This window comes from Bos mutus, chromosome 6, assembly GCF_027580195.1.
Source record: "Bos mutus isolate GX-2022 chromosome 6, NWIPB_WYAK_1.1, whole genome shotgun sequence".
NCBI classification, from domain to species: Eukaryota; Metazoa; Chordata; class Mammalia; order Artiodactyla; family Bovidae; genus Bos; species Bos mutus.
The window spans coordinates 58741031-58843662 of NC_091622.1; the positions used below are offsets into that span (position 1 = coordinate 58741031).

The following is a 102632-nucleotide window of genomic DNA, read 5'->3' on the forward strand; positions in this document are numbered from 1 at the left end:
TGAAGAATTGATGCTTTTGAACTGTGGTGTTGGAGAAGACTCTTGAGAGTCCCTTGAACTGCAAGAAGATCCAACCAGTCCATCCTAAAGGAGATCAGTGTTCATTGGAAGGACTGATGCTGAAGCTGAAACTCCAATACTTTGGCCACCTCATGTGGACAGTTGACTCACTGGAAAAGACCCTAATGCTGGGAAGGATTGGGGGCAGGAGGAGAAGGGGACAGCAGAGGATGAGGTGGCTGGATGGCATCACCAACTCGATGGACGTGGGTTTGGGTAGACTCCGGAAGATAGTGATGAACAGGGAGGCCTGGTGTGCTGTGATTCATGGGGTTGGAAAGAGTCGGACACAACTGAGTGAATGAATTGAACTGAACTGAACATCATGAGAAAGACTGGACTGGAAGAAACACAAGCTGCAATCAAGATTGCTGGGAGAAATATCAATAACCTCAGATATGCAGATGACACCACCCTTATGGCAGAAAGGGAAGAGGAACTCAAAGCCTCTTGATGAAAGTGAAAGTGGAGAGTGAAAAAGTTGGCTTAAAGCTCAACATTCAGAAAACGAAGATCATGGCAGCCGGTCCCATCACTTCATGGGAAATAGATGGGGAAACAGTGGAAACAGTGTCAGACTTTATTTTTCTGGGTTCCAAGATCACTGCAGATGGTGATTGCAGCCATGAAATTAAAAGACGCTTACTCCTTGGAAGGAAAGTTATGTCCAACCTAGATAGCATATTCAAAAGCAGAGACACTACTTTGCCAACAAAGGTCTGTCTAGTCAAGGCTATGGCTTTTCCTGTGGTCATGTATGGATGTGAATGTTGGACTGTGAAGAAGGCTGAGCACCGAAGAATTGATGCTTTTGAACTGTGGTGTTGGAGAAGACTCTTGAGAGTCCCTTGGACTGCAAGGAGATCCAACCAGTCCATTCTGAAGGAGATCAACCCTGGGATTTCTTTGGAAGGACTGATGCTAAAGCTGAAACTCCAGTAGTTTGGCCACCTCATGCAAAGAGTTGACTCATTGGAAAAGACTCTGATGCTGGGAGGGATTGGGGGCAGGAGGAGAAGGGGACGACAGAGGATGAGATGGCTGGATGGCATCACTGACTCGATGGACATGAGTCTGGGTGAACTCCGGGTGTTGGTGATGGACAGGGAGGCCTGGTGTGCTGCGATTCATGGGGTTGCAAAGAGTCGGACTTGACTCAGCGACTGAACTGAACAGAACTGAAGCAGGTTTTATTCTTCCAGTCCCTCTCCATTCCAGTCTAGCCTAATGAGAGGCACCAGTATCAATGTTTCTAAAACATATTAGTGTATCATTACCTTAAAAACATTCAATAATTTCCCACTGTCTCAGATATTACAAATTCATACTCTTGCATTGCTTCAGATAGGATTCTATAAACCTAAGAGAAACAGGTCATCTGGCCCAGACTATAGCTCTTTCTGGATTACTTATTGGAATCTTTGGTATGTTTTCTTTTTAATTTTTTTGCCTCGCTGTGCAGGATCTTAGTTCCCCAACCAGGGATTGAACCTGTGCCCCCTGTATTGGAAGACCAGCGTCTTAACCATTGGAGTGCCAGGGAAGTCCTCTTTTCTTCCATTTGTAATAACTGCTTTGTTGAGATGTAGTTCACATATGATAAAATTCACATTTTTACCTGGACAGATGGAATTGGTGAGGCTATTTTTAAAATAACATCTTTATTGGAATATAACTTGCATACCATACAATTCACCCATTTACAGAGTTGCATAATGATCTTCATAATCAGTTTCAAAATACTCTCATCAGCCCCAAAACAAATTCTATGCCCATTAGCAGTCACTTTCCATTCCTCCCTCCTCCCTTCCTCCCCTTCCATCCAGACCTAGGGAACCAGTAATTTACTGTTTGCATGAATTTCCTTATAGTTCATAAAAATGGAGTAACACAATATTCGACCCTTTGTGACTGGTTTCTTCCACTTAGCATAATGTTTTTAAGGTTCATCCATGTGGCAGTCACCACTTTCTTTTAACTGCTGAATAATATTTCATTATTCAATATGATCACATATGGTTTACCCACTCATCAGCTGATGGACATTTGCATAACTTCCTTTTTTTTTTTGCTGATATAGATAATGTGCTTAGTCGCTCAGTTCTGTCTGATTCTTTGTGACCCCACGGACTGAAGCCCGCCAGGCTCCTCTGTCCATGGAATTTTCCAGGCAAAAATACTGGACTGGGTTTCCATTTCCTACTCGAGGGGATCTTCTCCGCCCCAGGGATTGATCCAACCTGCGTCTCTTGCATCTCCTGCATTGGCAGGTGGGTTCTTCACCACTGTGCCACTTGGGAAGCCCAATATGAATAACATTGCTGTGAATATTTGTGCACATACTGGTATTTTAATGCTTAAAATCCATTTCTAAAACCACAAGCTCTGAACTCTCAAGACATGTAATTTCTGTGCTATTTATTTTAAAATTAGCATGTGCTATCCTATATTTGTAGTAATTTTTTAATGAGATATTCCATCTCCCCCAATAAATAGGTAGTTTCATAACCAGAGTCCATATCTTTTTTCTCCATGTATCCCTTGCATCTAATTTGATCTCTTGCATCATAGTTACTTGAACATTCATAAATGTTGATAATTATAGTGGCATTTATTCAAATTTAAAACTCTGCCTGGAAAGAAAGATAAGAATAACCTTCTGTGGTTAAAAGCTTGAGATGATTCCTCAAATATACTGTCAAGTGATTCTGACAAGGCTAAGACCCTTCAAGAGAGAAAAGATAGTCTCTTCAACAGATAATGCTGGGAAAACTAGATATCCACATGCAAAAGAATGTAGTAGGACTCTTATACCAAATGCAAAATTAACTAAAAGTGGATCAAAGACAGCTAAACAACTAAAACTATAAACAGCTAAAACTGTAAAAGCCTTGGAATAAAATATAGAGGGAAATCTTATGACAACGGGTTTGACAATGATTTTTTAGATACGACACCAAAAGCATGGGTGACAAAATAATTGGACTTCATCAAAATGTAATACTTTTTTTGCATCAAAGGACACTATCAAGTTAGAGAAAAGTTAATGCACAAAATAGGAGAAAATATTTGCAAAGCATCTATCTGAATAAGGGATTAATATTGAGAATATATATATATATATTTAAATCTCCAACAACTCAACAACAAAACAAACAACTTGATTCAAAAATGAGTAAAGGACATGAATAGACACTTATTTCTCTAAATAAGATATACAAATGCCAATAAGCACGTGAAAAGATGCTTGACATCATTAATCACTAGGGAAACGCATATCAAAACCACAATGAGATATCACCTCACACTCATTATGATAGCTACTGTTTAAAATATAAAAACAAAGTAATAAAGTATTGACAAAGATGTAGAGAAGCTGGAAGAAATGTAAGATGGTGCAACCACTGTGGATAATGGTATGATGGTTCCTCAAAAAATTAAACAGAATTACCAAATGATCCACCAAATTCACTTCTGGGTATATATTCAAAAGAACTGAAGCAGAGTCTCAAAGAGAATTTCTAGACCTATGTTCATAGCAGCATTATTCACAGTAGCTAAAAGACAAAAAAAAAATCCATTTGTCCTTTGATGATGAACAAATAAACTAAATGTGGCATATATGTACAACGGAATCTTAAATTACTGTTTTGAAAAGGAAGAAAAGTCTGGTAACATGCTACAGTGTGGATGGACTTTGAAAACATTGTTAAGTGAAATGAGACAGACACAAAAGGACAAATAGTGTCTGATGCTACTTACACAAGGTAACTAGAATAGTCAAATTCATAGATACAAAAATTATAATACGGTTACTGGAGGCTGAAAAGAGGGAGGAATGGAGAGTTATTTTTTAATGGATGTGAGTTTCAACTCGGGATGATGAAAAAGTTTCAGAGATGGATGGTGGTGATAGTTACACAACAACAACGTGAATGTATTTAATGCCACTGAAAAGTACACTTAAAAATGAGTAATAGTAAATTTTATGTTTTTTTTAATCAAAATTTCAAAACAAAAAAAAAGCTGTAATGAAGTGTTGCAAAGAAATCTAATTAGAGACTTTATAGAAACCCTTGGTACTTAGTTTTATATAATGGCAGAAATCTAAAAATCTAATTATCCAGTGTCAAGAATAAGGCATTGTGGAGACTCCTGTGGTGGTCCAGTGGCTAAGATTCGGTGCTCCTGGCTCAGGCTGGATCCTTGGTCAGGGAACCAGATCCTACATGTTGCCACTAGGAGTTCACATGCCTCAATGAAGATGGAAGATCCAACATGCTGCAACTAGAGTAGCCAAATAAATACATATTAAAATATCGAACAAGCCTTTAAAAAAAAAATTTCCATTCATCAGTGAATGTGTTTAGTCTACATACTAATCTAGACATATCTGAAACTCTAATTGGTGTAGTCAGTTCAGTTTATGGTCACTCAGTCATGTCTGACTCTGTGACCCCATGGACTGTGGCACACCATGCTTCCCTGCCCATCACCAACTTTCGGAGCTTGCTCAAACTCATGTCCATAGAGTCAGTGATGCCATCTAACCATTTCATCTTGTGTTGTTCCCTTCTCCTACAGCCTTCAATCTTTCCTAGCATCAGGGTTTTTCCAATGAGTCAGTTCTTCGCATCAGGTGGCCAAAGTATTGGAGTTTCAGCATCAGTCCTTCCAATGAATATTCAGGACTGATTTCCTTTAGGATGGACTGGTTTGATCTCCCTGCAGTCCAAGGGACTCTCCAAGAGTCTTCAACACCACAGTTAAAAAGCATCAATTCTTCTGTGCTCAGTTTTCTTTATGGTCCAACTCTTACATCCATACATGACTACAGAAAAAACCATAGCTTTAACTAGGTGGGCCTTTTGTCAGCAAAGTGATGTCTCTGTTTTTTAATATACTGTCTAGGTTGGTCGTAGCTTTTCTTCCAAGGAGCAAGCATCTTTTAATTTCATGGCTGCAGTCACCATCTGCAGTGATTTTGGAGCCCAAGAAAATAAAGTCTCTCACTGTTTCCATTGTTTCCCCATCTATTTGCAGTGAAGTGATCTTCGTTTTTTGAATGTTGAGTTTTAAGCTAGCTTCTTCACTCTCCTCTGTCACTTTCACCAGGAGGCTCTTTAGTTCCTCTTCACTTTCTGCCATTAGAGTGGTATCATCTGCGTATCTTGATTCCAGCTTGTAACTCATCCAGCCTGGCATTTCTCACAATGTGCTCAGATATAGGTTATATAAACAGGGTGACAGCAGACAGCCCTGCCATACTCCTATCTTGATCTTGAACCAATCAGTTGTTCCATACAGGGTTCTAACTGTAGCTTCTTGACCCACATACAGGTTTCTCAGAAGACAGGTAAGATGGTCTGGTATTCCTATCTAAGAGCTTTCACAGTTTGTCATGATCTACACAAAGGCTTTAGCGTAGTTGATAAAGACAGAGATAGATGTTTTTCTGAAACTCCCTTGTTTTCTCTATAATCCAGTGAATGTGGCAATTTGATCTCTAGTTCCTCTTCCTTTTGTAAACCCAGTTTGTATATCTGGAAGTTTTGGGTTCGCATAGTGCTGAAGCCTAGCATGCAAGATTTTAAGCATGACCTTACTAGCATGGGAGATGAGTGTAATTTTCTGATGGTTAGCACATTGTTTTAGTACTACCCTTCTTGGGGACTGGGATGAGGATTGACCTTTTCCAGTCCTGTGGCCACTACTAGCCCTTCCAGATTTGCTGACATACTGACTGAAAAACCCCTTCATGGATCACTGCCTTGTTGTGGTGAAGGGCTTGCGTAATTCAATGAAGCTATGAGCCATGCCGTGAGGGCCACCCAATACTGATGGGTCACAGCAGAGCTCTGACAAAACATGATCCACTGGAGGAGGGAAAGCAAACCACCTCAGTATACTTGCCGTAAGATCCTCATGAATTGTATACAAGGCCAAAAAGATATGACACCCAAAGATGAGTCCCCCATCTTTGCAAGTGTCCAATACACTACTGGGGAAGAGCAGAGGAGAACTGCTAATAGCCCCAGAATGAATGAAGCGGCTGGGCCAAAGTGGATAAGAATTCATACTACTGGCTAATACGTCAAAATCATTTTAAAGAGAGTAAAATGTAGTTTTTACTGAGCACAGTGCTTTTGCTGAGATGTTTATATAATAAACATGTCTTCTGCTACTTTAAATTATGATTTTCCTTATGTTTCTTTAGTGTGTCTAAGTCGTGGGGCTTGCTAACTTCAGGACCTAAGTGGGAATTCTTTTGAATTGTTAACCCTGGAAAGGAGTCATTTCTTAGGTTAGTACAGCTGAATGCTCAGCTATAGGGAGGGGAAAGCGGGTGTGAATCTCCACTCCAGGGAGCACCAATTAAGGGAAAGATACTGATATACTGTTCATAAGGCAATGCCTCAGCTGACCCTTCAGAGTTTCACCTTAGTGGGGAGAACTGTAACTTTGAGTTCCTCAAAATAATTCTGATTTAGAGACTGTAGTGCAGGAGAGATTGATTGGTAATTTTTCTAAATAGCAACCACATTCAGGAGAGTAGGGAATTATGGTTGTACCTTAGTCTATCAGACAGGGTCCTGGCAGGAAGTCAGTGGTAATGAGAAGAATCTGTTGAAGAGACTGTTTACAAATGTTAAAGGAAGCTGCTGCTGCTGCTGCTGCTGCTGCTAAATCACTTCAGTCATGTCCGACTCTGTGCAACCCCACAGACGGCAGCCCACCAGGCTCCACCGTCCTTGGGATTCTCCAGGCAAGAACCCACTGGAGTGGTTTGCCATTTCCTTCTCCAATGCATGAAGGTGAAAAGTGAAAGTGAAGTTGCCCAGTCCTGTCTGACTCTTAGCAACCCCATGGACTGCAGCCCATCAGGCAAAGGAAGCTAGCAAAGGCTAACAACAGCAGGGAGCTCTTGGTGCCTCTGGGCTCGAAAGGATAGGAGCCCGTAATTCCTGGAATCTTGAAAGAACAATAGCAGTAGCTGTAGCTGCAGCTGAAGGAAAGAACTATTGAAATTGTGGCCTTTGGGAGGGAAAGGTAGCATTGTTAACCCTTGGCCTCATCTCCTGCCAGAGCATTCCACTGGCTGTGTTCAACTGGAATCCAGAAAGTAAGAAAGCTTTGTACATGTAGTGAACTCCTTGGCAGTCCATACTTCCAGAATCCAGGGGCACAGAGTAGAGAATACTGGAGAGTGGATTTAGAGGAGCAAACAAAGAATATCTGGCCAATTTAATGAGGCTTATATGATTTGTCAAAATCTGTATTCTAAATGAATGATAGGTAATTGACAATCAAGGGACTAGGTAGGTAGAAGTTAGTTGTGGATTTTAGTTAGCAGGAAGTCCCATGTTGACTAGTTCATGGTCTTTGAGACAACTAAAAGAAGAGGAATTTGAAGAGTGGCCTCTGGAGGACTGGGATCTTTCACTGCAGCCCCAGTGATTCTAGGGTCTAAAAGACAGGACTCTGGTTTAGAGGAGAGAAAGGAATTCACGAACTCAGCAAAAATAATTGGGATGATCAGCAGAGGGCAGTCTACCGGAAAGGTGGCTGATACCTTGACTATGACTTATGAAGGTCCTATAGCCATGTCCCAGCTGTAGCTGCATATTCCCTGGACGGAGTGGAATTATGAGGTCCTTTCCTAAAAAGCTCCTACCTAAACAGCCTGTGTGTCTGACAGGAAGAAAAGGTAATTTAAGGCAAGGAAACATTATTCTGTGCTATTGAAACAGCTTTCCCCACCATGCTATAGATATTCTGAAAGCCACAATGGTGGGGGTTCTGATCTAGTCTCTATATTGAAATAATACAGTGTGCATTACAATCAATACTGTGGTGCCCACTGGCCTGGAGTTAAGTTCAGCAGTTCAACTGTGGATCTGAATGCTGGTTTCCACTCTTGCTGCTAGAGTTCCTCATCCCATCTGGGGTGGGTAGGGGAGAGGAGCTAACAAGATGGGAAGGGTAGGACTCAGTGAAAGAGGGAAAAAATGCAAACTGACCTTGGAATTATGACTGGGTGTTTCAAAAGGAGAGTTAAGTGAGAGGCTTGGATAGAATAGGCAGTGGTGAGGGACAAAGGAAAAAAGTCTCAAAAAACTGATAAAACACAAGGTCAGGAAAGGGCTGTAGGAAAAAAAAAAAATTCCTCTACATATAGAACAGGATATTTGAGTCTGTAGAGCAGTCATAGTAACTAGCAGGAGCTACAAAAAGGAAGACTTACTTGTTTCCAAGGTAGGGGAGTATTATCAATGGCCAGCAAAGCACGATTATGCCTTGCCACATTTCTTTTTATGTGAATCAACATATCAAAACACATTGTTCTGTTAGAGACAACAGAGAGTTAGCAGATGAACTTTCCCCCATCCATCTAAAACCAATTTCACACACTTCAAATAAATAATGTTTATATACTTTATATATTCTGAAAGTGGAGAACTTTTTAGATCTAAATCTCATGCTTAAGCAGTACATTTAAACAGTCACAGGCACCAGGTACCAAGTGGTGGTGTGTGCTCAGTCGTGTCCAACTCTTTGTGACCCCATGGACTGTAGCCCACCAGGCTTCTCTGACCACAGAATTTTGCAGGCAAGAACACTGAAGTGGCTTGCCATTTCCTACTCCAGGGGATCTTCCTGACCCAGGGATCAAACCAGCATCTCTTGAGTCTCCTACATTGGCAGGTGTATTCTTTACCAACTGTGACACCTGGGAAGTAGTACAGTATGCGCAAACGTACTCCATTATACTCTTAAAGAATATATTGAGGATTCCAAAAAGCATTTGTTTACATGCATTAAAGAGCATTATGTTAGAAATTAAAACTAAGAAATTACTGAAGTATTTACTAATAAATAATAAAATCCATTATATGCTTATATAAATAGTATAACTTCAGTGAAAAATAACTATTTTCTAAAACAAAATCTCTTTAATGCTGGCTTAATGGAACACAGCTGCATTTTAATATATGCCTTTGCATTCAATATGTTGCACATGTTGCTCTGATTGAAGTACATAAAGAAAATCTAGCCTTATGCAGATTGGAAAGGGAAGGAATATTTTAATAACCTTTTCAGATAACTGCGGATATTATTAACACTACACTAAATCTAGACAAGTGGTAATTTCTCAAAGGTTAGCTGAAATGTTATGAATGAACTTTTTGTACTGTTACATTAAAATTCATCAGTCTGTCTTGATCCTTTTTGTCTTGATCCTTGAATGAATGTTTTCCCCATGATGATTTTGTAACACTATGCATTGGTATTTGGATCAGTTATTACCTCACTAATTTATGCAGATCTTCCTAATGTTGACATACTCCATTGTATAATTTCTAGTAATCACATTTGTCAATATCACCCAATTTAATCAGAAAGGTCTTTAAGCATATTGGGAAGCTATCAAGTCACAGTGGGAGACATGTTTTGTAAAACTTTAATTTTCAGTTGAAAGCTTGAATTTATCATGTTTAACAAATTCTGTCAGTTATTTTCCTTGATGTGATAGCTTACATTGTTCATTTTTGATAAATCACCTGCCAAATAGCCAACTCTTAAGAAAAGTTGTTTGTCTCAATCATTAAGTGAAAATGGTGTTCTATGAAAAAAATGATTAAGTTCAGCTTGCAGCTCGACCATTTTGTACAAGTGCTTTACCATGAGCTTTGGTATACAGAAGTCCTTTATGTATCCTTTGCCTGTGTGTGTGTGAGAGAGTTGCTCAGTCATATCCGACTCCTTGCCACCCCATGGACTGTAGCCCGCCAGGCTCCTCTGTCCATGGAATTCTCCAGGCAAGAATACTGGAGTGGGTCACCCATTCCCTTCTCCAGGGGATCTTCCCAATCCAAGGATCAAACCCAGGTCTCTTGCATTGCAGGCAGATTTTTCACTGTCTTAGCCACCAGGGAAACTCCTTTTCCATGTATCATACAAAACATTAAGACTTTATTTGAAAGTTGAGGTTTAATATGATTAATAATCCCGACTGCTTCAGTGAAGACATTCTAATGTGAAACAGACAGTTTTAAATAGTGAGTGGATGACTTTAGTAACATTATTACTAGCACAGTAATTTTTTTGCTCACTACTGCGTTTACAGCACCATTACACCATTTTTTAAAAAAGACTTCCCTGTAGCTCAAACGGTGAAGAGTCTGCCTGCAATGCAGCAGACCAGGGCTCGATTCCTGAGTTGGGAAGATCCTCTGGGGGTTGCAAAGAGTCGGATGTGACTAACATACACACTGCTTTTACATCATCAGTGCATGTGTAAACACAGTAAAAAGGAAAACAATGTCTTAGTTTTATTTTGATAATAGTTTAGGCATTGCAGACATCTCAGGGATCCCTCTTCCCACGTGACTGCAGACTATACTCTGAGATGAGTATTTCCTTATCCTTGCTAGAATGTAAATCCTACGACTGGAAGGTTTTTTTGATCTTGTTCACTGGTATGCCTCCAGGGATTAGATCATGCTTGGCACACAGTAGGCATTCAATAATTATTTAATTAATTATTTAATGAAGTAATCAGCACTAACTTATAACAGCGAAGAGATTATAACATTCATTCTGGAAATTCATTTTTAAAAATTTAGTTTTCAATAGGTAAAATATACAATAGGATACATGATGAAAAGTCTCCCACTTTGCCTTTCCCAAGGAACTTAAATTGCTATCTCAGAGATTACCACTGCTGTCAGTTTCTGATGTATTTTTCCAGTGATACTTTATGGATTCACAAGCATATACACAAACATATTCCTTTCTTCCCTCACACAAATGGTGGTATATTATACACAATCTGGACAGAATCGTAATTTTTTTAAAACAGCAATTATTTATTTATTTGGCTGCACTGGGTCTTAGTTGCAGCATGCAAGATGTTCAGTTGTGGCATATGAACTTAGTTGAGGCACGTGTGATCTAGTTCCCCAACAGGGATCCCCTGTATTGGGAGCATGCAGCCTTAGCCACTGGACCACCAGGAAAGTCCCAATAATGATTTCTTAAGTAAACTTTTCCTTTCGGAATAATTTTGGATTTACAGAACTGTTTCAGAGAATCTTGTATACCCTATACTAACTTCTATTAATGTTAGCATCTTACATAATCATAGTATCATGTCAAAACTAAGAAATTAACAGTGTTACACTATTAACTAAATTACAAAATTTTTTCAGATTTCACTAATTATGTCCTTTTGGTTCCAGGGTCCAATCCAGGATACAACATCACTTTCAGCATAGTGTTCTTTTTCTCCCTAAAATGTATTTTGAGGATTGCCTCATGTCAGTTAATTGGCAGTTGCCTCATATTCTGTAAATACGAAGGACTGTAAATAGGAAGGACTGTAAAAATGGAGTGAAAGTGGAATTTCAGGGCCAGTGATTATGTGCATTTAAAAATTACCAAACTTCTCTTCCCCAAATAAATTAGCATACCCTTCTAATTAGTTCCCCTGTGATTTGAGTGTTTTAAATTTCTTTGAAGCGACAAGATTAATATTGGGGACTGAATTAAAGTGATATAGATAAAGTATTCAAAAAGTTTTTTCACACATTGAAATAATTATTTGTAACGTACTGGCACAAATACACATAGCATTGCAACACATACATTATACCATATTTTATTGTGCCATTACCCACATGTATAGTTGGTTCGCCTTAGGACCACTAGGGGGCTCTGCTGGAAGGGCTTTTATAGTTCTTCCGTTTAGGGGAATGTTTCCAGATGATGCTTTAGAATTCTAAACTCTTAAAACTCGGAAGAGATCATCTCATCCAGCTTCCTTGTCTTGCAGAAAAGGAAACCAAGGTTGAAAGAGAGCGAGCTGGTATGGAAGAGGGCTGGAATTTAAAATCCCCTCTTGGTTCCTGCGGCAGTTCAAGAAATTTTTTTTTTGCCATGTGCCTCCACTGAATGACTCATACCCAGGGGCTTATTTTTTTTTACTGCCACAATTTTGGTAATTTTTGCTAAGATGGTGTATTTGTGATATTTTCCTAACAAGATGCTTTACTGATTAGTTAGGTGAAAGAAATGCATGAAATATAAACTTCTAAATAAATAGTATTACAAAATGTTTTCTACTCAAAGCATCCCTTAGTATCAAAACCATATTACTGGCAGCCTTAACAACCACTTTTAAATTGCCTTTAAATTCACTTCCCACTTAAAACATTTACTCTTTACTCATTTATTCATTCAATATTCATTGAGAGCCTACTAGCACCAGCCACTGTTGTAGACTCCAGGCTTACAGAAGTAAAGCTGCCCTTCCTTCCCAAGAAGCATAGGTTTCTTCAGTTTTCCCTATATATTCAGATATCTTAGTTCAGTGGTTTTCATACTGTGGTCTCTGAACCAGCAGCTCGAGCAGCAGCACCTGGGAACTTGCTACAAATGCAAATTAGGCCCACCTTGCACTCTTTGTTTTTTCTTAAGCTCTCCAGGGATCCTGATGTACATTCAAGTTTTAAAGCTATGGTTTTAGTTCCACGGCTTGTTATTAATTATCTAAGTAGGCCAAAGATCAACATCTGGCTTCTAAACCCATCTCAGGCATCTCCACTGAGACCTGGTCTCAATTACAACTGAGATACAACAATGACCATACTTAATGATTTGTTGTACCTGGAAAGATCCTGGGATGACTGAAGTAGTAGAACTGTAACGGCTGCAGGACAAGAACGAACCGCAGTGGCTTTTCAGAACCAATAGAAAATGGGCCAGACCGAGTTCCGGGACAGTGTTTTCCGACACTAGACACAGCCGGATACATTAAGCCCGCGGTCTGGCTGAGTCAGGGCGGCGCTCCAAGCCTAGAGGGGCCGCGTGAACCCATCAGGTTGGACTCGAACCTTCGGTTAGAGGCGAAGGTCTGGAAGCCTCCACCATACCACCTACATTCGTACAGGGGCGGAGGCGCCGGAGACGACCCGTGAGGCCCGGGCAGCCCTGGCCCGCGCGGAAGCCGCACCCTCCTGGCTTCAGACGCCGACGGGGCGGAGCCACGCGGCCGCAGCTCAGGCAGAGACGCGCCGCACAGCGCGGCGCAGGTTCGCGGCTAAGGCGTATGGGGCTACAACGGGAGCGGCTGCGCCGCCCGGCCGGGTCAGCGTCGTGCGCATGCGCGGACCCGGCGCCATTTTGGTGGCCGGGCGCGGAGGTGATTCCACATTGAAGATAGTGCGGCGGTCGGGGTGGCAGTGGCAGCGTTCGTGTGCTCGGGTGTGAATCGCCGGGGGAGGAGGCGGTGGAGGAAGAGGTGGCGGCGGTGGCGGTGGTCGTAGCGGTGGCGGAGGAGGCGGGTACGAATAAGCTGCGGGCGGAGACATGGCCAACATCGCGGTGCAGCGAATCAAGCGGGAGTTCAAGGAGGTGCTGAAGAGCGAGGAGGTCAGAAATGAACTCCCGGACGTCCCCCACATCAGCCCAGGGCGGGAGGGCCCTTCCGGTGGCAATCCCAATATCCCTGGTAACCCCCGGTTGGCCTTCTTTGCGGCCGCCCTTCTGCCTGTGGGGAAGCAGCAGTCTCCCCCTCCTTCCGCCGCCTTTCCCTCCCCTCCCCGGGCCCTGGGATGGACGGTCTCGCGGGCGGGGGTTCTGGGGAGGAATAAGGTTTAGGGGGCAGATGGAGGAAGGGCGCTTAAAGGCGGGTGTGAGCTCTAGAGAGCGCCCCACGGCAGTGGCAACAGCTGGAAGTGTGACTGTAGGGTGGGGAGGTAGCAGGCCAAGCCTGAGAAAACCCGGGAAGTGGGTTGGGGGAAGGGGAAAGGTGGTAACTGGATCCGGAGAGCCGCGCCGCTCAAAGGCCCACACTTTTCAGGGTATTCTGGGTTATAGCCGGTCTGGCGGCCACCCTCCTTTCCTTACGGAAGGAGTGATTGATGAAAGAAGGAGGTTCGGAGTTAACTCCCTCTCGGTTGGGTGTTGGGAGAAATGAGAAGACATAATAGGGTACTAGCTTATTTGAGTGGGCGATAAGGGAATTTTCACCTGAGATAGAAAATTAATTCCTTATTAGACTACTATCTCATTTCCACTTACTCCGACATTCTAGGCCTCTTTTTCGATTGACATCTGAAGCTTTTTGACTAGGTACAGGCACGTTCGGTATATTAGAGACGTTTAAATATTTTTAGCTAGGATTAGGAAAAAATAGTGGAGTGTGTGAGTAGCTTATTTCAAAAAACCTGTTTACAAGTTACAGACGAGAGAGTCTGTCCTAAGACAATGCCTCTGTGACACTACTGTGTTGTGCCATGAAACTTCATTATGATGTCCCCATAGTTAGTTCGTTCTTTTGAAAAACTGTCCTACTTAAAAACATGAGATTTCAGATTAATATATTGTTACGTTTCTTTATTAAGTAGGTTTATTCCAACATATATCTGAAATGATTAAAATTTTTTTTTTTTTGTCTCAAGCTACTCTTGAGTCCTGTAGAAATTTTAGATACGCTGATATTGGCCACATTTGTTAATGTATTTTAAATGTTTGGGTAATTTGACTCAAAATTATGAAAGTATAGTACAGTTTTTCACACCCAAAATCAACAGGAATGCTAGGTTGTTTTTCTCCTTGGACTCAACAAAGATTAAAAATACTGAATGGTTATTTTCAAGATGTCAAATATCATTATCGAATATATTATTGCTATTTGTGTTTTTCTCTTACGTTGGTACTTTAATGATCTCAATGATTCGTGAAATTCAGCATTCTAAACATGTGATGAGTTATTGACAAGTCTGATAGCAAGCACTTGAACTTTATTTGTGCCACTGAATCTGAAGTGACTGTGTGTCTTTACAGTTAGACGTGGAAAAGATTCTTTAAAATTATTTAAAAATGCCAAATCCTAGCAGGTTTATTGAATATAATAGTATATAAGTAATGATCGGTTTTACAGAGCATGTGTATGAACTCTGACCTCTGTATTTGTTCAAGTGCCAAAACTCTGAATGGAAGGATGACTTTGTGTTTTTGTGGTACAGTGCAGAAAAAGAATCATAAATACCTGCACTGTGATATATAGTGAGACAGTGATTCTAAATTTTTCTTTAGTAAGAAAATATTTTCCAGGATACTTGACGTATATCTTCCTAATGAAAGTTTGCAGCTAATATTATTGCCAGTAGCCTAGAACATTCCTTCTGTAATACGTTTGTACAAGCCTGAAACTTAATATAAGACTTTAATGCTTTATTTTCTATTACTTAAAAGTGGTCACTGCTCTCATAATTCGTATAGTCTCTGCATTATGTGAGGTGACTTTTCACCATGATATTCTTAGTACTTGAAGTTTAAAAGAAATCTTGTATTGCCCTAGTAATGCATATTGTTAAAATAATACAGCTTTTTATATATAAGCAATGATGAAACCTTGTTTCAAGTAAGTGACGTGGTGTTTCAGAGGAAGAAAACAAAATCCAAACAGGAAAATTATTTTTTTATCTGGAATGAAACTTCTTCCAGAAAGAACATTTAGGAAAGGATCAGATAATTTAATATTGGAATATATAACCAATAAATAGCTTTATTTTCACCAATATATTTTATTTCATTGATACTTAAGTCCAATTCTATAGGTGGATTATGTTGATTATTTTCAGTACATTGAAATACAGTCCACATGTTTCCTTTTTATGTATGTAAATGCAGTATTTGAGTGGCTGGTATGTAATAAGTATTTCCTCATGTTTTCTATGTAAATTTTCATTTTACCAAAGTTTATTTCACATTTTTGTGTTTACTAAGAATCTTGATTGATTTTAAGGATTTTCCCTCCCCCTTTTTAAGTGTCTTTGTAAAGATAGCTTACATCTGGCCTAAGAAGTTGTAAATGGCCACTGTTGGAGTGTGTTGTTAATTAAAATACAGCCTCAAGATAAATGTGAAAAGTAGAGGGTAGAATCAGAACAGTGAGAGGAGGCCACCATTAGTGTCAGAAGTAGGGGAGTATGTGTATTTGTATAGGTGAAAGGATTAATGAGAACTTGGTAACATTGTTTCTCTGTAGGAGAATTGGGTGTCTGGGGCCACAGGCATCAAAAGAGTCCTTTTGAATTTTGAGTCTGCTAATATGTTATTTACTAAAAATAAATAAACCATGTAGGCCTTTTTTCCATGAGACTGTGTTTGGAAATCTGTCACTTGTCTGAGATATTAATTTACTTAAATCTGTGTAAGTTTAAGTAATATTTCAAAGTTGCAAGGAATAGAAAATTGATTTAAGGTACACTTAATAATAGGTTTTTTTTTTTTTATTGACTTACGTAAGTGAATTGTAGCTTATGAGGACAGAGTAAAGCTATAATCTGTACTCATAGGTTATATTATTTATTATAAATTGTTACTGGTATTAACAACCACCATTTGTAAAGGAACTAGCAGCTCTATTTGTTTATATATATTACTGCTAATTCTCAAGAACAGGTTGTTGAATTAGATTTTTTATTTCTTAGATGAGAAAATTGAGATTCAGAGAAGTTAAATTATTTGTCTGCAAACATACACCTTTGGGATTTAGATCTAAGTTTGCTTGTGTTTATATTATACCATGCTGTCCTGACTTGTCAAGTGTAGGCATACTTTTAATTATTTAAAAATAATTGAACCTGGTTTGTATTACTGATTAAAAGATTTAAATGAAGCCTAATTTAATTGTTTAAACATTAAGCATTACCTGTAATTAAAGGTTTGCTTGCATTTCAGTATGCAAAATATTTTTAAATTTGAAGTTCACTGAAGTAAAATGCCCGTAAATCAGTCCACATACCCTTGTTTGTTCTCGTCCTGTATGGTACCTGTAGTTTTTTTTCATATTGTAACTGCACTTTGCTAACATTTTCTAGGATTCTCATAGGGAATATTTAAATATGTGGCATTAACAAATTGGTTTCATGAAAACTACTCTTGTATAAATTTCCCTTGAGTATTTAAATGGATTTTTGTACCTGTTGTCATTTTAAATTTTATATATTTGACTATTCTGTATAGAACTAGTTACAGATCTTTAAAGGGAAGTCTTTTAATTTCTGTTGACCATGGTGTCTCAACCTTGGCACTGTTGACATGTGGGGCAGGTAATGGCTTTGTTGTGGGTGGTTCTCCTGTGCATTGTAGGATGTTCAGCACCATCGCTGACTAAGAGCACTAGATGCCAATAGCACAGGCAGTCTTCCTCCCACCTCCCTACCATTTCCCTGCCATTGTGTCAACTAAAAATGTCTCCGTACTTTGTCAGACGTTGAGAACCACTGCTGTAGACAGAACTCTTTAGAAGAACATTTAAGACTGTTAACTATATAGAGTTTGTAGTATAATTTATCTAAAAGATGAATGGACAGTAACTGTACCAAAAAATTGATTATAGCATGACTACTACTAGCTTTGAGTGTTCTGTTTTGTTTTTAAGACTTTGCCCCTGGTTTATCAATTATTATCTTTTTCTTTTTAAGTTTTTCCTTTCTAGTTTAAAGACAAAGGTGAAATTTCCTGCTATAAACTAATGTAACTAGAATTTGAACAATTTTTTACGAGTAGAAAAGCGATTTGTTTTTACAGCTATGTAAGTTTTTAGTTCAGTGTAGCTTAGCCTTATGAGTGTGTTATTGACTCTGGGTGTGTTATTGACTGAGTTAAAAAAATTAAAAGCCTTTCCAAGTAGTGCTCTTGGGGTGCATTTCTTTTTTTAATTTTTTAAAGGCTTTGATCTATCCATCAGTCATCTGGGATTCCTTTGCAGATCATCCCTTTGTAAAGAATGTGTTTTCTTATTTCTTAGTAAATATGTTATCAGCATTTATTGAGGATATTTGCAAACAGCCCTGAAAGACTTACCTGGTTGGAGACAGATAAAAATGATAGATGGAGAGAAGCAGAGCTGTGGGAATTCTGAGGGTGTGTGTATGTAGGAAGAGAGGTTGTTGAGCTCGGTTCCAAAGGAAAGTGAAGACTGAATTTCAGGAGACAGTCTTAAAAGAATTACAAGAATACTGTATAATTTATAAGTAAATGATCTCTTCTGTAGACTCCTGAATTGGAATTAGGGAGCAGGAGTTGTGGACAAAATTAAGCTAGAAACATTTATATATTAATAACAGAAAGGTTGCACAGCTCTAATATACACAAACATAGTTGTGGAGTTAGAACACATAAGTTATCTTTGGGGGAAAACCACCTTTTTCAGATCAAAATAATAAAAGGTAATATACAAAGCACATATGATAAAAGTGTGACCAACACCCAAAACAAACAGAATGTTAACATTACCAGCATCATCAGAATCCCCACACCCACCCCTTTCCAGTCAATTTCCTGATTTTTAAAAACACAGGTTAGCTTTGGATATGTTTGAGTAAAAGGATAGACATAAGAGCATATACTATATGATTTAATTTTAAATATTTTTCAAAAGCTGTCTTTCAAAGTCTTTGTTTAGAAAATGCATTAACAGTGTCTAGAGAATGTGTTAAAATGCATTGAATGTTTTAGTTGAAAGAGACGTTAGATCTAGGTGAAAAACCTCATCTATAAGTTCAGAAACTGAAGCTTAGAGAGATTGATTGTTGCTCAGTGACACAAAGATCTGGTTAATGGTGAACTTCACCTGGGTTGTGTGTTTTTTTTTTTAAGATTTTTGTTTTTTTGGTTGTGAGTCTTCATTACTCAATGTGGGCTTTCTCTAGTTGTAGTGAGCGGGGGCTACTCTTCCTTGTGGGGCCCAGGCTTCTCATTGCAGTGGCTTGTCTTGTTGAGGAGCACAGATTCTGGGCACACAGGCTTCAGTAGTTGCGGCACATGGGCACATTGCCCCGTAGCATGTGGGATCTTCCCCGACTAGGGATCGAACCTGTGTACCCTACATCAGCAGGCAGATACTTAACCACTGTGCCACCAGGGAAGCCCCCTCGTCCAGGTTTTTTGCACACCAGTTTACTCCAGCTGTTATATACGGTTGCTTTATGAGATGATATTTTTCATAAACAATACTATAAAAGTTGAATGCTAATAAAATGATGTATCATTACAACAATGTATGACATGTCATTCAATGTTGAGAATTGCATTAATCTTTAAATATGTTCTGCTTTTCTATCTTGGTGTGAGAAAAGTTTGCCAGGAGGCAGAGATACTTATTTCCCAAGCATAATGTAGTACGTTTAGCTTAGTGATTAAGAGTGTGGGCATTGGAATTTCAGTCCTGGCTTTTCAGCTTAATACCTACAGCACTGACTATTTCAGTTTTCTTCTCTGAAAATAGGAGATCAAGAGAGTCTTTTCAGTGCTTAGAGCAGTGCTAGGAATATTCAGTAAGTGGATACTTGTAAAGATGTCTGAATTAATTATATTCTGCTTTCATATTCTGCTTATTGTTGTCCTTGGATCATAAAAGTTTCCTTCAATGGTTCAGTGATAGCTCTATGTGAATGTGACTCCAGAAAAGGCTTAAGATGATGACTTAAGTATTGATACTTCTGATAATGTTTCTTTGTGTGTAAATAACCTATGGGGACTGGTGGCCAAGGGGAATACAAAAGTATAATTGGACTTAGTTCTGAAAATGGTTAGTCTTTCTTAAGGAGACAGTGGGATTATTTTGGATTTCTTCACATGACTCTGGTCTCCTTTAACTGGACCATGGAATCCAGATTCTAATCCTCTGGTGTGTAATTTTGAATTCCTTTGTAAAATCCCTATTTTAAAATTGGGTCTTGGAAGCTAGAAAGTGGTAGTCACATACATCTGACATCAATGGTAAGTTCTGCTACATAATCTGAAAAGGTGAGGCAAGTTCATTTCATTCAAAACCCTCGCCATTTCCCTCCATTTAGTTCTTTTCTTTTACTGCAAATTTAAAATAATAACTACCTATAGTTGAATGCCTACTATCTGGTATTTTATATCTATGACAGCCTTATGAGATGGGTTGCTTCTATTACAGATTAGAAAGTTGTAGCTCTGAAGAAATTAACTTTCCACAGTGTCAAGTAACTTGGTGGTGGTTCAGTTGCTAAGAGGTGTCCAACTCTTTCTGACCCCGTGGACTGCAGCGCTCCAGGTTTTTTGTCCGAGCAGGGATTTAAAACCAGGTCTCTGACTCCATTTAACTTATTATGATGGAAAGAATAATCATATGCTGCTTGCTTCCAATCCATTATTTCTAAAGATGCTTTTAAAAATTACATTTTATTTTAGACTTAGAAGTTTAGAAATAATATATGAACTTTTATATCCATGGTCCAGATTTAATAGATCTTAATCCTCATACTGGCTTTAGCCTCTCCTCAACCCCCCAAGAAATAAAACCTCCAGAGGAAGCTCACTTTCCAACCTTTTCTCTATTCTGTACTCTCCTTCTTGGAAGTAACCATTATGCTGAAGTTGAGTATATCCCTCCCATACATATTTTTTTACTGCTGATAAACATAGTATTTTTTGAGTGTAAGGTCACTTTTTAGTGTTTTAAAAATTTTTAGAAGAACTTCACAGATGGTTATAATATTCTGCATCTCCTGCAACTTTTCTTTTCAGTGTTGTTTTTTAAGGTTTATCTGTGACAACGCATATATTGCTCAAGTTCTTCAATTTTAAACTGCAGTTGACCAACATGAGTTTGAACTTCATGAATCTACTTATATGTGGATTTTTTTCAGTAGTAAATACTGCAGTCCACAATGATTCAGTGTTGGTTGAATGTGTAGATGCGGAGAAACTGTATATGGAGGGCCATCTATAAGTTATACTTCGATTTTTGTCTGAGCAGAGGTTTGGCATCCCTAACCCCCTTGTTTAAAGGTCAACTGTATAGATTACTTCTCCTGTTGATGGCATATAGTTATAAAAAAGACACATTGAACATTATTATAAATGTTTTCTTGGGTATTTTTTAGGAGGTAGATTTGCAGGATCTGAGTGTATTTGCATCTTCTGCATGATTGGATATGCATTATTGTTCTCCCAATGATTGTATCAATTTACACTCGCTGTAGAAATCTGTAAGAATTCTAGTGACGTGACATCTGCAAAATTTAGATTTTTGTCAGTCTGATGGATATGAAATGGTAGCTTATTTTAATTTTTCTTTGTCAATAGAGATATTAAGCATATTTTTGTGTCTATTGGCTGTGGGCTTTCTTTTGTAAATTTAGTGTTTCCATTATTTACCCATTTTTAAGAATTTTTGTGGTTTGTATTTTTCTTACTGATTTGTAAGAATTCTTTATAATTTTGTCTAATTCTATTATGTGGCTTAATTTTTTAAATGCTTTGAAAAGCATTTTTTACTTTTTTAAATGCTCTTTTTAAAAATTGTGTTAACTCATATAAAACTTTACACCTTGTGTATTTTTAAGCAGACAATTTCAGTGGTGTTAAGTACATTCACATTGTTGTACAATCAATACCACCATCCATCTCCAAGACTCCGCATTTTGTAAAATTGAAACTGTACCCATTAAACACTTAACTCCTTACTTCTCCCATGCCCAGCTCCTGTAGTCAGCACTCTGCTTTTTGTCTCTGTGAGTTTGATTACTGTATTATACGTTGTTTGTTTTACTGGCTTATTTCACTTAACGTTATCACATCTTTGATCTTACTGAGTTTACCTTTAAAGTAGTCAAATTTGTCTGCCTTTTCCTGTGTGGTGTGCTTTTTTTTTGTATTGGATTGGCTAAAAAGTTCTTTCGAGTTTTCCCATAGCATCTTTTGGAAAAACTTGAAGGAACATTTTGGCCAACCCAATATTTTGTTTAAGGAATATTTTCCTACTCTGGTTATCAGAAAGATACTCTCATGTATTTGGTTCTTAAAAGTGAATTCATTCTTTTTTGTTTTTGGTTGTGCTGGGTCTTCCTTCATGGGCACGGGCTCTCTCTCGTTGTGATGAGCAGGGGCTGCGCTTCCTTATGGTGCTTGGGGTTCTCACTGTGGTGGTGTCTTGTCGCGGAGCACAAGTTCTAGGGCGTGTAGGTTTTAGTAGTTGCTGCGTGCAGGTTCTTTGGTTGTGGCTTGTGGGCTCTAGAGCCTGTGCGTTGTGCACAGGCTTTAGTTGCCTGCAGCATGTGGAGTCTTTCGGACCAGGGATTGAACCCGAGTCTCTGCATTGGCAGGTGGATTCTTATGCTCTGTACCATTAGCGAAGTCCTAGTTCATTCTTTAACTTCTGTACTCAGGCTTCTTCAGTTTCTTGTCATACTGAAATTACTTTTTCAGGCATTACTAACATCTTCTAAATTGTTAAATGCATATGCCTTTCTTCAGCATTTCCATTTCTGTCTTAGAGCTTTCCGCTTTCAGTTGCTCTGATGCTAAATTTTGGTTTTTCTTTAACTTCTGTTATTACCCTTTATAAGTCTGATTTCATCTCTTATCCTCCGTAATCTCCTGAATCTTTGTTTCCTCTTTTGTGTTCTTTTTGTCAGTTGTCTTAGATCAGGCTTTCTTAGATAAACTCTTTATATTAAGATAGTTTGCTAATTTACATTTAGTTCTCTGCCTTTAGTCTGTCCCAACTTTTAATTCAACCCCCCTGGTGCCGTGCTACTGGGTTATTTATTTATTTTTAAAAAATATATTTTAGTCCCTCCCTTGAGGCACGTGGAATCTTAGTTCCCTGACCACAGATCAAACCTGTGCCCCTTTGCATTGGAAACATGGAGGATAAACCTCTGGACCACTGGGGAGGTCCCTGGATTTAATTTTTAAAACATGATCTTGTCATTTTCTTTTAGATTGTCTACCCCTTATTGTGTGAAGTCACAACCTTTTCATTTCTAGCCTACCTTTCCTGACCTGCTTCCTGTCAAGTCTCAACTCAGCTACATGCCTAAACATACCTCAGACCCTCACTCTCCCTCCAGCCTTTAGCTAACAAAATTAATTGCTTGCTGTTGAGTTGTTTTGTCTGCATGGAATAAGCCGTTATCTTCTTACTTTCGAAAAACTCATTCTAAAATGCCATTCCTAATAAGCTTTTCTTGAACGCAGATTACCTCTTTTTTGTAGTTATCACTTTGTCAGGATCTTTTTATTTTTTTTTCTTTAAAATGTCAAGCTTTATTAAAGTATAATTTACATATAAAGTACAATTGGGTTAGGTTTTTTTGACAAATGCAGTGGAGACATCACCACAGTGTAGATAAAACATTTTTTTCACTCCAAAAACTTCAGGCCCCTCTGCTGTCAGTCTCCTTCCCCAACACACCCGGAAGGTAATTTATCTACCGGGTACAGTGAGTTCTGCTGCTGCTGCTAAGTCGCTTCAGTCGTGTCCAACTCTGTGTGACCCCATAGACGGCAGCCCACCAGGCTCCCCCGTCCCTGGGATTCTCAAGGCAAGAACACTGGAGTGGGTTGCCATTTCCTTCTCCATGTCAGGATCTTTTTAGAGCAGTTACTGTATTGTTAATGATTATATGTATGTCTTTCTGCTCCTGCTAGATCATTGAGCTCTTTGAGGGTTTTATATTTTTCTCTTCAGCATCCAGCATGGTGCCTGAATTGTAGTAAGCTTAGTAACATTTAAAGTATGCCCCAAATCTTCAAAAGGTGTCTAATCTTTTAGAGCTGTTGCTTAAAGTGCTCTTTACCTAGGTTTAGAACGGATTTGTTTACTCTGTTCATTATTTTTAGCCTTTGTGTGATTATGAATTTTTCTAGTAATTACAAATGCAGGGCTAGCTAGCATGTGTGGTATTTTCTCTCAAGTGACCGTGTGATGCTTTACTTTCAAGTTTTGTTGTTTTATGTGAACCATCCTGTTTGGGATTGGTGTACTTAATTGTGGGTTGTCTGAGACTGGTGATTTTCAGCAGTGATATAAAATATTTTGTGCTTCATTTTTCTTAAATTTTTCAGTTCATTCATCATCAGTAGTTCAGTTCAGTTCATTTGCTCAGTCGTGTCCGAGTCTTTGCGGCCCCATGAATTGCAGCACGCCAGGCCTCCCTGTCCATCACCAACTCCCGGAGTTCACTCAGACTCATGTCCATCGAGTCGGTGATGCCATCCAGCCATCTCATCCTCTGTCGTCCCCTTCTCCTCCTGCCCCCAATCCCTCCCAGCATCACAGTCTTTTCCAGTGAGTCAACTCTTCGCATGAGGTAGCCAAAGTACTGGAGTTTCAGCTTTAGCGTCAGTCCTTCCATTGAACACCCAGGACTGATCTCCTTCAGAATGGACTGGTTGGATCTCCTTGCAGTCCAAGGGACTCTCAAGAGTCTTCTCCAACACCACAGTTCAAAAGCATCAATTCTTCGGCGCTCAGCCTTCTTCACAGTCCAAGTCTCACACCCATACATGAGCACTGGAAAAACCATAGCCTTGACTAGACGGACCTTTGTTGGCAAAGTAGTGTCTCTGCTTTTGAATATGCTATCTAGGTTGGTCATAACTTTCCTTCCAAGGAGTAAGCGTCTTATAATTTCATGGCTGCAGTCAACACCTGCAGTGGTTTTGGAGTAGTTCCTTTATTTTTAAAATGTGTGTGTGTGTATAGTATACTACAGTTTATGCATTGGATATTTGGTTTGTTTCCAGTTTCTTGCTGTTGTGTATGTGCAAGAGTTTAGGGTATATGGGTATTTGGATGAAATTTTAAGTGGGTATGTCAGACTTTTTAAAAAATATATCTTGGCTTGGTCATATTTTGATTATATCCTTAGGTGTTTACTTAAGTGCTTTGTCTCCATCTGCCCGATGAAACTGAGTGTGAGTCATTGAGGACAGAGACCTATCGTCCTGATTTTCTATTCTCCGTTGCTTAACACATTGCCTGGTAAGCAAGAGGCATTTGTTTTCCTGAATGAGTTTAAGGGTTTCTTAAGGTCCAGGAAGCTAATCCCAAGCCCTACGAAAGTAATACCTTTCATCCTACTTCTGGTACTGCTGCTGCTGCTGCTGCTGCTAAGTCTCTTCAGTCGTGTCCGACTCTGTGCGACACCATAGACGGCAGCCCACTAGGCTCCTCTGTCCCTGGGATTCTCCAAGCAAGAATATTGGAGTGGGTTGCCATTTCCTTCTCCAATGCATGAAAGTGAAAAGTGAAGTGAAAAGGCTCAGTGGTGCCCGACTCTTAGCGACCCCATTGACTGCAGCCTTCCAGGCTCCTTCGTCCATGGGACTTTCCAGGCAAGAGTACTGGAGTGGGTTGCCGTTGCCTTCTCCGAAACTTTTGGTACTAGGAAGAGTTGAATATGCTGATAAAGATGGCCTCCAGTGAAGTTGAGTTTCTTTTGATAATGTAGTTAGGTTCTGAGTTGGGGTAATATCAGGTCTAAGTCTAAAACTTAGAAATAAGATAGTGGGAAGGGAATCTTTTCTGCTTTTTTTTTTTTTTGTAGTTCTCCTTTCATGATCTCAGGGGGCATCTATTTAGTATTATATATGACATCATCTGTACTTAAATTGTTTAAGCTTTTTTTGGTGCGCTTCATGGCACACAGAACTTCCCTGACCAGGGATCAAACCTGTGTCCCCTGCAGTGGAAGCAGAGCATCTTAACCATTGGACCACTGGGGAAGTCTGATGGTTTAAACTCTTTAGTAATTCTACATTTTCTTCATTTATTCAACAAATATTTATTAAAAGCCACCTCTGTTTGTTAATAAGATAGACATGGTCCATGCCCTTATGGAGTAAATTATGGCCCAGTAAGATAGTAAAACATTGAAAAGGTAGTTGTGTGTGCTTGTTGAGTTTAAGGAGAACTGTGAGGATGAGGTAACCTAAACTCAGGGAAAGAGTTTCTTGGAGATAACCCTTAAACTACTTGGGAAGATAAATTAAAATTTACTAACTTAGTCATACATTAGGATGATCAACTCTTACATGCACATAGAAAGCTAATAGTCATTATATAGTGAAGAATGTAAACAATATAATTGCTTTTCTCTTTTAAATAAATAGTCAAATTCTGTGAATGTAAAAGTAACAAACATTAAACTTTGATAAATATGGGGAACCATATTCAAGTAAAAATAATCTGTAATTTCACTCCTAGAGATAATTCTTTTTTTTAAAGCAAAATTTGTTTTGTTTATGAAATATTTCATATATACAGAAATACATCTTAATTTTGATATTCCTTTCATTTTATCTGTATGTACATATGTATGCGTATTTTGAATTTGTTGTTGGGAGAAGCTTTGAATACAGTTCCCATGGGACTTTAAACCAAAATCTGTAATTTTTAAAATTATTTGAAGCTGTTTTTCCCTATGAGACTCCAAGCTTCTCACAGGTAGGCATCATGTCTCATCCATCTTTGTATTATTAGTACCAAGAGCTCTTTAAAAGATACTTGAGGGCTCCCTCTATGCTAGGCATCATGATATGTGTTGGGGATATAGCAATGAATGGGGCAAGGGAAGACAGACAAGTAAGTAATAAATGCAGTGCAGAGTAGTATAATAATATTGTACAGCTATAATAATAATATTGATGAAAATAAAATTGATAAAATAATATTGATGAAATTAATTAGTTGGCTTTGATTGGGGGTTCAGAAAAGGCCTCTCCTAGAATTGTAAACTTAAATTGAGATCTGAATGATAACAGCATGTCTCTAGGGGAAGAACAGTCCGAATCAGAGGAAACTGTTAAAAGTCTCTAAAGTTGGGAATGAATTTGCAATGTCTCAGCAGCCAAAAAGGTTTAGACTGAGTATTGTGGGTAAAGGTGGAGAATGGTGTAAGATGAATTTGGAGATGTAGGCAGGAGCCAGATCACATACAACTTTATAAGCCCAAAGTAAGGAGTTTGGATTTTAAGTGACTCTGAAAGCCGTTTGAGGATTTAAAGCAACAGACAGAATTTGTGTCTTTTTAAAGATCAGTTTGACTGCTGTGGAGAATGAATTGACACTGAAGATGTGAGGAAAGGTTTAGTATTTAAAGGTTGAGTTTTGCTGGATATAACAAAAGAAACAGTAGTGATTTAAATAAATAGGAGTGGGGAAAGCACACTGGAGGTTGAGGAAGATGAGAACTTTGTTTTGTTCTTGTTAGGTTTCAAGGCTAGAAAGTAACAAGCAGTTGATTATGTGAATCTGGAGGTTAGAGCTGAAGAAAGATCAGGGCATCATAGGTATAGAGATGGTGTAGTTTAAAACTTAGGCTGGATGACTTAACTCTAGTAGGAGAATTTGATTAGAAAGGGAGGGGTCTAGGACAAAGTCTGAACTTGTCTTGGGTCCCTGGCATATGTTGAATTGATGAGAACCTACAAAGGAGAGTGTGATGTCATTGAGGCTAAGAGAAGACCGAATTCCAAGAATAGACTGATCAACTTTGTAATGCTGCTGAATAGGGGAAATGACCGTTGAGTTTGCAACGTGATTGTTGGTGACCTTGACTGGAATATTTTCATTGGAACGATGTGCATGTCTCACCGGAGTGGATTGTGAGAGGAATGAGATGAGGAACTAATTGGCAACCATAGATGGTCAGGTTTTTAAAGGAGTTTTGCTTTGATAGGAAAGGAGAGAAGATAGGGAGCTGGAGAAGACCATGACTTCAGAGATCTTTAAAACAATTTTCTATTAGCTTATCAGAGTATGTTTGTATATTAATGAATGGGAGAAATTGATTATGCTAGAGAGAGGAGGAGTAATTGAGGGTGCAAAGTCCTGGAGAAGAACAGGGAGCGGTGTTCCAAATATAAGTGGAAGGATTAATCTTTAATATAAGCAGAGATACTTAGGACAGTGTTAAGTTTCCACTTGGGATTTGTGTTTTTCACTTGAACAGGAGACTTATTAATGCTGGTTGTTCCTTGCCCCTCCCCAACAAAGCTGCTAGGGGTAGATGCAAGGAGTTTTTTGTGTGTTTTAGTTTATTGGGGGAATGAGTTTAATTAGCATTGGGACTTTGCCATATGAGTACACTAAAGGAAGGAAAGTATCGTTTGTCAAGAGTATTTGCAAAGGATTGATTATAATGAATGTCCAAGGAATCAAAACTGGTTAAGGAGGGAAGTGAGGACAGTAAAGATGATTGATAATGAGGGAGAGTGGTTCTGTTTTGATGAAGTGAGCTAATAGCTGGGTTTGAAGTATCAAAGTGAATTTATTTAATCTACAGAAGTTGGGAATCTGAGGAACTTAAAATGAGTTTTGGAGAAGGTGCAGGTTTAGGTGATGGCAAACGCAAATAGATGGGGAAACAGTGACTGATTTTATTTTTGGGGGCTCAAAAATCACTGCAGATGGTGATTGCAGCCATGAAATTAAAAGATGCTTACTCCTTGGAAGGAAAGTTATGACCAACCTAGATAGCATATTAAAAAACAGAGACATTACTTTGTCAACAAAGGTCCGTCTAGTCAAGGCTATGGTTTTTTCATTGGTCATGTATGGATGTGAAAGTTGGACTGTGAAGAAAGCTGAGCACTGAAAAATTGATGCTTTTGAACTATGGTGTTGGAGAGTCCCTTGGACTTCAAGGAGATCCAGCCAGTCCATCTTAAAGGAGATCAGTCCTGGGTGTTCATTGGAAGGACTGCTGTTGAAGCTGAAACTCCCAGTACTTTGGTCACCTGATGCGAAGAGCTGACTCATTTGAAAAGACCCTGTTGTTGGGAAAGATTGAGGGCAGGAGGAGAAGGGGATGACAGAGGATGAGGTGGTTGGATGGCATCACTGACTCAATGGACATGAGTTTGGGTAGGCTCTGGGAGTTGGTGATGGACAGGGAGGCCTGGTGTGCTGCGGTTCATGGGGTCACAAAGAGTCGGACACGACTGAGCAACTGAACTGAAATGCAAAAAAGGCCAAATGTCTGTCTGAGGAGGTATTACAAAGAGCTAAGGAAAAAAAGAAGAGAAGTGAAAGGCAAAAAGAAAATGAAAAAGAGAAAAGGAAAGATATAACCATCTGAATGCAGAGTTCCAAAGGAAAGCAAGGAGAGATGAGAGCCTTCTTCAGTGATCATTGCAAAGAAATTGAGGAAAACAATAGAATGGGAAAGACTAGAGATCTCTTCAAGAAAATTAGAGATACCAAGGGAACACTTCATGCAAAGATGGGCACAACAAAGGGTAGAAACAGTATGGACCTAACTGAAGCAGAAGATATTAAGAAGAGGTGACAAAAAGGCACAGAAGAACTATACAAAAAAGATACTAATGACCCAGATAGCCATGATAGTGTGATCACTCACCTAGAGCCAGTGTGAAGTCAAGTGGGCCTTAGGAAGCATTGCTATGAACAAAGCTAGTGGAGGTGATGGAATTCCAGCTGAGCTATTTCAAATCCTAAAAGATGGATGCTGTTAAAATGCTGCACTCAATATGATAGGAAATTTGGACAACTCAGCAGTGGCCACAGAACTGGAAAAGGTCAGTTTTCATTCCAGTCCCAAAGAAAGGCAATGCCAAAGAATGTTCAAACTACCGCACAATTGCACTCATTTCACATGCTAGCAAGTTCAGTTGCTCAGTCGTGTCCAACTTCAAAGTAGTGCTCAAAATTCTCCAAGCCAGGCTTTAACAGTATGTGAACCAAGAACGTCTAGATGTTCAAGCTGGATTTAGAAAAGGCAGAGGAACCAGAGGTGAAATTGGCAACAGCCGTTGGATCATAGAAAAAGCAAGAGAATTACAGAAAAACAACTACTGCTGCTTCATTGACTACGCTAAAGCCTTTGACTGTGTGGATCACAACAAACTGTGGGAAATTCTTAAAGAGATGGGAATACCAGACCACCTTACTTGCCTCTTGAGAAACCTGTATGCAGGTCAAGAAGCAACAGTTGGGAACCAGACATGTAACAATGGACTGGTTCAAAATTGGCAAAGGAGTACATCAAGGCTGTATATTTGTCACCCTGCTTATTTAACTTCTATGCAGAGTACATCGTGAGAAATGCTGTGCTGGATGAAGCAGAAGCTGGAATCAGGATTGCTGGGGGAAATATCAATAACCTCACATATGCAGATGACACCACCCTTACGACAGAAAGTGAAGAGGAACTAAATAGCCTCTTGATGAAGGTGAAAGAGGAGAGTGAAAAAGTTGGCTTAAAACTCAGCATTCAAAAAATGAAGATCATGACATCTGGTCCTGTCACTTCATGGCAAATAGATGGGGAAACAATGGAAACAGTGACAGACTTTGTTTTCTTGGGTTCCAAAATCACTGCAGATGGTGACTGCAACTACGAAATTAAGACACTTGCTCCTTGAAAGAAAAGCTATGACAAACCTAGAGAGTGTTAAAAAGCAGAGACATTGCCGACAAAGGTCTGTCTAGTCAAAGCTATGGTTTTTCCTGTAGTCATGTATGGATGTGAGAGTTGGACCATAAAGAAGGCTGAACATAAAGAATTGATGGTTTTAAACTGTGGTGTTGGAGAAGATTTTTGAGAGTCCCTGGGACTACAAGATCATACTGGTCAGTCCTAAATCAATCCTGAACATTCTTTGGAAGGACTGATGCTGAAGCTGAAACTGCAATACTTTGGCCACCTTATGCAAAGAACCGACTTAAAGACTCTGATGCTGGGAAAGATTGAAGGTAAAGGCGATGACAGAGGATGAGATAGTTGGATGGCTGAACAACAACAAAATGAAGGGTATGATTATGTGGAGATAAGAACTTACAGTCTTGGAGAAGGAAATGGCAACCCACTCCAGTGTTCTTGCCTGGAGAATCCCAGGGACGGGGGAGCCTGGTGGGCTGCCGTCTATGGGGTCGCACAGAGTCGGACACTGAAGCGACTTAGCAGTAGCAGCAGCCAAGTAATGTCTCTGCTTTTTAATATGCTGTCTAGGTTGGTCATAGCTTTTCTTCCTGAGAGCAAATGTTTAATTTCATGGCTGCAGTCACCATCTGCAGTGATTTTGGAGCCCAAGTCTGTTACTGTTTCTGTTGTTTCCCCATCTATTTGCCATGAAGTGATGGGACCAACTGCCATGATCTTAGTTTTTTGAATGTTGAGTTTTAAGCCAGCTTTTTCACTCTCCTCTTTTATCAAGAGGGGCTGTTTAGTTTTTCACTTTCTGCCATAAATGTGGTGTCATCTGCATGTCTGAGGTTATTGATATTTCTCCTGGCAGTCTTGATTCCAGCTTGTGCTTCATCCAGCCCAGCATTTTGCTTGATGTACTCTGAATATAAGTTAAATAAGCAGGGTGACAATAAATGGTTGTTTTACAAACTTATGTTCAAAAGAAAAAAAAAAAAAAAGAACTTACAGTGTATCAGTATTTGGAACCCACTCAGTCCTAATCCTGTCTCCTTGCTCTTCTGTGAGAATCGAGAAGAAATGTACAAAGATGACAAAGTAGGCAGCAGTATCTTTTAACTATAGATAGCTGTTGATATTAACATCCTTCTGTTTTTTAATCAAATCAGAATCTTAATATTTTTTTTTTCCTGTTAATACATTTGTGTTTTTTCTTTGGTACATTAAGTATTCTTTTTAAGTATTTAGTGTTTAACTTGAGCATTAGAATTAAATAGTATTTATATATTTAATATTTAGTACTACCTAGTGAACCATCTTTTTGTTCCACATTTATATGTTGTTTCTATTTTTTCCCACTGAAAGGAATATCTTTACATAATACTTTTTATCTGAGTTTATTTCCCTAAGATAGATTCCTGGAAAGAAATTACTAGATCATAGAATTTGAACTTAGGACCAAGGTGCTTTCTAGAAAGGTTGTTGTAAATTGCGCTCAGCCTTCTTCACAGTCCACCTCTCACACCCATACATGACCACTGGAAAAACCATAGCCTTGACTAGACGGACCTTTGTTGGCAAACTAATGTCTCTGCTTTTGAATATGCTATCTAGGTTGGTCATAACTTTCCTTCCAAGGAGTAAGCGTCTTTTAATTTCGTGGCTGCAGTCACCATCTGCAGTGATTTTGGAGCCCCAAAAAATAAAGTCTGCCACTGTTTCCCCATCTATTTGCCATGAAGTGATGGGACCGGATGCCATGATCTTTGTTTTCTGAATGTTGAGCTTTAAGCCAACTTTTTCACTCTCCTCTTTCACTTTCATCAAGAGGCTTTCGATTTCCTCTTCCCTTTCTGCCATAAAGGTGGTGTCATCTGCATATCTGAGGTTATTGATATTTCTCCCGGCAATCTTGATTCCAGCTTGTGCTTCTTCTAGTCCAGCACTTCTCATGATGTACTCTGCATATAAGTTAAATAAGCAGGGTGACAATATACAGCCTTGCTGCTGCTGCTGCTAAGTCGCTTCAGTCGTGTCTGACTCTGTGACCCCATAGACGGCAGCCCACCAGGCTCCGCCGTCCCTGGGATTCTCCAGGCAAGAACACTGGAGTGGGTTGCCGTTTCCTTCTCCAATGCATGAAAGTAAAAAGTGAAAGTGAAGTCGCTCAGTTGTGTCTGATTCTCAGCGACCTCATGGACTTCAGCCCACTAGGCTCCTCCGTCCATGGAATTTTCCAGGCAAGAGTACTGGAGTGGGGTGCCATTGCCTTCTCCGATACAGCCTTGACGTACTCCTTTTCCTATTTGGAACCAGTCTGTTGTTCCATGTCAAGTTCTAACTGTTGCTTCCTGACCTGCATACAGATTTCTCAAGAGGCAGGTCAGGTGGTCTGGTACTCCCATCTCTTTCAGAATTTTCCACAGTTTATTGTGATCCACACAGTCAAAGGCTTTGGCATAGTCAATAAAGCAGAAATAGATGTTTTTCTGGAACTCTCTTGCTTTTTCGATGATCCAGCAGATGTTGGCAATTTGATCTCTGGTTCTCTGCCTTTTCTAAAACCAGCTTAAACACCTGGAAGTTCACAGTTCACGTATTGCTGAAGCCTGGCTTGGAGAATTTTGAGCGTTACTTTACTAGTTTACACCTTGCGTATTGAACCCTGGTAATGGCCTCTTGATGAAAGTGAAAGAGGAGAGTGAAAAAGTTGGCTTAAAGCTCAACATCCAGAAAACTAAGATCATGGCATCTGGACCCATCACTTCATGGGAAGTAGATGGGGGAACAGTGGAAACAGTGTCAGACTTTATCTTTTTGGGCTCCAAAATCACTGCAGATGGTGACTGCAGCCATGAAGTTAAAAGACACTTACTCCTTGGAAGGAAAGTTATGACCAACCTAGATAGCATATTTAAAAGCAGAGACATTACTTTGCCAACAAAGGTCCGTCTAGTCAAGGCTATGGTTTTTCCAGTGGTCATGTGTGGATATGAGAGTTGGACTGTGAAGAAAGCTGAGCACCAAAGAATTGATGCTTTGAACTGTGGTGTTGGATTGAGAGTCCCTTGGACTGCAAGGAGATCCAACCAGTCAGTCCTAAAGGAGACTAGTCCTGGGTGTTCATTGGAAGGACTGATGCTGAGGCTGAAACTCCAGTACTTTGGCCACCTCATGCGAAGGGTTGACTCATTGGAAAAGACCCTGATGCTGGGAGGGATTGGGGGCAGGAGGAGAAGGGGACGACAGAGGATGAGATGGCTGGATGGCATCACCGACTCGATGCCCATGAGTTTGGGTGGACTCTGGGAGTTGGTGATGGACAGGGAGGCCTGGCGTGTTGCGATTCACGGGGTTGCAAAGAGTCGGACGCAACTGAAGTGAACTGAATGGCAGTGAAAGCGCTGAGTTCTAGCCAGGGAATTCCCTGAATATAGTTTTTTTAGTCTTTTAAACTTTATGATGGTTCTCCTGCATATCTCTCCATTTTTAATCCTGGAGATTTCCTCATGGTGGTATTTTAACTTGTATTTCTTATAAACTGGGAGTTAAGGTATAAAGGTTTGACTAGATTATCACATTAAACATTTTTGTCAGGACTCCAATTGTAATGTGTAATTCATGTTGAATCATGTTAATATATATGTGTTAATCATGTTAATATATATTTCTCATTGTTAGTGATGTTAGGTCACTTGGGTAATAACTTGATTAAGGTTTGAGCCACAAGACCTGTTTGTGAAGAGATATGTTTTATTCCTTTTACAGTTAGCAAGTAAACTGAAGTGAGTCAAGATATGATACAATAGTCACCTCCATTGGCAACAGAGGATTTTCTTCTCTTTTTAATCAGAGTGTGGATGTGTTAGCCGATGTTGCCCCAGCAAAATACCGTAGACTGGGTGGCATAAACAACAGAAATGAATTTTCTCACAGTTCTAAAGGATAGGTACTTAAAGTTACAGCTTTGAAAGTAATTTAAGATTGGTGTCTGTTTGAAAATTCTTGTGGTTAAAATAAATTTTATGCAAAATTTGTGTTTAATTTTATAGAAGAGTTTGTGTTTAAGTGGAAGGATTGCTGTAAGTGGTAGCAGTAATGGCAGATATTCTTATCTTTTCCCTTTTTTAAAGAAAATATAATTTTACCTCAACTTTAGATATATATTCTTTTTCAAATTAAGACTTGCATTTGTCAAATTAAGGCATTTTCAAATACCTTTCTGATAAAAATTTTAACGTAACTATATTCTTGAATTCTTGGAGCAAAACCCTTTTGGTCATAGTAAATGTTGTTGTTCAGTTGCTCAGTTGTATCCAACTCTTTGCGACCCCATGGGCTGCAGCATAGTGAATAGTACTTTACATTTGTTATGGTGTGTTAACCAAGAGTTTGTTGAGCATTGTGTATGTTTTTATGGCTTCCCTGGTGGCTCAGATGGTAAAGAATCTGCCTGCAGTGCGGAGATATAGGTTTGATCCTTGAGTCAGGAAGATTCCCTGGAGAAGGGCATGACAATACACTCCAGTATTCTTGCCTAGAGAATTCCGTGGACAGAGGAGCCTGGTGGGCTATATATGGGGTTACAAAGAGTCAGACACGACTAAGTGACTAGCACACAAGTGAGACTAGTGAATATTTGTTCAGAATTATGCTGGCTAAGTTTGGGGGATCAAAACTATTATTCATCCTATAAAATGTGTTTATAATCATTCTCTTTCTTTTTTTTTTTTTGAAACTGTGTGATCTTTGGTGGTTTTTTTTTTTTTTTTTTTGTAAAGTGGGATGTATGTTTGAGGACCAGGTGGCTTTTTATAATGTGGCTGCTAAATTTTTGTCAGTTGAGGCTTTAAAAAATCTCTTATTTAAAATGTACTAGATTTCATTTCGGAGAAGGCGATGGCACCCCACTCCAGTACTCTTGCCTGGAAAATCCCATGGACGGAGGAGCCTGGTAGGCTGCAGTCCATGGGGTCGCGAAGAGTTGGACACGACTGAGCGACTTCACTTTCACTTTTCACTTTCATGCATTGGAGAAGGAAATGGCAACCCACTCCAGTGTTCTTGCCTGGAGAATCCCAGGGACGGGGAGCCTGGTGGGCTGCCGTCTATGGGGTCGGACACGACTGAAGCGACTTAGCAGCAGCAGATTTCATTTATTAATTATGGTCTGTTTTTAATATGTGGTAAACACAGGATATGGTTTAGCTTCTTGTTTGTTTGTTTATCTCTTTTTTTTGTTTCCTTTCTTTCTCCTGCCTTTAGTTCACATATTCTCTGTTTTATCAGTTGAGCCAATGACTTTTGGTTTCACTTTATTGAGTCACGGTTTCATTGTTTTTCTTCATTTTTGTTTGGTTCAGTTCTCTTTTTTAATTTTTTTACGGTCAGTACTTTGAACCCTTTAAACTTTTTAAATGATACAGAAGTTTGGAAGGTAAAAAAAAAAGTTGTTTTTTTATGGCTACAGGATTTCATTGTTAAAAATTATCAGTTATAGAAATAAAGAGTAAAAGTTCTTGTTACCCATCCATTCTTTCCTTCCTTCCCTCTCTTTCAGAGGGAACCTTTAATAACTTTTTTATGTGTTTACATATTCAGAAAACATAGGAACTTCTAGTTTGTCGACTGAAAGCAAAAGCACAACCTATAAGTTGAGAATTCTATTTTATTTGATGGGTTTTCTGAGGATTTAAGCATGGAAGACTCTTGGATTGGTCTAAGGAACTGACTCGAAGTAAGGGAGGAGCCAGGGCTTATAGGAGTTTTACAGATAGTCAGAACATGAAACGGTTACTATCAGTTAAAGAAATCCAGACATCTCAAGCACTATTCTGTGTATGGGAAGATGTGAGAGTCTGGACTAAATGAAATCATTCCTTTGTTATGTACCTTAACTATCTAGGGGCTTCCCTTGTGGCTCAGAGAGGAAAGAGTCTGCCTGCACTGCAGGAGACCGGGTTTGATTCCTGGGTCAGGAAGATCCCCTGGAGAAGGAAATGGCAACCCACTCCAGTATTCTTGCCTAGAAAAATGCCATGGACGGTGGAGCTTGGCTGGCTACAGTCCATGAAGTTGCAGAGAGTCTGACACGACTGAGTGGCTGACACTTTAACTATCTAGGGCCTGTATCCTGCTTTTTCCATCCTGTATTTATTACTTATGAAAGTTGCTGGACGTTTATAAATACAGACAAGAGTACAGACAACATTAGAAGTATTTTAGGGCTTCACTGGTGGCTCAGTGGTAAAGAATCTGCCTGCCAGTGCAGGAGACTCAGGTTCAATACCTAGGTCGAGAAGATTCCTCCTAGGTGGAGAAGGAAATGGCAACCCACTCCAAGTGTTCTTGCTTGGGAAATCCCATGGACAGAGGAACCTGGCAGGTTACAGTCCATGTGGGTAGGGTAGCACAAGAGCTGTATAACAACTTAGTGACTAAACAACAGCAGCAATATATTTGATGAGTTTTTTTTAATTAGTTTACCTGCAAGGAAATGTTGAGTCTATGATTAAAATTATATTTATTTACTTTTTGTATTTCTGCTTGTTTTTTTGATGCTAGCCAAATAAATATTACAGTATTTTTGATGTGCTTGTTGTTTCTCAGTGCTTTTTAGATGATAGGTAATGACTACTGGGTTTTGTTTTTAATATATATATAGTGACACATTTGAAATTTCTAGTTGTTTAGATATATTAATATCTTATTTATCAGTTAATATTCTAGTATTCTTGTCTCTCAGACTTTGTATTTGAAGCCTGTTGTGTCTGCATATATGGTAATTGTTTGATAGTTTCAGATCCTTCAGGTCTTAGAAATACTTTAGTGACCCAAGGATAATTTTCATCTTGCATTTTCTTTATTCAGGAATTTTAAAGCATATGCAGGTTATCTTATCTTTTTAGCCTCGTGTATAAATGTCTTCCGTATTCTCGGCTTATGTTAATATCTTTTTTGTTTTAATATATTTAGAAACATTTTCTTACACAGAAGTACCAGTATTACTTCTAACAAATAACCAAAACATCTTGATATCATGTAATAAAGTCCATATTCAGATTTCTTCAGTTGTCTCAAAAACATGCAAAGACTCTTTTTCATTTTTGCTACCTTTTTAGTTTTTATTCTGCAGATTTTTGTAGTTGGTAATCACAGTTCTGCTTCTGTTTTTTTTTCTTTACATATCACAAACACTTTTGAATGTTTATTTAGTATTCATTTTTTTAAAGATTTTTTAAAAATAGCAGTTTTAGGTTCACACAAAATAGAAACATACAGAGATTTCACATAAACCTCCTGCCTCCACATGTGCATAGCCTCCCTTATTATCAACATCCCCCGCCAACATGTATGTACATTTGTTATAATGGATGAATCTATGTTGATACATCATAATCACCCAAAGTTCATAGTTTACCTTTGGGTTCACTGTTAGTGGTGTTTACTCTGTTTGGACAAATGTATAATGACATGTATTTATCATTATAGTATCATACAGTATATTTTCACTTCCCTAAAAATCCTCTATGCTCTGCCTATTTGTCCCTCCCTTCCCAAAATCCTACTAGCCACTGATTTTTCAACTGTCTCCATACGTTTGATTTTCCAAAATGTTAAAGAGTTGGGATTTTACAATATATAGCCTTTTCAGATTGGCTTGTTTCAGTTAGTTATACGTGTTTTAAGTTTTCTCCATTTATGTGTTTAAGTTTTTTCCATATCTCCTTTTGGCTTGATAACGATTTTTATTGCTGTATAATGTCTTATTGTCTGGTTGTAAAACTTATTCATTTAGCTGCTAATGAGCATCTCATTGGCTTCCATATTTTGGCAATCATGAATAAACCTGCTATAAACATCTGCTTACAGGTTTTTGTGTGGACACAAGTTTTCAGATCCTTTTGGTAAATACCAAGTAGTGTTATTGCCAGATCATACGTTAAGACTATGTTTAGTTTTTTGAGAAACTGCCAAACTCTTTTCCAAAGTATCTGCATGATTTTGTATTCCTACTGGCAGTGGGTGAGAGTACCTGGTGCTCCACAAGCCTTGTCAGCGTTTGCTCTGGTCCGTGTGTTGGATGTGGGCCATTCTAATAAGTGTATAGTGATATCCCGTTTTAGTTTGCATTTCCCTGTGACTTGACTGGCATATCTTTTCGTATGCTTGTCATCTGTGTGTCATCTTTGCTGAGGTGTCTGTTTAGGTCTTTGGTCCATTTTTAAATTTTTTTTCAAATTGAAGTATAGGCGTTCTTTGTGTATTTTGAATAACAGTCCTTTCAGTCAGTTCAGTTGCTCAGCTGTGTCCGCCTCTGCGATCCCATGAACTGCAGCTCTCCAGGCTTCCCTGTCCATCACCAACTCCCAGAGCTTGCTCAAACAGTCCTTCTAACCAGATACTTTTTGTGCAGATACTGTCTCCCAGTCTAGTCTTCACTTCCTTGATCTTTTCTTATGCTGAAAAGTTTTCGTTTTTTACTTTAGTGAAGTCTTACTTATTAGTTATTTCTTTCATGAATTGTGCCTTTGGTGTTGTATCCTAAAAAACCCCAGTCACTCCCGTGGTTTTTAGATCTTCTCCCATGTTATCTTTTTGGGAGCTTTTATATCTTTTATATCTTGCATTTATATTTGTGATCCATTTTGAGTTAATTTTTATGTAGGATGTAAGGTCTGTGTCTAGGGTGCTTTGTTTTGTTTGTTTTGGGCACGTGGCTAGTGGGATTTCGGTTCCCAGACCAGGGTTTGAACCCCAGTCTCAGCAGTGAAAGCCTGGAATCCTAACCTCTTAGCCACCAGAGAACTCCCTGTGTTTGTGTATCATAATTGTTTCAGCGTTGTTGTTGAAGACTGCCTTTGCTCCATTGTATTGCCTTTGCTCTTTTGTCAAAGATCAGTTGAGTGTATTTACATTGGTCTATTTCTGTGTTGTTCTGTTCTGTTGATTTATTTGTTAATTCTTTGGTCAATACTTCGTCTTGAGGTCTGTAGCTTTATAGTAAGTCTTGAAATTGAGTAGTATTAGTCCTTCACTTTTTTAGTTTTTTTTTTATATCATTCATCAGAGTTTTGTAGTTTTCCTCATACAGTTCTTTTTCATATTTTGTTAGTTTTATATGTATTTATTTTTATTTATATTTGGTGTTAATATAATTGGTATTATGTTTTTAATTTCAAATTCTGTTGGTTCACTCCCCATATATAGGACAGCTATTGACTTTTGTATGTTAACCTTGTGTCCTGCAACTTTGCTATCATTACTAACTTGTTCTAGGAATTATTTTGTCAGTTTTTTTCAGATGATTTCACCCACAAACAGTGTTTTTTTTTCCTTCCCAATATGTACACTATTTATTGTCTTATTGCACTGGACTGAACTTCAAGGATGATGCTGACAAGTGATGAGACGGCATATCCTGATCCTAGTGGGAAAGTGTTGAGTTTCTCACCAAATCAGTATGTTAGCTGTAGGTTTTTTGTAGATGTTGTTTATCAAGTTGAGAAAGTTCCACTCTATTTTTTACTTATTGAGAGTTTTTATTGTGAATGAGTGTTGAATTTTATCAGATGATTTTCCTGCAGCTTTTGATATGGTCATCTGGTTTTTCTTTTTTAGCCTGTTAAATGGGATGGGTTACACTAACTGATTTTTGAATGTTGAACCAGGCTTGTATACCTGGATTAAGTCTCACTTGGTTGTGTATAATTATTTTTATATATTGTTGGAGTCAGTTTGCTAATATTTTGTTGACAGTTTTTACATCCTTGTTCATGAGAGGTGCTCTAGCTTTCCTTTTGTCTGTGTTTGTCTCCTTTTACTATTAGGGTAATGCTGGCCTCACAGAGTGAATTAGGAATGGTCCTTTTACCACTAATCTGTGAAAGAGATTGTAGAGAATCTCTTCCTTAAATGTTTGGTAGAATTCATCATTGACACATCTGGGGCTGGCGTTGTTTGTTTTGAAAAATTATTATTAATTCAGCCTTCTTAATCTATATAGTGCTATTCAGAGTGTCTATTTGTCTTTGTGAGTTTTAACAGATTGTCTTTTAGGGAATCAATCCACTACATCTAGATTATCAAATTTGTGAGCATAGTCATTTGTAATACTCTTTTATTCCTTTGATGTCCATGGGATTAGTAGAGGTGGCTTCTTTCATTTCTTACATTTAATAATTTGTGTCTTGTCTTTTGCTGTTTTTAAACCTGTGTAGAGACCTATCTCCAGTACTCTTGCCTGGAAAATCCCATGGACAGAGGAGCCTGGTAGGCTGCAGTCCATGGGGTCGCTAGGAGTCGGACACAACTGAGCGACTTCACTTTCACTTTTCACTTTCTTGCATTGGAGAAGGAAATGGCAACCCACTCCAGTGTTCTTGCCTGGAGAATCCCAGGGACAGGGGAGCGAGCCTGTGGGCTGCCGTCTATGGTGTTGCACAGAGTCGGACACGATTGAAATGACTTAGCAGCAACAGTAGCAGAGACCTATTAATTTACTTGATTTTTCAAAGGACCTGCTTTTGATTTGGTTGGTTTTCCTTTGTTTATTTTGTGTTCTCAGTTTCATTGATTTCTGCTCTAATTTTTAAATTGTTTTTTCTTTTGCCTACTTTGTATTTAATTTTTTCTTTTTTTAGTTCCATAAGGTAGAATCTTAGATTAATGATTTTTATTTTTTTTCTTTTCTAATATATGCATTCAGTGTAAAGTTGGCTCTAAGCACTACTTCACCAAATCCCACAAATTTTGTTGTATTTTTGTTTTCAAATTTCAAAATATTTTAAAATGTCTCTTAGTTTGTCTTATTTCACCCATGTATTATTTGGAACTCTGTTTAGTATTTTGAGGTTTTCTTGCTATCTTTCTGTCATTGATTTCTAGTTTATTTCTACTGTGTTCTGAAAGCAGTTTTTGTATAGTTTCTGTTCTTTTGAATTTGTAAGTGTGTTTTATGGCACCAGATATGTCTCCCTGGTGAATATTGTATGTGACCTTGAGAAGAGTGTGAATCTTGCTCTTTGTTGGATGAAACAGTCTATAGATACCAATTATAACATATCCAATTTGATTGTTGGTGTTGATTCGTTCAGCTCTGTTTTTGTTTTTCTGCCTGCTGGATCTGTCAAATACTGATGCTGGAATGTTAAAGTCTCTGGCTATAACACTGGACTCATCTATTTTTCCTTGTAGTTCTATTGCTTTTGCCTTATGTATTTTGAAATTCTCTTGTGCTCAAACAGCTTAAGTTTTTTATTTTTATTTTTTTGCCACACCTTGAGTTTTATAGAATCTTAGTTCCCTGACCAGATTTCAAACCTGGGGTCTGGCAGTGAATACACCAAGTCCTAACCAGTGGGCTACCAGAGAATTTCCCAGTTTAAGTATTTTTAATATTATCTTGGATAATTGACCTGTTTATCACTATGTGATGTCCCTCTAGTAATTTTCCTTGCTTTGAATTTATCTGAAATTAAAATGACTACAGCTTTCTTTGATTAGAAATGCAAAAAAGCAAAATGGCTGTCCAGGGAGGCCTTAAAAATAGCTGTGAAAAGAAGAGAAGTGAAAAGCAAAGGAGAAAAGGAAAGATATAAACAACTGAATGCAGAGTTCCAAAGAATAGCAAGAAGAGATAAGAAAGCCTTCTTCAACGATCAGTGCAAAGAAATAGAGGAAAACAACAGAATGGGAAAGACTAGGGATCTCTTCAAGAAAATCAGAGATACCAAAGGAATATTTCATGCAAAGGTGGGCTCGATAAAGGACAAATGATATGGACCTAACAGAAGCAGAAGGTACTAAGAAGAGGTGGCAAGAATACACAGAAGAACTGTACAAAAAAGATCTTCACGACCCAGATAATCACAGTGATATGATCACTCATCTAGAGCCAGACATCCTGGAATGTGAAGTCAAGTGGGCCTTAGAAAGCATCCCTACAAACAAAGCTAGTGGAGGTGATGGAGTTCCAGTTCAGCTATTTCAAATCCTGAAAGATGATGCTGTGAAAGTGCTGCACTCAATATGCCAGCAAATTTGGAAAACCCAGCAGTGGCCACAGGACTGGAAAAGGTCAGTTTTCATTCCAATCCCAAAGAAAGGCAATGCCAAAGAATGCTCAAACCAGTGCACAATTGCACTTATCTCACATGCTCAAAATTCTCCAAGCCAGGCTTCAGCAATATGTGAACCGTGAACTTCCTGATGTTCAGGCTGGTTTTAGACAAGGCAGAGGAACCAGAGATCAAATTGCCAACATCCGCTGGATCATGGAAAAAGCAAGAGATTTCCAGAAAGGCATCTATTTCTGCTTTATTGACTATGCCAAAGCCTTCAACTGTGTGGATCACAATAAACTGTGGAAAATTCTGAAAGAGATGGGAATACCAGACCACCTGATCTGCCTCTTGAGAAATCTGTATGCAGGTCAGGAAGCAACAGTTAGAACTGGACATGGAACAACAGACTGGTTCCAGATAGGAAAAGGAGTTCGTCAAGGCTGTATATTGTCACCCTGTTTATTTAACTTATATGCAGAGTACATCATGAGAAACGCTGGACTGGAACAAACACAAACTGGAATCAAGATTGCCTGGAGAAATATCAATAACCTCAGATATGCAGATGACACCACCCTTATGGCAGAAAGTGAAGAGGAACTCAAAAGCCTCTTGATGAAAGTGAAAGAGGAGAGTGAAAAAGTTGGCTTAAAGCTCAACATTCAGAAAACGAAGATCATGGCATCCGGCCCCATCACTTCATGGGAAATAGATGGGCAAACAGTGGAAACAGTGTCAGACTTTTTGGGCTCCAAAATCACTGCACATGGTGACTGCAGCCATGAAATTAAAAGACGCTTACTCCTTGGAAGGGAAGTTATGACCAACCTAGATAGCATATTCAAAAGCAGAGACATTACTTTGCCAACAAAGGTTCATCTAGTCAAGGCTATGGTTTTCCCTGTGGTCATATATGGATGTGAGAGTTGGACTTTGAAGAAGGCTGAGTGCCGAAGAATTGATGCTTTTGAACTGTGGTGTTGGATAAGACTCTGGAGAGTCCCTTGGACTGCAAGGAGATCCAACCAGTCCATTCTGAAGGAGATCAGCCCTGGGATTTCTTTGGAAGGATGCTAAAGCTTGATGCTCAAGCTGAAACTCCAGTACTTTGGCCACCTCATGCGAAGAGTTGACTCATTGGAAAAGACTGTGATGCTGGGAGGGATTGGGGGCAGGAGGAGAAGGGGACGACAGAGGATGAGATGGCTGGATGGCATCACCGACTCAATGGACGTGAGTCTGGGTGAACTCCAGGAGTTAGTGATGGACAGGGAGGCCTGGAGTGCTGCGATTCATGGGGTCGCAAAGAGTTGGACACGACTGAGCGACTTATCTGATCTGAACATAGTATACTTTTCTCCATCCTTCTTTTTTTCCCCCCAAATTTGTGATAAAATACACACAAAATTTACTGTCTTAACCATTCACATTGCTGTGTATCCAATCTTCAGAATGTTTTCATCTAGCAAAACTGAAACTCTGTACCCAGTGGATAATAACTCCTTTTTCCTCTCTTTCCCTAGCCGGGGCAATTACCATTTTACTTGCTGACTCTAAGTAAAGTCATACAATATTTATCTTTCTGTGATGGATTTCACTTAGTATGATGTCCTCAAGGTGCATCTATTCTGTAGCACATGTCAGATTTTTTTAGAGCTAGATAATATTCCATTGTATTTATAGACCACATTTTGTTTATTCATCTGCCAGTAGACAGGTAGCTTCTCCCTTTTGGTTTTTTGAATAATGCTGTGAACAAGAGTGTGCAGATTTTCTTATTTGAGACCCTGTCTCATTTCTCATGAGTATATACCCAAAAGTGGAATTGCTGGATCACATCGCAGTTTTGTTTTCAATTTTTTGATGAACCATACTGTTTTCCATTGTGGCTGCACCATTTTTTGTTCCTGCCAGCAGTGCTCAGGGTTCCAATTTCTCCACATCCTTGCAAACTCTTGTTATTTCCATTTTTTTTTTCATAGTGGCCATCTCAGTGGATGTGAAGTAGTATCTTGTGGTTTTGATTTGCATTTTCCTAATGGTAGTTATGTAGTGATGTTGAGCCTCTTTTTATTTGCTTGATGACCATTTGTATATTGTGTGGAGAAATAATCTGTTTGAGTTCTTTGCCCATTTTTAAAATAGGTGGTTTGTTTTTGGTTGTTGAGTTCAAGAGCTCTTTATGTATTTTGGATACTAATGACTTGTCATTTATATGATTTGCAAATATTTTCTCCCATTCCATAGTTTGCCTTTTCACTCTGTTGATTGTATCCTTTGATACACAGAAGTTTTTCATCTTGATGTAATCCATTTTATTTTTACTTTTGTTGCCTATGTTTTGGTGTCATATTCAAGAGGTCGTTGACAATTCTTTGTCGCAAAGCTTTTCTTTTGTGTTTTGTTTTTCGACTTTCAGTTTTTTTTCCTTTATTGCTATTGTATCTTTGTCTTTGTATTTAAAGTGTGATTTTTACGGACAACATAAAGTTGAATCTTTTTTTACCCACTTCAGTAGTATATTGTATTATTATATTTATACCATTGACATTTAAGATTATCATTGATTCAGTTCGATTAGTGCCTACCGTATTTTTTAAATGGTTTTCTGTTCCTTGCCTTGTTCTTTCACCTTCCATTCTTTTCTACCTTATCTTGCTTTAATTGATTATTTTATATCATTCTGGCTTTTTTCTTCTTAGCATAGCAATTGTGCTTTTTTAAAAAAGCTTTTCTAGTAGTTAGCCTTGAATGTGCCATATACACTTACTTTAAAGTGCTCTCCTGGAAAATCCCTAGTGGTCCAGTGATTAGGACTCCATGCTTCCACTGCCAGGGTCCTGGGTTCCATCCCTGGTGGGGAACTTAAGATCCCACAAACTGTGTGGTGTAGCCAAAAAAAAGTGCTCCTCCAAATAATGTTACATTACTTCATAGGTAGTACATGTTTTATTTTATCTTCATTTATTCCTTTCATAATGCTGTTCCTTTCTTTATATACATTTAAAGTTTCTGATCTATATCATTACCCTTCTTTCTGAAAAATTGCTTGTAACATTTCTTGTAAAGCAGGTCTGCTGGCAACAGAGTCCCTCAATTTTATGTTTGTCTGAAATGTCTTTATTCTTGATTTCTGAGCGATAATTTTATTGTATATTAAAATCTAGGTTTGTGGGACTTCTTTCTTTTTTAAAATTTATTTTTAATTGAAGGATACTTGCTTCACATTATTGTGTTGGCCTCCCTATACATCAGCATGGGCCAGTCATAAGTATATATATGTCCCCCGCCTTGGAACTGCCCTCCCACCTCCCACGCCTTCCCACCTCTAGGTTGTTACAGAGCCCTAGTTTGACTTCCCTGAGTCGTATAGCAAATTCTCATTAGTTGTCTGTTTTGCATATGGAAGTGTATATGCTTCCATGTGGGTATCTTCATTCCTCCCGCCCTCTCCTCCTCCCCGCCCCTCCTGTCTCCCTAAGTCTGCTTTCTGTGCTGCGTCTCCACTGCTGCCCTATGATAGGTTCATTGGTGCCATCTTTCTAGATTCCCTGTATATGATACTTGTGGGTTTCCCCCTCTATCTTACTTCAGTCTGTATAATAGGCTCTAGGTTCATCCACCTCATTAGAACTGATTCAAATGTGCTCTTTTTTATGACTAATATTCCATTGTACGTATGTACAACAGTTTCTTTATCCATTCACCTGTTGACGGACATCTAGGTTGCTTCCTTGTCCTAGCTGTTACCCTAGTACTGCAGTGAACATTGGGGTACATGTGCCGTTTTGGAGTTTGACTTCCTCAAGGTATATGCCTGGTAGTGGGCTTGCTGGGTTATATGGTAGTTCTACTCCCAGTTTTTGAGGAATCTACATGCTGTCTTCCGTGGTGACTTATCAGTTTACATGCCACCAACAGTGCAAGAGGGTTCCTTTTCCTCCACACCCTCTCCAGCATTTATTGTTTGTGAATTTTTTGATGACGGTCATTCTGACCAGGGTGAGGTAATAATATCTCATTGTAGTTTTGATTTGTATTTCTCTGAGTGATGAGCGATGTTGAGTATCTTTTCATGTGTCTATTAGCCATGTGTATGTCTTCTTTGGAGAAATATCTGTTTAGGTCTTTTGCCTGATTTTTTTTTTTTTGCCTGATTTTTGATTGAGTTGTTTGTTTATCTGGTATTGAGTTGTATGAGCTGCTTGTATAATTTGGAAATTAATCCTTTGTCAGTTGTTTCATTTGCTGTTATTTTCTCCCAGTCTGAGGGTTGTCTTTTCACCTTGTTTATAGTTTCCTTTGCTGTGCAAAAGCTTTTATGTTTAATTCTGTCCCACTTGTTTATTTTTGTTTTTATTTCCATTACTCTGTTAGGTGGGTCATAGAGGATCTTGCTGTGGTTTATGTCATACCGTGTTCTGCCTATGTTTTCTCTAAGAGGTTTATAGTTTCTGGTCTTACATTTAGGTCTTTAGTCCATTTTGAGTTTATCTTTGTGTATGGTGTTAGGAAGTGTTCTAGTTTCATTCTTTTACATGTAACTGTCCAGTTCTCCCAGCACCACTTACTGAAGAGCCTGTCTTTTCCCCATCGTATATTCTTGCCTCCTTTGTCAAAGATAAGGTACCCATAAGTGAATGGGTTTATCTCTGGGCTTTCTCTCTTGTTCCATTGGTCTGTATTTCTGTTTTTGTGCCAGTATCATACTGCCTGGATGACTATAGCTTTGTAGTATAGTCTGAAGTTAGGAAAGTTGATTCCTCCAGTTCCATTCTTTTTTCTCAAGGTTGCCTTGGCTATTTGGGGTCTTTTGTGTTTCCATACAAATTGCGAAATTTTTTGTTCTGATTCTGTGAAAAATGCCATTGGTAGTTTGATAGGAATTGCATTAAATCTGTAGGGTACATCTGGTAGTATAGTCATGTCCACAGTATTGATTCTTCCTGCCCAGGAACGTGGAATATCTCCACCTGTTACAGTCATCTTTGATTTCTTTCATCAGTGTCTTACAGTTTTTCTGTCTACAGCACTTTTGTCTCATTAGGTAGGTTTATTCCTAGGTATTTTGTTCTTTTTGTTGTGATGGTAAATGGGATTGATTCCTTAATTTCTCTTTCTGATTTTTTATTGTTAATGTATAGAAATGCAAGTACTTACTATGTATTGGTTTTGTAACCTGTGACTTTACTGAAGTCACTGATTAGCTCTAATAAATTTGTGATAGTATCTTTAGGGTTTTCTATGTATAGTATCGTGTCATCTGCGTAAAGTGAGAATTTTACTTGTTCTTTTCCAATATGGATTCCTTGTAATTCTTTTTCTTCTCTGATTGCCATAGCTAGGACTTCCAAACCTATGTTGAATAATAGTGGAGAGAGTCAACACCCTTGTCTTGTTCCTGATCTTAGAGGGAATGCTTTCAGTTTTTCACTGTTGAGAATAATGCTTGCTTGCTGTGGGTTTGTTGTATAGGGCCTTTATTATGTTGAGGTAAGTTTCTTCTATGCCCATTTTTGGAAGAGTTTTTATCATAAATGGGTGCTGAATTTTAGGGGGCTTTTTTTTTTAACATTTGAAATATATCAGTGTTTTCATGTAGTTTTCATGAATTCTAAAGAGAACTCTAATGTAGAGCAGCCCTCTGTAGGCAAGGTGCCTTTTTTCCTTTCTCTTCTTTCAAGATGTTTTCTTTGTTTTGATTTTCTTCAGTTTGAATGTTACTCTTACCTTGAAAATCCCATGGACAGAGGAGCCTGGTGGGCTACAGTCCGTGGGGTCTCAGAGTTGGACACGACTTAGCGGCTAAACAACAACAACAACAGTACACTTTGGTATCGATTTTGGGGAGGTTTAGCTTGGTTTGAACTCTTTGTTTCCTGAATCTGTGATTTGGTATCTATCATTAATTTAGGGGAATTCTCAGTTTATTATTGCTTCAAATATTTCTTCTTTTCTTCTTCTTCTGGTATTCCCATTACTGTTATTTCACCTTTGGACATTTATTGACATTTCTTCTAGCTCACTGTTTCTTTCTCCATGTTTAGGTACTAACGAGTTTATCAAAAGCATTTTTTTATTGGTTAGACAATGTTTTTGATTTCTAGCATTTACTTTTAATCCTTAGAGTTTCCGTCTGTCTCCTTACATTATCTATCTGTTTTGGATGTTGTCAGCTCTTTCTTGGAGAAGGCAATGGCACCCCACTCTAGTACTCTTGCCTGGAAAATCCCATGGACGGAGGAGCCTGCTAGGCTGCAGTCCATGAGGTTGCTGAGGGTCGGACACGACTGAGCAACTTCACTTTCACGCATTGGAGAAGGAAATGGCAACCCACTCCAGTGTTCTTGCCTGGAGAATCCCAGGGACGGGGGAGCCTGGTGGGCTGCCGTCTATGGGGTCGCACAGTCGGACATGACTGAAGCGACTTAGCAGCAGCAGCAGCAGCTCTTTCTGTTAGAGAGCTTAGCATGTTAGTCATAGTTTTAAATTTCAGGTCTAATTCCCACACTTCTGCCATATCTGAGTCTGGTTCTGATGCTTGCTCAGCCTTTTTAAACTGTGTTTTTTGTGTTTTAGTGTACCTTGTAATTTTCTTCTTGAAAGTGAGGCACGTGTATCTGATAAAAGAATTATGTAAGTAGGCCTTTAGTGTGAGCTTTTATGTTTTATCTGGCTAGTAATTGGGCTGTATTTACTATTTGCAGTAGCTATAGGTGTCAGGCTAGAGGGGGCTGGAGGATATTGCCCCTCTCTCAGATGGGTTGGATCTGTTAAAACCCCAGTTGATGTTACGCTCTGGCAAAATAGTTTCTCTTGAGGAGGGCAGGCCTTGTTAGGAAGAACCGAATACTCTGGGTTTATTTCTGAATGAGAAAAATGGCTTCTTTCTCCCTTCCCTTGCCAGAATCTTGAAAGGAGTTTTCTCTGATCTTCTCTCAGAAAACCTTGTAGGAATCCTGGAGGTAAAACTTCAAAAAAGTGGTAGTCTTCTGAAAGTTTTTCACTCTTAAACTTATCCCCACTGTGCCTCCAGCAACGTCAACTATAATTTAGGTTTTCATTCTTTGGTAATGGTTCAAGAAGAGATGCTTGTGATCTTTTGTTCTGGTTTGATTCTCCTTTTCTGCCCATTTATCTCTGTTTTGGGGCCAATGGTTGAGCCTGTAACTTCCAGTCTCTGGATTTAAGAGTAGTTGATTTTCAGTTTGGATATTTATTATTCTCATTCAGGATTTCACCCATTCTAGCCATCCCACCTTCTTCGTTACATTATCTGTCGTCCTTATTTTTAATTTCTCAGCCCTCTACCATAGCTGTCCCCTGAGCATTTAAACATACTGCCTCATGGCTGTGTTGTGAAGAAAATCAACCTTCTGCCTCTTTCTCTGTCCAAACTCCTGCCTTGTTTCTCACTCCCCTTTTACGGTCAGTGTTTGGAAGAGTTCTCTCTAATCACTGCCCTTCCCTCCCTCACCTTTCATGTACGACCAGGTATAATGGGTGCTTTCATCTTTTCACTTTCCTGTTGCTGTCCATCAGGCTTTTAAAAGTGTTCTGTAACAAAAGTTATATGTGTGTGTCTTTCAAACAGCACCATAGCCTCTCATTTATCTCAGATTCATAGTTCTTTTTTTTCCTACCCTAAGGGATTCCTACCCCTCATTGCCAGTTTCTTGTGTGTGTTTTCAGAATTGTGTGTGTACATGTTTAGGCTTTCACTGCGAAGAAAATAATGTTTGTTTATTTTTCTTTATGTAGTCTTAAGAGTGATGTATGTAAAATCTAAAGTTTCTTTGAATTTGTGTAAAATAAAAATTCTAAATGATAAAAATTGTGTCATAGTATAAATTTTTTTTTTGATTGGCAAACAGCGGGGCATCATGTAATTGATGATAATGAAATAGTATGTGCTGTGGCTCCTACGTCACTTTTGGAACCAGCCTTTGCTGATTATTAGTTTTGTGTGATCTCTTTGTGTCTTAGTTTCCTTATTGGTAGACACATGAAATTATTATGAGGATTAAATGAATTATTACAAATAAATCCGGATACAACTTATAAGGTATAGTAGCTATTATTATTATTAATCTCTCAGCAACATTAGCTACTCTTTGAAACATTTTTCTTTCTTTGGTGCCAGTGATAACAGATGATCCTGAATTTTCCTCTTGCTCACCATATCATCAGCCCAGATCACTCTGAATTTTCATCTGTCTACTTGACATTTTGGATTTTTGTAGACATCTTTTTTCAGCATGTCTAAAATGGAATTTTTTATTTTCTCTCTTCCTCTCTTATTTTCTCTTCTCTCTTTCCCTTTTTAATTTTCTGTCTGACCCCTCCATTTCATGTTTCCTCATCTTAGTTGTTTTACCATCCACCCAGTGGAAAATCAAAACCATAAGAGCGATCCTTGTTTCCCTCTTTAAGATCATACACTTGCAGTTTGTAATAGCTAAGTCCTATATATTTTATCTCCTGCCTCTCTTAATTCAGCTACTTCTCTTCATCTCAGTGAACTATCTAATAATTCTCACTGGATTCCTAACCTTTTCCTGGGTATCTACTTTAATCTCTCTCCAGGCATTTCCCTCCCAATACAGACAAGTTGTTTTAAAAGACCCAAACCTGTTTGTCATGCCACAACTGTTTTTCTCACTGTTCTTCATGACCCTGCATAATCTGGCTATTGCCTTCCTCATTTCTGCTCTTTTTTTCCCCTGTGTTTTTATTCTGTGTATTTTAGTCACATTGGTGGTGTTTCAGTTCCTACACATGTCAAGTCCTTCTTTGCCTCTGTTTTCTACAGGATGAACTTTCTGCCTGAAATGCTATCATTGGCCTTACCTAAATTAATCTTTAATGATGGTTTCCTCAGAGAATCTTCTTCATGACTCTCCTAGTATCCTACACTTCTTTTAAAAATTATATAACTTATTTTTTGACTGTGGATTGTGAAAATTGATAAACATCTTTTACTATTGTGATTATGTCAAAAAAATTAACTTGCTGTGTAGTACCTTAGAATGAAAATTTGTTTATGGCTTTAGGTTATGTTAGAGAACATTGCTGTTGATGCTTTTACCACCAGTACCTATTTGCTTTGTAGATAGTGGGTACTCAGTAAATATTCATGAAACTAGTAGGTTCAGAACCTTAATTATTCTGCATCTAGATTGTGTCAAGTGTGATGACAACAGTCCAGAAAGTAAAATTTTAATGGCACACTGTTGTAATTGGAGAGGCTACTACTTCCTGGTTCTCTGGAGCTGCACTGCACCCACTAGCTATGTGTGACAATTTTTCCTTCAAATTAAAAAAAAAAAACTACTCTTTTGAATAATTCAGTGATTTTTAGTATATTCATAGGGTTGTGCATCTATTACCAGTCCAGAATATTCTCATCATCCCCAAAAGGATCATTACCCATTAATAGGTTCTTCTCATTTTCCCGTCCTTCCCCAGAAACCAATATTTTACTTCCTGTTTCTGTCAATCTGGCTGTCACATGTGGCTTTGGAACACTTGAAGTGTGGCCATTCCAAATCTAAATGTTTTGTAATTGTAAATTAGACGCTGGATCTTGAAGACTTAGTATTATAAAATGTGAAATGTTTCCGAAATTTTAATGACATGTTAAAATGATAATTTTTAATATGTTGGAAGTCAATATTAAAGTTAATTTCTCCTGTTTCCTTTTACTCTTGTTAATGTGATTACTACAAAATTTAAAAATGCGTTTATGGAACACTCTCACGGCATACACAAAAATAAACTCAAAATGGCTTAAAGACTTAAATATAAGACACGATACTATAAAACTCCTATAAGAGAACATAGGTAAAACGTTCTCTGACATAAATCATATCAGTGTTTTCTTAGGTCAGTCTCCCAAAGGCAAAAGAAATAAGAGCAAAAATAAACAAGTGGGAACTGATCAAATTTATAAGCTTGTATAGCAAAGAAAACCATAAAGAAAGCAAAAAAACCACTTATGGACTACGAGAAATATTTGCAAATGATGGAGCTGACAAGGGCTTAATTTCCAAAATATACAAACAGCTCACTAACAACAACAAAAACCCAGTTTTGAAAAATGGGTAGAAAACCTAAAGTAGCCATTTCTCTAAAGAAAACATACAGATTACCAGTGGGCACACGGAATGGTCAACGTTGTTAATTATTAAGAGAAATACAAACTAAAACTGCACTGAAGTTTAACCTCACACCAGTTAGAATTGGCCATCATTTAAAAATCTACAAATTATAAATTTGTAGGAGAGGGTGTGGAGAAAAAAGAACCCTCCTTTATATTACTAGTGTGAATGTAAATTGATGCAGCCACAATGGAGAACAGTATGGAGGTTCCTTAAAAAATTGAAAATGGAGATGGCATATGATCTAGCAATCCCATTCCTGGGCATGTATCCAGACAGAACTATCGTACAAAAAGATCCATGCACCCCAGTGTTCATAACAGCACTGTTGGGTTGGCTAAAAATTTGATTCGGTTTTGGGTAAGGCGGCTCTAGTAGCGCTTAGTTGTCTTTAACTTAATTTGAAACATTTTAGATTGTATTGTGACAGTTGTCATATCAGTGTGCATTAAAAAAAATCAAAATTGGTGAATTTTTGTGTAGTCATTTTAATATTGAAGATGGAAGAAAAAAGTAACATTTTCAATATATTGTGCTTTATTATTTCAAGAAAGGTAAAAATGCAACTGAAAGAAAAAAAGATTTGTTCAGTGTATGGAGAAGGTGCTGTGACTAATCGAATGTGTCAAAAGTGGCTTGTGAAGATTCTGGCTGGAGATTTCTTGCTGGCCAATGCTCAGTGGTCAGGTAGAGCAGTTGAAGTTGATAGCGATCAAATCAAGGTATTAATTGAGAATAACCAACGTTATGCCAGGCTGGAGATAGCCAGTATATTCAAAATACCCAAATCAAGCATTAAAAATCATTTACAACAGCTTGGTTATGGTATTAATCACTTTGGTTTGGGGTATAGCATAGTTAAGCAAAAAAAAAATTTGTTGACCATATTTCCATGTGCAATTTTCTACTTGTAAGGAAAACATTTCGTTTTTAAAACAAATTGTGATGGGTGGTGAAAAGGAGATACAGTACAATAATGTGAAGCATAAATAGATTGTGGGGCAGGTGAAATGAACCACCACCAACCACATTAAAGGCCAGTCTTCATCCAAAGAAGGTGATGTATATGCTAGGATTGGAAAGGGAGTCTTCTGTTTTGAGCTCCGTCTGGAAAACTAAATGATTAATTCCAACATGTACTTCTACCATTGAGACCAACTGAAACTAGCAGTCAACAGAAGTGTCTGAAATTAATTAACAGAAAATGCATAATCTTTCATCAGACTAACACAAGACTGTTCGTTTATTTGTTGACCAGGCGAAAACTGTTACAGCTTGGCTGGAAAGTTCTGGTTCATCTGCCATTTTCACCAGATCTTTCACCTTCAGATTTCCATTTATTTTGGTCTTTACAAAATTCTCTTTAATGAATATTACAGTTCCCTGAGACTGTAAAAAGCACCTGGAAGTTTTTGTTCAAAAAGAAAAAGTTTTGGGAAGATGGTATTATGAAGCTGCCTGAAAAATGGCAGAAGGTAGTGAAACAAAATGGTGAATGCATTGTTCAATAAAGTTCTTGGTGAAGATGAAAAATGTCTTTTATTTTTACTTAAAAATTGAAGGAACTTTTTAGCCAACCCAGTATTTACAATATGCAAGACCTGGTAGTAGCCTTGTTGTCCATCAACAGATGAATGGATAAAAGAGATGTGAGATACATATATGTATACATACACACACATGATGGAATACTACTCAGCAGTTAAAAGAATGAAATAATGCCATTTGCAGCAACATGGATAGACCTAGAGATTATCATACTAAATGAAGTCAGAAATATCATTTTATACCACTTACAGGTGGGACCTAAAAAAAAAAGTTAAAAATATTGAATTCCCTAGTGGTCAAGTGGTTAGGACTCTATGCTTTCATTGAGGAGACCCAAGTTCAATACCTGATTCGGGAACTAAGATCCCACAACATGCATGGCGTGGCCAAAAAAAAAAAGGCAAATGAACTTATTTACAAAATAAAAACAGACTTTCAGACATAGTGTACAAACTTACAGTTATCAAAAGAGGGGGGTGGATAAATTGGGAGTTTGGGATTAGTAGATACAAGCTGCTGCATATAAAAAGATAAAACAAGGTCCTACCATTTAACACAGGTAATAACAATGTTAAATATCCTGTAATAAGCCACAATGGGACAGAATATGAAAAAGAATATATATGTATAGCTGGATGATTTTGCTGTATACCAGAAGCTAGCACAACATTGTAAACCAACTATATACCTCAATTTTAAAAAATACAGTCACTTATGAAAAACTGGAAAAAAGTAAAGTACATTTGTGGTTTATGTTCTGTTTCTGTTGGACAGCCCTTGTCTAGAATTTGTTTTTTGTAAGTACCACTAATGCAGCCCCATGGCCTCAATTTCCCATTTTTCTTAGTTTCTTAGTTTCTCTAGTCTCTCAAGTTTCCATATCAGCCCTGCTTTGGAAATATGATATGTCCTAAGCTTCAGGTTTTTAATTGCTTAGAAGGTAGAAATCTGTTTTCTTGAGCCCTGGAATAGTGGGGAAAACATGTTGTTTATGTTAAATTATGAGAAAATAATGGCAACTGTTAAATCTTTTAAGCCTTATTTCCAACAAATAAGGAAGCATTGAATTTTACATTTATTTACATGATAGTAATAAGCAGTGTTCCTGAATTTGGTAATTGTGATTTGTCAAGGGAACAAACTTTTAAATAGCATATGAGAATTATCAGTAACTTCAGGGGTCATTTAGAATTATATTTGCTTATCTGAAATTTGGATTTAAATTGTATTTTAGAAAACTTTCCCCAGAATAAATAGAAGAGAGGCTAATGTGATAAATTAGCCCTTTAAAGTACAGTTTCAAAGTTTTCTGCTCCAGCATCATCATCAAAAGTCAACATATTGCAGTGTTAAGTGACTACTATACATTTAAGCATTTGTTTGGCATTATTAGTGCTGTATTCATTAAATTCCCCCGTGACTGTATATGGTAGGTCCTATTATAATCTGCAGTTGACTGAGGATGAAACTGAGGTACAGAGTGGTTATTTAACTTGGCTCAGACTCAGGTAGCTAATGAGTTTTAAACAAGTTAAACAAAAGTAGCTTTATACTTTGTGCTTTTGTGATAAAATCCTTCAGTTTTTAGTTTTTCACAGGAGAATGTAAGCTCCAAGTGGGCAAGGGCTTGGTTTTGTTACTTAGTTGTTTCACTGACATTTGAGATATAATATGTAGTAGATCCCAGGAAGTATTTGAAAGATTTTGTGATTTTGATGATGTCAGTTCATCAAGAGACTTGGTTTTGAGAATCTACCAGAATTGCTTTAAATTCTGCACTGTTGCTTATTAGCAGTAATGTTCGTTTATATACCGCTTCCAGATTAACTTCAGTATTATGTACTGTTTTGTATACTTCATGCATGTTATATCAATAAAATAGTTTATTTTAAAATTGTTTATTAGGAGCTGTGGCTTTTCATCTCTTTTCCTTTTATGTGTTGGAAATGTATTGGAGCCATAAGGAAACGTCAGAAAAATCAAGAGAACTAGAGGTTCCACTGTGTGTTTAGATGAGTTGGGAGAAGAAAGTATAGTAAAGCACCTTCCAGCTGTCCTCAGAAAAAATGTATAATGATAGTAGCATTCTTTAAGGTTTTATCCGAAAGCCTCAGCCTCTCTGGTGGTTTTGGTCATTAAAATTTAGAAACATGTAATTTTATTTTTAGAAATTACAGTTTCCATTCCTAGTTTGAAAACAGGCCTGTGAAATAAATTTTATAAAGCAGGGCTTGAAATCTAAAGGTTTTTGTAATTAATATTTTTAAGGGAAGGATATGTGTGCTACTTCTATCCAGGAAATTTTCATTTAATTCTGAAGTATATTCTCATTTTATAATAAAATTGAGAGTTAGATGGTAAGTGACATACCTGAATTAACATCACAAGTAACTGGCAGAACTGGAAATAAACTCCTTTCTGTCTGAATCCAAAAGCTATGATTTTTAAAAATATTGTCTGTCATTTTGCTATTTTCTGTCTTTCTCCCTTATAGTTCTGAGTCTTAAAGTGGGATTTTAAATTAGTTTGTGTGGACAGTGGTCTTGGAGTTTTGGATTGTGGAGTACTGGATGTTTGCATTAGAGTATGAATGTAATAAAGAATAATTGGCATGATATAAAAATTAAGCTGTGAAAAGTCTTCATCTTTAACTTACCATAAAAACCAACTCTAGAACCAAGTACTTCTTTATAATGGGATTCATCATGGTGACGTATTTTCTTGAGCTTTTGTGGTAAATTTTTATACACAAAGTTTTCTTTCCCTGGAGTGCAAAAAATAAGACCCATTTTTCTCTGAGTTATAATTTGGGGGGAAATGAGGGCAGAAATAAGGATAGAGGTATGACAGTTAATAATTCTTTAGCATTTTACTGATCAGACAATTGGGGCAATTTGCAGGGCAACTTTTCTAATTTGTTACTGCTTTCTACCCTTCCTCAAACTTTAGTGTAAGAGTGTCCTTTAGTATCCTGCGGTTTTAGGGTTATTTACTTCTTTGGGGGAAGCAGATATTGTGGGATGCTATAGAGAACTTTGAAAGTATTCATGATTTGCAAGATCCATTTACTCTTGTTTTCCTTAGAAGTCTTAAGGGAGAAAGATTCTGTAAGTTACACTTTTGGCTTCTTAAATTGGTCAGTGAACATCTAATACCTCTGATTTTCATTTTAACCTTCTTCATTCCTGTTCTTACTCAACAAAGTATTTTACCATTACTAAAGTTGTACATTTCATCCTCTTCTGCAGATATCAAAGATGATAATGAATGACTTTTTTTTTTTAGGGCATAGGAATAAGTTCCCTATTATGCATATTTATAATTAAATCTAATTTGGGGGTAAAATTATCTTCAGAAAAATATGAAATACTTTAATCTCAAATGCAGAAATGGTTGTGAATCTAATTCTATTTAAAATGCATAAAGTAAGATTTTTAATCCTATATTCTTATTAAAAATAAGATAAAAGTCACATAAAATCTTTAAAATTTGGGTTTTAAAGTTATATTTTTTCTGTACTTAACATTCAATACTAAATTGTTTAGAAAAAGTGAAAATGATGGTATCTTCTTTTGGGATGGGGGCAGTTAAGGACTTTAATAATTCTTACATTTTTCCATCTAGTAATCAAGGTTAAGAGGTATGTTGAAAAGCAAAAATTTTCTTTTAAAATCTTATGGGGCTGTCTTTTGTAACAGTACATGTGTCACTTAGGTATAAAGTGTGAAGTACAAAGTAAGTTGTTTAGTCGCTAAGTTGTAGCTGACTCTTTGTGACCCCAGGGTTGTAGCCTGTCAGGCTTCTCTGTCCATGAGATGATTTCCCAGGCAAGAATACTGGAGTGGCTTGCTGTTTCCTTCTCCAGGGACTCTTCCTGACCCAGGGATCGAACTTGAGTCTCCTGCTTGGCAGGTGGATTCTTTACCATATGGGAAGCCCCACAAAATAACTAAATGTAGATAAATATTTAAATCCTAACCAAAAAATGAAAACAAAACCTGTATTTTGAGGAATTACGGTTTTAAAAATTGAGAAAAGGGGAGGATTGTTGTGTTAGGTGAACAGACAAATAAGATACTAGTGAAGGTTACAAAATCTAAGTAGAGAGCCATTTGCAAGCAAGTACATGTGACCACTGAAGTGAATCCCACTGGAGGGTTTTCTGAATCACAGTCATTATTTACTATGAGAATGGATTGTTAAAGATCATTGAGAGATTGAAGTGATAAGATTGATATGACAGTACTTTGAGAAATGTACAAAATATAGTAGATGTAGATAAATATAATATAAAAATCTGTTTTGAAAAGTAAGTAATTGCCACTGAAGTAAACTAAGCAGAAAAACAGATTGAGGAAGGCATTGGAAATTCTAGTGAGGCATTTAGGCTTCAGGAAATTGTGTGGAAAGGGATTAACTAGACACTTAGGGCTTTCATTGTCCTGCTTGATGGTGTAATATTTTCAGTTAACCTACACACCTAGAAATTTAATGAGAGTGTATAGCCTAAATGAGTTTATAATGACCCTGAATTTTCTGTTTGTTTTCGAACCCATGTAGCCCAGGGTATCAAATGGCAGTGTTCATCTATAGATGAATAGAATTATCACTTTGGATCTAATACACATGAATTTGGCAGGTATAAAATAGGTGTTAGCTATTTTTCTCTAAACATTCCTATAATAAAGTCAACAGGACATTGTACTATTATTCAAAATGGCATAATGTCGTTAAAAACATTGCAGTTAAATTTTGTTAGTGTTTTTGTTTTAAGTATTCTTCAGATTGGCTCATTACGTTCTTGAAAATTACAGAATATTATTTTTACTAGAGTAGATAAGCTTATGAAAGAACGGGTTTCAAAAAATTTTTATAGGTAATACTTTAATAAAAATAGGTTTTTTCCTTGCTGATATAACTAACATTTATTTTCTGTTTATTTTTAAGACGAGCAAAAATCAAATTAAAGTAGATCTTGTAGATGAGAATTTTACAGAATTAAGAGGAGAAATAGCAGGACCTCCAGACACACCATATGAAGGCAAGTACTTTTTTCTGTATCAAAATATTGTGCGTATTAGAACTTATCTGAAACACTAAATCAGAAAAGTCTTAAGCATTTATAAACTACATGGAAGGTAACTTCATTTGGCTTAAGGATATATACAGCAGTTTTTAAATAATAAATTTAGATACTTACCTAGACCGATTTTTCTTACTGAATTTTAGCTAACTTTTTTCTTTTCCCAAAACAGATTTAGTAGAGCTAAGCTACAGGTTATATTATGTTAGAATTTAACAGTGTAAAATTAAATTTACATCTACATGTTAAACATTTAACTTACATGAACTCTCAGTTACCCTTCATATGGTATCTGTAACAAATTTTGTCTTAAATTTCTGACTTAAGTTTATTTTTTAAAGCAAAGTTCCTCTTCCCTGTTTGTCATTTAGCATGTAATTCACTCATATGTCTTTATACAGGCTGTATTCAAATATTTAATTTTCTTTATTCAGGAAAGCTTTAAGTGATCATTTCAAGGCATATAGAAAAGAAAGGAGGCAGCTTTCCTGAACTCTGTTGACAAACTAAATCTTTATACTTTAGACCATGGAATTGGGGTGGTAAGATACGGAAAGGAGCTTTGTAAGCTTTTTATTCACTCATTAGGCAGATCTTCAGTAGTGAATATTATTATATATTTGAGTTTATATGGCATAGCCAAGATTCTTGCATATAAGAGGCATTCACATATTTGATAGAAGTCATGTAATATTGTTTGTAGTAGTAGCATTTATTGAGTTCTTACTTATTTTGAGGTTTATGTGTCTTTTCTCATTCAGTCCTTAAAACATATCTTATGAGGTAAGTACAGTTATCACTGTTTCATAGATAAAGAAACTTAAGCTCAGGAAAGTTAAGTAACTGTTAAAGACATCTAAGCTGCACAGCTGGGATTTGAGTCCCTAATAGCCTATGACTCTAAAGCCTTTTTTTCTAATCTCTTTCTGCTCTTGAATAAAACAGGATTGACTGATGGAAGTGACAGTGATGTCTCTCTCGAATGTAGTGGTTCTGTAATGAACAATAACTTAAAGTTTTTCAGAAAAATTCAGCGTCCTAGACTATTTTTCTGTTTTCATTTGAATTTTTAAAGTCCCTAAAATATCCTTAGCACATTCTACCAAATCTGAAATGATACAATTTTGTTTTTTGTTTTATAGTTCATATGAGCCATTTCTAGACTTACTTAATTTTTTATAGTGCCTCCTATATGCCAGGCCTCATCTGGATTCTTTCATGAATGGCTATTCATGTAGTCCTTTTGACAGTTGTTAGCTGGAGAAGAGATCTTGAGTTACCTTGCAAAAATCAAGTTCGTCCTTAGTAGCATATGTTATTTATGATATACTAGCTTCTTCTGAAGGCATACACTATAACTATTCTTGAATTACTTTTTTTAGGTTGTTTAGATGTGTTTTTAAAAGATAGTAGGACAGTAGCATTATCACCCTGCAGCCCTTCCAGTAAATTGATATTTATAAACAAGAGAGCTCCTGAACTAGACAGAGAGTTTGTTACTTTCTTAGCAACTGTTAGTAAAGGTACATGAAGTTTTTAAAAATTGGACAATACACACTTACTTGCAGGATGATTAAGTTATAACTATACCACATTCATTAGTTAGAAACAAGCTTGATAATTTTTAAGTGCTTATTTCTGCTGCTGCCACTGAGACATTAATGTTTGATAACACTAGTTTTAATATGCTTCTTGGATATGTATTTGAAGTAGATTAAATTGTATTCTCATAAAACTATTGAAGAGAGGTTCATTTTGTTTAAGAAAAGCATCATTTGAGGGCATTAGCTTAATACTTTTTTTGCAACATGAATGGAATAAAATATTTTGATAATGTGTATCTCAGGGCTCTTGATAAATTTTGAGGGTGTTTTTTTTTTAATCTCAATAGCTAAGACAAAAGTCTACATGGGAATGTTAAATTGTTAATAGCCATCATTACTAAATCAGGCAGCTATTTTATGTAGTGTAGAAAGTAATCAGATTGAGTTAAAATGACCATGTTATTGTATATGTTACCTCAGTTTTCTTCTTTTGCCTTAATGGCTCAGTGGCAAAGGAACAATTTAGTTCTTGAGCCTTTCTCCCTAAGAGCTGTTTTAAATTTACAGTCATTCTTGATGTTTAAAAAAAAAATCTCACTGCTACCCCAGCTTCCCTTTGGACTAAGTTAAATTTAAAGATTAAAGATGTTTAATATTAAAAGCTATTCTTCAAGAAGTAAATATTTTATAGTGAAAGCTGTTACGATAGTAATATAGTTATTGAATATTATAAAGCTTTCTTAGTTATGTTGTTCTGATGTATATCGAATAATGTTCTGGTTAATGCTGTATTGATTGTATATTGAAGTTGTCAAATAATGCAAGACAGAGCATACTAACAGCATATGGAGTAGAAATAGGATTTGGGGGACTCTAGGGTCCAGCATTATTTCTGTAGTATTTCAGGGCTCTCATACTGCTCCTAAGAGATTGTTTTGGACATTCAAGAAGGAAAAACCTTATATGAAAGGTTATAGAGACAGTAATTTGAAATTAATGGAAAAAAGTAAAGTTCATAGGAAGGAAAAAGAAGACTGTGCATATTACTCAGGCCAAATTTATTGTACCTATATTTGAAGCTGACATTTATAACTGAACATAAAGTTATCTCTGTGTACACAAAAATTTCCTGAGGTCCTCTTCTCTTAGCTCTTTTTCTTTTGTTTCTTTTTGGCTTCTTTCCTTCCTGTTTCACTGCTGTCACGTCCTCTGTGCTTCAGGCATCTAGTTCTACTTGTATATCAGTCAGTCTGAGATTCTATTAAAAAGAATAAGCAAGAAAAGAAGAATTGGAACCAAAAAGGGCGAAGAAAGTGGTACCAAGTGAATTACTCTTTTCATTCTCAGATCGGCATTCATTCATCCCTAACAGTGAAAGAAGTGAAGGATATACTGAGGATTGAGTGTATAGAATTTTGAAATCGATAGTGTTCCTAGTGCACAGTTACTATTTGTATTTTATTACTTATTATTATGGAAAATTTCAGATACATACAGAAGGCAAATGGTATAATGAAACTTCCATGTACTCATCAGCCAGTGTTAATAACTATCAATTCATGGCCAGTCTTTGATCTAATTTGCTTGATTATTTTGAAGCAAATCCAAGATGTAGTTATAACTATTTCACTGGCACAGTTTTGTTTGTTATATTTTGGAATGGTAAATACTCTATGTTAATGGAACATAAAATTTTAGAATTAGAAGTTTCTTTAGAGTTAGGACTCAAATCCAGTCTGAAGTCCAGTGCAAGACACCCCACCCCCTTCAGAGTTTCCTGAGGGACAGTTATCCTCCCTTTTAATATCTTAGTATGGAAAGCTAGATAAACTTTTTTAAAAAAATACCCTGTTTAGCTGCTAGTTGCTCAAGATAACTTCATACCAGTATGTTGCCTACTGTGTATATATTACTGTTGAGAACAATCTTTTTGTAAAGTTGCATTTTATATACCTATTTAGAGGAAGAGAGTAGGTTTTTGTCTTTGTGCCTACCTCTTGTCTTATTGTTGAATTTTGTTTTTTAAATTTTAACAAGAAATATTGGCATTTTATGTCCCAAATAAAAGTTTGAGACAGTTTCACATTTGAGAGAACCAGCTTGATACAGATTTTTTCAGTTTATGGCATAATCTGTGTATCTTTATTCTCTGTCCCTTCTATGCCTTTATACTTCCCTACTGTCTTTCCTTTTTTCTTTCCATTTTTTTGTCTTATTTAGCAGCTTTTATCAGTGTGGACTAAAGGAAGCAAAAGCAGATAGAACCTGTACTCCGTAATTGTTCCAGTGAAGTCTTTGGCATTGGATTGTCTACAGATTTAATGTATTCATCCATCTCTAGTCCGATTATTCACTGATAAGCTAATATCAGTTGTATAAAATGGGTATTCTGTATGCTTTAAGTGACCTTTAAATTAAAAACTAGTAATATTTTGTTTCCTTTTTGGGTTTCAACTTTAAAGTGAATCTGTTGTAATTGAATATAAAATAGTATATGTTTTGAAAAGTTCTATCACTATATTTGGCTTCACATATTTGAGGCAAGCAACATTCTTAACTTTCTGTTTTCCCCATTTTTTAGGAGGAAGATATCAACTAGAGATTAAAATACCAGAAACATATCCATTTAATCCCCCTAAGGTATTGTAAGCCCATTTTTATGTATGAACTATATTTCTTGGTTCATTTAATTAATATATACTCTAGTTTGTATGTGTGTGTGTGTGCTGTGTAAATTTGGTGTGGACAGGGTTTCAGGTAATGGCAAACAGTTTGCTTCTGGAATTAGAATGAAAAGCAAGCTTACTTAGAGGCAGCTAGTAATGTATCTAGACAGAACAAGATCTATATCTGACAATGGCTTAAATTCTAGGTCTGGTAAAACTTGCAGTGTCCCAAATTTAGAGAATCTTATACAAATTTTTATTTGCCTCAAAGAAATATATATATATATATATATATATATATTTTTAGGAATAGTGTATTCTGGATTTATTCAACATTTATTTGAATGCTTTGTGCCAGTATAGCAATAAATAAAGCTTTTACTGTCCTTGCTGTCATGGAACTCATGTTCTAGTGGGATGAAATAAATGAACAAACACTGCAATTGTGATAAATGTTAAAAGAGGAAACAGAATAACCTAGGATTGTGTATAACAAGTGGAACTAACCTAAACTTACATTTTGACTGAACTGCTTCCTTTACCTCTTTGCTTTTACTATCATCACTATTTTAGTTTAGGCTTTCAGCTTTGTTACTTCCTCTGTTTTGCCTGTTACTTAATCACCATTTCATTTTTACCACTACTGTTCATTGTTTGTAGTGCTGTACTGTAAATCTTCCTAAAGTGAATTTTTGATCATGTTTCATTTCTTCTCTTTCCTTGTTAATAGTCTAAACTCCTTATAGCGACGGGCATTTAAAATCTCCTATAACGTGCCTCTGTGGTCTTTTCCATCCTAATCTTCTGCCTCTTTCACCCACAAAATTGGTTTCATTTTCCAACCTAGATTATTTTCTGTTTGTATAATGCTTATTCTTTCACACTTCCCTGTCATTTTCACTTGAATCATTATCCCTGTCATTGACAATGCTAGTTTTCTTTTGAGGTCTGGGTAAAGTATCACTTTCTCCATTAAGCTGTGCCTGACAAAATGTTTCTCCCTTTACTCTCAATAGCATTTTATATAACTTACATAGGACTAACACAGTTATAGTATGAATTAATGTACTGTATTATTTGGGGATATGTATCTTTTACTAGCTTTTGTGTTCCTGAGGTCAAAGACCATGGCTTAATAGACATTTGTATTTTCTCTGATTCCTAAAAGTACAGTGTCCCTTGAGCATATATTAGTCTTTCCAGAATTCATTCACTCAACTTACTGGTTGTCCTCTGTTTAAGAATAGACAGGGTAATGGAAGTTCCAGGGTAAAGTTGTGTCACCTGCCATTGTGAGGTGCCTGTTTCTCTGTTATTTATGTTCATCTATTTTCTGATAAACCTGTTTGATTTTTTTAATTGTGGTAAGTAAACATAAAACTTATTACCTTAACCAATTGTAAGTGTACAGTTTAGTGGCATTAAAACTTATTACCTTAACCAATTGTAAGTGTACAGTTTAGTGGCATTAAGCAGATTCAGTTTGTTTTTCATCTATCACTACCATCCATCTTCAGAACCTTTTTTCATCTACTAAATAATAACTTCCTGTTTCCTCATGCTGGTAACCAGTTATACTTTATGAATTTTGGTCTACTCTAGGTACCTCATTTAAGTGGAATCACTCAATTTGTATTCTTTTATACCTGGTTTATTTCACTTAACTTAATGTCTTTCAATTCAGTTCAGTTCAGTCGCTCAGTCGTGTCCGACTCTTTGGAACCCCATGAATCGCAGCACGCCAGGCCTCCCTGTCCATCACCAACTCCTGGAGTTCACTCGGACTCACATCCATCGAGTCAGTGATGCCATCCAGCCATCTCATCTTCTGTCGTCCCCTTCTCCTCCTGCCTCCAGTCCCTCCCAGAATCAGAGTCTTTTCCAATGAGTCAGCTCTTCGAATGAAGGCTCATCTCTGTTATAATTTGTATTGGAACTTCTTTCTTTTTTAAGGCTTAATAGTATTCCATAAACACTGCATTTTATTTATCTATTGATGGGCATTTTGGTTGTTCCTACCTTTCAAGCCTGGTTGATTTTTTTTTCCCCCTCCTGTTATAAAAGTAGTTTGTATTTGTTGTAGAAATTTGAATGGTGATGTATTTCTTGAAAAAGAACATCTTTTCAGTATGACCACTTAGAGGTGACCACTATTAAACTTTCATTTTATATCTATGACATAATATTCATCCTCATCTTAGTTACCCTCTACTAGGTAATCTTGATTGTCAATATTATCATTAAAATAAGTAGCAGTCTGTTTAGTTTACATTAATTGTAGAATACTATAAATTTAAGAAAAGATTTTAAAATGTTTTGAGATAAGGATGACCTCCAAGCCTAAGCAATAATTTTTTTAATGGAAACGAGGGAAGAAAGAAAAGATCTCAAGAGAGACTGCTCTCAAACACTATATTTTTACAATTAAGATGTCACTTGCATTGTGCTAAGAATTTTATATGCCTTCCTAAGACAGTCTTAATGAATGAGGGAACTGAGGGTTAGAGGTCAAATAGAAACTAAATTTGTAAGGCCCACCGTGCTGCTCTACTTCCTTGATCCTAATGCGAAAGGAGTAAGGGCCGAATCTCTGAAACAGTGATTGTGGCTCTTCCAAGAACAAGAATAATCACCCATAGTTCAGATCTTACAGCATTTGACAGACTTTTTGATCTTAGGCAAGTTGTCTAAGGTGTTTCCTCATTTGTAAAATCCTTTCAAAGGAGTAGTCCATTTAAAAAATAGTATTTCAATTATGCTATGAAACTTTTTTTCACATTTTTAATATTTCTCAAATCAGGGTATATCTTTTAGTGGATGAGATAATTTAATTGGCCCAGTTTTTTTCTTTCTCATGGTATATAAAATAATGGTGTATTGAGTACTTGATGGTACCCGTGGTTCAGTAAAATACAGTACTTAGAACAGCGTGTTGTAAATATTAGCCAGCATTATTTTTTTACCAAAAAACTTAATGGTTAGATACAGTGAAGTAGGTGGCAGTGCCTTAACCATATACATGTTGTCAGGCCCTAGAGCCTCTTCTGTCTTTATCAAGTGGAGTTGCTACCTTTCCTTTCGTACAACACATAGCAGTTCTAGGTATCTACTCAATAGAAGAAAATGTGCCCATACAACAACTTGTACACAAGTGTTCATACCAGCACTAATTCATAACTGCCAAAAAGTGGAAGCTCTCTAAATGTCCGTCAACTTAATGGAAAAATTAAATGTGGTGTATTTACCACATCTGTTTATAATGATGAATGTGCTGATATGTGCTATAAGATAGATGAACTTTGAAAACATCATCCTAAATGAAAAAGCCAGGCATAAAAAGCCACACATTGTATAATGTCATTTACATGAACATTAGAAGAGGGAAATCATAGAGAAAAAGGTAATTTGTTGGTTGCTTATGGCTGGAGGAGTATGAAGGAATGGGAAGTGACTCCTGGTGGTTACATAGTTCTTTTTGAGGTGTTGAAATGGTCAAAAATTATATTTTGGTGGCGGTTGCACAACTCTGAATATACCTAACACCAAGAAGTTGTGCGTTTTAAATGAGGATGGATTATTGTCTCAATAAGTGTTTATTTCCCTCTGTTGTTTTCATTCAGTCACTAAGTCGTGTCTGACTCTTTGCAACCCCATGGACTGCAGCATGCCAGGCTTCCCTATCCTTCACTATCTTCTGGAGTTTGGAGTTTGCTCAGACTCAAGTCAGTTGAGTTGATGATGCCATCCAACCATCTCATCCTCTGCTGCTCTCTTCTCCTGCCCTCAATCTTTCTGAGTGTCAGGGTCTTTTCCATGAGTCAGTTCTTTGCATCAGGTGGCCAAATATTGGAGCTTCAGCTTCAGCATCAGTCCTTCTGATGCATATTCAGTGTTGGGTTTCCTTTAGGATTAACGGGTTTGTTCTCTGTGCTGTCCAGGGGACTCTGAAGAGTCTTCTCCAGCACCACAATTCAAAAACATTGATCTTTCAGCACTCAGCCTTCTTTATGGTCCAACTCTTCACATCTGTGCATGATTACTGGAAAAACCATAGCTTTGACTATATGGATATGGACCTTTATATACCAAGGTATTGTCTCTGCTTTTTGATATGCTGTCTAGGCTTGTCCTAGCTTTTCTTCCAGGGAGCAAGAATCTTTTAATTTCATGGCTGCAGTCAACATCTGCAGTGATTTTGGAGCTCACAAAGATAAAATCTGCCACTATTTCCCCCTTTTCCACATCTATTTGCCATGAAGTGATGGGACCAACTGCCATGATCTTAGTTTTTTGAATGCTGAGTTTTAAGCCAGCTTTCTCACTCTCCTCTTTCACCCTCATAAATACACTATTTAGTTCCTTTTTTGCTTTCTGCCAGTAGAGTCGAATTATCTGCACATCTGAGGTTGTTGATATTTCTCCTGGCAATCTTGATTCCAGCTTGATTCATCCAGTCTGGCATTTTGCATGATGCGCTTTGCATGAAAGTTAAATAAGCAGGGTGGCAGTCTAAAGCCTTGACAAACTCCTTTCCCAGTTTTGAACCAGTCCATTGTTCCATATCCTGTTCTGCTGCTGCTTGAGCTGCATACAGGTTTGTCGGGAGGCAGGTAATATGGTCTGATATTCCCATGTCTTTAAGAATTTTCCATAGTTTGTTGTGATCCACAAAGTCAAAGGCTTTGGCATAGTCAGTTAAGCAGAGATAGGTGTTTTTCTGGAATTCCCTTTCTCTGTGATCCAACAGATGCTGGGAATTTGATCTCCAGTTACTTTGCCTTTTCTAAATCCAGCTTGTGCATCTGGAAGTTCTCAGTTCATGTACTGCTGAAGCCTAGCTTGAAGGAATTTGAGAATTACCTTGCTAGCATGTGAAAGGAGTCTAGTTGTACAGTAGTTTGAACATTCTTTGGCATTGCCTTTCTTTGGGATTGGAATGAAAATTGATCTTTTCCAGTCCTGTGGCCATTGCTGAGTTTTCCAAATTTGCTGGTATATTGAGTGTGGCACTTTAATAGCATCATCTTTTCACATTTGAAATAGTTCAGCTGGAATTTCATTACCTCCGCTAGCTTTGTTCGTAGTAATGCTTCCTAAGGCCCAATTGACTTCACACTCCAGGATGTCTGGCTATAGGTGAGTGACCACACCATAGTGTTTATCTAGGTCATTAAGACCTTTTTTGTGTAGTTCTGTGTATTCTTGCCTCCTTTTTTAAATCTCTTCTGCTTGTTAGGTCCTTGTCGTTTTTGTCCTTTATTATTGTGCCTATATTTGCATGAAATGTTCTTAGAATCTCTGATTTTCTTGAAGGGATCTCTAGTCTTTCCCATTCTGTTGTTTCATATATTTCTTTGCATTGTTCTGTTAAGAATCTCTTTTTGCCATTCTCTGAAACTCTGCATTCAGTTGAATATGTCTTTCTCTTTCTCCTTTGAATTTCACTTCTCTTCTTTTCTCAGCTATTTGTAAGGCCTCCTCAGACAACTGTTTTGTTTTCTTGCCTTTCTTTTTCTTTGGGATGGTTTTAGTCACTGCCTCCTGAGCACTATTACAAACTTCTGTCCATAGTTCTTCAGGCCCTCTGTCTACAGATCTAATTCCTGGAATCTATTTGTCACTTCCAGTGTGTAATCATAAGAGATTTCATTAGATCATACCTGAATGGCCTGGTGGCTTTCCTATGTTCTTCAATTTAAATCTGAATTTTGCAATAAAGGAGCTCATGATCTGAGCCACATTCAGCTCCAGGGATTGTTTTTGCTAACTGTGTAATGCTTCTCCATCTTTGACTGCAAAGAATATAATCAATCTGATTTTGGTATTGACCATCTGGTGATGTCCATATATAGTGTATAAATATAAATCCAGAGTGATGTCATAGTCCTAGCTCTGTTTTAGGCACTTGATACATTATTTCATTTAATCTTTAAAATCACTATTTTAACCCTTCCTCTTTCCACCAGTTTTAGAAAACTTAGAAAAATAGACTAAAAACATAAGAACTGAGGTCTGTCTGATGTTTTTGCTACTGTTGATCGCTCATGTTGCTTTTCAGGCCACTATGTCTTAATTCCAGTCATTCCATATTGAGGTAGTGTCAAGATTTAGAAAAGTCTTCCTTCAGTCAGCCCAAATTTGCTTTCCTTTGGCTTCAACCAGTTAGTTGTAGCTGGAATTTAGTATCATTTTAAATATGGTCCTCCTCTAATTTATGGTATTAAGCTTTTGCAGTAAATGCTTATTAATGTTTGATAAATATGTTTTGGATATTTCCTATATTAAATTTGAATTTTCACTGCTTGGTAAATATAATGGAAAGAGCGGGGAATAATTGTGTAAATTTCTTGCATAATTATGTTCACATATGTTTAATATGTAGCCTCAGGTTTCATTTTTTTTTTAAATAATCATCTTATGTGTCTTGGGTGCTTGCCAAACTGTTCTCCAGAAGTCTTTTTTTTTTAAAAGTAATTTATTTTTGGTTGTGCTGGGTCTTTGTTGCTTTGCAAGGCCTTTCTCTAGTTGGTGAGAGGGGGCTTCTCACTGTGGTGGCGTCTCTTGTGGAGCTCAGGCTTCAGTAGTTGTGGCACACAAGCTCAGTAGGCTTAGCATGTGGCGCTTGGCAGCTGCTGCTTGTGGGCTTATTTGCTCCAGGCATGTGGAATCTTCCTGGGCCTGTGTCCACTGCATTAGTAGGTAGATTCTTATCCTCTGCACCACCAAGCAAGCCCCTTAGATTTAATTTTAAACTTTATGAGGTTAAAGTATTGAAGTTTAACTGTTAAATTCTCAATGCTGTGCAGCTAAAATTGCACCACATTGAAAGCTTATGTTGATTTATTTTAACATGGTCACAGAGAATTTTCTGCTCATTTTATTTTTGCAATAAACTATTGACCTCAAGAGCAGAAGGTTTACTTCTGGACAGAGAAGATAAATCTTTGAGTCAGCTGAATATAGTGTAGAAGGAATTTGATTCAATGCATACCTAAAAGTAAATTGTAATATATACTCTATTAATGAAAAACTCATTAAATTAGTAAAACTAGCTCAGTGATTTGTCCTGCTGATGGTTGGAGATTAGATTGTGAATTTTCTTGTTTTTCCTTGGTGTTACAAATATACTCTTACAACCTTTAGTGAGTCTTCTTTTCTGCATATGCATATTTAAAATAGCATTTTCTTTTGTACAAGTTAGTTAAAGCAGGTTTAATATTGTAACTTCCATGAGTTCCAAGCTTGAAACTGGAAATTCCTGATGGAAATAGAGTTCATATCTACCATGAGGTAGAAGGTGAAATTTTTGTTGAATTAAAGAGTGTAAAAATAATAGGATACATCCTGTAGGAGGAGATAAGATTACTGATGATGGTGCACTAATATAGAGAATGACGAATAGTCCCCTTCCTTTACTTCAGTCTGGTCACATTGCTGCTGCTGCTAAGTCGCTTCAGTCGTGTCCAACTCTGTGCGACCCCATAGACGGCAGCCCACCAGGCTCCCCCATCCCTGGGGTTCTCCAGGCAAGAACACTGGAGTGGGTTGCCATTGCCTTCTCCAGTGCATGAAAGTGAAAAGTGAAAGTGAAGTCGCTCAGTCCTGTCGGACTCCTAGCGACCCCATGGACTGCGGCCTACCAGGCTCCTCCATCCATGGGACTCTCCAGGCAAGAGTACTATGTACATGGTATTAAGATTTTTGTTTCTAAATTCTTTAAGAGCTCCTCAAAATTAATGATTGTTGTCAAGTTACCCAGATGGTGCTATTATTGGTTTCATTTGTGAAAATAAGGAAGCTTGACTTGTTATTTGTGTAAGTATTTTAGTACTATTTGTTTTTGTTGTTGTTCAGTCACTCAGTCATGTCAGATTCTTTGCAGCCCCATGGACTGTACCATGTCACACTTCCCTGTCCTTCACTATTTCCTGAAGTTGACTCAGACTCATGTCCATTGAGTTGGTGATGCCATCCAACCATCTCATCCTCTGTCGCTCTCTTCTCCGCCTGCCCTCAGTCTTTCCCAGCATCAGGCTCTTTGCATCAGGTGGCCAAAGTATTGGAGCTTCAGCATCAGTTCTTTCAATGAATATTCAGGACTAATTTCCTTTAGGATTGACTCATTTGATCTCCTTGCTGTCCATGGCACTTTTGAAAGTCTTCTCTAGCACCACAATTCAAATCCATCAATCAGTTCTTCAGCGCTTAGCCTTCAGCACATGGTCCAACTCTCACGTTTCTACATGACTACTGGAAAAGCCATAGCTTTGATTATACGGATCTTTGTCGGAAAAATAGTGTCTTTGTTTTTAATATGCTGTCTAGGTTTGCCATAGCTTTTCTTCCAAGAAACAAGAGTCTTTTAAGTTTGTGGCTGCAGACACAGGGAGCTCTGCCTGGTGCTCTCTGTAAAGACCTAGAGGAGTAGGGTGGGGTGGGAGGGAGGGTGAGTCAAGAGGGAGAGGTTATGTGTATACTTATGGCTGATTCACGTTGTTGTATAGCAGAAAAAGCAATTATCCTCCAATTAAAAAAAAACAAAACTGTGGAAGACCACACAAAGAACTACTTACAGGACAGTTATATCTGTACTAGTAGATAATGGAGTGACTTTGAAAATTATTCTCTTTATTATTATCTCCAAATTCAGAGTTACTTGTTCCTAATTGGAGATTGTAGTACAAAGAAATAAAGTTTAATAATAATATGCATATTAGTTTTCATGTAGAGTCTACTGAGAATCATGTACTGAAGATTCTTTAAAAAGCAATATACATCCTTAAATCATCAGCCTAAATCATAAACCTTTTGACATCTTCAGTAGTAGATTTTTAAAATTCTGTTTTCCTTGGGACTTCCCTTGTGGTCCAGTGCTTAGGACTTCAAGCTCCCACTGCATGGGGCACAGGTTTTTTCCCTGGTAGGGGAACTAATGGAGAAGGCAGTGGCACCCCACTCCAGTACTCTTGCCTGGAAAATCCATGGACGGAGGAGCCTGGTAGGCTGCAGTCCATGGGGTCGCTAAGAGTCGGATACGATTGAGGGACTTCCCTTTCACTTTTTACTTTCATGCATTGGAGAAGGAAATGGCAACCCACTCCAGTGTTCTTGCCTGGAGAATCTTAGGGACGGGGAAGCCTGGTGGGCTGCCGTCTATGGGGTCGCACAGAGTTGGACACGACTGAAGTGACTTAGCAGCAGCAGCAGCAGGGGAACTAAGATCCTGCATGCCTTGTGGGTGTGGCCAAAAAGGAGCAGAAATTTTCTGTTTTTTTCTAATCTTGTTGAAAATATTTAAAGTCAAAATACTTTGCTGTCCTTGTGTCACTGAAATTGTGGCTTATTGTTATCTCATCATTATAAAGCTTTGAACTCAAATGGTAAAAATTGTGATGTGAATATCATGGTTATATCTGTTACCAAGAAATGTTTTTAGTACATGAGCCCTATATGCCTGTCTTATTTGATCTTCACTATACTTGAGAAGGATAATGTTTAGCCTTTTAATAACAAGTTTGTCGTAATGTTAATTGTATATTTGTTCAGTGTGAGGCACTTCAGATGCTTGGAGTGCTCTACTAAGCAAATAGACACCATGCATTTTAGGGAAGACTAGGCAAATGTGGGAGAGATTATAGAAGTGTGATCAGTACTGTGAAGTAGAAAAGTGCAGGGTGCTATGGGATCACGTCAGGGAGAGTGGTTATGGAAGTTGAAACTTGGAGAATCAGTATGAGTTAGCCAGAAGAAGATATTAAGGTGTGTTATTGGAAGAAATGTGTGAAGGCCCTGAGGCAAATAGGACTTATTGAGCACTTACTTTGAATGTGGGGTGATAGTGAGGTTTGAGAGGTAGGCTAGAACCAGTTTAAGAGTGTGGGCTTACATAAAGGAAATGAGAAGTCCTTAAGGGGCCTTAAGTGAGTAGTGTCATGAATCTGGTTTGTTTTGAAGAGCTCTCTGGTTTCATTGTAGAAAATGGATTAGAGGAACAAAACTGAAAACAGGAAAGCCAGTAAACTGTTGAGTAAGCCAGGAGCATAATGATAGTCTCCTTTAAGGAAATGGCGTTCTGTGGATGGAAAGAAGTAGGTATCAGTGAAAGCAGTAAGTGTAATTTTTTAAGAATTATAAAAGAACTAGAGTGGAAAGTCTCCATTAGTTTTAGGTATTTTGAAGTCATTGGTGACTTAAAGTGCTTTTTCAGATGGTATATATGTTAGTGAGTTTGTGGGGAATTAGGGACAGATAGCATAGACAAGGAGAAAGAAATGGCAGCCCACTCCAGTATTCTTGCCTGGAGAATCCTGTGGACAGAGGAGCCTGGTGGACTGCTGTCCATGGGGTCGCACAGAGTCAGACACGATTGAAGCGAGTTAGCATGCAAACATGCATTGGAGAAGGAAATGGCAACCCACTCCAGTACTCTTGCCTGGAGAATCCCAGGGATAGAGGAGCCTGGTGGGCTGCTGTCTGTAGGGTCGCACAGAGTCGGACACAACTGAAGTGATTTAGCAGCAACAGCATAGACAAATCACGAGAAGCAGAAGCATAAATATTTTAGCTACTTTCCATTTATAGCTTAGATTTGGAACATAGATTGATGAATTAATTGTTGTAAAGTACTTTCAGTTTGGCTTGTAGTAGTCTATTAAGTGTTAAAGAATTTTGACTTAGGTGACTATCATATACATGTCAAATCATATACGTGTACTTGGCCTCCTTCATCTTGTATTCCTCCTCCTAAAGCTCGTAAGTCAGAGCTGATGAACTTCATTTCATTTCAGAGTTAGCATTTTCACTTGTTGATTTCTTGCTCTTTCATGCTAAGACAAACAGGTACATTTAGAATCTGAGATTAGATTGTGTGAGTTTGTATTTTCTATTGCTAACTAGTTATTTGATATTGAATAAATTTCTTAGACTTTAAGCCTCAGTGACTGGGAAATAATAGCAGACCTTTAAGTATTACATTTTTCTAAAGTATTTGAGAAAAAAATGCTACAGAAAAATCAGAAGCAATCTTGCCATCACTTACTACATCTGTTTTCATGTATTGATTTTGCTTTTTCCTTCAAACCTATTTTATACCCTTTGTCACACTAAAAAATCATCATTTGCTATCTCTATTGACTTTATGTACTACCTAAATAGATCTTAATTCATGTTAAATTTCTCTTAACATCTAACACTATGCTAGGTAAGTTATAAACACCTTAGTTATAGTTAATTGATGGCTTTCTTTGAGCATTTATTAAAAAGAATGTACGTCATTGACAGCATTCAACTTACTGAATGCTTTGTCTTCTACACCCATCCCTTGACCTAGGCAAAATGATGAAATCTTAAGTATGGGCTTTTTAAAAAAAAAAACACAACAACTTGAGGATTTCTTTTTTTTGAAGTTTTACTTAAATTATATGGTTGGTTTTTTTTTTCCTGTTACTTAAAAACTCAAATGTGCTTTATATTCTAGGTCCGGTTTATCACTAAAATATGGCATCCTAATATTAGTTCCGTCACAGGGGCTATTTGTTTGGATATCCTGAAAGATCAATGGTAAGAGATTTTGAATTCATGTTCAAGCCTCATATGATTCTAAGTCTGTTAGCGTATTAAATATGTACTTGGCCTCAAAGCATAAGCATGTTATATTTTCTCTTATTTGGGAAGTAATTGTAAAACTTGATGAAATCTCTCCAGTACATTAGAGAAAATGTTATAATTGAAATTGGAATCTGTATTTAAATAGTGATTTATTAGGAAATGTCAGATGCTAACTTGACATCTTGAAAAGTCTTGGATTTTATTTGTTGTTTTGGTAAAAATTACCAATCTTTGGAAGATTTTTATGAGAGACAAAATTGAAGTACTGAAGTAATCAGCTCTGACTTGGGTGGAGTGTAGGCACCAAAATGTTAGAAGTTGTGCTAATTGAACACGATTAAGGCTCTAAGATTCTATGAGGTACCACCTTTATAGGTGGTGTCTTCATTTGTACAGTGCTTTCACATATTTTGTCTGATTTCTTAGCAGCATTGTGTTTAACCATTAGGTTAAAATTGTGGCTTTGCCATTTACTTGCTTGTGTGGTCTTAAGTAAATTACCTGGTCTTTATGCCTTTATTTCCTTATCTGAAAAAAAAATGAGGTTGCTATCTATTTCATAGGGCTAGTGAGAAGCTTAAATGAGTTGTTTATGTATTTCTCTTAGAGTAAAGCCTGGGAATACAGATTGAAAAATTCAGACAAGAGATAAAAAGTCATTGGAGTGGAAGAAAACAAGTTATGTGTTTGATTTGTCAAGAAAGGGAAAGAATGGAAGCTGAATAAGATAAAACAGGAATGACAACATTTAGCATATGGGTCAGTTGGTATATTTAGAAACTGGATGAAGAGACAAGAGTTGCTGGTTTTGTTTTTCCATTCTGATAGCACATCTGAGTAAAGCCTCTTCCTCAGTAGATCATTGCTTGAGATCCAGTTCCTTGATCTGTGTTTCCATACTCTTAAACATTGAACATTATGAAACAGACCTAACTATTTTCTGTGATTCTTTTGATTTGTGACTTTATAATTTGTTGAATTTCTGTGCCTCCATGTTTTTATCTTTAAAAGTCATCTCAAAGGTCCCTTGTAGCTCTTATTGTTCAGTGATATTAATGAAAATTTGCAGTGTTAGAGACACTGTCATTTTTTTTCAGTTGGTTGCCAGGACATCATTTCTTCTGTTTTCCCCTTCCTTTTCCCACTCCCAGACTTAACTAGTTCCTCCCTGATCTCCTGAGCTTTTGCACATGATAATGCTTCAGGGCTAAGTCATGGCCTCTGCTTCTTTCCATCTATACTCAATTTCTTGGTGAGCTCATCTGATTTCTTAACTTCAGCATTTATATACTAGCAACTCACAAATTTATCTTTTCTGAATTCCAGGCATAGCACCTATGCTTGACTATGTAATAGACATCTCAAACTTAAAACATGCTGAAACTGAACTGTTGATAATATTTCCCCAACCCAAAACTTATTTCTGCTCCATCTTAAGTTTTGGCAGCAACATCCTTAGAGTTGCTAAGGCCAGACCTCACCGTGATGCTTCTTTCTTTGGTACTCTTATACTCCATCTGCAAATCCTGTTATTGAAACCAACAGCGTTTTATTAGTAGTCTGTTACTACTGCCCTGGTCGAGGTTGCATTGCCTCTTGCCTGGATGATGGCAGTAGCCTGTCCCTCTGCTTTTAACTTCAGTCAGGCTATTCTTAGCAGACAGAATGAAACCTCTGCCTCTCTGAAAATACAACTCCACACTAAAATTTTTCACTGTCTTCTCTTTTTGCTGAGTTAGCCAGCAGTACTACCACTTCTGATTATCTTCCTATAAATAGTTGAAAGATTATAGTGTATACAGAGACAGAAAACTTGAATTTTTTTATCAGATCACTATTGTCAGCTATTCTCATTTTCTAAGGCAGGTCAAATAGCTGAATTTGGTCTTTTTTCATATCTGTATTGTTCAAATAATAAAAGGTATCAGAGACATTAGATAAAATAGGTGAGATTGGATATCCATGGGTTTACTGGCCCTCCCCCTGTCCCACCAGCTTTGCTGAGGTAATAGACCTTCAGTGTATTTGTAAATGTCAATATTTAGGCTAATTTGGAATCATTATGTTGGAAAACAGTTTGTTAATCTGAATCTTTTATTAGTATATGTGGATGATGATTTACCTTTAATATTTGATGACTTACGTGTTAGTACGGTTTATTTCTTTACTTCATAACATAACCCCACATTGAAACTATTTTCTAATGTTTTTCCCCTGACACCTCTTATGACTAAAGGTGTCTGTTTACCTGGGGAAGAAAATGACAACACGTAAAAATAGCATTCATTGATACTGCTCTTTCAAAAGACATGAACAGGCAGAGAATCTTTGAATGGTTGATAAGCTGTGCTCAGTACCATTAGTCATCAGGGAAGTGCAAATTAAAATCATAGTTAGATACCACTGTAGTGATGGTGGTTTAGTCACTAAGTCACATCTGACTCTTTGGAACCCCATGGATTATAGCCCACCTGGCTTCTCTGTCCATGGGATTTTCCAGCCAAGAACATTGGAGTGAATTACCATTTCCTTCTCCAGAGGAACTTCCAGACCCAGGGATCGAACCCAGGTCTCCTGTGCTACAGACGATCTCCTGCATTGCAGGTGGATTCTTGATAGACTAAGCCACCAAGGAAGCCCATGATACCACTACACACTTGTAAATGGTTCTCATGCATTACTGGTAATAATGTGGTTCAGCCACTCAACCAGCTGTTCTTGCCAAAGCATATACCTTCAATATGGCATAACAGTTCTACTCCTCAGTATTACATGTAAGAGAAATCTGAGAGAAATGAGTGCGTATGTCTACCAGAAGACTTGTACAAGAATAGTCATAGCAGATTTATTCAAACTGCAAGTAACCCAAATGTCTATAAGCAAGAGAATGGCTATATAATGGATTAATTGTACTCTGAAACACTACATAGCAGTAAGAAAAAAAAGTCATGTTCATGTTGACACAATAACATGAATGATTCTCATAGACATGTTCAGTGACAAAAGCTAGACACAACGAAGTACATACTGTATGATTTCATTTTATGAAATTCAAGATGAGTCAAAACTAATTTTGGGTGATAGAAACCATGACAGCGGTGGGGATAGGTAAGGCTCGTGAATAAGAGGGGCAAGAGGGAGGCTTTTTGAGTGCCGGAAGTACTCTATATTTTAATCTAGATGGTGATTGCTACGAATGTATACATATATAAAAATTCATCTAGCTGTCAGGCAGTTTACTCTTAGTACACCTTAACAAAAAATTATAACAAAAAACCTGCCATTCTCTTTAAGTAGATGCTCTTTAGGTAGCATTCAGTGTTTTGACTGAAAATAGATTTATTTATTGATGGTCTTCTGGAAGATCCTTGACAGACAAGTTAGTCTATAATACAAACAATTCAGTGCTTTTTATTGTACATATTAAAGGCCCCACCTAGTCCATATGATGAAGAAGGCAATGGCAACCCACTCCAGTACTCTTGCCTGGAAAATCCCATGGACGGAGGAGCCTGGTAGGCTGCAGTCCATGGGGTCTCAACAAGTAGGACACGACTGAGCGACTTCACTTTCACTTTTCACTTTCATGCATTGGAGAAGGAAATGGCAACCCACTCCAGTGTTCTGCCTGGAGAATCCCTGGGACGGGGGAGCCTGGTGGGCTGCCATCTATGGGAGTCACACACAGTCAGATACGACTGAAGTGACTTAGCAGTAGTAGCAGCAGTCCATATGAATGAATATTTAATTAGCCATATTAACTGTGCTTATTCAAGTTTGAGATCTGAATAAAGTTAATTTACTGAAGATAGTTTATAAGGTACTCACTCATCAGTCATCAGTTCAGTTGCTCAGTGTGTCTGACTCTTTGTGACCCCATGGACTGCAGCACACCAGGCTTCCCTGTCCATCACCAACTCCCGAAGCTTGCTCAAACTCATGCCCATCGAGTCAGTGATGCCATTCAACCATCTCATCCTCTGTCGTCCCCTACTTCTGCCTTCAGTCTTTCCCAGCATCTGGTCTTTTGCAATGAATCAGTTCTTTGCATTAGGTGACCAAAGTATTGGAGTTTCAGCTCACTTATATCCACTGATTAAAATTAGCTAACACATTTTGAAATTTCATATTCTTGCTTGGCTGTTAGGATTTGTTTTTAATAGATTTATGCTAATGTTACACATTATATGCTAAAAATCTCAAGGTTATCAGTAATATGAATTTAGTCAGTACTTTGTGAAAAGAAAAATAAATGAAAACTAAAGATTGTATTTTTAGTTGTATATTTTTCTCACATTACCAAGTTTAGATTCAAAATTTCATGTAGAGCAGTCAAAAAATGTACACATATCTTTATACCATCAAAGATGGTATATACTTTCTATCATACTTAGGGCCAGAAGAATAAGTTTTGTTTTAATGTTAATTTTATTACAACTAATTTTGAAAAAATTGTTTACATTGATTTTGTGTTCAACTTTTAAGAACTTTGCATTTAAGTTTCTTTTTAAACCAGTTAATTCTTAATGGTTTATGAATACCTTTCCAACATTATGAAAGTTTTCAAGCATACAGGAGACTTAAAACTTCTCTCATGGAGATTGTTATTAATTAAATCGAGTTACAACTAGATTTTCCTTCAGTTTTCAGAACAAACTGTCCCTTTGCATTCCCACAACAGTGTACAGGATGCCAATTGCTCCACATCCTCGCCAACAAATGTTATTTTCTGTTTTTTTAATAGTAAACCAGCCAAATGGATATAAGGTAGTGTGTGAGGTTTATTTTTTTGTTGTTAACAAGTTGTAGGAGTTCTTATATATATATAATTCTTACATAGTTGTATATATAGTTCCTGTATATAATTCCCTTGTCAGATGTATGATTTTGTAAATATTTTCTCCCCATTGTGTGAGTTGCCTTTCACTATTGATTATACTCACTGCATAGGAAGATTTATTTTAAAACTTTTTTTTCTTTACATAGGAGTTCTTAATTTTGATATAGTTGTAGACCAGTTTTTCTATTTTTTATTTTGTTAGCTGTGCTTTTGCCTGTCCTTTGATATGCTGGAAATCATGGCCTGCTACACTGTCATGGAGCTTTCACCCTATGTTTCACCTTCTGAGAGTTTTATAATAAGTTTTAGTCTTGGGAATTCCCTGGCAGTCCACTAGTTAGAACTCACTTTTTTTACTGCGGGGTGTGGGGTTTGATCCCTGGTTGGCAATTAAGATCCCACAAGCCAGGCACAGCAGCCAAAAGTAGTTTTAGTGTTAGCTTTAGGACTTTGATCCATTTTGAACTCATTTTTTTCTCTTTTTTTCCCCTAATTTTTCAAAAATTGAAGAATGGTTAACATGTTGTTAGTTTCACATGTAAAGTGATTCAGTTGTACATACATATTCTTTTTCTGATTCTTTCCCATTGTAGGTTATTACAAGATATTGAGCATAGTTCTCTGTGTTAATTTTTATATAGGATACAAGGCAAGGTGGGAGCTTTTTTAAAATACAACCTTTTTATTATTATTTTTTTATTTTTAATTTTATTTTTAAACTTTACAATATTGTATTGGTTTTGCCAAATATCGAAATGAATCCGCCACAGGCATACATGTGTTCCCCATCCTGAACCCTCCTCCCTCCCCAGACCATCCCTCTGGGTCGTCCCAGTGCACCAGCCCCAAGCATCCAGTATCGTGCATCAAACCTGGACTGGTGACTCGTTTCATACATGATATTATACATGTTTCAATGCCATTCTCCCAAATCTTCCCACCCTCTCCCTCTCCCACAGAGTCCATAGACTGTTCTATACATCAGTGTCTCTTTTGCTGTCTTGTATACAGGATTATTGTTACCATCTTTCTAAATTCCATATATATGCGTTAGTACAGTGTATTGGTGTTTTTCTTTCTGGCTTACTTCACTCTGTATGATAGGCTCCAGTTTCATCCACCTCATTAGAACTGATTCAAATGTATTCTTTTTAACGGCTGAGTAATACTCCATTATGTATATGTACCATAGCTTTCTTACCCGTTCATCTGCTGATGGACATCTAGGTTGCTTCCATGTCCTGGCTATTATAAACAGTGCTGCGATGAACATTGGGGTACATGTGTCTCTTTCCCTTCTGGTTTCCTCAGTGTGTATGCCCAGCAGTGGGATTGCTGGATCATAAGGCAGTTCTATTTCCAGTTTTTTAACGAATCTCCACACTGTTCTCCATAGTGGCTGTACTAGTTTGCATTCCCACCAACAGTGTAAGAGGGTTCCCTTTTCTCCACACCCTCTCCAGCATTTATTGCTTGTAGACTTTTGGATCACAGCCATTCTGACTGGCATGAAATGGTACCTCATAGTGGTTTTGATTTGCATTTCTCTGATAATGAGTGATGTTGAGCATCTTTTCATGTAAAACACAACTTTTGAAAATTTTATTGAAGTTTAATTGACCTTAAATTACACACATTAAAAATATACAGTTTGATAAGTTTAGACATATATACATCCATGAAGCTGTCACAAATCAAGATAGTGAACATAATCAACATACTCCAGAGTTTTCTAGTGGGTTCCTTTGTAATTGCTTCTTCCACACTTCCTGCTCCGCCATCTCCCAGCAACCACTTATCTGCTGTCACTATAGATTAGTTTGCATTTTATGGAGTTTAATATAAATGACAGTTCCAACAGCATTTAGATAAAAAACTATTTGTATTATAATTTTTTTCTAATAGATAAAATATAGACCTATGTTGTGACACTGATTTTATTTTAGTTTAGAACAGCCTTTCTCAATTAGCTTTAAGTTGTATGCACTGAAGCAGTATTTCTCAGAAATTAACTTGCATCAGAATCACCTGGAGTATCTGTTAAACCACCCAAGAGGTTCTAATTTAGTAGATCTGGGATGAGGCTAAGAATTTTCATTTCTTACAAGTTCCCAGGTGATACTGATGCTACTGTTTGTAGAAACTGTATGAAACACATTTCATCAAGAAATTTGTTGCTGATAATAAATTAACTTTCCTAAGCATGAGATGGTACTATTTATATAACCATTCTTAGGGAAATTGAGACTATACTTAATTATCTCTCTTCTCTTATTAAAATGGGGAACCCAGTTGAAAAAGACTGGTTTGGAATTATCTATGTCAGACTTTATTTTTGGGGGCTCCAAAATCACTGCAGGTGGTAATTGCAGCCATGAAATTAAAAGACCCTTACTCCTTGGAAGGAAAGTTATGACCAACCTAGATAGCATATTTAAAAGCAGAGATACTACTTTGCCAACAAAGGTCCGTCTCGTCAAGGCTATGGTTTTTCCAGACATGTATGGATGTGAGAGTTGGACAGGGAAGAAAGCTGAGCACAGAAAAATTGATGCTTTTGAACTGTGGTGTTGGAGAAGACTTGAGAGTCCCTTGGACTGCAGGGAGATCCAGCCAGTCCATCCTAAAGGAGATCAGTCTTGGGTGTTCATTGGAAGGACTGATGTTGAAGCTGAAACTCCAGTACTTTGGCCAACTCATGGGAAGAGTTGACTCATTGGAAAAGACCCTAATGCTGGGAAGGATTTGGGGCAGGAGGAGAAGGGGATGACAGAGGATGAGATGGCTGGATGGCATCACCGACTCAATGGACATAGATTTGGGTAGACTCCGGGAGTTGGTGATGGACAGGGAGGGCTGGCGTGCTGCAATTCATGGGATCGCAAAGAGTCGGACACGACTGAGCAACTGAACTGAACTGAATGTGTGGTGAAAATGGACATGTTGTTTAATAATCTTCTACATTTAAAATAGTTCACTATTATGTTATTTCACTATTCATAAATATTTATATAGTAACTGGTCAAATAATTTTTTAACAAATGCTTAGAATCCTTTCTGGTTAGGTAGGCAGCATTTTCTAGATAAATATTTGCTTTATAAACATTTAGAAGCATGAATATTAAGCAAAAAGCTTTCTTTTTTCAGAATGTTATGGAGTGATTTATTTTCTTTCATTCATTTAAAATTTTTTATTGTAGTTGCTAAGTTACAGGTATACAGTGTAGTGATTTTCAAGTTTTAAAGGTTGTATTCCATTTGTAGTTATAAAATATTGGCTATATTACTGTTGAGTGCTTAGTTGTGTCCGACGCTTTGCAACCCCATGGACTTCAGCCTGCCACGTTCCTCTGTCCGTGGAATTTGTTGTACAATATATCATGCAGCTTATTTTATACCTAATAATTTGTACTTCTTACATCCCTGGGCTTCCCTGGTGGCTCAGATGATCAAGTATCGTGCAGTGCGGGAGACCCAGGTTTAATCCTGGGGTCAGGAAGCTACCCTGAAGAAGGGTATGGCTACTAATTCCAGTATTCTTGCCTAGAGAATTCCATGGACAGAGGAGCTTAGGGGCTACAGTTCATGGGGTCACAAAGAGTCAGACACACCTGAGTAACTAACACTAACACATCCCTACCCCTATATTGCCCCTCCCTTCTCCTCTCTCCCACTGCTAACCACTAGTTTTTACTTTTTTGTTATAGTCACTAGTTTGTTTTCTTTTTTAGATTACACATTTAAATGTTGTTATATTTTGTGTGTGTGACATATCACTTAAGCATAATGCTCTCCAAGTAATTTTATACTTTCTTGAAAGTAAAGGATATTTGCTTGATGGTATCTTGTTCTTAGAGTTGCACAGAAAGGAAGTTTCACATGTTACTTTGTCACTTTAAGTTTATATCTAAAGAAATGGGTAGAAAGTTAAGTCAGTAGATAAAGTTGACCAGAGGGAGCTAAGGCAATTTGAGTTATCTTAAGAAACAGAAAGATTTACTTGTTTTAATATATATATATATATATATATATTTGTATTTTACTTCTTACATCCCTGGGCTTCCCTGGTGGCTCAGATGATCAAGTATCGTGCAGTGCAGGAGACCCAGGTTTAATCCTGGGGTCAGGCTAAGCCTACCATACCATATATATGTATGGTAGGCAGATATATAATTATAAATTTCTAAGACTTAATTATATGATTGAGATAAAAATCTTTTTTAGCTCCAGTAGTTTTCATATTAAATGATTGAGATAAAAATCTTTTTTTAGCTCCAGTAGTTTTCATATTGGAGAAGGCAATGACACCCCACTCCAGTACTCTTGCCTGGAAAATCCCATGGATGGAGGAGCCTGGTAGGCTATAGTCCATGGGGTCGCTAAGAGTCAGACACGACTGAGCGACTTCCCTTTCACTTTTCACTTTCACGCATTAGAGAAAGAAATGGCAACCCACTCCAGTGTTCTTGCCTGGAGAATCCCAGGGACGGGGGAGCCTGGTGGGCTTCGTCTATGGGGTTGCATAGAGTCGGACACGACTGAAGCGACTTAGCAGCAGCAGCAGCAGTTTTCATATTTCTTCAGAAAACATCTACTTTGTCATGCAAACTGTTTTCAACTGGGATATCTTCCTGTTTTGAATTTTAGGGCAGCAGCAATGACTCTGCGCACGGTATTGTTGTCATTACAAGCTCTGCTGGCAGCTGCAGAACCGGATGATCCACAAGATGCAGTAGTAGCAAATCAGGTAAGATAGTTACTTTTGAAAGACTGCCTTATCTAGTGGTTTGCAGTGTTAGAACATAAGCATATGTCTATTGAAACTAAATCTGGAAATGGTTTCCTTTCTTGCTGTGAGATTATTATATTACATATAATAGTGAAAACCTAATTTAGTGATTTTTTTAACATAGTAGTTTAATTGGGTGTATTAAATAAACCCAGTACAGTCAGTTGCTTTTTTCTAATATATTGTGCCGTTTTCAAGAATTACATAGTGAACACCCATTTATCTGCCTACTGTCTTGATTCTGTGCTTAACATTTTACTTCATGTGTGTGTCCATTTGTCTTTTAATTCAGTGATGATCTTTCCCTGATGATACTGTTAATCAGCTCCAGCTGTGGCACTGAAGTGGCATGATGAAGGTTATCAAAGACCTTGTTGTTGCCAAATGGAATAAATATTTTTCAGTTCTGATCTTTGATTTCCAAGGCAGAGGTTAGCAGATTACAACCAGACTGGCTGTTTTTGTAAATAATGTTTTATTGGAACACCCCCATTTGTTTACAGCAGAAAGTGGCAGAATTGAATAATTATGACAGGGACCACAAGGTCTGAAAGCCTGAATAATTATTATAAGAAAGTTTGCCAGCTCCTACTCTAAACCATTAGGATTTATTGAGCCTTGTAAGATTTTTTGTTTTTTTTTTAACCCAGAAGTTTTTTTCATCTCTTGACTTCTCTTCCTGTCTCTGTAGTTGTGGTTGTTCCCTCTTAGTTCCTACCATTACTCCCTCAGCCCCCCCTTTTTTTTTGCCATGTTGCCCACCCTCTAAAATCTTAGTTCCCCAACCAGGAATGGAACCCTTGCCCCTGCAGTGGAAGTGTGGAGTTCTAATCATTGGGCTGCCAGGGAATTCCCTCTCCTCTCTTTTAAATATACTTCCTCAGTTCTTATTACATCCTTTCTTTCACTTTCCATTTTATACTCTTATTTGGATGATCATATCCACACTGATGTTGCCACCTGTATGTTGATACGGTAGTCAGGCTTGACCTTTCTCCTAAACCCAAAAACCTGTTTGGAACCAGAGAGCTGTATATGAATATCCCATGAGTACCTTAGTGCAACATTCCCATAACTGAAAGCAGACTCTTAAACCCTGTGAACCTGTCCATCCTTCTACAGACAGCTTGTTTATATATCCAAGTCACAGATATGGAGTACTTCTCTATGTCTCCTTTTCTCTCATATCTCAATATGTCTGTCATCATACTTCTCTAACTGCTTTTGTTCACATATTTAAAAATTCTCATTTGACTGCTCTGATGGAATTTCCTACTTCAGCCTTTTCTTTTTACCTTCTACACTGATAGCAGTTAGCTTTATAAAGTTCAAATCCTATTTCATTTTACTATTAAAACCTATTAATACCTCTACTGTCACCTACTTGGTAAATCCAAATTACTTAGTTTGAAAAGTTCCTCCATGATTTGAACTATGTCCTAAATTCTTCAATTCAGTTCAGTTGCTCAGTCATGTCTGACTCTTTGCAACCCCATGAACAGCAGCACACCAGGCCTCCCTGTCCATCACTAACTCCCAGAATCCACCCAAACCCATGTCCATCAAGTCAATGATGCCATCCAGCCATCTCATCCTCTGTCATCCCCTTTTCCTCCTGCCCTCAATCTTTCCCAGCATCAGGGTCTTTTCCAATGAGTCAGCTCTTCGCATCAGGTGGCCAAAGTATTGGAGCTTCAGCATCAGTCCTTCCAATGAACACCCAGGATTGATCTCCTTTAGGATGGACCAGTTCAATCTCCCTGCAGTCCAAGGGACTCTCAAGAGTCTTCTCCAACACCACAGTTCTAAATTCTTACTGTTCCTCAAACTCACGCTATTCAAGATTGTCGTTCCTACATGTCATTCCACCCAGTCTGTCATGTTTCCTGCCTAAGAAAACTTTTCCTTTTACAAACTTCTTCCTTTCCTTTGAAAAACTGTTCACTCCCTATTTTATGTATATTCCTGTTAATATGTTCTACTATTATTTGCCATAGAGTGCTTAGAATTATGGTTTAACATGTTATATATGTTCTATTGATTTCAGTTTTGATAGAAGCATGGCTTGGACCTCAGCTTTGATTTCCTGTTGAGTTCTGAGCCTCAGAGGTTGAGATTGGACTCAGTTTTCTTTTGACTCTGTTGGGTCGTCTCACTTATTTCCTTGTTAATAATGGTAGAAACTAGATTTATAATTTTAATGTATAGAAATACTCTGTGTATAAAACATCTTAAGAAATATTAAAGCAAATTTAATATTTTAAATTTATAATTTACTTTATTAAGTAATGGTAGTCTTAGAATACTTGAGAATAAATTTACCTCTTCCAATGCATATGAAGAATCTTACATTTTAAAAAGTGCTCTGTCGTGAGTTCATAATCATCTCAAAACGTGCTGTAAGTTAGGATTGCACATGGAGTTTCCTTAAATCACTACGGTAATAGAACTCTCACAAAACAGCCAACTCTCTGTATTCTAGCCCAAACTGTGATTAATACAAAAATTGGTCACATTTATTAGTTACTGTCCACTTAATTTTAGAAGCTAGTAATTCTGTTTATCTGTGTAATGTTTGCCACTGCACGATGATTAGAGGCATCTCTGATAACTCCATTTAGTGTTAGTTTTCTAATACTTTGTTGAAATTGGAGATTAAAGTTGATAAATATTATATATCTTTGTTTTTCTTTCATCAGTGCAACTTGTGAATTCCAGGTTCACGTTAAACAGTCTTTTCTTCAGTGACATAGTTTGTTTGCTATGGAAAGTGAATCAGTCACATTTAAAAAATCTAATCTACATTTATTTAGAAAACTCAGGTTTTTAGGCAATTAAGAGATGAGTTCCTATTTTTAATACTATAACTGCATTGTCATATCAATCAATTTTTCCCCCATATAGTACAAACAAAATCCTGAAATGTTCAAACAGACAGCTCGACTTTGGGCACATGTGTATGCTGGAGCACCAGTTTCTAGTCCAGAGTACACCAAAAAAATAGAAAACCTATGTGCTATGGGCTTTGATAGGGTAAGTACATAAAGGCATGTTGATTTTTATTTATTTGTTAAATTATTGTTGCAAATCCTTGGCTGACAAAAGTGGTTCAGCGGTACTCTAAATCTAATTTTGATAAGCAAACTTTGTTATTAAAACTAGTGATTTTTTTTTAAACTTTGGCTGGTTCAGTCATTGATTTTATTTTATTTTAAAAAATAATTTTATTTATTTATTTTTGGCTGTGCTGGGTCTTCTTTGTTGCTCGGGCTTTTTCTCTAGTTACTGCAAGCTGGGGCTACTTTCTAGTTGTGGCCTGCGGGCTTCTTACTGTGATGGCTTCTCTTGTTGCGGCACATATCGTCGTGACTTCCTGGGTTGTAGAGCACAGGTTCAGTAACGGTGGCACACGGGCTCAGTTGCTTCACTACATGTGGGATCTTCCCCAGCCAGGAATCAAACCTGTGTCTTCTGCATTGGCAGGCGGATTCTTTACTTCTGAGCCACCAAAGAAGCTCTAGTCGTTGGTTTTAGAGTTTTTAATGCACTTCAAGTGCAAGGTAACTTAAAAATGAAAAAACAAGGTGTGGTTTTTTTAATATAAAGACAGTGAGTGATACAGTATTTTAAAAATATTTCCTTGAGATTTTATTTTGTCCCCTTTTCTTTTCTACAGAATGCGGTAATAGTGGCCTTGTCTTCAAAATCATGGGATGTAGAGACTGCAACAGAATTGCTTCTGAGTAACTGAAACATAAAGAGAGATGCTGATATAGTCAAGCTTGCCCCTTCTTGGAGGAGCATCAACATCTGTTATTTTTAGGATTCTGCATAGATTTCTTTTAAACTGGCATTCTTGCCTAATGATGTTATCTAGGCACCATTGGAGACTGAAAAAAATCCCTGCTCTGTAAATAAAGCTAATTAAACGTCTGTGTAAATTTAAAAAGGGGAAATACTTTAATTTTTTTCTTACTTAATAGTGTAAAAATTCTTTTGAGCTAAGCTAAAACCATGGAAAAAACATGCTACTTTAGTGTTTAGCAGTATACCAAGACTAGCAAGAGTTTGCTTCAGGATTTCGTTGAATAATTAAGATAATATTTTGAGTGTGTCAGGGCCATTCAAATTGTTGGTGTTGCATCACAGCTACCTTAACTGTTTTTAACATGGATCCTCTGTGCCTGTGAATTTACTTGCATGCTTGTACTTGACTTCTTAGGATGGGTAGCTGAAAAGACCACCATTTTAAGCATTTGAGAATTCTTCAATATGAGATTTATCCAGAAATGAAGATGGTGACCTAGTCAGAGCCTTTTTTGTCCTTGTCAACAGACTATGACAACATATCTGTTTTTCCCCTCTTTCCACACACAGCTAATATTCTAATATTAAATTTCTCAATATTTGGTGGGGAAATGTGCTGAAGGACAGTATCCCTTGCTCCATTTTAGGTCATCCATTTGGAATGTTTTGTCACAATTCTCCACTCTTAAAACTTTCCTATATAAGTAAATAATGTTGTAAAAATGGAGCTGCCAATTTTGTTTCTTTTTTTTTTTTTTTTTTGTAAAAACAGTAAATTCTTAATGTTGCAGTATTCCCAGATTAAATGAAAAGAACCCAGCTTAATTTTTCAGTGAATTTAACATCTTTCGATTTTTGAACTGGTGGAATTTTTCTTTGAGAACTTGCAAGGATGAAATCAACTGTTTGCAGGTTTTTTAGCCTGATTTTGGCTTTATAGAGATTGCTTGCACTTCCCCCTGTTAACACATGAAAGCTGTGTTGGTGTTTTACTGTACATACTTCAGATGCACATAGGAATAGAAGTGTGTTATAAATCTAGCTTTCTTTATGATGTTTCTGATAATATGAGAATTGAAAACTTTACCTTCTCTTGTACATAGTCAGACTTTCTATACGTATTAAAGTTACACTTCACTCTAAGTTCAAAGTTTGAAAATTATTAGTTTTGCAAGCTTTAACACTAATGTGAACATTTTATGAAGGGTGAAATGGATTTGTGTAGGCAGTTCTATACGTAGAAACACAGTTCTTATTAAATATTCAGGACCAATGCAGAAATAACAAAAATGTAATGAAATCTGAATGAATTAAAGTAAGGCTGTATATGGAAAGTCATATTATAAAAAGTTTGCTTTCTTCAAGTGTTATTTATCCTAAATTATAATGGTTAAGTGTTTGGAAAATAGTTTTGAACCATAAATTCAGCATAATTTCATTTGACTTCTCAGTAATCTTAGAAGCAATAAAAAGAACCATTATTAAATATATTGTAATGTTAAGATGTGAAGGTTCTTCCAGAAACTTGTAAGGCTTTCCTAATCAGTAGTAAAACTCTTGTAGTTGATTTTATTGCATACTAAACACAAGTTGCTGTTTTTTCCCCTTTGTTTGCCTAAGTATAAATTTCTTTATACAATCACCTTCTTTAATTGTAATTTAGTTACTTTCTAAAGATGCCAAAGGAAACAAGATTTTCTTTATTTATTTTAAATAGCTAAAACCATGTACTTTTCTTTATATTTTGAGGTAGGGTTGGAATTGTGTGAAAATGTGGACAGTTTTTGTTCCATCGTTGTTTAGAATTAATTTTTTTTGTTTTGTTTAGTGGAGGGTGGCTTGGTAATGTTAGTAATATTTGCGTTATTTTAAATATCAAACACCTCTACCCAGTTTACTATTTGCCTGTATTATCAGGGTATATTTAATTGTCCTGTGGTTTGACAAATGAGAGAGAGAACTCAGAAGTTACTAAGGATCAAGCATTGTATGCTTTGCTCTTGGCGGCAGCTGTAACTTGCCTATGACTTTTATGCACATTAGCCCCTTAGGGTATACTCATCTAGCTGCAATTCAATATCCCCAGTGTCCAGGAAATGGAAAACTACAATATTTGGTATGAGAGGTTCTCCATAATGGATTTTCATTTCAAAAATTTACCTCATTTACATTTAATGTGATTATCTGTTTTCTGGTACATTTCCCACTATCGCCTTCTTACTGGGTTTTTTTGTTTGTTTGTTTTTTTCCTATTTTCTACAGGTAGATTTATTTCCCCAAACATAAAAATAAACGCATTTGCTTTTTTCTCTTGTCTTATATATGTTTAGAAAAAGAACAGTAAAAGTACAGGTCTAGGGAAAGCATACCCTGTTGGAAATTATTTTTATAATTCTCAATGGTTTGTGATTTGTTAGTTGTAAAGGCTTCAAAAATTATAGTTAAATGTATGTGTAGTTTTATCCCATCTGGGCAGATAATTTGCTACAAGTCACTGATACTCAAATAGTCTTCTGTGATGATCAGGTCTGTTTCCTGAGTGTGTGTCTGACTTTTAAAAGAACAAATAATTAGTTGTGTTAGTATTTCAGTACAGACTGAATGAATAAGTAGCAGTTTGTGATCCAAATAAGTATGCGGTAAGGTATATAAATATTTGAGGAACTTGGTACTAAATTAGATGCCCCATGCTGGCTCCCCCAAATATTTGGAATTGTGGCTGTGATTTACATAAACACATAATGCATTCAAGTATATATATGTGTGTTTATATTCTGACCATTTTGCTTTTGAGAAGCATTTTCTGTGAAATGAAAGGCTGGGTTTTTTTCTTTTTTGGGGGAAGTGTTTCACATTTGTGATTGCTGATAGTGCATAAAACTATGCAAAATAATTTTAAAGTATGAGAAAGAACTGGCAGATAAAGTACATATTGCTTATTTTTGCAGTACAGAATGCAGCATGTTGTGTTACTGCTGCTTAACAAGTTTATCAGTGTGAAAAGCAATTCTTAGCTCTAAGTGTATGCCTGATTTGAGCTTTTAAAACTCTGCAATAGGGGTGTAATAATGTGTCCACGATCCTTGTTAGTAACACAGGAAACAGAAACTTTGTTTTTTTAGTTTTGTTTTAGAGATAGATTTGGGCATGGGACAGTTGGAGCCATGTATACTTTCTTGTACATAGATGGAAACAGTGTTTGGATAGGAAAGAGGAAGCTGTTTACAGTTAACTTTATTTCATGGATTTTTACAAAATAATGTATGACTCACTTTTTACTTGTACGAACCATTGATTTTGAAAATTTGCATTTCCATTCTTTTTAGTACTAGTTAAAAATAAATGCTTAACATCAGCTGTTTACTATCACTGGGGAAGAAGTTAACTTGAAATATTTACTGATAAATAGCCTTTTCTTAAAGTGTGACTTTTCTGCCTTGTCTGCATACTATGTCACATGTTCTATTTGCACTGTTGCAATATGGGTCAAAAGTCTTGTGGCATAGGGCTAGGGAAATGTCAGTATCTCACTTGTCCCATTTGTTCTGTTACTGTTCTGTTGGACTGATCTACCCTCATAAACCTGTGATCATCACCTAAATGTTAAGTTGTGAATGTGTCACCTTTTGCTTGGTTATTTCAACCAGGCATTGAATATATATGTATATGTATATATTCAATGCTGCTGTATATAATCAGATGTGGCACAGTTTATCAGTTTGGTCCTGGGGGTGAATGGATTCAAAAATCATTTGCACTGTGCTGTTAAATGATCCTTGTGTGCTTGCTGTTACCTACTTTTTACAGGCATCGTAATAAAAGCTAGACTATTTCTTTGGGGGGAAAGAGACTTATTTAATGTAATTTAAAGACTTTTCCAATAGAAAATGGAATACTATTGAAAATAATATCTATTTTTTAGCTTTCAGCAATTGATGGTGCTTTGTTGTGGTGTCTGCTGGAAGTCTACTGCCATTATAGGGATACTCATTAACCTCACCGAGAAAGAATCTTGCTTGTTAGCTTCTCTAGATCTCTATTCTAAACAATCTGTTAGTGATGATAAATTCTATAGGAGGATCTGTTCTGAGCCGTTAACTTCCTGTAAGGGGAAAATGGGTGGGTTACCAGAAAGACCATTGAAGCAGGGTGGGCTGGGGGTGGAGGGCTGGGTATTTGTCTTGAGAATTAAAAACTACGAAACACTTTTGTACACAACTGATTTTTTAAAAAATAAACACATTTTTAAAGATGTTGAATTTTTTTCCCCCCTTACTGGGAATTCTTAAAAATAAATGCATGTGTGTTTTCCCCTGAAAATGGTTTATATCTTCTTTCTGGGTACTCAGCAATGGACCGGCAGTTAAGCCTCCACATTACTTTAAATAAGGAAAGGAACCAGGTGGATAGTTTTACTAGACAGCTTTATAGTGATGAGTGTATGTTGATAAGTGCAGTAAATTATATTTGTGCTTTGAATCGGAGTTAATTTTAATTGATTAAAAGTGAATTGGAGTTAATTTTAATTGATTATTTATTTGAAAATATAACATTATTTGGCTAGATTCTGATTCAGAAATTTAGAATAATCCAGAGGTAGTTGATACTGAAAGTAGTAATTTTAATTTTCATATAAGCACAAAAATCTTTCTGAAAAGGGTGCCTCTTACAATGGAAAGGACTGAATTGTTTCAGAAGTGGGTTATTCTGTACGTGGATTACTCCTGCCTCTATTGATACTCATCATTAGAAGAGGCTATGCTGTTAGGATTTGTATTAATTATTTCAGATGACAAACTGATTGTTACTTTGTGTCTCTAGGACATTTATAACCAGCTTTCAGCAGGCCTGTGAGTTACTATAGCCTGGAGATGGAATTGATTCTCACTGGAGTAGCAGGATGAAGGGCTAAGGATGGTGCAGGCTATATATTTATGTATTTAAAGTCAAGGGAAAAAATGGAATTCAAGACCACTCATGATATTCCCTAGAACAGGATGGTCAAATCTAAAAGATGGTAAACACTTGGTATGTGCTTTGTTTCATCAAAGAGTTAACGTGAATTCTCTAAAATTTTCTGAGAGTATGTCCGGTAGTAATATACCATCTACTCAGATATTTATGTTGTAAAATTCATTTCCCATCATTTAATTTCACTAAAAATACATTAAAGCACAACATTATAATTTTACTTATCTATTACAGTAAATTACTTTTTGATAGGATATTGACCAAAGTCAAGAAGGCCAAGCGGTTTTAAAATCAGTTAACGATACTTGATGCTTGTAGATCCTTTTTTCAAGAACACAGATAAAACAGGGTAAACACTAAAAAACTGGGCAAAATTTCAGAAACCCAAGTATTTTTTATTTCTTGCTGAGTTAATATACTTAGTACTTTGTTTCTTCCTTAGAGTATGTAGAGAATATACCTAATTTTTATGTAAGGGCAACAGATAGTGCCTTTTGTTTTACATAGCTAACATTCTAATTATTGTATTTAATCCTCAGCTCTGCGTTTTTAATATGTGAACTATATATTCCATTGCTATATATGTTCATTATTTGTATTATATTGGTTAATACTGAGGAATAGGATTAATGACATTCCACTGGTATCTCCGAACCATGTTCATAGGATTGCAGAATTTTAAGGAAAAGGAGATCTGTCAGTCTCCTTTTTAAAAATAGATCAATTTAAGTAGGATACCCAGTGAAAGTGAAAGTCGCTTAGTCATGTCCGACTCTTTGTGACCCCATGGACAGTCCATGGAATTCTCCAGGCCAGAATACTGGAGTGGGTAGCCTTTCCCTTTCCCAAAGGATCTTCCTAGCTGAGGGATCGAACTCAGGTCTCCCACACTACAGGTGGATTCTTTATCATCTGAGCCACAAGGGAAGCCCAAGAATACTGGAGTGGGTAGCCTATCCTTTTTCCTGAGGATCTTCCCAACCCAGGTATCCAAGCAGGGTCTCCTGCATTGCAAACGATTCTTTCCCAACTGAGCTATCAGGGAACCTAGTCATAGATTATTTTGGGGGGAAATCCCCTAATACTGTTATTTATGTTTGCCTACTAAACCTGGTAGGTGTTTGAGACCTGAAAGGTTATTCTTGTTTTCCTTAAAAATAGGAAATGTGGAGGGATCATTTGCAAGCGTGAATGAAAAGGAAAAAGAGTTCAGGTGAGAGGTCTTCAAGGAAAGTATATACAAACCAGTTCTCGTGGTGAGAATTGAACAGCATGTTTTGATGAACTAGGTTCAACTGTAGGGTGTCCTGACTTCTTCTAAATTTGCTTTACATGCACAAAACACTTTTCTGATATTTGGAAGAATAGAATAAATACCATTGTTTTTGGATTACGGGCTCTAAAAGTCATTGTATTCCATTACAGATACTTTAGTTCTTGATTTCATGATGTCATATTTCTGTGTATTTGAGGAGAAGAGGTAGTTCCTCTTGGTTTAACCTTAAGATGTCACATAGGACCTGGAGGTAAAATTAAAGGGCACAGTTTTAATAAACGTTCAGGAGAATCATCTGCTGAGGTGATTATTAGAGGGTTGATTTTCTCCATTAAAAATGTTTTTTTCAAATAATAAAGAGGTATTTTTGAAAATTTGTAATAGAGAATCCTCAGTGTATATAATCTATGATCCTCTTCCTACCTCTACTACTAGTCCATAGAGATAATAGTTTCTAAATTCCTCTGCTTAGGTTTTTTTGTTTTTTTTTTTTAAGTTAATTACCTCCAGGTGACTAAGCAATACGCTTACTCCTCTTTTAACTCTAGGTTTTATTTATAACAGTAAGTTAATTACATTTCTGTAGCATTAGTTATAACTAGTATCTCTTCACTCTCTATATCCCTAACCTTTATCTTCATTTAGTAATGGAATTTATATTGAGGGAGGGCTGTCAAATGCACAAAAGCATTGAGAAAGTAGTGTGATTTTAGGGGCAGGGAATGTACAGGTAAGGATTTACTCACGGAAACAAACTGCTTTGGAAATGAGGTAGAGGTAAGGTTCAAAAGTAAACTGAAAGGAAAACTGATAGCTAGATTGGGGTAATAATTAAAAGATGAGATGGGGAGAGATGAGGAAAGGAAGGCAAGATGTAGTAGAAGATCAAGGTTGTGAACCTCTGGAAGGGAGGGTAGGAAGGGAAAAGAATGCCTGTACGGGAAGACATATGTAGGGAGTTTAGGCAAAGACCTTGGCCCTAAATGGTAATCTTTAATTTGTTCAAGTTACATTCTAGCCCCAGCCCTTTCAGCTCAATTCAGCAGAGTGATGATACTCTCTTCACTGGTCCTATGAGTAAGCTTCTCTTCCCAAGGATACCTCCTTACACTGTTTATTCCTTTCTATAGGTCTAGAGGTTTTTTGACACTATCCCTTTTTATAAAATTATTCATACTTTTATTTCCTTTTCCTACTCCACTTCCTATTACAGTTAACAAAATGCTGCTTCCTGAATAGTTTGCACCTTTTCTTTATTAACTCTATTTGGGCCTGGCCTTAATCGTAATACTTAATTTGGTCTGAAAATCCTATAGCTCTTCATTTCCAATTAGATACAAAAAAATGAGGCCTTGACTTGCCCGGAAATGATAAGAAATTTGTCTGACTGAGAACTTGGGTTTTCTATACACATATTTCTTGTTTTAGACTCCAAAAAGTTTTAACCCTGCATCCTAGAATTAAGTATTTTTGGATATTCTCTCCTTGCTGTATGGTTTTACACAGGTTAATGCTCTGTGATTGTCAGTGTTTGACTTTAAAACTGATAATCACAGTTTTTAAAAAAATTCATTGGCAATCCAGTGATAAGGATGTGGTGCTTTCACTGTTGGGGCCTGAGTTCAGTCCTTGGTTGCAGAACTAAGATACTACAAGCCACATGGTGAAGCCAAAATTTTAAAAAATTCCTTGTGTAATTATTTTAAATAGCTATAAATAAGTCATTGAGTTGGGCTACCATATTTTACTTACTGGTTACCCTATTAGCTGTGTGGATAGTTTACCACTTTTATCTGTTACAAATTATGCTGCCTGGACTTTGACTTGACGTAATGGATACCACAAATGCTTTAGTACTAGCTGCCTTGTCGATAGAACTCCACTGAAATGACATATTTCTGAAGGTATAACTCTGGAGCCTGAGAATGGAAGCTGGACCATGGACCAAGGAGTAGAAACTGATTTCAATATAGTAGAGGAAGTGTAAACCTAATTAACTACAGAAGGAATGCTTATTTAGAAGCAAGCTGATTCGCTCCTTAAAATTCAGAACAACCTAGAAATGGAGGGGGGGGGGAATTGCTGCTGAATGTGGTGATCAGATTTTAAGCTGGAAATAGGGGTGATTGAAAGTCTGATTCTATGCAGTTAGGTAGCTAGATAGTTTACCTTTTACTGTGGAATGAAAATCGGTGTTTTGTGAATTTGAAACAAGTCTTCAAACAGATAACCAGACATGAATTGAAAATGAAGATAAATTAAAATTCTGTCTATTTGGATGGCATATTCATAGTTTCTAGAATAGTAACAGTTAGGTCTCAGGGGAAAAGAGGGAGGATTATTTTCTGTGGAAACTCAGTGGTCCTAGACAAAATACCTGGAAAGAGATCTGGACATCTGAAGATTTTCCAGTGAGAAAGATGAGTCCCCACCAAGTGAATTTTAAAATATGAATAAACTAAAAAATCAGATTTTTGAAGATTGACCCAGCACTAATAAAAACCAAAACAGAATCAATATAGAGATGAAAACCTGAAAATGAATGTTTTCAAAGATAAGAAATTGTATCCATGAAAAAGCTACAGAATGCCTTAGAAAATAGATTTTGTAAAATATAGTACAAGTTAATATATTTAAAACAAGTTTAAGGATTATGAAAAATAATAAAAATACAAAAAGATGGATTTTTTAAAAGGTCACTCAAGAAGATCTAACATCTAACAAATTTCTTAAAGTATCAAAATAATTAAGGACACTTGACACACTATGCCACTTTGAGAGCACTTAGCAAAATGAATCCAGTGGATGGAAAAATCCACGATAAGGCATGATTTGTTTCAGAACAAGGCAAGATGAAAAAGTCCAAAAAAATGGGATTGGAATGTGGAGATTGGGCCCCGAAAATGAATTGGGAATAAGAATGGCATCAAGTTTCTCATCAGGAATGGGAAGCGATGCTTCTAAGTTCTGAGTGAAAATTATTTTTAACAATTCTACTTCAAGCTAAGGTGTCAAGTGTAGAATGCTTTCCTATATTCAAGGTGTCAAGAACTTTTTGTCTTCCATTGCCCCTTTCTTGGTAAGTACCTGAATGATACACTCCACCAAAATGGAGGAGTAAGCCATGCAAAAGAAAGGCGGGTACAACATCAGCTAGTTATTTCCGGAATGAAGAAGTCCAGAATGCGAGCTGTGTTGCGGCCTTGAACAGCCATTTTAGTACCGACAGAACTAGAAGGATGAAATAATCGGGGGAAAGATTAATGAAATTGAGGAACTGATAGATGATCTGATGGTAGCTAATAAACTAGTCATAGTACTCTTAATCACAGTCTTGCAGTGCCTCACTCTTAACCATACGCAAAAGCTAAGATACAAAGTTTGAGAAATGACAACATAAACTGGTAGGAACAATGTAAGGAACAGAAGAGTAGTTTAAAGGTCTAGTTGATGTTGAAGAATTCTTTGGATCCATACGATACAAGTTGCTGTGAAAAAATCTTTAAGAAATAAGAGCTTTTTAAAAAATGACCATTAAGTTAGAAAAAATTCTTTCAAATTTATTTCTGTCCTGGCAGGATTTAAGGGAGATCCAGAGTAATGCCTTGTAATACTTATAAGACCACCATGACCTGTCACACACTTTATCACCACAAACAACCTAAGGGACCCATCCCGAGAAGGAAGGTATAATCATAACCAAATATAACTTCTAGAGGTTTTTCAAAACTAATTTCATCATGCCTTCATCTGTTTTATCTTCCTCATCTTTTTCAAAGACTCAAAGGTTATTTGACAGCACATAGATTTTAACCCTAAGAAACTTATTTCCTATTCTGACTCAGTCTTACTAATTGACCCTTCTCCACATCCTTCCACCATGCCTAATTCTTGGAATTGCCATAATGAAATTGAAGCTTTACTCCATGAGGCCACTTTTCCCTGAGTCTTCTCAATTGGTGGTGGTGGTGATGGTGGTTCAGTTGCTAAGTCATGTCTGACCCTTGTAACCTCCTGAACTGTAGCCAGCCGGGCTCCTCTGTCCATGGGATTTCTCAGGCAAGAAGACTGGAGTGAGTTGCCATTTCTTTCTCCAGGGGATCTTCCCAACACAAAGATTGAATCTGAGTCTCCTGCATTGCAGGCGGGGTCTTGACTGCTGAGGCACCAGGAAAGTTGCCCAGCCCCCAGCCCCGTTTGGTCCTGTACTTTTTTAATGTTGACAATAATGTAATCTGTGACTAGAGACAGTTTTACTTCATTTTCAACCTGTTAAGTGTGATGTTGAGTACGGGTGGTGACAGAAGCCATCCTTGAATTGTTCCCAATTTTAGGGGGAAAGCCTTTAGCCTCTAACCATTATGTTAACTAGATTTTTTACAGATGTTCTTTATTAATTTAGAAACGTTTCCTTCTAACCTTAATGGATGTTGAATTTTGTCATACTCTTCTACATTTTTATTGAGATGATCATGTGGCTTTTCTTAGCCTGTTTAAATGATGATTAATTTTCAAATGTTGAACCAGCTTTGCGTTTTTGAAATGAACCCCAGTTGGTCATGATGTATTATCATTTTTATATGATGCTGAATTTAGTTTGCTAATATTTTGTTGAGAATTTTTCATTTATGATCATAAGGGGTATTGGTTTGTATTTTTCTTATTATGTCTTTGGTTTTATTAGTGGCTTCATAAAATGAATTGAAAATGTTTCCTTTTTTTCCATTTTCTTGAAGACATTGTGTAAATTTAGTATTTTTCCTTAAATATTTCTACTGTTTTTCTGTTTTCACTTTCGTTAATTTTCCTTTAGTCTTTATTGTTCTTCCTGTTTGCTTTAGATTTAATGTGCTCTTTTCTTAAGGTAGAAGTTTAAGTTCTTGATTTTAGAGCTTTCTTTTTTTTCTTACATAAGCACTTACTATGTATATTACAAAAAGTATAAAGATTTCCTTTAGGTGCATCTCACAAATTTCACTGTTATATTTTCATTTCTTTCAGACTGAATTACTTTTTGAATTCTCTTGAGACTTCTGTTTGATTCAAGGGTTACCTAGATAGTAGGTGTTTGGGGGTTTTCCAGATATTTGTGCTGTTGATTCCTAGTTTACTGCTATTAGAATCTGATAACATATTGTTTCAGATTTTCTTTATTAAGTTTATTAAGATTTGGTCTATAGCATGGAACATATGGTCTGTTTTGGTGAGAGGTTACATGTGTACTTGAAAACAAGTGTAACTTGACATCGTTGAGTAGAATATTCTGAATGTCAGTTAATCAAGGTGGTTAATAGTGTTGCTCTGGTCCTCAATGTCCTTATTAATTTCCTGCCTACTTGTATTATCAATTACTGAGAGGAATGTTGACTTCTGCAGCTATATTATGGACATAATATATTTTCTTTTCATATCTATTTTCGCCTCATGTATGTTGAGGCTCACTTGTTTCCGGTGCATTCACATTTAGTGTTGTGGCATCTCGGGGAGACCTCTGTTATTCTCTAGTGTCCTCTTTATCTCTGATAGTATTTGTAGTTTTGAAACTTCATATGAAATTAATACGAACACTCCTGCTTTCTTCTGGATAATGTTTGCATGGTATATCTTTATCCCTTTACTTTAAAAATATATTTTCATTTGTTTATTTGGTTGTGCTGGGTCTTAGTTGTTGCATACAGGACCTTGTTGTGGCGTGTGGGATCTAGTTCCCTGACCAGAGCCCCTGCCCTGGGAGGGAGGAGTCCTAGCTGCTGGACCCCCAGGGAAGTCCCTGTCCCTTTACTTTTAATATATTTATTTCTTTAAGTAGATTTCTTATCACTAGCATATATACAGTTTGATCTTTTTAATCCACTCTGACAGTCCCTTTTTAATTGGTGTGTTTTGATCATTTATATCTAAAGTGATATGATTTAAAATCTTCAGTAACTATTCCTTTGATCCTGCTGCAAGCATCCTCATTCTCCCACGAGGGATTGAATCCATGCCCTCAGCAGTGGAAGCTTGGAGTCAACCACTGGACCACCAGGGAAATGCCTTCAGTTACTACTTTTAATCCCATATCCCATATTCCTGCAGGTGAGACTGATACACTGATAACAAGTTTGTTGAAATCTAAACAATCCAGTTTAGATTTCATGGCCCATCAGTATAACCATCCCCTTATTGTTTGCTCGCAGTGTCTCATCTCTGACTAATCAGCCCCTATATATATCTGCATGGTTATTTTTACCTGGAGAAAGACACAATTGTGCTGATTGTTCTCACAGTCAACTGATAACCACTTTTTTGAAGTGGGCCTTTAGCACTTAGCTAGAATCTTGTATCTCTCTGATCATTTCAATCTTCCACTCTCTGAGGTGACTTTTGCACAACTTACTCAATACTTGCCTCAAATTTCCAACAGCTTCTAATCACTCATAACTAATCAACTAATTTTGTATTATTGAGAGAGAAGCCAGGAGCATTACATCTTTTCATTATCAAATATATCTGCCTACCTGCCACTGGATGAAGCACAAGCTGGAATCAAGATTGCCGGGAGAAATATCAATAACCTCAGATATGCAGATGACACCACCCTTATGGCAGAAAGTGAAGAGGAAGTAAAAAGCCTCTTGATGAAAGTGAAAGAGGAGAGGGAAAAGTTGGCTTAAAGCTCAACATTCAGAAAATTAAGATCATGGCATCTGGTCCCATCACTTCATGGCAAATAGATGGGGAAACAGTGGAAACACTGGCTGACTTTATTTTTGGGGGCTCCAGAATCACTGCAGATGGTGACTGCAGCCATGAAATTAAAAGATGCTTGTTCCTTGGAAGAAAAGTTATGAACAACCTAGACAGCATATTAAAAAGCAGAGACATTACTTGGCCAACAAAAGTCTGTCTAGTCAAGGCTATAGGTTTTCCAGTAGTCATGTATGGATGTGAGAGTTGGACTATATAAGAAAGCTGAACACCAAAGAATTGATACTTTTGAACTGTGGTGTTGGAGAAGACTAGAGAGTCCCTTGGACTGCAAGGAGATCCACCCAGTTCATCCTAAAGGCAATCAGTCCTGAAGATTCATTGGAAGAACTGATGCTGAAGCTGAAACTCCAGTACTTTGGCCACCTGATGTGAAGAACTGACTCATTGGAAAAGACCCTGATGCTGGGGAAGATTGAGGGCAGGAGTAGAAGGGGACAACAGAAGATGAGATGGTTGGATGGCATCACCGACACCATGGACATGAGTTTGAGTAAACTCTGGGGGTTGCTGGACAGGGAGGCCTGGCGTGCTGCAGTTCATGGAGTCGCAGAGTCGGACACAACTGAGCGACTGAACTGAACTGAACCTGCCTCTGGTATTACAAACACACTCTGTCTTCCCTCTAGTCTATGTAAGGACTTCACTCACATCTTGCTCCTGAATTATTTCTTTTTTTCTTTTACTTCAGTATACAAACTTCCTCTTACATCTCTATCTTAAAGAAAAAAAGGAAATCTTTGTAGGCTCCATACCCCATCCAGTCTAGGAATTGAACTCATGCATGCAACTCACCTCCTTGCTTTTAACCATTATGTAAGACATTTCAAACTTATGGTTAAGAAACAATCCTGGGAATTCCCTCGTGGTTCAGTGGTTAGGACTCCATGCTCCCACTGCAGGGGACTTAGGTTAGATGCCTGGTTGGGGAACTAAGGTGGAGCCAAAACAAGCAAGCAAACAACAACAAAAAACCAGAGTCCTGTTCCCTCTCCATTACCTCCCAAATCTGCTGCTTCCTTCATCTTTCTTCATGGGGTTTAATAGTAGATCATTAATCCAGTTGCTCAAGCAAAAACTTACCAAATCATCCTTTACTCCTTTTTTCCACCTAATGGCCCATGTTCATTAACAACTCTTACTAGCTTGACCTTTAAATATATTCTGGTTCTGATTTCCACTTATTGTTGCCTGCCACTTACCTAACCAAGCCAGTATCACATATAAAGTAGTGCTTAC

At 37.3% G+C, this 102632-nt stretch overlaps 1 protein-coding gene and 1 non-coding gene across 2 annotated transcripts; one reads left to right on the forward strand and one right to left on the reverse strand.

Annotated features, from left to right (window-relative positions):
* The first annotated feature begins 13282 nt into the window (after positions 1-13282).
* UBE2K (ubiquitin conjugating enzyme E2 K) lies at positions 13283-90543 on the forward strand. Its single transcript, XM_005901990.3, has 7 exons — positions 13283-13494; positions 59008-59101; positions 63269-63327; positions 74830-74912; positions 84448-84547; positions 87494-87622; positions 88266-90543. The coding sequence occupies exons 1-7, from the start codon at positions 13432-13434 to the stop codon at positions 88338-88340; spliced, it is 603 nt and encodes a 200-aa protein (XP_005902052.1). The 5' UTR covers positions 13283-13431; the 3' UTR covers positions 88341-90543.
* LOC138988339 (U6atac minor spliceosomal RNA) lies at positions 66320-66442 on the reverse strand. Its single transcript, XR_011464645.1, has one exon. It is a non-coding gene; the product is annotated as a U6atac minor spliceosomal RNA (small nuclear RNA).
* Positions 90544-102632: the final 12089 nt, after the last annotated feature.

Bases quoted from the DNA above. Each gene is read 5' to 3' on its own strand.
- UBE2K (XM_005901990.3), top strand. From the start codon at position 13,432: ATGGCCAACATCGCGGTGCAGCGAATCAAGCGGGAGTTCAAGGAGGTG. The intron at 59,102-63,268 runs GCAAGTACTTTT...CCCATTTTTTAG, and splicing joins TCCAGACACACCATATGAAG to GAGGAAGATATCAACTAGAG. The intron at 87,623-88,265 runs GTAAGTACATAA...TCTTTTCTACAG, and splicing joins GTGCTATGGGCTTTGATAGG to AATGCGGTAATAGTGGCCTT.